Source organism: Battus philenor, unplaced genomic scaffold (assembly GCF_028537555.1).
Source record: "Battus philenor isolate CCGP_79_NKW_IND1 unplaced genomic scaffold, ilBatPhil1.0.hap1 SCAF_4, whole genome shotgun sequence".
NCBI classification, from domain to species: Eukaryota; Metazoa; Arthropoda; class Insecta; order Lepidoptera; family Papilionidae; genus Battus; species Battus philenor.
Genome location: NW_027181704.1, coordinates 8,299,836 through 8,444,014, shown reverse-complemented (window position 1 = coordinate 8,444,014; position 144,179 = coordinate 8,299,836). Strand labels below are relative to the sequence as shown.

At 32.6% G+C, this 144,179-nt stretch overlaps 11 protein-coding genes across 12 annotated transcripts in view; 6 read left to right on the top strand and 5 right to left on the bottom strand.

Annotated features, from left to right (window-relative positions):
• The window catches only part of LOC137928877 (ras-related and estrogen-regulated growth inhibitor), an 18,612-nt gene extending 8,945 nt beyond the window's left edge, over nucleotides 1-9,667 (bottom strand). The window contains exons 1-5 of the mRNA XM_068771881.1: nucleotides 9,619-9,667; nucleotides 6,778-6,932; nucleotides 5,032-5,168; nucleotides 4,421-4,576; nucleotides 1-53 (exon numbers count right to left, since the gene is read on the bottom strand). The exon at nucleotides 1-53 is cut by the window's left edge and continues 100 nt beyond it. Coding sequence (XP_068627982.1) covers nucleotides 1-53; nucleotides 4,421-4,576; nucleotides 5,032-5,168; nucleotides 6,778-6,904 — 473 coding nt within the window. The 5' untranslated portion in view covers nucleotides 6,905-6,932; nucleotides 9,619-9,667. The remainder of the gene's footprint in view (nucleotides 54-4,420; nucleotides 4,577-5,031; nucleotides 5,169-6,777; nucleotides 6,933-9,618) is intronic.
• Nucleotides 9,668-14,982: 5,315 nt separating this feature from the next.
• On the top strand, nucleotides 14,983-23,473 carry GlnRS (Glutaminyl-tRNA synthetase). Its single transcript, XM_068771572.1, has 12 exons — nucleotides 14,983-15,188; nucleotides 15,273-15,671; nucleotides 15,933-16,050; nucleotides 16,661-17,029; nucleotides 17,100-17,287; nucleotides 18,265-18,491; nucleotides 18,912-19,048; nucleotides 19,584-19,755; nucleotides 20,550-20,787; nucleotides 21,110-21,255; nucleotides 22,719-22,908; nucleotides 23,364-23,473. The coding sequence occupies exons 1-12, from the start codon at nucleotides 15,072-15,074 to the stop codon at nucleotides 23,409-23,411; spliced, it is 2,349 nt and encodes a 782-aa protein (XP_068627673.1). The 5' UTR covers nucleotides 14,983-15,071; the 3' UTR covers nucleotides 23,412-23,473.
• Nucleotides 23,474-33,929: 10,456 nt separating this feature from the next.
• Rab3-GEF (Rab3 GDP-GTP exchange factor) lies at nucleotides 33,930-65,739 on the top strand. Its single transcript, XM_068771446.1, has 39 exons — nucleotides 33,930-34,031; nucleotides 34,678-34,858; nucleotides 35,616-35,757; nucleotides 36,558-36,696; nucleotides 37,647-37,804; nucleotides 37,908-38,158; nucleotides 39,124-39,376; nucleotides 39,812-39,938; nucleotides 40,341-40,373; nucleotides 41,175-41,266; nucleotides 41,958-42,201; nucleotides 42,407-42,565; nucleotides 43,230-43,440; nucleotides 44,055-44,156; nucleotides 45,132-45,226; nucleotides 45,785-45,970; nucleotides 46,365-46,508; nucleotides 47,216-47,350; nucleotides 47,652-47,705; nucleotides 47,992-48,195; nucleotides 48,607-48,781; nucleotides 49,328-49,554; nucleotides 50,216-50,374; nucleotides 51,395-51,656; nucleotides 52,201-52,328; nucleotides 53,437-53,572; nucleotides 54,324-54,464; nucleotides 54,938-55,275; nucleotides 55,999-56,140; nucleotides 56,755-56,882; nucleotides 57,570-57,695; nucleotides 59,100-59,141; nucleotides 60,104-60,112; nucleotides 61,266-61,338; nucleotides 61,889-61,935; nucleotides 62,370-62,591; nucleotides 63,698-64,114; nucleotides 64,683-64,783; nucleotides 65,467-65,739. Exons 1-39 carry the CDS (start codon nucleotides 33,930-33,932, stop codon nucleotides 65,621-65,623), a joined length of 6,042 nt encoding a protein of 2,013 aa, XP_068627547.1. The 3' UTR covers nucleotides 65,624-65,739.
• A 3,904-nt stretch (nucleotides 65,740-69,643) lies between these two features.
• On the bottom strand, nucleotides 69,644-78,322 carry ocm (over compensating males). 2 transcript variants are annotated; one of them, XM_068771773.1, is made up of 5 exons: nucleotides 78,217-78,322; nucleotides 72,796-76,823; nucleotides 72,049-72,169; nucleotides 70,628-70,774; nucleotides 69,644-70,530 (listed from the first exon to the last, which is right to left on the bottom strand). In XM_068771773.1, the coding sequence occupies exons 2-5, from the start codon at nucleotides 76,815-76,817 to the stop codon at nucleotides 70,516-70,518; spliced, it is 4,305 nt and encodes a 1,434-aa protein (XP_068627874.1). In that variant the 5' UTR covers nucleotides 76,818-76,823; nucleotides 78,217-78,322; the 3' UTR covers nucleotides 69,644-70,515. The 2 variants fall into 2 exon arrangements, with proteins under 2 accessions (XP_068627874.1, XP_068627873.1); XM_068771772.1 differs by lacking the exon at nucleotides 78,217-78,322 and adding an exon at nucleotides 77,615-77,716.
• A 1,457-nt stretch (nucleotides 78,323-79,779) lies between these two features.
• tho2 (THO complex subunit 2-like protein) lies at nucleotides 79,780-101,353 on the bottom strand. The gene is made up of 30 exons (XM_068771450.1): nucleotides 101,191-101,353; nucleotides 99,294-99,459; nucleotides 98,978-99,219; nucleotides 98,458-98,591; nucleotides 98,117-98,373; nucleotides 97,892-98,041; nucleotides 97,369-97,538; nucleotides 96,279-96,444; nucleotides 96,032-96,201; nucleotides 95,240-95,438; nucleotides 94,279-94,529; nucleotides 93,859-93,976; nucleotides 93,597-93,729; nucleotides 92,468-92,631; nucleotides 92,032-92,288; nucleotides 91,561-91,720; nucleotides 90,537-90,785; nucleotides 87,705-87,925; nucleotides 87,311-87,479; nucleotides 86,167-86,280; nucleotides 85,764-85,878; nucleotides 85,427-85,511; nucleotides 85,012-85,081; nucleotides 84,419-84,488; nucleotides 84,267-84,307; nucleotides 82,819-82,917; nucleotides 81,900-81,957; nucleotides 81,330-81,400; nucleotides 81,161-81,210; nucleotides 79,780-79,910 (listed from the first exon to the last, which is right to left on the bottom strand). The coding sequence occupies exons 1-30, from the start codon at nucleotides 101,256-101,258 to the stop codon at nucleotides 79,877-79,879; spliced, it is 4,251 nt and encodes a 1,416-aa protein (XP_068627551.1). The 5' UTR covers nucleotides 101,259-101,353; the 3' UTR covers nucleotides 79,780-79,876.
• Nucleotides 101,354-102,414: 1,061 nt separating this feature from the next.
• Nucleotides 102,415-103,038, top strand: mRpS6 (mitochondrial ribosomal protein S6). Its single transcript, XM_068771886.1, has one exon. It carries the CDS (start codon nucleotides 102,539-102,541, stop codon nucleotides 102,989-102,991), a length of 453 nt encoding a protein of 150 aa, XP_068627987.1. The 5' UTR covers nucleotides 102,415-102,538; the 3' UTR covers nucleotides 102,992-103,038.
• Nucleotides 103,039-105,484: 2,446 nt separating this feature from the next.
• On the top strand, nucleotides 105,485-106,480 carry LOC137928968 (ferritin-2 heavy chain-like). The gene is made up of 2 exons (XM_068771975.1): nucleotides 105,485-105,877; nucleotides 106,253-106,480. The coding sequence occupies exons 1-2, from the start codon at nucleotides 105,485-105,487 to the stop codon at nucleotides 106,478-106,480; spliced, it is 621 nt and encodes a 206-aa protein (XP_068628076.1).
• Nucleotides 106,481-107,911: 1,431 nt separating this feature from the next.
• On the bottom strand, nucleotides 107,912-116,899 carry LOC137928868 (Bardet-Biedl syndrome 7 protein homolog). Its single transcript, XM_068771872.1, has 15 exons — nucleotides 116,798-116,899; nucleotides 116,601-116,724; nucleotides 116,263-116,377; nucleotides 115,720-115,849; nucleotides 114,518-114,708; nucleotides 114,010-114,190; nucleotides 113,445-113,626; nucleotides 112,974-113,091; nucleotides 112,283-112,423; nucleotides 111,131-111,369; nucleotides 110,461-110,619; nucleotides 110,003-110,112; nucleotides 108,793-108,895; nucleotides 108,229-108,353; nucleotides 107,912-108,081 (listed from the first exon to the last, which is right to left on the bottom strand). The coding sequence occupies exons 1-15, from the start codon at nucleotides 116,897-116,899 to the stop codon at nucleotides 107,912-107,914; spliced, it is 2,190 nt and encodes a 729-aa protein (XP_068627973.1).
• Nucleotides 116,900-117,887: 988 nt separating this feature from the next.
• Nucleotides 117,888-121,389, top strand: eIF2Bepsilon (eukaryotic translation initiation factor 2B subunit epsilon). Its single transcript, XM_068771510.1, has 10 exons — nucleotides 117,888-118,050; nucleotides 118,141-118,265; nucleotides 118,329-118,520; nucleotides 118,591-118,771; nucleotides 118,853-119,097; nucleotides 119,200-119,319; nucleotides 119,394-119,707; nucleotides 120,392-120,574; nucleotides 120,804-121,084; nucleotides 121,158-121,389. The coding sequence occupies exons 1-10, from the start codon at nucleotides 117,958-117,960 to the stop codon at nucleotides 121,365-121,367; spliced, it is 1,944 nt and encodes a 647-aa protein (XP_068627611.1). The 5' UTR covers nucleotides 117,888-117,957; the 3' UTR covers nucleotides 121,368-121,389.
• Nucleotides 121,390-121,406: 17 nt separating this feature from the next.
• On the bottom strand, nucleotides 121,407-123,132 carry APC10 (anaphase-promoting complex subunit 10). Its single transcript, XM_068771511.1, has 3 exons — nucleotides 122,928-123,132; nucleotides 122,614-122,850; nucleotides 121,407-121,687 (listed from the first exon to the last, which is right to left on the bottom strand). Exons 1-3 carry the CDS (start codon nucleotides 123,022-123,024, stop codon nucleotides 121,476-121,478), a joined length of 546 nt encoding a protein of 181 aa, XP_068627612.1. The 5' UTR covers nucleotides 123,025-123,132; the 3' UTR covers nucleotides 121,407-121,475.
• Nucleotides 123,133-126,624: 3,492 nt separating this feature from the next.
• On the top strand, nucleotides 126,625-143,933 carry LOC137928825 (G1/S-specific cyclin-D2-like). Its single transcript, XM_068771812.1, has 4 exons — nucleotides 126,625-126,998; nucleotides 127,763-127,978; nucleotides 132,131-132,287; nucleotides 141,902-143,933. The coding sequence occupies exons 1-4, from the start codon at nucleotides 126,759-126,761 to the stop codon at nucleotides 142,183-142,185; spliced, it is 897 nt and encodes a 298-aa protein (XP_068627913.1). The 5' UTR covers nucleotides 126,625-126,758; the 3' UTR covers nucleotides 142,186-143,933.
• The last annotated feature ends 246 nt before the right edge of the window (nucleotides 143,934-144,179 follow it).

Genomic DNA, 144,179 nt, shown 5'->3' with positions numbered 1-144,179 from the left:
GTCTGATCGGTTTTATTTCCCACCAGTACCACGGGAGTCTCCAACACGCTGTCCTGAAAATGTTGTCACTAATTACTACCTTTCTTAACAGTTTTTATTACTTAACTTGCTCTTAAAACGTAGTCTATATTCTATCGCAAATTCTAAGGCATCACTGGAAGTTCGCGATACTTGATATTAATTCGATCGCTTATAATTAACCTACTTATACTAAATATCTAACAATAGAATCGTAAATATTCTTTATAATGAGGAATAAACGCCAAATGTGTTGCCCAACACAAAGTACGCCTCAATCAATTCGGACATTTTTTTATAATTTCTATAAAACACAATGAAAGTTCTCATAGAGAGATATAATGCAAAAATTGCGAGAAAAATAGTAAAACAACGCTTCTCTTCTTCCATACAAACCACAGAGTAAATAACGTTGGCCAACCATAGCCATAAATAATAAATAAAAACTGTGTTACAGTGAACCAAATAGAAAACTTATGTTTATAAAGTAATCATTGTTTATTATTATTAAATACATTAATACATTTTTATTATTGATATTGGATTAAGAAAAGCCAAAGAGTTTTTTAAAACCCCGTTATTGGGGCCCTCTCGTTACATTTTTGGAAAATAAGTTTTTAAATTTTTTGGGGTTTTATTTATATACCCTTCCCTTTCTTTATATTGTCTTTTGCGCCCTTTTTATCCTTCAAATTTCTATCTTTCCGCACTTGCATATCTTTTTCCATGCATTGCTTCTCTTCCATCTAAATTCCCAGACCACAAAATTTTAAATTGAATATTACAAATTGTTTATGGTTTTTTTATATTTGTTTATGTACATTTTATTCCTAACTTTACAATTGGCACTAAACATCTTTCTTCATATAATTTTTACTACTTTTGCCTGTCTTGTCTTTACATACTTATTTATCACAGTCTGTGTATTTTTTATTTGTTTATGAGATTTATTTGTTCGTATTTATTGTGGTGTGCATCATTATTCTACCAGAAATGTAGGGTCCAGATTGTTGTTGCCCATTAGGAAGGCAACTTCTATTATTTTTCCATCCTTTAAATACGGTATAACCAGCGATATGGTGCACGTATATCTGTGCACCTTATCGCTGTTTAGAGGTGCTCTCCTTGAACTTGAACCTGTACATGTACTCACAGAATCATCTTTGCCCCGTGAACATATGGACCAGACACGTGTTCAGTTGAACTATCTGGAGTACGCGGTAGGGCGATAAGGCGTCCGGAAAGAAATTCCTCGTTAACGCAGCCGTCATATCTTCCATATTTCAAACGTATCCAGCCTAAGCTGTCGCATGACGATGGAAATGGTATATCTCTCATATTCTGGTCTCCTTTTACACTTTAGGACCGCTTTTTGGCCAACTGGTCCGTCCTCACGTTGCCCTCCATCCCGCCTGCGCTTTTATCCTATATACCTTTACACCCTTTCCTTTTGCTCTAGCTTCCATTATATTCTTTTATTTACGTTAAAGGATTGAGGGTGCCCGACCTTGCGACAGTCTTAAGGGAGGACCGTGAGTCGCTCAGAATTATTTATGTCTCTGCCGATTCCTAGGCTATGTACCTCGTCGCTTACGCTAATGCCAGCGGTTCTGCTTGGTATAAAATTCAAAAAGTGCCATACTTGAGCTTTTTTCAGTACAGCAGTGCGGAGTCTCGCAATACGCAGATAGCCCCACCCATCTTATTCTCTATGCAGCTGCCGTCGATATAAATAACCAGGTCGGCAGCCGCAGTGGCAAGTTCATCACCATACTCTAGCCAGGAAAACTCCACACCAACCAGACCAGACGAATGTGGTAGCCACAAAAGCGTACTGATGCCTCCAGTTCCCGATCTCTTATTACTTGCCAGGAATTGCCACGTTTTACCTCAAAAAAGGTGGCTGCTTGCTGGATCCGAAGGTCCAAGCCAATGACTTTAAACAGTATTAAATCAGTTGGGACAACTAGAATATTAAGCATTTTAAATTTCCTATTTTTTAGGAAACTTAGTAGAAAAATTAAGGGAATCGGTGGCTTGCCTTTTAGATTAAAGAAGCATATGAATAAAATATTTAAATAAAATAAAATGTTTTATGTTTAAATTTCTCTTAAAATCTAGCACGACTGCAAGACTTTATTGCCTGAGATTACAAACATTAATGGATGGACATAAAGCACTACCGCAGGCACAAACATTTCAAAGATATGACCCGTACGCTGTTAAAACCATTGTACTCGTCGACGTGGTAGCGGCGAACGTGAAGGTTTATTTTAAAAATAAGACCACGGAGTTTATTATTAAAGTATAACGTAAATTCTCTTCACAAATAGGATTTACCATAATTAATTTTCGACGATTGAAGAGCACTTCTATATTCTCTTGTTTTACTTAATTAAATGACCGCTATCAATGTATAATTAATTAGGCGGAAGATAAACAATTAAAAAGAAGCTTGGAGAGGTAGATTAATAATATTTACAAATATAAAAGAGTATTGAATATAAAGATATAACAGAACTTTTATTTTCACACAACTAAAACCAATTTAGAGTATCTACATGCGAGAATAGAATCAAATGGCATTCGTTAATAAAGTTAAATGTTTTTAAAAGTGAAAGCTTATCCGAGTTAACCCTTCGTACTACATTTGTAGTTATATAACTTCTTTTGAAACTAAAAATGGATTTAACGCTTTACTTTATGTTAATTGTAATAAACATTTTTTCCTTATCCCTGTGCTAACTTTTAAATTCATTCATCTTACAAAAAAAGGATTATCCTATTAAAGTATAATTATAACAAAGAGAAACTTAGAAAGGGAATTTAAAAAATCTTAAAGTATAAATTAGTCTGATTTTCCGTTTACTGTGGGCGCAGAAAAAGTAACACGACCGTGTAAAATTTTGTAACAAATCCTTTGGGATCTCGAATAGGAGGATCTAAAAGCGGAAATGTATTAGTCTTAAAATAATGAAAACTTATGCATTTTGCTTCAAAAGTATTCAGCGCCCCTTGTTCCTGCTTGATAAATGTCATTATTAGATTTAATTTTAACGTATCTAACGTATCTAACAAACAATATTCTTCGCAATTTATATAGGTAAATATTAATATTTCTTAAATGGTCAGCAACATTTTTAATCATTATGATTTATAATGTAATGATTTAAGTGAACAAACATTTTTAAAAACACATTTTTGACACGCAATTTGATGGGTGAAAATAATAGTATTTTGATATAAAATATGAAACGTTGTTATGATAAACATTTTTCTTCTTATATAAAAAGGCATCTATCTCCTATCTATATCCGACTCTAATTAAACTATTTTTTGTGGGAAAGTTATAAAAAATTGTACAGAACATTGCATAAAACACAGCTACAGATAAAATTTTAATCAAATCTCATTTAAGTTGCAGTACTACCCTAGATCATCAAAAGGACTGACGACCAAATGTGGATATTTTTAATTCTACTTTCTGTTTACTTTACTTCTAAGAATGTTTTATTGTTTCTTTGATAACATAACGCTTCACAAACGAAACTAAAGAGCTACTGAAATTGGAAACCTGTGAGAGAATCTACCGCGCAAGACAATACAAAAGGGTCGTTAATTAATATCCATCAAGGATTTTCACGGCCAATGGCTTAAGTTCAAAGAGAATTTTGTTTATTAAATACAGGGGTTGAATTCGCGTAAAAATCTACTTACAAAACAGAAATTTTATAACGTTTATCTTTTGACAATGATTAAGGGATTACATTATTAAATATAAATTATTTTAAAAGGAAGGCAGCTTTATATTGAATGTACAGATTAATTTATTTTAACGTGAATGGTAAGTTGGACGGTGATGTAAAACAAGATATATAAGTTTTGACAAGCCGGAGATTCGAAGTATGACAACCGAGGTACCTCCTCTTTACTAGTAAATTTACTATAAGTGTTTTCAGTCTAGTGCGTGACGATTGATACGGGCGATGCGAAAATGTAAATATTTATGTTTAAATTAAATTAGAACTTTATTCATACATACATGTAAAAATAAATAAAAAATTAAATAACTCTCAATTTCAAAGTAAAATAAACGCTATTACTCCTAGGAATATTTCAAGCATAAATACAATTTTAGAAACTCTGATCACTTTAGTAATTTTACTTTCACTTCATTATTTCATATAAATTAAAATCTATCTATATCTATCTAACAAAAACGTGTCTAATGTAAATTACGGTGTGTGTTAAAAATAAAAAATTGATATATCTATCTTAATTTCCGTTATGCATATACGGTTATGAGTTAAATACTTATTTTCAATTGATGCCTCTAGTTGATGCGCAGCAAAGATGAACGTTTAGTATTTTGGTTATATTTTTCAAAGAAAAAAAAACTTACCTTCGTAGACGAAAGTCTTCGGCGTCTCTTGTTATAATTAATGAGGAATTTAAGGCGATGGCATTCGTCGAAAGAACATTTGTCTGTGACCGAGTACATCAAGATGAATGCTTCGGCCCATCGAATGTTACTCTCCAAGTTAACATATTCGCTTTCCTGTAATGTATTAAAATTTTAAGAAAACTATGTAATGATACCGGCAGCTAATGTTTTAGGCCGTTTTCATTAAATTATTATAATAATCGTGTAAATATGGTAATATTCGCTAAACAGTGCTTACAAATTTTTTGCTTGTTCGAAGTAGGTTTTGATTTTTGACGAAAAATTTAATTAAGAATTGTACGACTGATTTGTAATAAGATTTAATTCTAGTCTCATATTCTTATCTAGCACCATCGTTGTCCTAATTTTTTGGAACAACTAGCTTTTGCTTCTGACGCGTAAGAAGAAATATTTGACATTTAACCTTGTTCTTTACAGTATCAACATTCTAACCTAAAAAAATGTTAAGCGAAAAAACTAATAAATTTAAAATCACTTTTGATGTTTTATTACGAGTCGAGTAGCGTATTAAGGGAAATGTAAATAATATTTAACCTAAGGGAACTTACGTGGGGATCTCCCGCAGAATCCAGAATTTCAAAGTATACCATCTCGTTGTCAATAACAGTTTGGAATGCATATATCTTTTCCAAATTTGGATCGTATTCTCCTATAAAACGTCTTGTAATGAATCTTACTACTAATGCTGAAACAATATCTTTTTATATGTAAGTAAATAATAATTTTGCAAATTACAGAAGCTAAAGAAATTCACAACATACACACTATTAATTTTTTTCAATCATGCACGCGATCAAGACTTAGGTTTTAAAGAATCAATTAGTAAGCATATTTATCCTTTCACCCTTTCACATAAGGAAGTGTACACAATAATAGTATTTTATTACTTATTATATTTATGTAAATATAATATGTATATATTTAAAAAAATGAAGTAGTAACCATTAGTATATTTTTATTGATTTTACTTTTTGTTTTTCATCTTTTATGATATAAATTTGTTTCATCTACCTTTATCAATTTATCTGTGCACTGCTTAACGATTAACTGGTAGAGATGCCTTTGGCATTAAGTTCGCCGTTATACATAAAATGTATGAAGTGTTTAAATAAATCGATGAATATGCAAAACAGCTTTTCATTCCCTTTATAATAAACAACGAGTCCAGTTTGATTCTACTAATGACTGCTGTATTTCTTTAATGGTCAGGTAACTAGGTTCGTTTTCAAAAGTAATGGCTAATAGATAAACTTTATGTGACATTTTAGCCGAATTAGTGACGCGTCACGTAACTTCAAGATACCGCCTCGACGCCTATTAGTATTGGATATTTACGATATTTATTTTTAAGTAAACAAAAAAACGTTAAATATTTTCCAGAGATACCTAAATACATAAAGTATTTACATTTTGATACTAAAATCTTTAAAATAAAAATTATATTTAGTAAAACTGTTACCGATGAGATGACTATTTTTAAAAAAAAAATATTTGCAGTAATTTCATTTCTACGCAAAACCGTTTCCAGAAATAAAATATGAAATTGTGTAGAAAGTCTTTTAAAAAATTAAGCTTCAGCGGTTGAACTAAAAAGAAGAGTATATAAAGAACGTTGGAAATTAAACTCGTTACGGAAATATCATAAACTGATTCATAGACACGTCATTTCGACGCACTGTAATACAGGGATTTCAAAAAATTTATGGGCGTATTTGACACGGTTTATACGATATCAGATACATTGAATAATTCACGTTCATTTCTCGATGTCTGATTTTTATGAATCGATATTAATACTTTAACCCCAATTTCACTGTAGTAAAAACTTTTTACACAAACTTATATTTTCTACCGTAAACGAGTTAGAGTTAGCTAAATTTTATCTAAGTTGAACAGTTTTTTTAGAACAAAGAATGTTGTTACAGTCATGGCGTACGCTTTGATTGGATATAAGTGTTTACATTAACCCCTTTATTTATATATATATATATATATATATTTAAATGCTATACATATTCATCCTTTTAAACTTTTGCCCCTACATATTTACTATGATATAACTGACGTATTTTGATGGGCTGACAGTCGACCAACATATATATACTTGATAATGACAAAATTTTGATTAAAGTTTGTTATAATATACATTACTAATGGGATGCTTGATAAATGTTATTTTATTGTTATTAAATATTATGATGTATCATAGATTTATGTAACAATTGCTAAATTTTTACTATTTAATTGTTCCCCATCAAATAATTTTAAAAAATGTGATCTTAATTTATGCTTACCTGATTTCCCAACTCCGGACTGTCCTAACACCATTACTTTAAAAGGCTTCTGTTTGGGATAAAGAACTAGTTTAGCTAAAGACGATTTCGGTGAAGTGGTGGAGTTCATCGTAACCAAAGTCGCCATTTGAAAACTGGTTAAATTCTAGTTAGATCTAAAAAATATAAAAACATAGTTTAAAGTCTCTATACATATATATTAATTAGACCGATGTTATTTTTACGTGCATCTATACCGTCGGTTCTAAATATGACGATGATCGTTGTGAGTTTTAATAATATAAATAAATAAGAAAGACCCTAAAGTGATACATTTGTAGTTCTTATTGTACATAAAACGGTATTTAATAAAAGGGTGAAACTTATTCTCGTTCAGGGATTAGCTATTGAGATGAAACAACTTATTTTTGGCGAAACTACAACACGGAATAGAAGCAGGGTTATAGTGGATGCAGACAGCTCTCAACCGATTTTTTGGAAATCGTTGTGGCAGGCCTGTAATGCTGAATAACTGCACGACGATCGACTTTTTAAAATAGAAATGAAGAACTTTAAAAGTGAGATTCTTTAATTTATAAGTTAATAAATGAAAATTTTTCTGTTCTTAATAATATATGGAAGGTTTGGCCGCGGCCCCTAATTCGAACAGTCCATATGCATGTTTATCGTGTTTCGGAAGTTTTCGGTCGAAAATTAGTAAATATTTTGAACTAATTAGACGTCATGTCAAATCTGAGAGTGCCAAATAAGAATGTTGTGATAAACATTAATCTCACTTTCTTAACCATAAGAGGAATCGCGTTGTTATGGCGGGATATAATATTTATTCACGGCAGTACTTATCCTGCGCTTACTTCTATATAAAAAAATATAGTCTGCTTATTTTGTTAAATGTGGCTGACGTCAGCTTGAAATTGATGTATTAAATCACTTATAAATCGATTTAAAAACAATATTATATTAATTACCAGTTGTCCCCTCACCACGTCGCGTGGCACGCACAGCCTTTTGAGGGAAAGTTTTTTTATATATAAGGAATATAGTTTGAAAATATACATTATTAATGAAAGCAGCCTCTACTCCCTTGCGGATAGAATTCGTAAAATCAATTAAATTTCCTTTGACCTCTTCTTGGCGTAAAGAACATTCTTACTAAATTTCAAGTCCAATCATTGCATAGGTGGAATTCTCATACAGTATATATAATAAGGGAACCGGAAAGTAATGTTGTTTCTGAGGACATATTTTATAAAAACCCGATAGATTTTTACCGCTCCGGCATAGAAAATTTGTATACAAATGGCAAAATGTTGTTGATAACGAAAGTGAATTTGTTTTTGATTAGAAATAAAAACTTGTTAAAAATGTAGACGTGTGAATTTTACTTAAGATAGATCATTTCATTGAGTTAAAACTACATGACTAACAAGCTTAAATAAACCAAACTTGTTATAAAATGTGCGCTTTAATATACGTGTAGATACAAAGTTTATAGATTGTAGTAAATAAGATTTAAAAAGCTGTCTGCACATTATTATCTATTGACGCACACAATTAATTGTGTAAATGTAAGCTTTGTGGAAGAAATGTTAAGAAAGTGAACAATCGATGCATTATATATCTGTTTGTGTTGTTATTTCATTAGTCTTTCTATAGCATAGTTAGTATTCCTATAATCGCCTGTTAGATAAGGTTTTCTGGTTTCCGCCATATGTCACTTTCTTCCCTAGTCGGTTTATCGTTAGTCAAATAACATTTTTATGCAATTAATAACTTTTTTTATTACAAATTAGAAGTATATGTAAAAGACTATACAACAGAACTCAATCCATGTGACTTTGTAAGCTCTTGTACCGTCGATAAACGATACTTACGATTACAACCTCTGTTAGTTTTTCAATAAAATACATGCGTTATATACTGTAGCAATGAGTATTATCTGCGTAATGAAGGGGTTCAGTCACTATTTTAGATCCTACTCGATTCACCACATAAACCCAGACCAATAGCGGTTAATAACAACAAATTATTAAAAAAAAATATATGTAAATAAATAGTGACCCTACTTTAAATATTCTTACAATCAATTTATCCTTTTGGAAAAATATTTTATTTTAATTTTTAATAAATTTTCTACTAAAGTAACCTCTACAACTAAAAAATAATGAAAAGGTTTGTCACCAAGACTATAATTCGGAATATTATAACTAAAATTTTAAATAAATATAAAAATGTTAAATCATATACATTCATTAGTATAAATGCAAACATCACAATTAAATAAATGAACACAGTATAATGAACAAAACTATTGTAACTAAAGTGCGTTCTCTAATTCAATGTAAATAATTTCTAAGTTAGGTTCATACAAAACAGTACATATTCACAGTACATTACATATATACATATCAACAGTACATTATCATAGTAGGAGAATAAAAAACCCTTATTAATTTTAACTTTAATTATCTGTTGGTCTTAATTTTAATAAACGCGACTGACGAATTTATCCTGTAAATGCTAAAGAATATATTACATAAAAAAATACTTTTCTTAACTGTTTTTTTGTTGAGTGAAAAATATATTTAGTTTTTGTTTATTGAAAAGCAATTTGATTATTGTTTACATTTTGATACTAAACTTTAAATTAAATTCAATTCCAATTTATAATTAATATAATTAATATTAATTACAAGTTTTAAAATAAAACTTGTCATTTATATTTTATTACCTGCGATTTAAATTTACTACAAAGTTTTTTTGTAATTTTATTATAATATTCTACGTTTTAAAATTTTAACATACTTTACTTAAGAAATTGTAAGAGAAAAATTTACTTACTAAACGAGATGTTATCTTCAAAATCCCATGGCATATAGAAAGGATTTCCTCAGAGTTAAATTTATCTATATACTTTCAAAATTTGTCAATTAAGAATTTTTTACTATTTGTAATACAACGCAGAGAAAATGTTGTTAATAAGAAACTTTTCATGAACCCCTAAGCACTACCGCGACGGCGCGCGGTCGCACCGCGAATGATGGGAGTGGGCGCTCGTTGCCGCTTCCGAGAGATTTCAGTAGCGATGACATTTTAAACGAATTAATATGATCCTGTTTTCCTACCTCTGAATTAAATTAATAGGCAATAACATACTTTGAGTCATTTAATAAGTATTTTAAAAAAATTTCATTTAATTAACATTTATTATGCTACGTCCTCATTTTATAAGGGCTAAAAGTAGCTTCAATTTTTTTTAATATATTTTAGCTAAATTATACATAAATTTGAAAATAAATAAAAAATACGATAATCTACATAAAGGAAATATGTTCGTCGAGGGAATTTTAAACCGAATCATACTTGTATAGTACATATACACCATCATGTATAATTCATTTTAGGTAATTACTGTTATGAATATAATAAATTTATATTATGCCTATTATACTCTAAAACTATATACATTTTTCAGCTAATCTAATGCGATATGTGTACTATACTTTTTTTTTAAGAAAAGAAAAATAAAGAACAGCTTTTGAATAAAGCGTAAATGTGTTCTTATACCGTGCTAGTAGTCGTCTAGTTAATGAAAACAAGAAATTACGTTCTGCGTGTGTGACTACGATATAAAACTCTATACATGCCTACCTTATTAGTATCTCTATACATTATTAGAGTTATCAGGTGTTTCAGTCACACGCATCGTTCAATTTTGATAACTTGTAGTGCTGTGCAAATATCCGGCAGAGCACATGAAATACTAAGATATATTTTTTATACCAACAATAATTACGTCAAAATAATTCCCTTAAGTAATAATTACTTTATGAAGTAATAACTTTCCGACAATTTCATTTTCAACAGTATTTGCATAGGATAGATAAAATTTCGATGACCACTGGAAACTAAATAAAATTTTATTTTATTTTTATAATTACAACTGTTAAGTGTTAAAAATCTGCAAAAGTTGTCCTTGTTTAACATATGCTATGTTTAATTTTTAGCTTTACTTTAATTGACCACTGGCCTGTTAATCCGATACTGAAATAGAATAATTTAAGGGTGTATAACTAATTCTGAAATAGACGACCCACAAGGTAGACAATAGATTTGTTAAAGTTGTCGAAAAACGCTGGATGTAGGCCAAATCCTATCGGTTTAATTAGAAATTTACAAGGGCGGCTTGTATACAACAATAGAGTTCTAACGGCTAAAACGATGCTGATGCTGTTTTAAAATCTTTTCCAATAGAACCTGCATTCAGCGTCGTTCAACGACCTTAACAAAATCGTCTATCCGCCTTTTCCAACATCAATGGTTTTCGAATATAAGAAACAGCAAAGCACCAAGATTTGTTTCTCTGTTAGTTTGATAAAAAAGGAGAACAACATCCACGTATCAGAGGCCTCCTTTATTAATACAACGCGTCAGTGGGCTGAATCCAGTTAACAACCGAAAACATATGGAATTATGAAAAATCATGCTTACAGTATGCGGCTTTTATTACCAAAAATAAAGTAAATACTGTAACAGGAATACGGTGTCTTCTTGGAATACGTAGGAAGCGACAATTGCGTTCGAAAGCGACTTACAGAGAGGAGTGGCCCCACTGCTATCCACAATGGTTTTCCAGGACTGTCATAATGATAGTCTATATATCTATGCATAGCTGAAAACTTTCAGTATCATCTTTCAGGTCAACACCGACATCCGTATTGTCAACGCTACGTCGATAATATCTTTCACTTATCGACACACAGAGGTATAACACCTGTTAACACGGGTTCGTACCATCCGTCATAACACCCCAACCATAGAAGCCAGCCGCTGCATCGTCCACAGCATGAAGTTTCTTTGACAAACTCCAAATAATAACATAATCCACATGCACGCCCCAAAATTGCATTATCGATGTGTTTACAGTCCAAACAATACCGAAGATCTATGCTTACTTACTGCATTATAATGCATTATAATACACTCCCATATTGTCTCTAAATTATCATTGACTAAATTTAAGGACTTTATTGAGCAAAAACCTGTGTGAAGTACCACAGTGTAAAGGATTTTTAAGTGAAATGAGGTTGGATGTCAATAGTTCCACTACTGCTAAAGATATTGTGAAAGTGGCCACAAAAAATAAAACACTCAGGGCACATTTGGAACACTCGCAGTTTAAGTTGAACGATGCCATTTTATGGGAGCTCAACCTGATTTAAGTTCCTATCAAATGAGGCTTTTCTAACATTCTTGTCACGACGTTGCAATGGTCTGAAAACTATTACCCGTTTACATGTAATATTTGATTATCAAGAATAATTTTCTTTATCCTTCTCTACAGGACCAAGAGAACTGCAGTGGTAGATAGTACTACTATTGATTTTTAAACAAGAAAATAATAATGTATAAATAGTAGTAGTACAGTTTCCTTATATCTCTATCTTAATATTTATTTTAATAGGGCCGAGTGTATATAAATTTTTCATTATTTAAATATATAAATTTATACATAAATAATGTAAAACTCAAAGCAATGTAAAACGTAACAGCACTGACTTTATGTAAATCCAATATAATATTACATATTAAGGGAAATTTATCAGAACTGTTTATTTTTAACTTATTACGTTTATATGCATCGCGTGTCAAATTACCGCAATAGGATCATGTTTGCCCCGTCTTTAACCAAGAAATGGGAGATATCAATCCAAGAGCATAATATTATTTATAAGTAATATTGCATTATTTTTAGCATAAATTTTATTTAGGTAATAAATTTAGATATTCATTATTTAAAATTAGCGTGACCGAATCGTTTGTTAGTGCTCTAGCAAGCAGTTAACATATAGTGAGTAATAATAAAAATGCTCAGCTAATTTTAATTTAATTTATAATTAATTTCTTATAAGGAAGTAAAAACATGGTCTTTCCTGTCAGGTCTGACGAGGTCATAGTCACTCAACAAGCCATAGAGAGGGTACCCGAGACTTCTCTGAAAGATCAGGAATGAGGATATCCGTAGACGAACCAAAATAATTGTCATAGTCTAGCGGACAGATAAGTTGATATAGCAGTGGTTCCATTGAAAATCTATCACAGAGGCCTGCGAGCGTCTAACGGCTTAAATGATGAAAATTCTGCAAGTCATGGAACTTTATTTCAGTTGTTATTGTTTTACGGTCTGAGATTTAATAATGTTTATTTCAAACACGATTTTTCTTTTAAAAGCAAAACGAGTAATTAGTTTTTAGTATTGATAAAAATATATTTATAGCGTTGTTAAAAATAATCGTTGTTATTTTACATAGAGTTCATATAAGTGTATCAAATGAGGTTAATTTTTACTGTAAAATTTATTTTATTGAATTTTTTGTATAATTAGGAGATATTGGAAAGTGGTGGCTTTATATTTAATAATCAGCAACGGCCTTATTAGTTACCAATATTGAAAAAGTTATTAATAATACGATTAATAAAAAAAATATTAATAAAGTAGATCGCTCCATGAGTTTTTATATACCAATAGATAACAAACAAAATTAAGTTCGAATCACTGAGCTGCCAGTTTCATATATCTTACGTTTGAAGTTAACGCGATTTACATAATTTATTGTCAACTTCCGGTGATTCGTTAATCGAGGCGTCGTGGAGTGAAGGAAATAACTTTTTTCCTTATAAACGATTCATGGTAACCTATTTATTACCGAGAAAAACTTGTTCTTTTTCGTTTATACCAGTACTTATTAAACTTTTGGAGAAGAGACCTTTTTTCCAAAAAGAACTGCCTCCCATAGCTATATGCTTTAAAAATTCTGTCTCTTGTTTTTTTTTCTATTGATTCAAAATTGTTACCAATTTAAAAATTTTGCATTTGATTTAGTTAATAAACTTGGCATTATTTTCTCATCAAAAGTTATCTATTTTTATCTTACATACATAGCCTGTGCGGGCTTATCGATTTATTGATTTTTTTAAAAAGGACATATTTTCTACTATGCCCAATGTTACCTTAATATATACCAAAATGTTATTCATTCTTAAACAAAGTTGATTTAAGTAACACAGGTAATTCGATATCTTGATAGTTTTAAATAAGAACATGTGTTATATGGGGCTATTTTATATATGGGGCTATTTTAGATCTTGTCGTACCAAACTCAGTATTCGTTCTTATCGACTCCTGGGAAATCAATTGCAATCCCAGGATATCGATATCGAATGCTTAGGAAATGAGTTCAGACAAAACACTTCATACTTCTATTTAAAATTTAATTTCATAAGATTGCGAAGAAACTTTTATTTAGAATCGCAATGTTCGTATCTTTATCAGTCTTTGTAATTACCGAAAATACTAAGAAAGACTCTAAAATGAGCTATATGTTTTACCTAAAGATAACGATTCCATTGATTATAGCTCGATAGCATCTTTCCTGTTGGGTTGACACTGAATTTCATTAGAATAACCAATGTCTGTTTCGTAAGCTGAAGAAAGTGTACACCTCTATTTAAAATTAAATTTAGTAAAATTACGATGAACTCTTTTATTTGCAATTCATGATTGTAATATTCATATTTTTATTAGCCATCGTTTTTATTGTAAATAAATATGAAAGAGAAATCAAGAAGACTCAAAAATGTAGTCTAGGTTGTTTCTATTGCCTAAAGAGATTTGTTCCATTGATAAAAGCTCGTTTGTGTCTTTACTGAAGGGTTGGCACTGAATATTCCTTACAATAAGCAATGTTTGTTTCAAAAAATGTTATAAACGGAATTAAAACGAAATTGGTATTTTTTTCACACCTTGTTAATAAAAGGCAACTTAGCTCTGAAAACAAAAACTTATTTATATATGCCAGAAAGAATCTGTCATAAAATTAATCTTTATATTTTGTTTGTGGTTTGTAATTTGAATATATTGAACAGAATTTTGCAGAACATTTTAGGTGTAAGGGATTAAAAATCAACTATAAATTTATTATTATATATTGATACCGGTTTCTTTAATGTATTCGTTTAAGGAAAAAGTAAAGCTAAATTAAATTTATATTGAATATAATAATGGTGGTAATGGGGTTTTGAATAAGTGAGATAAATAATTTGCATGTTATTTTATAATCATTAAAGAAAAAAATTCACAATTAGGCAGCTTGGAAATAAGACCTTTGCCTAATTCTTTGGAAAGGAGGGATACGTAGGTATTTGTCAAGCAGATGTTAACGTCAATGCTGAAAGTGAAAATCTAATTGTAATTTTTAATTAGTGAATTAAAGTGTTAGATAAGAATAGTCAACATGACTCCGGAAGAAACTATTGATAAGTTAAAGTTATTAGGTTTAAGTGAACAAAAAGCAAAGGAAACATTAAAAAATGCTAACGTTACAAAATTACTACTTGCCGCGTTGAAAGAGGTTAGTAAAGGAAAAAATAATTGTTGTTATTGTTAAAGTAAATTGCTAAAAAAATACATGTCATGAAAATGTGTATTGTCGTAGGTCGATCTCCAAAAAGCGCCGTCGAGTGCGGGAATGCTGCTATATCATTTGGCGACTAAAATCAAACCACAGATTGCTGACAAATTTTCATTAATTTGCACGTATATAGCTGATGGAAAATTAGACTCGATTTTGCGTGTTGATGCTGCTCTTGAGTATCTTCTCAACTCAGTTAATGAAACTTCTGTTGACATTGCGAAGTTTGAGTTAGCTTGTGGTATTGACATTCTAATAACACCAGAGCAAATTGAGCAAGCTGTTGAAAAGCATATGGCCAAGTATAAACAAGAGCTATTAGAAAAAAGGTATAGATTCAACTCTGGTATTATAATGCAAGCTGTGAGAACTGAGCTACAATGGGCTGATGGAAAAGCTATTAAAAGTGAAGTAGATATACAGGTATGAAATTCATATCAATAGTAATAAGGGAATACTATTAATTGTGGACACAGACTACATACTTAAAGACTAAAAATGTTAGATTGTCATATTTTTCTATGCATGTGGACTTTGTTAAACCATATATTTGTCTTTTACTTGTCTCAAAAAAATGAAAAAAATATAGTGAAAATAAAATTTTCATAAATCATTTAAATCATGAAGTTCTGTACTTAAATGCTTTTGCTTTATGATATATGTTACTTACCAAAAAAATTACAGATTTTGGACTTATTAGGTCCAAAAACAGAGGCTGATTTAGCACCAGTACCTAAAATTGAAAAAAAATCAAAAACACCAAAGGATGGTGCTAAGAAAATTAAAAAAGATGATCAAAAAGGTAAGACAAAAGGACAGAGGTACAAAAAATTATGTTTTACATGTTAAGTAACTTATAATAGTGTACTGCTACATAAGATTTTGCGTTTTATATTCTTGTTATATCAAACATTAAAAAAATCTGTATTTTTCCCTATAAATCAACTTTAGTTCTCAATAGTCTAGTAATCACTAACAATTGGCACCTTTAAGCTGGAACACGTACAAGTTCGAGTTTAATTGCTTGATGCTTAAGATAGACATCTTGATGGTACTTAGATGCCCTATTGATAGATGTAGCATATTTGTATAAAGAAATAATGGATTTTTTGTTTGTTCATATTAGGAGGACAGGAAAGCAATGTTGCTTTCTTAAGTTAAATTCACACAACTACATTTTTAACAAGTTTTTATTTCTAATTAACAATATATTCACCTTTGTTGTCAACAACCTTTTGCCATCTAATATACAAATTTTCAATGCCGGAGCAGTAAAATCAATCAGTTTTTCTGTAAAATATGTTGACAGACACAACATTACTTTCTAGTCCCCCTAATAAATGACTATTGATTATAGTGCCAACTTACATGGCTTTTAGTACAAACATCAATATTTATTTGTTATATTACAGATGATAAAATATCAGAAAAAACTGAATCACCTGTAATAACTGGAGGTGCAGTATCAATGAAAGATTTAATGATGAAATTACCATTTCATGCTCCTGGAGAAAATTACAAGTCAGATGGTTATGTTGTAACATCAAACACAAAAAGGTTACTTGAAGAACATTTAAAAATAACTTCAGGAAAAGTACGAACACGGTTTCCACCTGAGCCAAATGGAATCCTTCATATAGGACATGCTAAGGCCATAAATATAAACTTTGGCTATGCAGCTGCTCATGATGGCCTTTGTTTCTTAAGATATGATGATACAAATCCAGAAAAAGAAGAAGAGAAATTTTTTATTGGCATAAAAGACATGGTGGAATGGTTAGGTAATATTTATATTTAAAATGTTTGTGTTTACATAGACCTGTCAATTTTTATATAATTGATTTTATTCAGGGTATAAACCATACAAAATCACTCATTCATCTGATTATTTTGATCAACTATATGAATGGGCTGTGCAGTTGATTAAAAAAGACCTTGCATATGTGTGCCATCAAAAATCAGAGGAAATTAAAGGATTCAATCCTCCCCCTTCACCATGGAGGAATCGGCCTTTGGAGGAAAGCTTACAGTTATTTGAGGTACTATATTCATTTTTGGTATACATTACTTCTTGCCCTTTGTAGTAATACAATATTTGTTAATAGTAGTTTATTTACCTTGAAATTGGCTGGTTAATATTTTCTATACCATTTTTAAGATATTTTTATATGGTAAAATTATAAAGTATTTAACTCTTTGCGGTCTGATGTCGAATGTGATTTGGCAGTGCTTTGTGTTCTTCTGCACCCTGTATCATCCTTAATCAAGTTTCACTGCCTCAATAGTAAACTTAACAAAATAAGATAATGGTATATAGGAAGTCTAAATCAGGCCATGCATGCAACATCACACTTTGGTTTGTGTTTTCTCCAAAAGACAGTGTTATAAAGCTCACAGACGTAGCACAGCAAGAAAGCATTTTCAAATTCTACATTTTTACTAATAGAATTGTGGGGGTGGTCGGGGTACGGTAGCTTCTTGTTCTTCGGTAGCTTCTTGTGCTTCGGTAGTTCGTCGGTTGTATCTTGTTCGTCGATTGCTTCTTGTTCGTCGGTCGCTTCTTGATCTTCAGTTGCTTCTTCCTGCGTTGACCGCACCTCCGCTAGCCCTTATAATGAGCGCGGAGACTCTCAACAGCGCGATGCAGATTTTCGTTGCGTCTACTGTGGCGCCATCTGCCATGTATCTGTTTCACTGCCGCCGCCGCCATGCGATTGACGGTCACGTGGGTAAGAGCTTGGTGTTTGAGTGGCGCGCGATATGCACGCCACAGAATTTTTCATGTAAAGAATATGGCTAAAGAATGGTCTTAAAAATTTTACAATTTAATTTTATACATCCACTAATGCATAACTACTTTACATCAGTAAGGTGATACATGTTTCTCACCATAAACAGTAAGCGACAGGTAAAATCTGTGAGAACATACTATAATAAAATGGTGAAGATTGTTGGGTTTGCAAAGGTTTAAATGTTTTTATTGATTTTAAATTATATGCATTTAATTCTTTCACAGGATATGAAAAATGGTAAAATTGATGAGGGTGATGCAACTCTTAGAATGAAAATTACTTTGGAAGAGGGCAAACAGGATCCAGTTGCTTATAGAATTAAGTTTATGCCCCATCACCGCACTGGTAGCAAGTGGTGTATATACCCTACTTATGATTATACTCATTGTCTCTGTGATAGTATTGAACATATTACACATTCATTATGCACAAAAGAGTTTCAGTCTAGAAGGTAATACTTTGATAATTGTTAATTTTTATTAGTAATAAACCCAAAAATCATATATTACATGGATCACTCCAAAATATCAGTTCTGTACTTTGACTTACCTAATGCAGCACAGTGATTTTTTTGTCATTGATTGAATTTTTTGTCCAAGTATTAAGCTCACGAGTTGCTTATGGTTGCTCCATGGTTACCCTAAGTTGTGCGTAGGGATTTATGTCCAATTTTGGAGCAAACCAACAGGATTTAACCACAGGTTGATTGGTGGCTATTGTCAGATTTATGAGAGGATTTTTTAGCCAATGTACACTATTAATTCAGAATAATTGGAGAAGATTAGAAAGAAAATTCTGCAATGCTTCTATTATTTACTTTGGATTAGCATATTTTTAAGTTAATATAATAAATATTATGGTAAAATTTCAGATCATCATACTATTGGCTATGCAATGCATTGGACATTTACTGCCCTGTTCAATGGGAATATGGCCGTCTAAATGTTAACTATACTGTTGTCTCAAAAAGAAAAATAGCTAAGCTCATCGAGGAAGGGGTAGTAAATGGTATGTTAAAAAAAAACTTTTTTTGTAGTGGATTATAGATTATTACTTTTTTAAATTATTATTTTGTATGTGGTATTTGGAGAAAATGACCCCATAGCTGATTTAGTCTCTTGCAATGCAAGGACGTACACCTTGACCAACCAGAGTGATTTGCAACTTTAAGTTATTCTATCAGTATTGCTTTTGAAGCCCCTTCTGGAATAAGCTAATTTTTACCGTTGACAGGCTTAAATCCTTCAGCAAAACTTTTAGAAGTTTTGTTTTTATACCTCTCGCTCTTACCTTTACAACATAAAATTTCAATATGAACCTGTTCCCAGTTTTTTAGTTAACTATGTTATTGTGCTTGTTCAGCTTAGTTATGTGATCTTATAAAACTTTTCCCATCTTTTCTATGGAAATTTGAATACATGTTTTAATATTCTGTAAAATAGTAATAAATAGGCTTTAGATGTCACCTGATTATCAGTAATTATTATATTGTTTATTTTATTAAATGTACCTGCTATGATTTTTAACACATGCTTATTTTCAGATTGGGATGACCCACGTTTGTATACGTTGACGGCGTTACGTCGTCGTGGCGTGCCAGCTGCGGCTATCAACTCTTTCTGCGCCGGTCTTGGCGTCACTGGGGCTGTGGGGGCAGTCGACCCAGTCATGCTGGACGCGGCTGCAAGAGACGTACTTAACATCTCTGCACCAAGGTCGGAAACAGTAAACTGAAGTATTTTACCATAAATTTTAAAATTTTATTTATCTATACGTCTTTATGTATAATATAAGGATATGTAAGGGGTTTTTGTTATGAAAAACCTTGTTTTGAAGGCAAAGAATTTATGTGCAAATCATCCAAATTTATTGTATTGTAATACACTAAAGTTTTTCAATTATATATCGAAATACATCCAGGATACTAAATAATTCTTCTTATTAAATCTTTTTGGCACTGTGGTTACTTACGTTACGCATTTATAGTTTTAAGGTTGAGATTTCCTTTATGTAGACTACTTTTTTAATATCAGCCTACAAAATAAATTCATTAGTATTTAAATTTCATGATCAAAATTAGTGGAATTATGCTATCAGTTTTTTTTTCTTTGCAATTAATTTCATTGCATGTACGACACTAAGACAATTGCAGCTGTTATGTTAAAATAATATTCGGTTTTTGTCAAGAAAAAAAATTAGTCTTTTTTGACAGAGGCTCTAGCATAAGAGCTTTTCATGGTTAACATTCGGGTATTTCTGAAGTCGTTGCAGTTCATATCCATTTGCTATTTTAAGAGGAAAATTATATAAATCATTTTTTGCTTTATGCCGGTAAAAGCAGACGCAATTGTGTTATATTTTAAAACTCTGTTTCTAATGCATTGCTTACATAGCTTATGGCATAAGTAATTACAACTTGAAATATAAATAGACTAGATAGAATTAATAGACTAAATAGAATAGTCTGTTTATTTAATTAATGTTTGATTAATTAATTATGTTTTTACAGAACAATGGTCGTTCTTGAGCCTCTAAAGATCACTATTACCAACTATACAGAGCCAAAACCTATTGAATACACAGTGCCGGATTTCCCTACGGAACCCGAGAAAGGGTCCCACAAAATTATCTTTAATAAAGTAGTATATATAGAATATACTGACTTTAAAGAAGTACCAGACAAAGGCTACCGACGTCTCACACCTACACAGGTTGTAGGATTGAGATATTCTGAATATGTCATTAAGGTTAGTAATGTTTATTATTATACTAGCTATTCCTAGCCAGTAGGTTTGCGTGGCCTGCACTACAATTTGTGGTTGTATTTTCATAAAATTCATAATATGGTAAATTTTAATTTTATTTATGAGGGGTGCTAACAAAATTTCCATACAAATATAAAGCAATTTAAAAATAATAGGACAAATGTAAAAACAGGTAACCACAACATACACTAGGTTAACAAAAAGAATTTTAAATGAAAAAATAAATTTATATTAAAAATAATCTAATTTCAAAATAAATTGTTATTCTAATTAACTATTAATTATTTTTATTTCTTGCATCCAGGTCGCGAAAGTCATTAAAAACGAGGCAGGTAAAGTAGTTGAATTAGAATGCATAATGGAAACTGTGCTGGCTGCAGGGAAACCAAAAGCTTTTATCCATTGGGTGTCGGATCCTGTTGCTGTTGAAGTTAGATTATATGAACCCTTGTGAGTAGGATTTTCCATTATATTATTAAATAAACACGATTTAAATATTGCCAACAATAACTGTAAAATAACTGTTGAGCAAGAATTAGTATTACATAAAATTTTACAATATAAGGATGCTTATTCTGATTTATTTACATTGAAATTAATATTTTGCAAATAAATTGCTCGTTGGTACAAAATAACATATAAGGGGGGACAGAAAGGAAACTCTTGAATGAATTTAGTAAATAAAACAACAAGACGATAAAATAAAGGAAATATGTTTTCTTGTTTAGTCTCTCTTGATGTCGCCAGCGAACTTGTGGTAGCACCAAAGTGATCCGAGATAGGTGGCTCTTTAGCCTTTGTATGAAATATGTATACAGATATTTTCAATAGACACAAATTGTATTACAGTGACTGTTGTATTGTTAAACAGTTTTTCAGAAAAGCATCCCAGGCATGGCTATCTTTCTTAACGACCGTTAAGTCGTTATTTATTAGCCTAAAAGTAGCATTCCTCTTACAAAATAATTTTGAAACAATATTAAATGTACGAGCGCGTTTATCGTTTAATAGTTACTTGCTGTTGACTGATGTCAGGGCCTGTAACACTTTCCGCGTCATGGCAATTTTTGAAGGTTTTCCATTAGGTCGCGTAAGGCGTATACGACCACACCACACTTTAAAAATTAAAAAAAAAAGTCGTTTAAGACGTATGCTTTACACTTTTTCAATGCTGTATATCTATAATTAGCGATAAAAATAGTTACTAATGATTTAAGTTTATGCATACATGATATTAAGTACATGCATACATGATGTGAAGTTATCTATATTCGTCCCTAGAATTAATATTTTAAGAATACTTTGTTTTTCAATGAGAACTGCAAATGGCCTAAATGGAAGGTGCAACGGGGGCCGTATACGACCCACGTAGCATGAAATGTGTTAAATGGTGTTGTGCGATTAATCCCAAGGAATCATTCTAAAATTATTTTCTCTCACGTCAAAATAAAATCTTTACTCCTTGTGTTTGTCTCCAGACAATATATGTATCGGTGATAAAATAAGTTGTATCTTTTAATTCAATAATTGTTTAAATATAAATCCAAAGTAATAAATAATATTATTATAAGATCATTGATTTTTTTGTAAAATCTTGATAGAATTGATTTCGTTTCTGTATTATAGTTTAGATGTATTAATTTTGGTAAAATGTTACTAATACTACAACCGCTATACCAAAATATTACTGTTAAAATTTATACACGAATTTTTTTTTACTTCACGAGCAGCATAAAAACCTATCATAAGGGACAAGTTTAAACTCACATAAATTCTCTCTTTGACAATTAGAATAGTTAACTTAACATTAAGTTTTTATTTTTAGCAAGCATACTGTACTAAAAGTCTGACACTGATGACCAGACTCATCATATATCTATATTAAAACTAAAGCAAGGAAATTATAATTTCAGATTTAAACATAAAAACCCTGAGGACGCAAGCGTAGTTCCTGGTGGTTTTCTATCTGATTGCCGCGAGGACACCTTAAAAGTTGCCACCGCTCTTGCTGACCAATCTATAAAAACCGCAAAAGTTTACGATAAATTTCAGTTTGAACGAATCGGATTTTTTTCTGTTGATCCTGACACAACTTCTGATAAAGTAAGTCTCGTGTACACTTGCCTTCTGAAAAAAATATGAAGAATTATTATTAATCTGCAATACTAAAAATGATATTAGTATAATAAAAATGTTTCTTGAGCAAATATAATGTTAATTTCATTAATAAAATTAACATTATTGTTAGTAAAACAAACAATAAAAACCAGGAATATCCATTATATAATTACCTCAAAAGTCGCATCTATCAAATACTATTTAAGATTTTTTTAAATTAATTTTAAAATGGTATTTTTAATTAAAACATGAAACTATCTTTGAAAATTATTAACAATAATTTTATAGCCCTGTCATAAATAGTTCTTTAATTTGCATTTCTCAACCACTATTTACATTTAAATTGTTATATTGTTTAAACTTAATACAATAGTTTGCACATTACAAATTGAAAAAGAGGTTTTCTCTTCTAAATCTTAATAACTTTTTTTTATTTTCAGCTTGTTTTCAACAGAACTGTTTCTCTAAAAGAAGATACTGGAAAGTAATGAATCGTTTATTTACTAATTTACTAATTATTACTTGTTTACAATTTTGCACTATTTATGAAATAAAAGATTGAATATAAAGGTTTTTTTTTTAATAATCATAACATTGAAATAGTAGCTTTCATTTATTTATACTACTATAAAACGTACTATTATCGTTAATAGTTATAGCTTTTGTATTTTATAGGAAAAATGACAAAAGGGTTCAGTTTGAGGTAAATCAGAATCAAATTGAGCTAATCCTTAAAAGTATCCTTCAACCTGAAATATGTCGCTTCTATGGTTCCAAACACGCCACTGAGGTTTTTTGTTTGTGACCTGCTTCACAGAAATCCTTCATACAGTGGATGCTCATTTCATTCTCAAGCTTCATTTAATCACGTATAAATCTTTATTACAAAAATACTGTTTACTTAATTTTTAAATTTATAACATTGTAATTTAGAGATATGAGAATTTATTTTCTGCCTATATAGTATTGTATGCCTACGTAGTATTGTATGCCTAAGTAGTACTGTGTGCATACGTAGTACTGTATACCTACGTAGTACTGTATGCTTACGTAGTACTGTATGCCTACGTAGTACTGTATGCCTACGTAGTACTGTATGCCTACTTAGTATTGTATGCCTACGTAGTACTGTATGCCTACGTAGTACTGTATGCCTACGTAGTACTGTATGCCTACGTAGTACTGTATGCCTACGTAGTACTGTATGCCTACGTAGTACTGTATGCCTACGTAGTACTGTATGCCTACGTAGTACTGTATGCCTACGTAGTACTGTATGCCTACGTAGTACTGTATGCCTACGTAGTACTGTATGCCTACGTAGTACTGTATGCCTACGTAGTACTGTATGCCTACGTAGTACTGTATGCCTACGTAGTACTGTATGCCTACGTAGTACTGTATGCCTACGTAGTACTGTATGCCTACGTAGTACTGTATGCCTACGTAGTACTGTATGCCTACGTAGTACTGTATGCCTACGTAGTACTGTATGCCTACGTAGTACTGTATGCCTACGTAGTACTGTATGCCTACGTAGTACTGTATGCCTACGTAGTACTGTATGCCTACGTAGTACTGTATGCCTACGTAGTACTGTATGCCATACTTGTTACGTAGACATATAGTACTACGTATAGTACTGTATGTCTACGTAATATTTTATCTACTTAGTATTGTATGTCTACGTAGTATTGTAGCCTACATAGTTATCTACTAAGAACTTACAAAATTTATGGAGTCTAGAGAAAGATATAACAAGCTGATTTTTATTCTTAGTTCTAATCCGGTGCGTCGCTATTTATTTTTATTGTATTTATTAGTATTCTTATATACATAGATAAGACATTCATTTGTACATTAACTTCTCTAAGACACTTCATATTAATGCATTGGTGCCGTACATCGGGTTATTGGATTATAGGGTTTTTCTTCTAAAGTATTATATAATAATATTGTTTCTATTAACAAAAGTTGTGAAATTATCGTTTTTATCTGTCTAATTTCTTTATTAATTAAACTGCTATAGTATCCGTCATTTGATTACTTTGTCAGAAATCTCTAGATATTTTTACCGTCGTTGTGTAGAAATTATTAAACCTATCTTCCAAAAATCTTATAGAATAAATTTGTTTTCCTATATGTATGAATAATCACTTAAGCAAGACTGCAACTGGATGCTTGTCGACGATGTTACACTGCAACTGGATGCTTGTCGACGATGTTACACTGCAACTAAAACAATGAACTGTGTGGATGAATTTTACAAACTCGCCTTTATAGCTGATTATGCGATTTAACATAACTGGAAAGTTTTTGTGGGCCTATGTTAAAAATTGAGTCTATGCGGAGATAATCAATTAGTCCTAAAACTTATCCGTGATTAAAGAATCGACATTTATTTGACGTCCGCCATAGTCACGACGCATAAAAACAAAAAATAGTTTTTGTTTGTATGCGTCGTCATCAGAATTTGTTTATTTTCGAAAAGAAGCTGCATTTATTCCCTTAAATGATTGATTTCATAAATTTAATTAATGAATTAAACTGTTACATATAAACCTGATTTAACAATTGTGCATAAAGCAATCGTTTTAAAGCATTAAAGAGTTAAAAGATGTGTATTAAAACGCCCATAAAGTAAAAATGTACCGGAGAAAAAGATATTAAAATTAAGAATTGTTTCTATGTTTCGTACATTTACGTAAATTGCATTGTTTGCTATTTTCTTAATCTGTGCTTATAAAATATACAATAGAAAATACATATTCACCACATATTCTGCGTTCATGTTATATCTAGTTTAAATACTTTTAAATGAACAACGACTTAATGCACATAAATACAATAAAACGACGAATATTAATATATTTAGTACCTTTAAATTGTACTAGGTATCCCCCATCCGCTTCAAGAAGTCTGTTCGCAAGTTGGTATTTGTAAAAATCTGTTGTTAACTGATTTCTACTATGCAAAATGAGCTTTCTATATATCTCAACTCATCAAGAAATCTTGAGCCATAAGACTCCAAAGATATTTCCATATAATTGGAAATCTTTTACACAGGGTCATTGAAAATAGGGTTAAAGCTTCAATGAGTTGAATGTATTGCTCGATTCTCAGCAATAAGCTTTTACGCCTATTTTCAATCAACCCGTATAAAATACCTGTATAAAAATCTCTATAAAATATGTTAAATATTTTTTTTCTCTATTGTAATGTGGCAAACAATTTACCTCTATAAAGACTTTAAATTCAGCCCTTTAAAGCTTTTACTACCTATTTCCAATCACACTGTAAATAGATAATTAGCTGTCCGCCAGGTTCCCGTAAGCTTCATTAACTTTTATGGGGTTTAATTTCTAAAAAATCCGATCTTAGTTTTAAACATACTTAAAAATATCCTGGTGTTATTTGAAAATATATTTTTTTTTTAATAAACGCTCCATAAAAACTCAACTTCCTCTGCGTTTGGAATGGTTCTAGAGATATCGTAATAAGTCAGTACATAGATCAAAATCTGTGATATATATATATATATAACTAATGATAGGCAGGGTACGTCAAAGCTTAGGTATATTTTAAATTAACTTGAGATTAGAAAATTGTGTGATATTTCATGGATATACGGTTTATAGTATATACAGTTGTAATAGGGACTGTCCACAATTGGGAGCTGATAGCAGAGCGTCGGCGCGTGTTATCGAGCGTGGGCGTTCGCGCATGTCCACGGGGTACTCCTGTATACGCATGTCACTTCGTCCGCCTCTGTCTCGCGATATGCACCACCACACGTCTACTAAAATTCTTTCGCACGATTTATCGCCTTCGCGTGCGACTGGCAAATAAACTAGAACTGTTTACAATGCGAGCCGACATGTCAGTATAGAGGTAAGATTTGTATAGTACATATTATTTAATAATCACACAATTAAAATATACTTGCAGGTCCATGCGTCATGTTTCAGTTTATGTAGGGCAATAAAATAATATTGACCATATGTTATATGTTCTTTTCACTAAGTATATATTCTTATATTTTACGTATATTAAAATCTTTGTCAATAACGTCATTACAAAAGTGCTTATATAAGAACTATAGGTAGTTCGCTAGCGTGGCTATGTATCTGAAGTTCCAGTAACCTTGACCGGTATTGTAAGGCCACGTATTACAAGGGAATCGAATTAGTTTTCATAGTAATAATGCAAGTGTTTTCATATTTTAATTTATAAGTAATTTTAATTTTAAATTTATTCTGTAAACTTTATTAGACAAAGCTATTAATAAGTTTTTGAAGTGCACCCTCTGTTTTTATCTATTTATCCGAGTGTAACGGTACGGGCTTCAGCGCTGTAATGTTAGAAAGATAAGCCAACTAGAACAAAATTTGCATATTGTGCTTATAGAAAAGGCATAGTCTGACCGTGTGCCAAATAAAAACCCGATACTGTGTCAGTTAAATGAGTTAAAATGTCTACATACAGATTTTTTTTAAACGATTTTAAAGATTGATTGTGTATTAATGCTGTAATATTGTTTTAAATTAATTTTTAACTTATAAGCAATTCTTAAATATTAATCAAATATTAATTTACTTAAAGTAAGATATTTATTTTATTGTTATAATTTAAAACTGGTCACGAACGATAAAGGAAAACTTGGCATGTTTTTTTAAACTATTTTCATTAATCTTTACCTACCAGGCCTCCGTAGACATTACGCTTTTATTATTTACTGACAAAAGGTTTGTATCTCCAAAATGACAACAATTATATAAATTTTTTAATCGGAACTTGATGCTTATAAATGATTAACGTTATCCGTAAAATTTTTAATTATTTGCTGACAAATGTTGGCTATGATTTTCAATTTGCTCGCTCGATCTCGCATAATTTTTCTTTTTCCAAATAGTAACCAAACCGTAGGTTAATAATATGTGCCCTTTTCTCTTAATGAGTTTTAGCACTCTTTACGAGTTTGTTTTTAAATCTTTAATTAGAAACTTGGTAACAGAGAAGAGCTTCTGACTTCATAGAACCAAAAAGGTATCGAGTCTATTTAAAACAAATTACAAAAGTTGTGCGGCGCTCGTGTAAACTTGTACCCTAGTTCCTATTGCATTGTACTCATCGAGTCGAAGAAAAGATGCAATGAATAATTCGATTTCAAAATATCTTTATCCAAATTGGCTTGAATTATCTACGGTCGGTGAGTTTTTAGATTTCTTCGAGTGTGACAGTTCTTGAAGAAATCTCGTATCAAATACGAAAACTTATTGCATAACATGACACAAACCACAAAAATGAGAACAACATTAAAAAGCGGAAGCATGCATCTAACGTCTTTCAAAGATCTTAACTATATAGTCTATCCACATTGTGGGTGGTGAGTTCTACGCTGCACTTGCCGGTCCGTGCTCTCTACTTTAGACTCTTAATCCCTTATTGGCCCTCCTTTCTGCGCACTATTTGGCCTACTCATTTCAACTTGACAATCCGCTAGGCTTACTTTCGTTTGTTGGAGACCTCGTTATTCTTGATTCGATCTCGTAGAGAACTTTCGAGCATAGTCCTCTCTAGCGATCCCGTTGAGCGACTGTAAAACTTGCAAATGGGGCCCGAGAGATAATGTATAGCATGATTGGTTATTGTTAAAGCTTTTAACAATAAATGTATATACAACTCTTTTGCTGTCGATTAATGTATGATACACCCTGCCAAAAATATTTGGTTTCAGAAATAATAAACTCCATAATGGTATTATAGTAAAATGTTTTCTAAAAATTACTACCATATTAAAAATTATTTGTTTACTTTCTGTCCCTGCATACTTTATACCGCCAGAAGTTATTGGCCTGTCGCATTCCAATAGAAAAAATAAAATTATGTAACATATTTCAGAGTGACTTTATACAGGGTAATTTCATAGAGGTATGAAATTTTTAAAGCTTTTATCATGACCCATGAGTAATACATTCACCCTTCTAAAACTGTAATTAATCTACCTGTACATATAAATATAATAATATATAAATACATAATACATTACCCCTTTTTCTCATGAATCTAATGTAAAAGTTTTCGCACAAGCAACAAAGGGCTACAGTGAGAATATGTTTACTAAAAAAGGGTGAAACATCCGCTGACGCTCCTTTATGTAAACACAATTTTTACTTGTTTGAAAATATTGACTTTTTATTACGTCTATTGTTTCACGACTTGTACAGCCTGAAGGTATGATTGATTCTATCCTGATTCAAGTATCAGTCGTCACGGTTTAACACTGTTACACAATACGAACACAGTTACAACTACAAAAGGTTTTTGTTACTTCACTATAAATCTCCTTGTCATATAATGTATAAAAATTATTATCATTAAGCCTCAATTTGTATTGTAAAAACAGTGCAAACATACGTATTTATATAGAACATATAGAAAATTGTTTATCCTCGAAAGTTTTTTTGGAATCAGTACCCTTGAAAAACACTTCTACGAATTACAATGATTACGGGAGCCTGTTAGTTATCCGGTAGTGTGCATTTATTATGATAATATGGTGCACCATACAAAGGACTTATATATTAGACTTAGATATATATTATCAATATGAATCATCATATTGATAATATATTTATTTATCAAATATCAATTTAATATAATAATGGCATATATGATGATTTATTGTGGCTTTAAGACCTATTCATTTTGGTACGTATTAATTACTAAATAATTTCTGAACATCGTTCTATTTTATATACGTCTTTTTCGATCCACCAATTTTTAATGCAAATAGAAAATGTAAAATTCTTTTAACGGGTCATAAAAACTCCCACGTTTATGTCTTAATAAACTTGTTTATGCACAGCATGCGTAACAATAACGAAGCCCATTAGGTTTCGAATTAAAAAATACCACCTTTCTACTACCAGTCTAAAATCATAGTCGTAGTCTAAAATTGTCTTACTTTTGTCTACTCAGTATGAAAGTGATATTTGTGTGAACTCAAGATTTTCTGTTATCTTCTCTTCGATCTTTCGTTTCTAGTGTCAATCATTTAAAATGTTATTAAGTTCTCTTTTTTACTCTAAACTAATGACACGGGCAGAGCGATCGTCTAAGGGTTTATATAACGGTCTGTCTTTAACAGTGCCTTGATGTATATTAATTTTAACATAAACAAGATTACGTCTCCTTTAGTTATATCCGCATACAGTTACATAAGTAATAACAGTAAGAAGAAAACAAATGGTCCGCTTTGTAATTGTAGCTGATTGCAATTTCAAGCTCAAACTTTTATATCCACCCACGTCTTTGACGTCATTGCTAACGTAAGTATGACGTCCACGGTTACCTATAATCAAGGTTTCTTTGAATGTCACAGACGATGACAGTTCAATGTCCACAACAATATTTCACATTTGAATATCATTGCGATTACTGCTATTAAAATGCGTTTAATAAAAATGTCAAACACAGTATCGGATTTCTTTTAGTAAAATAAGTACAGGTTGAACTACTCATTTTAATATATGATTTTGAATCCTACACATGGTTTTCTTACGTTAACATAATATCGAATATTGTATTACTTCTTTTATTTTTGTCGAACCCGATTGGTTTGCCTACCCTGTCTTGAAGATCCAGATTTTCACCTGTCTCCAACCGTATATCCCAGAAGACCCTGTCCTCCTCCAGGGATATTCATACCGGCTATAAACTCTCCTCTGTCCCGGCATAAACCAGCGGATGAAAGAATTGAAGTGATAGTGGGCAAGATATTTCGCTTGAGAACATACGATATAACCTCTGGGACTTCGAGATTCTAGAGGAAGGACGTCCACTTACAAGGTAGACAAGCGACCGTGTTTAGGTTGTCAGAAAACTCTTGATGCAGATCTTTTCCAACCGGCGCTACTGGAAATCTTTGATGAAGACTCGAGTCCAGCTGTGGGCATCCACTATCTGAAACTTTGTTTAAGTGACAACTTGTAATTGGCCTTCTGCTACTATTATTAATTGACTAATATGTATAAGCTGCAAGTTTTTCATAATAAATAAAATTAAATTAAAAAGGGGTGATGATATTATTTTATAATGAAATAAAAGAAGATAAACAATGACTTAGGTATAAAGTTTGTCTTCATATTTATAAAGGCGAACTACTAAGCAGTATACTGTATAGATTATGAATAAAGACGTACTACTGTCTCTCCCTGTCAATGTTGGTAGCGTTGCTGGAGATTTTGTTCAAGGCCCCGCGAATGTCAGCTGTAGAAGATCTTTCCAATAATCCAATAGTAGCAATCGCTTGAGGCGTGATTCACTCATCTCGGGGACGCGTGTCGATTGACAGCCCAGGCCGAGGTTGCCCCTAGCGAAGGCTTTTCGCTTGGCGAGTTTTCTCTCCGGTAGATCACCTACCGAGTAGACCACCACCTAACGACCCGAGTCTTTAGCGTAGTGACTAGATAGCAATAACTTTAGCCCGAGCACTTTCAGCTCCTTGCCATTTAAAACGCGATACAGTTTTCAGTGGCTGCAGGCAAACATTATTCGTTAATACAATAATAAAAAAATATTTAGTTTATTTGTCCGTTATTGTACATCTTCAACCCGCGATACTCGATCGAAAACCCGTGATAGTAAAGCCCTTGCTTTGCTATGTGCTATGTAATAATTTTGTTATAGATGATAACATAGAATGTAAAAATGAAAACAATGTAATTTGAGTTAAGTGAAAAAATAAGCCTCAGTTTGGAGTGGCAGTCAATGTTTTCACGCATCATGTACTCATTCATGTGCGTCATTAGTTAGGTGGGTTATTTTTCTTGACTGAAGGTCGCGTCCTTCCTGGAAAGCCTTGGTCGAGGATTCGTTCAGTTACCTCCACAGGTCTCTATGACCTGCTTTTTTGAGAGGACGGAGGCACTGTTACCTTATTGTGAAGCCCATCACCATTCGCGCAGAGTCTGCCCATCGGCTTGGTGATCGCAATCTGGATTTCTTCTCTCTACTGTTCATAAGACAAACAGCCTAAAGAGACTCTCCGGTTTCCTCCGAGCTATATGGCCGAAGTAGCATAGATTTCGCTTGTAGCAGATCTTAGTTTTTACACGGAGTTGATCGAGAACAGTTTTGTTGGTTTTTTGGCTATCCACGGTATGCGTAGCATTATTTGCCGGCGCCATATTTTAGTGTGTGGATTCCAGGATTCAGATGCGCATAAAAAAATTGAGAATAACAGAATTTTTACCAGTCTCATTTTTGTAGTATTAGGAGACACCACAAAACACATATTTATAACATGTATATGTAGGTATTAATGAATAATTTATGCCACTTTTGAAGCTGTTAAAAACATTACACTTTTATTTTCGCATGCATTTATTCAATAAATTTATTTACGGTCGTAACTCTTAAAATTGATCTTATTTAATGTTTTGCTGTAAGCAGTAAATCAAGATATAAAACCTGTTATTAGATCTTGTCGTCCATAAAAAACATTTTCATAACGAAGCAGTTTCATGGGTGCCTTTTAGACGCAGCACTTTCAGATTTATGCGAGTCGTGTACGTACCGTAGTTTTATGGTCAATAAATGTTGTAGGGTGCCACCCAACGCCCCCGCCTATTGTGCAAGGGAACCAGCGTCTATTGGGTCAAGGCTTCTAACCGGTCAAGGCTTTAACGATATTCAAAGAACAATAAGTTTAAAATTTATTATTCGTTGGATGTTAATAACTACACTAGAAAATGATTTAAGTTCAACATTTACTGTTATTTCAATAAATTTATTAGCTTGCACTTGTCGTGTTCGATATTGCATATAACTAGTTGACTAGCTACGCTCTTAACAATGGGGATTAGCGCAGCGAGGTGGAGTCCGAGGATAATGGAATGCGAAAGGGTCAAGTTTTATAGTTTGTCATAGCTTCAACTAGAAGCGTGCTTCGATAAACTTTCAGCTTTTATAAAGACCAGACCTTTTATAAAAGCTGAAGTTCACATTCACGGGCTCCTGGACTAACACGTTTATAACTCCTTAAGTAACCGTTTAAGTATTCTTTAAAGTTTATATTCCTTAGATAACTTTAGTGGTTAGAGGATTTTAAAATAGTTTTGACAATGGTTGAGATAAGTTTTTACAAACTTTACTTCTATAAAAACATAATATTACAGTTTTATATACATTGATTTATACTGTTGATTAAATTAAATTTTTCCTTTTACAAACTGGTGGGTTGAATTTGCAATATGTTGCAGATACTATAAAAATAACTTGAAATTAAACTGAGCTTTAATTAAAACCCCATTGCAATAAATTATCTACTTAAAGGACTTCCAGGAAAAAAACGATAAACACCCGATAAGAATTATCCGGAGTCCGGTAAATTTAAGTATCATCTAGTTATAAAACTTTAAATATGTTCTGGAACAATTTTAAAATAAACTGTCAGTAAAAACACACGTTTTCATTATGCATTTTTGGCAATATAATTATCTAAAGTACGAAAAATTGGCTATATCGTCATATTTATTTATTATTTCAGCTGTAGTTCGTCTACTATCAGAAGTAGGCCTCCCTCATATATACATTTATTTAATTATTTTAATTATTATTATTATATTGTTTTGTCGTCGTCGACGTTGTCACAGCCCATAGATGCCGTCTGCAAGACATAGGTTGTAGGCGTGCCAGAAGCGATTGCAGTGTGGTAACATGGTACTTAGAGGTCGCAGCTGCCCATCATCTGGAATTTTGATTTTGAGCGGTGGCAATCCCATACAATTGACGCACAAAGTATGAAGTGCGATTGCGATTTACGAGCGCAAGCCTCAGCCGTTTACCGCTGGGCTCTTGCAATGTTTATTATTCACAAATTCCCAATATCTTTGCAGGTATACGTAAAAGTGATAATTATGACAAGCAATAATAGATTAAATTATAATGGGTTCAAGTAAGCTTATGTTTAGTGAGAATATAATTGCGAGCATATCAAGAATATGGATATTCAGAAGCAGCAGCTGTGTCCGCGTTTGGTGGATTATTTGACTATAGTCGGTGCAAGGCCTTATACTACTGGCAAAGGGCTAGCGCCTGTGCAGGTTAGTTTACTTATTATAATTAAATACAATTTTAAACAGTAACTTTTCACTTTATGGTATAAAATATTGTAAGAATATTACGAATTAATATAAAGTGTCAACAAATTTTAATAGATTTTTAAATTCACAAGAACCTTAACACAGTTGGATCATAGACAATGCCACATACTTTCTTAGAATGGTTAAATGTAAAACAATACCTTTTAGCCTCTTTATTATTTTACAGGATAATTATTTTTCTTTTGTGCTGTAAGTAAAGACAGACAATTAACGTACCTAACTAATACGACACCTTGTAAAAGTTCTAATTTGCATGGTTTCTCACTTATGCAATGCCGCTTTAATTCTTCAAACAAAGTGTTTTTTTTTTAATAACTGACCGTAGAACATGATTTCCTTTATAAAAAAAATGATTTCACAGGCAAGTTCTTGACTGATGTGCCTCCTTGCTCTTTCCATTCCATTCTTCGTAATAAAATTATAGTCGGTTACAACTTTGACATTATATAGAACATCAAATTATTGGTATTATCCTTTACATTTTAGCATTTCCCTTTAAGCAACTACTTATAAATGTGTTTATAATAAATCTTTATAAACGAGCTTTAAAACAAACTAACTTTTAAAATACTATACAACTTCTCAGGCTCCAGAGCTCCTCAGGCGCTATCCCCTTACCAATCACGATGACTTCCCACTGCCTCTGGATATGGTGTACTTCTGCCAGCCTGAGGGCTGTGTGTCGGTGGGCGCTCGTCGTCAGATCGCACATGTTGCTACCCGAGACACGGCCTCTTTCGTGTTTACTCTCACCGATAAAGACTCAGGTAGAAATAACAATTTTTACTTCTTAATCATAAAGATAATTTTAATTATGTACATAAATTATGTAAAGTATACTACTTTTCTGTATCACCCAAACCAGTATGAATAAAAGTGATTCGCCAAATGCGGTACGATTTAGCACGTAACTCAGCTCGATTGACTTCACTTTTTTATTGTTAAGCAAAGGCACGAGAAAAGTTTTTATGGAGAAAAATAATAATTTGCGTCGAGAAAAGTAAAAAAGTTTTATTTTATCACACAAACACTATAATAGTGAATCAATACATATCTCTAACTGGCAAACATTAACATTAATAAAAAATAAGGCGTGTGAGGATGTGTTCTAACAAAAAATGTGCACTATAAACCATTGCAATGAATTTCATTATTCACCATTTCTATTTATCTATTTAGATTCTATCTATGTAGTCTACTGACTCAGTCCCATTAAGTCTTGAAATTTGGTGATGCCTTGCAATGGTGCAATTTGGAATATTCTTTTCGCCGTATAAAAGTCAGCTATTAAGGGATTTTACGACATCTACCCGCATGGTCAGTTGAGGGGGCGGCATTAAGTTCGCCAAACGGGCGAGAGATGTAATAAAGAAAGTGTAGCTTTTATATTTTCTTTCGTTTAATATCTTATGTGTACTTTTGTTTTTAGCTAATTGATTCCAGATTCAAGAATCATCGCTAAATGTGACCAGAGGATTTAATTTTTTCAATTTTTTTATCGAATTATTTATATCTGGTTATCAGGCAAGACGCGATACGGAATATGCGTGAATTTTTACCGGGCGGTAGAGCGCGCGCCCGCGCCGGGCCCGCGTGAGCGCAGCGTATTGCGCCGCGAGTCCTGGCGCAAGTCTATGGAAAAAAGCTCTGACTCTGCTTTCTCCAGGTGATCACTACTTTCCACGAGATGTTCTGTTAACTTAAAAATTTATTGCTATAACAAGCAGCTTTAATGAGCTGGAATCGGATATAAAATATAATATTTTTCTAGACAATTATTTTATGTAAGAATAAAATTAAGCTTTTTATGACTAATTAATCCTGAAACATATCTTAATTTTTGATCATCTTCATGTCAAGCGATAGACGTCCACTGTAAGGAATAAGGCAACCGCGAAAATTGCCACTATGGGCGGTCTTGCGCTGCCCAACCAGCGACTTCCGGCTACGTTTAACAGCTCGTGGATGCCACTCGAGAATTTTTCGGCTTTAACGGCTGTCGGTTGCATGAGCAATGTGCTCTACTCACACTCCACACAAGCAATTTTTCGAGCTACGTCGGTGATCTTGTGATTCTTCTGCGAATCTTCTCATGTCATGTCTATATAGACAAGTCTCACACTGACTAAGTAAAAATAAAATACACATGAATAGGTAATTAGTACCTATAAGTGTGTATTTTATTGGTACTAAAACAAGACACCTTAACAATTTCAATAACCAGATTTTTGGTGAGCTCTTTCTTCGACTTCTGCGTCGCTTTGGTAAACCTTTCGCCATAGCTTCTTTTGTATTGTATACCTTAGACTGTGAATGCGCTTAACTGACATAATAAGTACCCCCAAAAGTACTCATGAACGATAAGAGATTTAAAATTTTTGTCATAAATAGTTTTAAGATCTTTTTCGAAGGCAAGTACTGAGAGCTATTGATGCAATTTTAACTGAAACGTAGCGAATGTTCCAGTGACTATAGGAGCAGCAACGTCGCTCCGAGCGATTCGGACCGCGACTGCAGCACGACGCTCGCGCCGCGACCGTCCGCCGCCGACTCCGAGAGCGGAGGCTCGCACACGCCCAGTCCCCGCGCAACTCGAAAACGTCAGGTAAAGCGCGCGAATCAATGAAATTAATTTCTACAACGTAACTACACTTTCGATCGTAAATGTGTACTCTGGAGGACACAGTAACGATGTACGTTTGTGAGAATAAGAACGACGCAGTGGTGCTACGAGTACCCTGCTGCCGTGCTGCCTTTGCCTTCAAATACCTAATAACTAGCTCTTGTCACAACTCATCTTAGTATTCAAGACATACGAGTTAGGTTTGACCTATACAATATGTATGTATTAACACTGATAAAATTTATAAAAACTAACATTGATGACTGATGATAGCATCCAGAGTAATGACTGAGGATATGTACCTTAACAATAAATAAAAACGATCTCTCTAAATTGACATTTAAGTATATTTTTCTAATAATCATTCTATTAATTTATATTGCGTGTTATCGTACGGAGTATGTAAAAATCTATGAATCCGGTACGATTATCATTTGGTTTGATTCCTAAATGTATTCAAATTGTACAGTTCACTTATAATCTCCAAATTGAGTGTAAAAGATAATCTTAAAGTGTAGGCTATTTATTGGAGATGTATACTTATTCACAAGTATACATCTCCAATAAATATCGGAAGGAGTTTTAGTCCACTGGTTTGTAATAAATAAAGTAATTTAGGGTAAAAGTATTTGAATACTGATTGGGAATAAATAGTAATACGCAAACACTGTATGTTCCTGTATGTAGTAAGTGCCTATTACAAAATTTATATATTTAAAGTATCGTTTTATCCAAAACGGCATTTACGCGCAAATTTGAATCGTCGATTATTTTTAACATTATAAATATGTCAGTGTAGTTAGTCCGTAATTCATCATCGACACGGGATGTTGATACAAAATATTCTCTTTTCATATTTTGTTGTATAAAAATAAGTATTTAGTTAATATTTTGAAGAAATTATAATACCGCCGTTTTCTTCTTGTTGACAGCGAATACGGAATCACTCCCTCACCTCCATATGCCTTCTATCACATCATCCTTTCTTTTCAACATTCCGAGAGTGCCTATTTATCCTTAAAAAATTGATAGATGCTTGTAACGAGTCTTCCAGTCCGCGACGTGTCGGTGCGTCTAGACAGATATTTAGGTAAGTTTCATCATCAACAATTTTTATTCTGTTTGAATTTCCTCTTAACGTCATTTATCAATGAAATATTTATGTTTTTATTATTTTTAAACACACTCAACAGGGATACAGTATGGTCAGTGCTAACTGGGCAGGCATACGACAATACGCCAACAATCGTTCTACACGATGTGAAGGAGATTGAAACATGGATATTGCGGCTGTTGTCAGCACCTGTACCGGTGCCAGGCAAGACGCGCATAGAGCTGGAGGTTCTGTCTCCAACAGCCCATGCGCCGTTGTTGTTTGCCCTACCCGATCACACTCGCTTCACGCTGGTGGACTTTCCATTGCATTTGCCGCTGGAACTTCTAGGTAAATATAATTTCATGTGATACGTTTCTATATCAACGAAATTTTAATATTATGTTTAAGAAACTTGGAATAAAAGTATTTATTTCTTTGTCTTTAGTTGATATGCTTACTGCAGTGAGATACATGAGATAGACGTTCATATGGCAGTTGTTATATACTGTAGAACATTGTAAAAGTGACCAAAAATTACCCGTTTGGTGTTCTTGTAGGCTCTTCTCAGATTAGGACGTGTATGGAACCCTTATTGCTTAAAATATATTATTGTAGAGGAGCTCAAAGCTACTTTCATAATAATAAAATTGAGCTCTTCCCGCATTCTTCTCGTAACGTACATGAGTGGTTACTATAAATGTGTGAACATTTATAGTAACCACTCATGTACGTTATTATTGTTGATAATAATATTAAAAAAATCCGTATATTACTTAATTTACGAGTTTATAATTACTTGATCAACAAGTTTGTCTCAGTTTAAAACAAATATTTTGATGAAATTTTAAAATTTGCAATGTGTGGGAAATGAGAATGTTTACTTCACCTGTAATGCAATGTTGCACAATAACTTATCTATGACACTCACACTTAACTAATAAGTGCCTTTAATTCTTAATTTTCCACATCCATTTAGACAATTTTATTCTAAAACCAGTGTTTGTTTGTAATTGCATGCTGATATCCATAGATAAAAATGTAAAATTTATGACTAATGTCAAAAAACTTACAGAGCATTAAATAATTTCTTGGTGCGAGAACTAACCTATCTATGAATACTGTACTGTACTATTTCAATGGTGTTAGTGCAGTTAGCCCGGAGACTTTTACAGCTTCGTCTGACGTGAGTTCACGGAGTGGAAGGGTCCGTGAACTCGACTATGAATACCTTTTCATGCTATTAAATTCTGAAATGATAAAATTGTAAATAATTAATTTAATTTGTATCTAATAAATAATATATTGTTTTTAAGGTGTGGATACCTGTCTCAAAGTTCTTACGTTAATTCTAATGGAGAACAAAGTAGTGGTGCAGTCGAGAGACTACAACGCATTATCGATGTCAGTAATGGCGTTGGTCGCCATGTTGTATCCCCTGGAGTACATGTTTCCCGCCATACCACTGCTGCCGAGCTGCATGAGCTGTGCGGAACAGCTGCTTTTAGCGCCGACGCCATTTTTAATCGGAATTCCTGCCACTTTTCTTACATATAAAAAGAATTTCAGGTACAATATAAAACTTTAAGACATCCTTGATCACGATGTAGAGAAGTATCTTTTTTACTTCTGTAAACAATAATAATATGTCGTTATAATAAACTAGGTCTTAAATCTTTAAAATACTCTTGTGATATATATGTTGATTATATGTTGTTAAGAAGATATTTAAACACTTGGTTTTAAAATGCATTTCTCTAAATATTTTTTAGGATAAAGTACTTACCGAACTTACTTACTACTGTACCGAATAAGCAATTTTTAGAAAGGTTTTTAGGTTGCGGCCTCTTATTTCAATATTTGTAACCTAATACTACATAATTGGCTTACAAGTGCACACTATTTATGGATAACTTAATGTTAAAGCTGTTAATATTTTACATGAATGATAATTTTTAAAATATATGGACATATCTTTATTAAAATGATCACCGTTTGTCTCAGATTACCAGACGACATTTGGCTTGTAGATTTAGACGCAACAAAGTTAATCTGCCCCACTGGCAGTGACCAAGACCTCCCAGCATTACCCGAACCGGAAAGCTCGGTTCTGAAAAATCATTTAAAACAGGTTGGTTTTTAAGTTTTACTAACTGCGAATGTTATTGTTCCATCTTACATGACCACATCTTCTTTTTAATAATACACGCATCTATTAGCGCATTGTCTATGTCGCTACGCTATTTATTCTTCTACTGCATTCACGTTTTATTTTAAATATCAAAACATTTAATGTGTGATAGCAAAGCGTTGTCATGAAATTTTAATAAAGTTTACGTTTAAATGTTTTAACAAAACTCATTATTACAACCTATACACACTATTCATTATAGTCTAATTTCCTATATGTAATATTAATTAATATATTTTTTTAGGTCGTAGGATTTGTTTAGAAGTTGTTACTTTAATTTTTTGTTTTTGACACATGTATCCCGAATCTACTAATCTTTAGTTCACTTTCTTCTCGTAATAGGCCGTGCGTCTCATGGAAATAACCGGATCTGGTGTAAATATTATTTCCTATTTTTACATTGCACAATTTGACTGTTTTTTTTTCACATTAGGATAGCTAGAACACATGTGCCCACCTTTTAGAAACTATTCTATTACAACATATTTATAAAATAAATTCTTTGAAACACTAATATATTTTCATTACTGGTAATCTAAGAGGAGGCATATATTATGACTGAAATGAGTGTAATGATTGTTACGTTACAAAAACAATCGCTTTTCTTTACAAACCCCCAATTCGTTACATACAATCATTTTAACACAATTTCAGTTTGTGGTTTGAAATATATTAATTAAGCATGATATTTTTGTAAATTTTGCTTCAGCTAAAATGATTGAAGAGAAAGCTTTTTAAATTGTCTGTGGCTTGAAATCCTTTTAAGACAGGGGCATGATGAAAATACGTATTAATAAATTATTAAATATTAACTCTATAAAGAATTGTAATTAATTGTTGATGAATGAAAGAATAAAATAAGTAGGTTAGACAAATTGTTTTAGAGTACATTTACAATTGAAGATTTATCTCTACCATTACAAGAGGCTGTTTATTAATAATAGCTTACATACTTGCTGTATAGTCATATAATATTTAATGCTTAATAATAAAGGTAGATAGATGGTACGGCATTATTTTACATATTTTGAATTATCTAATACGAGTTTTTTTTCAATAATAACACTGGTTATAAAGTATAATGTAAACTAAAAAATAATTATCCATTAAAGTAAAATAACGAATTGAAATGGATTATAGTACTATGCATATATTTTTGGCTTTTATTCTTACCAGGCACTAAACAGTCTAACAATTAGTTCCGTGGAACAAGCAACAGCCCCCTTGATGCCTTCTAGAAGAGACAGCGTAGGAGGAGCTACTTTGAAGTAAGGGATATAGCTCATTATTTTTAAATATTTAGTACCACATATTTATTTTAAGCCAATATAAAATCTTAATGGTTATTTATAAGCTCAGCTATTGTAACGATTAGTGACAAGGGTATGCGCGGTCGTAATTCTTTTTTTATAGGCGATGCATTTGACCTGTCTTTATGATGTTAAGCAACGACGAGGTCTACGATGGCATATGGTTGTCTAGAAATAACCTATTCACTCTTGTCTTGAAGACTCTTAAGTTATAATTGGTCAACAATGACGCCGGTAGGTTGTTCCACTCCTTAGTTATTCGCACTCAAAAAGTATTAGCAAAACGCTTAATGCTGGTGGAAGGAGTTTCAACCATGTAAGGATGAAGTGAATCCGTGTGTCTTGTTATCAGGTAGAAAAAAGAAGAAAAAGTAAGAAAAGTAAGCCTTAACCGTCACAAAAGAATCGTTAGCAATTAGTCTCTCGGCTTTTCTCTATATGGAGTCCAATGCTTCGAGCTGGTAGTGGACTTCTTCTATTGTAATTTTTCGTAACTATTCAACTTAAGTCTTTCCTGTATTAGAAAAATACAAATATCGATGTTGATAACTTTTTGTTTTAATTACATTTAAAAACAAAGTTATTGTTGGAAAGGATCTGGTGTGACTATGAAGTCTCGGTTATTTTTTTTTATGCTCATGTCTAAAAGGGTACAGCAACCTTCGTACCGGGAGAGTGGGTCGCAGAGCGCTCCTCCAAGCGCAGCGCACAGCATGCCGGAAAGCAGACGCGTGTCAGTGGGCAGCGCGGGCCACACGCCGCAAAGGCACTCGCTTGCCTCCCCGCACTCGCCACACACGCCACACACGCCGCATACGCCACAGCAACCCTTCAATCCCCTAATATACGGCAACGATGTCGACTCCGTTGATATCGCTACCCGTGTTGCTATGGTATGTCCGCGAGTACATACATTTATTTATTAAAGACATTTATTTCCGAAAGTTTTTTTATTATGTATTTTACTTTTATTAAAAAATTTAAAAAGTCCTAATGTTATTTATAAGTGTAAATTTTATCTTATTATAATTATCTCCCTATTTATATCGTATATGCTCACTTTTATTTCTAATTTATTTTCCTATTATTACTTCGCAGGTTCGTTTTTTCAATTCCCAAAACGTGCTAGCAAACTTTATGGAACACACAAGAACATTGCGCCTCTACCCGCGCCCGGTGGTCGCTTTCCAAATCAATAGCTTTCTCAGATCGAGACCGCGCAGTAGTTCCTTCCTAAATAAATTTGCAAGGACTCAGGTATGTTGAAGTAAATAACAGATTTTTAAAATTATTTTAACATATTTGATAATCTATAGTTTAGACACCATCTCCTGTAACTCTTTTGGAAGTACCGTTAAAATAAAATATTGTTTTTGCTTACTTCGTTTGAACCCATTATTGTGTCTTTATCGTTAATAGAGTATTGACTTGTGTATATCCACTAGCAACAGTTACAATAAATTGTAATGAAACAAAACATGCAATAAAATCTAGAACTATGACCACCATTATTATCGTCAATTATATTAGTAGATATCGAACCAAACCAAAAAAACGCTGACCCAGTATATCCTATCGAGCGTTAAACAAAACACTGCAACAGCGCTATTCTTCCGTCTGGATCATTTTGATTAATGACCACAGCCCCACGACAGTCCAAAATGAGAAAAAAACATTACAGAAATCAAATCAATCATGCTACATTAATATTTTATGAATGAAAAATAAAATCGACCTTATTCTCGGGCATAAATTCGACATCAAAATGTATATTAAATATGTACAAATTAGAAAACAATTAATTTCTTTCTTAATCGATAAATACGAAGAACTGTTTACAGTAGTACATATGAGTCGTAAGGTGAATAAGTTCTATAGTCTTCTAAGCGTTCACAATATGAAACGTCATTATTTCTTACAGGCCGTAGAATTTCTTGCGGAGTGGTCCCTGACGCCGTGCAACGTGGCGTTCTTACGAGTGCAGACGGGTGTATTTGATCCCAGACAGATTGGCGACAAACCCAAGTGGTTCGCAGACCAACTGCAACCGATTCGCTTCGCCGTGTGGGATGATGGCAGCTCCTTAAACGGCGCTCTAAGGCAACTCCAACGACATGAAAACCAACCTACAGGTAATCACCCTGATTATACAAACTATTAACGATGAATTAATTTTTTACGTTTGAAAATTGAAAGCATGAAAATGGATTGTAAAAATGTGCTCATTATTGACGAATCGTGGCACACATTATCTAAATTATATTGTATTTGTATTATTTTGAAAGATGTTAATGCTGTTAGCTCTAAAGCTTTTACAGCTACATTGCCTGAGCGAAAGGGCCCGTGAACTGTAGTACTCAATTAGTTTTTATTTATATATATGGGATTCCCACTTATATATATATATATATATATATATATATATATATATATATATATATATATATATATATATATATATATATATATATATATATATATCATGATATCTCTAGAACCATAAGCCTAACAGACTTCAAATTTGGTAGCAATATTCCTTTTTTCCACTAAAAGCTATTACAAAAAGGTATTTTATAAAATTTGCCCACAAGGGGAGTTAAGTGAATACTTATTTAGTCCGTGAAGTGAGGGGACAGCTAATTTATTATACATTATTAATAACATTATTTAATAATTGCTTTTATAACTTTAAACCCCTGAAAGTGAAATCTTTTGCTAAATATTAAATGCCTAATTTTATCAACAGACGAGAGTGGATCTGATTCAGAAGGAGCTGAAAGTACAAGTTCTTCTTACTCTTCCCTCAGTGATTTTGTCTCAGAAATGGCTTCATCAGATCTATCACCAGGTAATATGATGAACACTATATTTTTTAGATAAATTTACACGTGTGTTAAAATCTGTTGAAAATATAGGAAAGATATGTTTTGCGTAAAAGTATATATTTTAGGTAAAAATATATCTAATAAATAAAATTCTCGTGTCACGGTGTGCGTGATTGAAATCCTCCGAAACGGCTCGCCCGATTTTTGTGAATCTTAGCGTGCATATCGGCCATGGCGGAGAATCGGACAACATCTATTTTTAATCCCCTTAAATGTTAAGAGTGGTCCACCTCTATATTTTTTAAACAAAATTTTTTGTTTTTATTTTTTTTTTTATGATACGGCATACAAAAATACACACAACCCTTAATTTTCACGCCTCCACGATCAACTCTTATTAATATATGTTAATAAAAAAAGTAGAGTACCTACTTTTTGCCTTAATGTATTTTTGGCTGAAATGTTATGAAAGCCGAATGAATGAGTTTTGTTTATAGATAAATTAACAAAAAAAACTAATTTTGAAATCTATTTGTGTATAAGATAATTCGTCGTCTCACTAAGCGATTCGAAAAAAGCTTTTTATCCCTTTTTTGGATACAAAAGTGATTTCTGTAGCAAGTCCTCATTTCATACACAATTAATAATATGTTTTTAATAAAATGATAATAAACAAAAGATAATATATATTACGATACTATGTCATTTTCTTAATATATATTATAGGTGAGCAGTGATAAGCCAACGGTAGAGGACTGAGAGTTGCGATTCCCACCATACAATCTTAAGTAACTAACACTCGTGCATTAACTACATAGGATGGCAAAGCGGCGTTCTCTGCGTACCGTAATACAACACTGCGATCGTCAAGACCACTGCCAGGCGTAGCGATTATGGTTTATCCACCAATATATATCTTTGAAGGAACCCTATACGCTGCAGTATTATGTGCTATGGTCTTATACAACCACGATATTATATATTGCATTATTTTTCAGGTGGAAATCCTTATCAACAACATGTAATAGGAGAAACATACAACGCTGTGGTTCAAGTTCCAATGACACTGTCATCGTCGTTAGATCCTAAAACTGTAAGTCTTAATCAATTTGAAACATATAAATTGTGAATAAATATTAAATGTGCACCATTTAACAACTTTGAATAGATCGTAGTTGAAATTTATATAATTTATATTTAATATTCTACTATTGTGCTATCGAAACAAAAATGAGCTAACGGTTTTCTCCTTCATCACCATAATGCACTGTGTCCCACTCATCACTTCTTATTTGTGGGTTGTGAAAAAAATATTTTAACTGTCTGTTCACGCCCACCTTACTCTTCGGGATTTAGCACGACGTTATTTCTGCTTCTTCAAAAAAATAAAAACCGGACATTGAAAGAGCTACGGCAGGGAAACTGAAGTGCCTTCCGAAAGAAGCTTTTCAGAAATGCATCACTAGCCAAGGAGAATAGTTAGAAGGACATTAATTCAAATTTGATGTAATCTTAATACTTCGCCATAAAATTTGTCACCGTATTTTGTTATTTTGCTTCTTATTAATCTCTTAATCAAGATGGTGAATAAGAAGAACGGCGTCATGAATTTTACTTTTACTTGTAAAGTAAAACTTTTATTTGGTAATAGGTGTACAGTCCTCCATCGTCCCTCATGTTCGGAGAAGATGAGGAAGGCAAATACGAAGGCAGAGCTTCGACATCGCCTTCGCCGTCTGCATCAAGTTCCGACCACAGCGAGATGTCGGAAGATGAAGCACCTGTTGATGAGAAACGAGATACAGTAGACTCCCATCCACCGCCTGTCAAGAAAAGCGTACGTAACTTTCTCTTCAAGTAAATATTTATAGAAGTTACGTTAGGTTAATTAGGTTCTAGGCACCGCAGTACAATTGGAAATCCATGGAGGAGGCCCATGCCCAGCAGTGAACGTTCTAAGACGGAAATGTTGATTATGATCATTATCATGTCAACCGACGCCACACAGTCAAACACCCACAATAACTGATTTTGGACTGTCTGCATTCAGCGACTCGCCGTGATCCCGACTATGTCATCGGCCCATCTGGTGAGGGCCTATCCACGCTAAGTTTACCGGTTCGTGGTTGACTCGAGAACTTTTGGGCCCCAATGACCATAGGTTACACAAATATGTACACCGCCCCCTGCCACTTATATTAGATGTACAAATAAAGAGATTTTTTTTAAAGGATACGGATAGTGGAAGTTTTGGTCGCGAGTCGGATTCGAACTCAACGACAACACCGAAGACTGTGATAAGCCGACAACGCGCCGCCGACAGCGGTAGCACCAGCGACTCGGACCGTGCACTCACGCCTTCACAGCATGCTAAGGTACACACAAACCGACTGACAACACATTAAAAAAAATAACAATAAATCACATATTTGCGGTATGAAACTTGACCGTAAAAATGTTTGTTCCAACTCTAGGTAACACCAAAGACATTGTTGAGATTAAATTTTGGAAGCAAGGTCACACAGGCAAGGGCTATTTCTTTCAGAAGAAAATGTATAGTGTTTAGTATACCTTATAATTGTTATTTATAAAGACAATACTAAATGTGCATTCACGGCCCATGTTATAATTTAACTTTCTTTTCCAATAAAAATACAGTTCGTTCGTGTTAAGGAAAGAAGCGATCATCATTGTCATTCCAGTTGAGCTTAAAAGAATGCCTTCAACTGGTCAATATGAAATTGGCCTTCTTATTCTTAATACGTACGTTGAAAGACTACTTTGATTTCATCATTGCATCTCTAAATTTTTTTTTAATTTTTCTTTTTTTAGTTATATTTCTCTTCATCGCATTTTAGCGAAAATCATTTTGCTTTTTTATATTTATCGTGAATTTTAGTGTTTATAAGATACGGCATTTACAATTCACTATAGTTTTTTTATGGTGGAGAAGGAAAGACCTAACAATAGTTTCTTTTAGACTAAAGATTTTTCTGACGAATATTCTGTTACTTAATCTATCAATATTTATGTAATCTTGCCATTATTGTACACAATATTTGAAGTATATTTATATCTTTAGAGCAAGAGCAGTGGCGTCTCGCGTCAAGCCTCCCAAACATCGTTGTTAGAACAATTCGCCGCACAAGCAAAAGAGTTGGTCCGGGAAACTACCCGTCAAAGTAGTCAGGAAGGTCTACTAGCTCATATGGACAAGGTAACTACCTAATTATGTAATATTTTATTTTACAGAAGTAAAATTATGTATTACGACATTACAAAAACGACAACATATTACTTGTACAATAATTACACTTACAACTATTTTAATTCTACTAATATATACTTCTAACATCTAGAACTTTTTTATTTTATTAACAAACTAAAGTTCTTTTTTTTTAGTTAAAATCTTATTTTTTTCTTTCATCATTGCATTTTTAATAAACTATTTTACCTGAAAATAATGTGTTTTGAACATAGTTATAACGAAATTATTTTATTTAAACCTAAAATTGAAGAAAGGAAAAGTGGCACAAGGGGACGATATGAAAATATTTGCTCCTTTCCAACAGGTAACCTGTTTATAGGTATTTTAATGCAAAATGCGTTTTAAGAGTGAAAATAGCATAGGCGCACGAATAATTATAACATAATCATTTAATTATCATTTTAAGTACACAAAATATAGATTATAGAAACTTTAAAAACATGCTTCACAATTATTGCTTTTTTAAAATGTCACTAATTTCACACTCGTAGCATTGCGTAGGACTTAGAAAGGAATTTTAGTATAGTAAATTATAAATAGTGATAATGTATCGTAAATTTAAAATAATTAACGTAACCTCAAATTTTTAGCTCACTCATCACGCTAAAAAGGCAGCAGAGGAAGCTTCCAAGAGTGTACAAGAAGCATCTAAAACAGCTTTAGAGGCTAGTAAAACTGCCACTGCTGTCAGTAAAAACACCTTCGAAGATCTAACATATGTAGGAAAATCCACTTTTGGAGACCTTACTAAGAGTGCGAAAGAGGCGGCAGCGAAAAAAGGCTTATTGATTAAGGTAAATTATTATATTCCTTCATATTTTTTTGCAAAGATATAATACTTTGATAAACATCTATATACATATATATGAGATTTCCACCTATGTTTTGGCTTACCACGATATCCATAAGGCTTAGAGACTTGAAATTTAGTCAGAATATTGCTTTTTTAATAGAAGTGACTTAAAAACGAATTTTACAAAATTCCACCCGTAATGGGGATTGAGTAGGTGTTATTAAAATTTTGTACCTTTCAACCATCACGATTGTAACATAAATCTCCTTCGGATACTTCATGAAGTGTTAAATAAGCACAAAAAAATTTACTGTATATTACACGCGTACTATATAAACTATAAAGTCATCTTATACATTTCAAAATAAAAACAAAAATAGAGTAAGAGTTAAAAAATGGAATAAAATAACAGACTGAGAGTCAAGAGGCGTCGGCAGCTGCAAATGCACGGCGAGACTCAACAGCACTACAGACTACGAACCTGTTGACCACAACGCACCGAGACTTCTTCTCTAACATAAGTTCCGACCTCAACGGACTCGCTGCCTCCACTTCCAGCATGTTTAGTGACTTTTTTGGATCCAAAGGTAAATTTAATCAAGTAATCTGTAGCATTAGGAAAATATTGCGTTTATAAATCAATAGTGTCAGCATTGATTACTGCGTTAGAACCTCATAACACCTTAATTAAAAACCTGAGCATCTTTATAGACATATTTTATATCAAAATAAAGGAATAAATAATTTAAAAAGACACTGCTTTGAGAGACTTACCTGTAAAACTTTTTCAAATAAAAGAGCGCTGTTCGTGCAATCTATAATATGAGATCTGGAAACTTTTGGACGCCATTTTTGAAAAAGTGGATCAATTTTGGCCTGTCCGTAGTAATTAGTGTAAGGGTTTTTTAAGTGATAATAACGCTTAGAAATTAAATATATATATATATATATATATGTCAACTTGTCTGATTTTTGTGGGCTACAGTGCTCTATGTCAATCAGTCTATATAATAAGTACACTTAAAAATAAAAATTATAGATAATGATTGCTAGGTCCTGGTCTTATTTTGTCCAAAAATGTATATCTCTATTTATTCGAGGTAATTTTAATTCCTCATGTTTATTTTAAATAGGAAAGCAACCTAAACCTGAAGCAGGGCGTAGTCCAGGTAGCGTGGCAGGAATGAGTGGGAGCAGTGGTTCGGGTACGCCTCTGGCGACATTTGGTCCGTTCTCGCAAGGCGCTCGCGGTCTAGTACAACGTTCACCTCTCATCCGGCACGCCACTCCTGCCCCGCACTCGCCGCCCCACGCCACGCGCACCTCCGCCAACACTGAGAACCAGGCGTTCCTCAATGACGTGAGTATATCCGCACTCATACTGAATTATACACACACACACACACACACATACACACATACACTTACATGCGCATAGAAAAACAAACAATAGAATATGCTTCTCAGTATATGCTTAGTGTAAATTTCTCAAAGTAAATCGTAGGTTCTTAATCTTTTGCAAACTAAAACCCCCTTTAGAGAAATTCCTTTTAGAGAAAAGCTCTCTCCGTGACTTGTTGAGGGACTATGAGCTTGCGTATGAGATCAAAAGCATCTAAAAGTATTAAAACACTGTTCAACTTATGCATAACATCGACCGTACGTCATTACGGCAGTAGCGTTATAACTATTAACACGTATGTATGTAGCAGACCAATTTGAAAAATATCTTTAAAGTAATCGCGCGTCGTTTTATTACAAAATCAATCCACAACTAAAAATGAACCTTATGTATATGAACAAACACTATTACCGATTAGGCTTCTAAATATTCTGTCCCACATATATTGAAACTTGTAATAGAATATTTGATAGTAAAGTTTTCCTTTATCAACAAAAACTACATTGTATAAGTTAGAACCATCAATCTTAATATCTTAACTGTGCTAGATGCATTAAAACCTAACCTTTTGGAAAGCGATGTTGTAATAAAAAAATTCACAAAATGATTATATTTAAAGCTAGTACAACACGTCCTGGAAGGAGAAGGCGTAGGTTGGCTAAAATTAAACCGTCTGAAGAAGTTGATGGAGGACGAATCGTATAGGAATATGGTGCTTAACAAATTGAACAAGAATTTCAACCGAAAAACTTCCCCCATCGATAAGGTCGATGACGTGGTAAGTAGGAAACAAAGTAATTCAAAATTTGTAATCATATTACAGCGTCTGTTTTTTCGTCATTGAGAAATGTTGATACCCCATGGTACCGGTTGGTATTTACAGTTTCACTGGGTTTGTGATTGTAGAGTGCTATAGGCGCTCAGCTAAGCCCCCTTTATAGTAAACTAAGATCGTGAGTTTCCTCAAAAACTTGGACTCATCAACTCAAACACGTACCATCTTTTAATTAATTCATTAACCTACTATATTAAATATGATTAAGCCGTGTTCTATCAGTCGTATCTTGTATCTGTTGATGCAATATATATGCGTTAAAGACTCTAAGAGAAAAGTTTCGTGAAAAATTAAATATTAATATGAATAAAAAATTATTATGATCTACGTTATGGAGCGTATGACGATATGGTCTATACATACAGATAGAGTATTAAGAATGTCAATAAGTTTAAAAAAAATAGAGACGCACATAAGGTTATTACTAGAATTAAAGAAATGCTTGGTTTACTTTTCTCTAGATTTCATAAAACAAACATCTCTTGTGGGTAACTCTTTAAGATATAAAAATATACTAGCATATAATGTCTCTATATTAAATATTAAATTAATTAAACAAGAACTGATAAGACAAGTGTTGGTTTTTTAAAATTATTATTAAGAATGGAAATGAATTGATCTACTACTATATTAAAGACATTGTAGAAGTATGTACAAAAAAAACCCATGTGTTTGTTGTGGGCTGCTATCAGGGCGCATTCCAAATCCTCGTAGCTTTAAGTTGAGGGATGCTATCATATGGGAGCTCAATCTGGTTATAGTTTAAATGAAATTGAGCTCTCTTGGCATTTTCCTCGTAAGGTACACGGGTAGTCACTGTAAAGATGACATGTAGATTATAATTTAAATAAATTAATAAATAATGAGTTTTGACCTTATCATCTCTTTTGTATTATTTTTAGTATCTTATGAGACGATAACCTCTTTTATGTCATGTAATAATCTCTTTTATGTAATTTTTAGTTTGTTAGCAAACCAATTTGGAAAGGCATACTAAAAGTATTACAAGCAGTGGTGCATGGGTTGGAACATACGTACTCTAACTTTGGATTAGGCGGCATGGCGTCAGTATTTCAACTGACGGAAATAGCTCATACCCACTACTGGAGCAAAGAAGTAGCGGGCCTCGAGCAAGGCGGAATGGGCGGGTCCGCGCTCTCGGATCATTACGGAAGGCACGATGACACACCTTCAACCCCTTCATCAAGAAAAAGCTCGCAAACAGGTACAGTTTTTTCTACTACAGGTACTCGTAAAAATTAGACTAGAAATAATTATAATTTAATGTTAAAGTATGATACAAAACAATGAATGTCTTATATGTAAAGAAACAGCATGTATTCATCAACATCATTTCCACCGTAAGACATTCACCGACATATGACCAATAACGTGTAGATTTTCACTAAGAAACTCTAATAAAACCGTTAAGGGGCAGTCTGTATCCAGCGCTTTCCGACGACCTTTAAAGGTCACGGTAGTCAGCCGTCATGCGGCGTGGAGGTCCGGTGCATAGTCTTTACTTTACAACCTCAAGGCCCCATCAGCCACTTCAATTTCAGTGTACATTACAAAGAAAATTACAAATCAATGATCTGTGGTATTTAAAACCACTTGTGGTATTTGAGATATTTGGTATTTGTAATATAATGTTATCTTTTCATGTCGTTATTCTTTTATATTCGTTTATTTTTAGAATCAACTTATATTCTTTAATTTAAGCTCAGTTTTATTACAATTAATTTTAATAATTTTTGTTGTATACTCAGATGTACCGGTCTTAAATTACCCCGATATGGATACAACAGAAACGCAGAGCACCACCGAAATGTTCAAAGACATGTTAAATCAAAAAAGAAACCTTCTTTTTAGCAAACTAACTTCATTTGACTCGGACGTAAGTAAAAATTTTTCTTCTGCTTCTAAAAATGTATGTTGTAACATTGTTGCATGTAAACCCTTATCCGTGGACTTGAAAGTAATATTATATATACCCAAGCTGCCTTACTTAGCATGCCTCTAAGGTTTTGTATTACATGTACAATAAGCGAAGTCTTAACAACTGTACGATATTTGACCGCTTGTATTATATGATTTATTTTATTGGATTCATTTTTACTTAACCCTTGTACCAAATAATGGTTTTGTAAAAGTATTAATTCAATTAATTAAAATTAATGAGTTCCAATTATCAGCATTTAACTTCTAGTATACATTTTAAATTGCAAAAGTGTGTTTATTCAAATATACGTATTATAGTAATAGGAACTAAAATTGGCAGATTTTAAATAAAAATTATTGGAAACTGACGCACACGAACTTTTATCACTATACCATAAACAACTAAAATGTTACCAACGTTAGTACAATCGTATTGTTTTACGCTATTTTCCGAGAGTACGTCCCAATCGAGGTTAATTTTGAAAGAATTTTCTTTATTTTATTTTGTTCATAGCTGGGAAGCAAAATAATCGTGAATGCAATAGACAGACGTCAATCTATTCTAATAAAAATTCTGTGTTCCCAAGTATTTTAATATTTTTCTTGCATTACCGGCAATACACAAAAGGTTTTCTCTATAATTACAGCTTTTATTTTAAATCTATATTATTTTTTAATTCTTTTAATCATAACATAATTAATAATTTAACAAGTAGATCCCAATCATCGATCATCAATATTGATGGTCATTTCATACAAGTACATATTTTGTTTGTCATGACCAATATTTGTTCATTCATTCATGTTTGTCAGCCGATAGACGCCCAATGCAAGGCTCATCATCAACCATTCCTTCCGTCATGGTCATGGTCAACCTAGCGGGGAGCCTACCCACGTCGCGTCTACCGGCTCGTGATTGTCACTTAAAAATCTTTCCGCCCCAGTGGCCTCAGCATGGGCGATATATGGTACCAATAATGTGAAGTTTTTGTGTAAGAAGAAAACCGTGATGGTAGTTTTTAGGTTTTATTTGGTATAGTTGTTATTGTTTGTGTGCGCGGCAGGCGGCCCAGTCGTCGGACTGCTCGGCCGACGAGAGCGGCTCCATCACTACCAACCGAGCCAATCTCTTCGAACACCGCGCCTCTTTTAAATCCAACCTCTCAGACACTGACATCATGTTTGTCAATGTAAGTTATAGTTAATGTTGTTGTGTAGATTTCATAAAGCTACATGCAACATCTTTAAAGATAATATTTTATTTGGATTATATCTAAATATATTGTCTTATTGACTGAAAGTAACAAGACTCTAAACGTATTTTCCGAAAGTAGTACTTTATATAACTGTTGTTTTGCACCGTAGTCTTCATCGTAGCTAGTAATCGCTTTTACAGTGTTGTCACTGTTATATAAAGCTTTTTAGTATAGCCATACAAATTAATCATGTTAATAAATGTAATTCTGAAATTGCATTTCTTACATAAATTTACATAGTTTCATTGTATGTTATTAAACGAACTAATAAAATCAACTTTCATTTTAATTTTTATCTTTGAACTAGCATTATTGTTTGATAATAATTTAGTCACAAATTAATGGCTTTTGGGAGAAGTAACCCGAATTTATATAAAATAATATTTAAATATTTTCATAAGCACTTCATCTTTTAGATTTATAATATTAACTGTATTTAGGTTTAAAAAACTAATTTTTTTTTTCACCAGAATAAAATTATCTTTAACTATATTTTTATTACTATTATCTTTTCTATTATAACGTTTGAATGTCACATCTAAGTTGAAAAATCAATAAAATCATTCATTGAGATAATGCACAAATTTTACTCCTGTTTTATATTTCGTTATAATTTAATATCTTATTAATATAAATAGGTAAAAGTAGGCAATAAAAGTATATCATCAATTAGCAGGCTGGAGGAACGGGATTAGTAGGCAATAAACCGCGTGCAGCGAGCGTATTTTCTACGAAGTCATCAACGAGCAACTATCGACCTCCGGTTGGGATTCCTGCGACGTCACCGATTACCTCGCCTGACACCGCAAGAACTTACATCTATCAAGGCCTCATTGGTATATATACCTATATATCAATTTTCAATTCTCAGATAAATTTACTTAAGATTTTATCTACCGTTTAAGTTCGGTTTTTGTGTTTTAGTAAAGAGGGCTTTAGAAGTAGAGTTCTCTGTCCTAACTGAAATTAACATTGTTAGGTGACGTAAATCGCATGAATGTTCCATGCGTAGTTCTTTGGATGCTTGCTTGTACGAACTGCTTATATGGACAAAATAACATGAATAATTTTACATCCGCGGGTTTAATGTTTTGGGAACCGATAGTAGCAAGGTGTATAAATGGCGCGTCAAGGCGACGTATGTCAACGCGCTTTTCTGTCGCGGCGACGTTACTCGAAGTGCGTAATATATTAGGGTTGCGTTTATGACAAACAAGACTGTCGTTGCTCGCTCAATGCGTGTATATAGCTTTACGAGGCAGCTAAAGTGCTCACGTTGGTAATTTGAACGATGTTTTACTGATTCCAGGCAAGGAACGATCGAACCTGTGGGACCAAATGCAGTTCTGGGAAGATGCGTTCTTAGACGCCGTAAGTCAAGAGAGAGACATGATTGGGATGGACCAAGGTGCAACAGAAATGATGGAACGCTACAAGTGCTTGAGTGAAACGGAACGTAAACGATTGGAACACGAAGAAGATAGACTGTTATCAACGGCACTGTACAATTTGACTGCAGCTATGGTGTTGTTCGGGGTCGAATCGGATATAGTGCGTAATAAAGTAAGAAGGTTGCTTGCCAAAAGTCACATCGGCTTGGTCTACAGTCAAGAAGTCAATACTCTTCTTGATGTGGTTCATAATTTGGTAAGATTTTTTTTCATATTTTGATTTTTTGATGTATGTTATGTCCGTATAAAGGTTAATTAGTTACAGTTGTAAATGATTTAAAAGGGTGAATGTATACCTCGTTTGATATCAATAAATATATGATACAGCCTATCCAAGAAACAATGGTTATACGGATAGTGAAAAACATTATGAAAATGTAGTAATAAAAAACTTTTTGGAAATTGCGATTATTATATATTAAAATGAATTATTGTTTACTATCTATTCTTTTTGTGCTGTCGTGAGTTATTGGCCTACCCAATTCTAAAAAAAAAAAATGTAACATATTTCAGAGTGATTACTTTGTACAGGTTGATTGAAAGTATTTCTGTGTAATAAAGCTTTAAAGATTTTGGCAGATAAATGAGCTATACATTCACCCCTTCCAGCTGTTACACTAATCACCAATGTTCATACAAAAATTATAAATAAAAAAGAATTTAAATAAGGAGATCCATAAACGAACGAAAAGAAAATTAATCCCTGAGAATTTGCAAAGCGCCACATTTCGCGCAAAACAAATGGCCCTTTGGCCTTAATGTTCTGAAGTGGAGACTGTGGACTAGCAAACAAAAAAAAAGTTAAAAGTCAACCTTCCGCCTGGGTACAACTGATCTATCAACACATTTTCTAAATATTATGTGCTACGAGAATGAAATTGTGGGCAGAATTAAAATTCTCATTTCGGCATTGGTTCAGCGCGGGAACGACATCGAACTGAAACCGCTCGGTTCGCGGCAGCTACGTTGCGCGTCGTTCACGGTGCACGAGGCGGACGCTGCCGGTGAGCTGCGCTTCATGGAGGTACGAGACGACGGACTCGTTCTTCGCTCAACGCAAGGTACCACCTGTAGACTACGTGAATACACTATATGATTAAGATAAAATTAATTTATCCAACACTGAAAATTTTAACCAGGACTTTTACTACTTATTAAAATATCTGTGGGTAGATTAGTTTTCAGTGTGCATTAAATAGTTTATTTCTTCTGATATAATATCTTTATAAACTGTCACTGAAATATACGCTGCCGTGAAAACTACCCGTCAGCCTACAATGATTGGTCTTAGTTTAAACAAAATTTTATAGATACAAACACAACTTGTGGGAGGTATACTTCTTTACCTAAAAATAAAATCTCATATCAAAAATTACGTGTTTGACATCTCGTTTTATAGTGTCACCTTTTGTGCATTACTTAAAGGCAGTTAAATAAACTCTGATTTTACTACAGTGCTACCGAAACCACCGTACTGGAACTTAGGAAAACGAGGCGGTTTGAGGGACCGAGGAAAAAAGAGCATTCGCGTCGTTGCCGCGACCATTGACAATGGGACTGACGGAACGGAGCGGTCAACATTCCGTCTCCCCTTGTCGCTACTACCGAATGACTTGAATATTAATAGAGAAACTTGTAATTACAGCGAAATTCTTTGACGAACCAAATTTTTCAGGGACTATCGTAGAGCGATGGTGGTACGAACGATTAGTTAACATGACCTACAGTCCAAAAATACGCGTATTGTGTCTTTGGAGGAAGAACGGCGGTCAGACGCAGCTTCACAAATATTACACAAAGAAAGTGAGTGAGAGATACATTTTGCTTTGTTTTTGTTTGAATATTACCCCTAGTCTCATGAGTGAGGGTAGTGGCCAAACATGTCAGTGTTCGCAACGATTTTTGTCTAGTTATCTTTGTTTTCTTTTTAAAGAGTTTTTAAAGTTTTAAAGAGCTATAGAAGGTGGTGTTGCAAGCTTCTGAAACCTTGTCAGTCCAGCGGGAAAGTAAACGTCTTCTAGCCCTTTTGCGAACTAAATTGCCGACAACTATAAGCTTTCAGGTTTGCGTAGCTCCTCCGAGCTATTTGACACAAGTACTTAAAGATTCTACGCTAGTGAACTAGTCTAAATAATATAAAACCCAGAACCATAACACGTGATAGGGAAAAATGTTTTATTTCAACCTTAATCGTAACATACATGTATCAGAGTGGGCCAACCTGTGGCTCACGATCCTTATACGCGTTTTTGACGGATTATTTGTGTCCTCCATAAATGTACCCGAGTTCCCATTTTATTTTGTGTTATTATATAAAAATATATTTGTGTAATTCAAACACCGATCATTATTAGGTGACCAGCATCTCAAATAATCACTGAGACCGGATTTTCAAAGAGTTTGACCATCCCTGGCATATATAATAAGTTTTTATCACCAAAGAAATTCTGTCTAACTATAACCATAACTTAAATTTTCAATATTTATTAGTGCAAGGCGTTATACTACTGTATAAAGGAAGCGATGGAGAAGAGCGGACGGCGTCAAGATGCAGCCGAACTTGGAGGGGAATTTCCAATACAAGACTGTGCCACAGGCGAGGGAGGGCTTATCCAGGTAACTTAATTTATCAAAAAGTCTTTAGAAAAAAAAAGTGTTTTCTTTAAAAACAAGTTTCACGTTTTAAAAAAAAATCTTATATGCAAAATACACGAATATTTCGCTGTCCGATTTCCGCGATATAAAGTTCCTGTGCGCGTCGTTTCTTTAACTTACTAGCGCCGAATATATAAACTATCATAGACGCAAAAATACTTTACAATGCAGTTAGAACTGTGAGGAGCTGAAAACCAAAAATCGTAAAATTCACTCAAGATACTCGCTCGTGCATACATACTCAACCATGCACAAACACGCACACACAGTCACAAACACTTATAAACAAACACTCACAATCACCAAAAACAAGCGCATTATGTTTTTTCTTCTGATTTTTTTGTTTACTCTTTTTTTTTCTTTTTTATGGTTCCTTTTTCATGTTTATTTTCTTTTTTTTTTGGAATTCTACATAGAATATTTTTTGTGCTTTAAACCTAGATTTGGATAAAGTTAAAAGACATTGTCTTCTGTAATACAGCGAATATTACTTCAGAAGCTAGGACCTCACAAATTTTTGTATCGATATTTATAAAAATAAAGATTACTATTACTATTTTAAAACATTATCAGAAGGACATTTTTTGTGTTAAATTTATAGGATAAATTCTTGCAGGTGTTTCCTGTCCTTTGAATGACTACTACAAATTTGTCAGTCAGGTTGACAAATTGTCAAAAAAATTGATAAACTAAAATAAAATATAAGCAGAAAGTGCGTGAATTGTTTTGTTTCTAAACACAAACTAACAGCAGAGTAAAGCTTTTGTAAATGAAGGGAATACTTTTCGGATATAGCATATTCAAATATATTAGTTGTATTGTAGAAGAACAGGCAGCTGCACAAAAATCTATTGCAAAATAAATTTACCAATTGCACGATTTTGCAATTTTGACACAAATAGATTATTTAATTTTAAAAGGCTGTTTTAATATATAGAGTATATAGAGGGACGGCCCTGATACTGATGTTTAAAATTCAAAATCCATGACATGATTACTAAAATATCCATCAATTTAGCAAATCAAAATTAAACATATTAATTAAAAATCCACATTTGTATTCTATGCTAACATTTGTCCAATATTAATTTCCATTTTACAGAAGTATTTTGCTCCAACGGTATACCTATTGCTATACGGACTTCATAAGCAATTTTTGTTTTGTAAAATTTGAATGTTGCCTTATAGAATTTTATTAAAATGGTATTGCCATTTAATTAATATTATATTTATTAATATTTAATATCCGTAAGAATATTAGTAAAAAAAGCTGAAATTTATAAATATTTCACATACTTACCACGCTAATATTTTTTTATTTGCGAAAATATAATTGAATTATAAATTAGTTAAATTAAATTCAAGGTGTGCATGGAAGGCGTCGGGCTCCTATTCCACCACAGCAAGGTACGGTACAAATTTAATTAATTCATAATTTTTGTCCGCTTTCTATATGTTTTTGCAGTGATATACCAAAACTAACACAGATCGATCGACGGATCGAAGTGAGACAGACACTGACGTTTTGGTATTATCATACAAGAAATATCAGGTAAGATACGTGTCGCTGTTTACGCTTGGTATTTGAATAATATCATATACAGGGAAGGCACACTTAAAGCGTTATGTTGCGTACCGTGCGACAAGCGTGGGAACAACTTCCCAAAGAGCCCACGCTTCCGCGACTCAGTATTGTGCCGATGACAACCGCAACTCTCAAACCAAGGTCAAAGATTACGAAACTTCAATATTTAACAACTTAAACAAAATCACAACCGAAGCAGGGGGTTGAAGTCAAGTCAATGTTTCTAGCTGTTTTGATTATTTGTGTCATTCCAGAGTTAGTTGTCGATACCCAAAGTAAAAAATATATTTGTACCAAATATATGTATCCCGATGCAAGGACCACTCAAACTTTCCTATTACGTTTTATCGTAACTTTATTCTGTATACGTTTTAAATAACTTACAAATTTTTATGTATTTGATTTTCTTCGATTTCATATCTGTTTATTTATTATTTTTATAACTAAACGCGATTTTTTCCGTTATTTACAAACAGCTTATGTCGGAATAATCGTATTTTGCCGTTTCTTTTTCTAATACTAACTTTATGTAATAGCTAGATTTTTTTAACATTTTAAGGTAAACCGTTGTCCATCTATTGTAATTTAAGTATACTCCATATGATTTATGCATGTGCTATTTGTCTGCAACATTGGCCCGCTGGAGTGCGCGGGGCGGGGCCCGTCGCTCCCCAGGAACTTTTGAGATGGTCCTTGACACGCGCTCGGCCGCCCTCTACTAATTATCTTGTTTTTGTCTGTTCTACCCTTTCCGGACACGCCGAAACGCGCCGCTGCGCTAAAGGATTTCGAGGTACTCAGTGGTTCATAACCTAGTAATGGCTGGCTCCTACGACGATCGACACGACCTTTGCGACCCTCACGATCACAGTCACGGCCACCGTGACGTTCGATTAGCGATGATCGTTCGTGGTCGGAGAGCTTTACTTGTAGTTGTTGAGGCTTACCGATTGTTTTTAGCCGTTGTTAGCGTTGTTTTAGTACTCCCGAGTGCGGCGAGCGCCGGTGCGCGTCGTGCATGCACTTAGACGCCCTTTGTTTATTATTTGTTCATTACCGCACCCGACAGCTTGCATACGAATCACGGATCCGACGAGCGCACTCGTTATTTCGCTCTCGTCCCGTGTCTCGAGATATTAGTACGTTTGTACCGTCTGTACAGTTTGTACCGTCTGTACCCTATTCACCCGGAACCGGAGCGAGCTTAGCGGACGCAGGACACGAGGTCAGTCGTAGAACATTCGCCATCTCACAAGTTCTGACGCGGCTCCGGGCTCTGCCGCGCGGTGTCCTCCGCACTTTCCACATTCCTTAGCTTACTATTTCTCCCCCTACGTGACCATCTTATTCCCTGACCTAGAACCGCACCGACTCTGTCTTCCACCGCAAATCACCGCCACGCACTTTAATTCTTATATAATTTTAATTCGCAACCTATTAACCCAACCGAAAGGCATCGAGAGCTACCGACAATTCACCAACAGTCTTCAATTCATTGAGTAATTCGCTTAATGTTGTTTAAAGCCGTTGTCGCATGTGCACGTGTCGAGCATGCTGTTTGATAAGATCTTATTGAAGCGGGGTGAATAATGCCAACAGTTTTACGCGATTTCTCCTCACTTGCCCCGCGACGGTGTACAAAGAGCGTACTCTACTAAACATTGATTAAATAATGATAATGAATTATAACAGACTGATTGAATATAGCATAACCGAGATACCGCTTAAATTACTATAACACTTATAGAGAAACACTGATCGATCAGCATATAGTATTTCAAAAATATTTGTACCTTACCATTGATTTTGTAAAGACTATTCGTTTATGAAATTTATCACTAACTGCGGCATTGTTCATTTTTATCAAATATCCAATTAAAATTTTATAAAATTAAAGAGACATGGTGATGTTTCCATTCGCACTGATGTCGGCGTTTATATTTCAGTTCTTTGTGCGGCTCGATCATATTCGGAAATGTTTTACTCAGAACGGCGGCATCTTCGTCTTAGAAGAATTTAGTAAGTTTTATTATATATTCTAATTATACTTAAACATAGAAAATGTTAATTATTTATTATTTGTTTGACAAGCTAATAGCAGTAGGCAGAACAGACGATTACCGGGGCCTTAGATTTCCGTAGTGGTGGTCATGGACTATCTATTGTCTATTGTCTCATTTGAAGTTTTTGCTGTTAGCCTTGCGGCTTTTACAGCTTCATCGGAAACGAGTTCACAGAACGGTAGGGTCCGTGAACTATATCATGGACCGGCAAGCGAAGCAAAAGATGTTCACCCGCAAGGAAGACAAACAATTTTTTAAAGGTCGTCTGTAGACGCGAGATGCAGGTTGTTATCAACCGGTCTTTTTGAAAATCTTATTGGGAGACCTATGTTCAGCAGTAAACTTTCTACAGCTGAAATGATGGTGATAAAGAGTTATTATATTATCTACAGTACTTTAATGACAGTAAATGTAAAACGGTAAATATTAAAATTAGTAATAATTTTATTTCCCAAAACATGTTTCTCTCATTTCTCAAAACAAGTTTTTCTCATTTTTCTTTTCAGATCCAAAAACAAGACAAATAATTCAAAGAAAATATAAATCGATAATGGCAAGTACACGCAATTGAATTTTATTGCATCCCTGTCTTTGTTAATGTGTTTTTGTTTATTTTTTCACAATTCCATCTCTTATGTTATAGGCAGAGAAAGTAGTGCTTGATCTTCATCGTTTCTTCTCCATATGGCTTTCTCGGTACTATATCGTTATCGGGACTGACGAAGCCGACACCAATCATGCACATTATGTCTCGTAGCGCACTCCGATGTATGTACTTTCGTTTTGTACGCTCTCTTAATGTTTGGCTTTTAATTTTTTTTACTTTATTTCTCTTACTAAGTCTTTGCGTGTTTTTACTTCACATCAGCATATTTTTGTGAAAGGTAGGAAGACGCTTTGTATTAAATATTTAACAAATTAATATAACACTTATTATTTTCTTAACCATTTTTTTTATTTTAAAATATACTCTTGACCTACATATAGGCTGATCAGATATGCTACGCGGTTTTGTGCGTGTTCTCGTACTTCGCGGCGGGACAGGAGCAACGAAAGGCGATACTGGAACAAGCGGCGAGACTACCTCCGGCCATGCCCGAACCGTCACAAGCGAACAAAGCGGAGGTCGCACCTCAATCAATATCGCGGAAGAGTTCTACAACCGGCCAACATTCCGACTCCGGGCCTCCTCATCGATCAACACCACAAGTATGTGATAGTTTGAGTATTAATAACTGTAGCTGACACTATATACAATCTCCCGATTGCCAAGCTGTGAATCTCGTCGGGTGCCACATTTCAAGCGAAGAGAGACTAAGTCTTGGTGAGTGACGACGGACTTTGAGTCACGCTTTAAGTGCAATGGACACCGAAATACGTCGCAACAACGCGATTAATCCCTGAGGTATATAAATAGTCATGTAATTTTGTCAATATAAGTTTCACAGAGCCTTCCGTTCCGTGAACGCAGTGCTGATGAAGCTGTAAAAAGCTCCCGGACAAACAGCATTAACATCAATAGAAACAATAGTCAAACTAGCACTGCGATAAAGCCTTCCCTATGCAACGGTCATGCGGTTTACATTACATAAGTATTTCATTTCGTCTAGGAATGGTGAATCCCTCTATCCCTTAAGTTCTCTATACATAAATAACTATTATTTAAATTTACATATGATCTTACATAAGAACACAACAAGATGTAATTTGTGAAAAGTCATCCTATGACATCTACGTGGATATAAACTAAATGGATTAAAAATAATGGTCATCTAATATTAATTAGTTTTTTCTCTTTGTGTCCGTATCGGCCGCTCCGTTCTATTTTCCTCGTCAGTCCTTCGTCAATGCTCTTCGACGGCGTTAATGTTCTGTTTCCCTCTGGCATTTCTACCTCGCCGCACTTTCTTTAGACGTGGTACAGCCGCTTCTCTAGCACTATAATTATTATAATGGTGATCATGACAACTTTTCCTTTTTATCCTTCTTTGAACATTTTCTGCAATTTAGTATAAATGTTCAGATGTATTTTTATTCACAATTTAAAAGTGGGAAAATGTTTGATCCGTTTCATATTATCGCCATAGTATTTATTCTTCGAAATAATTGGTATTTATTTTCAGTAACAAAATATTTATTATTTTACTTTTCACTGGCGGGGTTTCTCTGGATGGCCAAACTGGAATTTTTGTCCATATACTGTTTTATAGTAAATCTTAATCTTTATCAATTTTAAATATATACATAGTGTGCGACATGAGATAAGTTAATTTATCTCAAGTCGCACACTCACTTATCTTATGTTTTATTCTCAGACGGAGAAATCAGAAAATCGAATAGAAAAAGCTATATATAAGAAGAGCGCTAGTGTTGTCGACAGCAGCGACGGACTTGCAGAAAAACAGCGGATAACGCCGGACAGGCATTACCGGAATCTGCCGAAACAGTATTCGGAGCGGCCTCGTGGTAGTCCGGATAAACATGAAGATATAAGGGCTAGTCCATCAGCAACGCGAGGCGGTTACAGTAGTCCGGAGAGAACAGACATAAGCAGACGTAACAGTATGGACAAACGTGATGCGCAGGAGAAACGTGACTCGCAGGAGAAGGCCGCTGCACAGCGAACAGAGAGCCTGCCGCCGCGACGGCCACCGCCGCCCGCACCCGTGCAACAGCGACTGACGCGGGCGCATTCACAGGCAGCCTCGTACCGGACACATGACCCTCCGATGGTAAATGCCCGCATTTAAGACACTAAATCGATTCTTTGGTCGTAATTATACAAATAAAACCACCGTGTGAGAAAATTTGTCACAATACAATGCACTCACAACCCGAAACACTATAATCCCTTTAGAAATTAGTTAATTGGTCATCGATTAGCTACACTTTTTTCCACGCCCGACGACCGACAATAAACGTTAAGAAAATAAATTAAAAAAAATACATGTCATCGCAAAATGAGCAATTATGACGCTTTCTTGCGAAAATTAGTCCTTTGATACAAGGTGAGACAAAACAAAATTTATATAACTTTGATCCAAAGATTTGTTCTTTATTTGCACTGTATATGTCGCATAAAACACTATTAGTGATACTGCACTTAAACCTTTTAAAAATAGTGACTTTTTTAGAACCTTGTTTTATAAATGTGTACGTATGTTTATTTCTTGAAAAATATAAACAATTTTTAGTACCCTTAAAAACTTGTTTGGCCCTCTCAAATACATTCGACATTGCTTAGAAGTAATACAAGAACTTCTTGTATCGATTTTATCACCAGTTATCTTTTGTTGTCAGGTACCTCCCCGTGTGAGCGGGTCGACTCGGCCGACGGGTCCACCTCCTGCTTTACCTCCGCGACAACTCTCCGCCGCTGCGGACCTCAATACAGTTCCTAAGTACGATACCTGACATTACAGTATATTTACAGATAATTTTTTCTTTATCTCTTTAAGGTTCGTCTGTTATGGATGATTAGCGCTGACTGAAATTTACGGCCGTAAACTAAAAATATACATCCGGAAGTTTCCAGGATTTGGCTTCAGATCGATTTTTTTTATCAAGTGTCATTAATTGCATGTAGTGTTCACTTCCCGAAAATCGTACATTTCTTTTTTTCTGCATACTTTATTCATCATGTGTAGTGTGTGTAATCGTCTAGTTTAGTGAACCTAATAAAAAAATTATTTAAATTAAATATTAGGTGTGCACTCTTGTTTTTTAAAGTAAATTCGCATCATATTGACATTATAAGGCAATTGAAAAACCAATTACACTGAAGTTCAGGCCTATCAGGCAACGCTCTCTCAATGGTCCTTGCGATCATTTACTTTTTGGAGCGTCCGCCTAAAATTTTTGAGGAAAAATATAATATCTAAGAGTAATTACGCCTGTCCCTTTCTTGTCGACAACTATGTTAGGGACATCTGGTTTAAGCTTAAACTGAACAACTTGTTTAATTTTACATAAACTTTTTATCTGCTATTCTTATTTAGATACTATAAACTCGCTACATTAGTCGAACCTTGTCGTCGATCATATAAATCAAAGAAAGACGTAAAGATAAAATGTTACTGTTCAGATCGTCTAGTCCTGTTCGCCGACCTCCGGCTGCACAGCGCCAGTCCTCAGTGAGTGCCCCGTTTGCGTCCACCAACCCCTTCAACTCTCCTCGGCATACGGAGTTCGTTATACCTCAACGGAACAACGCACGTCGCCCTTCTACTGAACAAAATTAAAACAACTAAGATTTAAAACTATAAAAGTATAGTATATAGTACAAATATGTAGTATTTATTCGATTTATGTGACACAAACAAAAAGCATTACATGTTTTAAATTTGCTTTCAAAGGATTTACCATAGATTATATTTGTTAAAGAAAATATACCACTCTCAGTGTTTACAGTATTATTTTTACTATAGTAATTTATAGACAGGATCAGAATTTCTTAATCGACTTCGTTGCTATTTAGACGGAGGTTATTCAAATTTATCTTATAGATTTGTTTTAATTACTTCTTTTCAGATTATATCATACAGATAATCTGTTTCTATTTATAAAACCTAAAGACTTTACATTCAATCAATTTTTCATAATGCAGTTACTAATGACTCTTTATCTGTTGATAGGTTATTATTACAAGGGGACCTCTAGGCTATTCCCACTGTGGTACCGATCACGGTTATCATGAGTAAAAACCACTGTGTAATAAAAACCTCGACGTAGCTGTATTGTATTGGCCGGACAGACAGCACTCTTTAAATCACAATTTAGTAAGCAAGTAAAATGACTAATAAAAATCTTTAGAAAAAACATCTAACCTATGAATATACATAAAAAAATATTTGTCATTATGTGATTAATTGTTAGTGTGGATTTCTTAAAAGATATTGAATTTATAACATTTTGGTATACTTAAAAAAATTCAAGAATGGTTTTGATGTTATGGTTCGCGGCATTTATTCTTGTTTGAAAACATTTTCTACTTTTAAAATACTTTGATTAAGTAATTGTATAATTTCACCGTTTTATTATTTTTTTAATGTTTCCTTTCATCAAGGCCCATTTTAGTTCTATGGGATTGCATGCACTGTAGTTTTTCAAATGATCCTACATCATTATCATTCACTTGTAATATTTTGTTTAAGATGAATGAAATTCAAACATTGTTATGTGTAACAAATATATTTTTATGGATTACTTAGCTTACACTAAGAAAAAAATATATTTTATTTGTTAGTTAAAATATAGTTTCCAAAAAATACACTAACTTAATGAAGATTGAAGATTTTATTCCTTAACCACAGTTTTTATAGCATAAAAACTTACAAAAAAATTACTTTAGTATTGCAATAATACTTTTAAGCAATTTTCTGGTGCATAAAACAGTACTTTAATTAAATTTCTAAACAATGAGAAGTTTTTGTTTTTATGATCGAAGTAATAATTCTTAACGTTTTAAAAATATTAAAGGTCTTCGCGGGGACGTTGTCAGCAATGTGTATTCAAATATAATGTCGCCAATAACCAAAAAAGTATTTTTGTCTAAAATTTGCTTTATAATATTTTAAAATAGGAATATATGACTAAAGTCTAAAGAAGTTTTGCACGTATAGACATAGAACCGTTATATTTAGACTGTTAAACATTTTGAATATTAGATTAAATATATAATTTTATATATACGTGATTGTAGAAATTTGTATCAAAACTATATTAGATCATGGTGTTCGCAGAGGTCTTATTTAAATAATATTGAATGCAGCGTTTTCACTTAATAAATATGTTACTATAAAGTTAAATTAAAAATAAATATTATGTAAATATATCATCATGATATAAATTTGTTTTTTATTAAAATACAAATATCATCTATATGTGTTAATATATATAACTTCACTTAGAATACCAATGTATCCTTTTAAAACAAATAACAGTTTCTATCTAAGATCGTGGACAATATTATGTACGTGTAATATATTGTTTTACGCTCGATCCTTGCCATTTGTCGTTTAATGCCAGCAATTTAAATTTGCCATTGTATAATAATCTTATTAATAAGCTAAACTAGGTTACTCATTAACTTAGTATGTCAATAGCAAAGATCAGGGTTCCCAAACTGTATATTTTGTTTTAGGAATAGTAATGCGTCGTGCGTTTAAATACATATTTAAACCCTTCATTATTATTTTTGAATAAATATTTATAGAGAAATTGTTTTATTTTCAAAACATACTTCCAGAAACTTCCCAGGATCTCAGTAGATATTAGCTCACTATATCTTAAAGAGTTAGCAGTGCAGCCTAAATAAAAATTAATGTGGAATATTGATAAAATTACTTTATCAATACACATGATTATATTTTTTGACTCAAGTACACATTTTGTGTACCTTTTAAGGAAAAGCAATGTTTTGTTACTAATACCAGGTACTTATTCCCATGCCTGTAGATATGAAATTATTAATTTTTACTTGATTCAAAGTGCAAAAGTTAAAAATATTTTATTCAAAATAGCGGCCATTGCTTTCTTATATATTCTTTTTTTTAAAGTTTTTCCTTCTCCTCTTTCCTTTTGTAGAGAAAACCAATATGAAGCCTATTTTAAGTACATGATTTCATAAAAAAATTGTAATCGGAAGGGGCTTGACAATCTTCATCCAATAAAGCATGCAATTGGGTGTCTTCAAAAATTTTGGAGACCTTCCACGTTCTTCATTCTCGCAACAATACCTTGAATCGTTGAAACCAATTTGTACATGTAACTTCTGAGAGAGGATGTTTTTATTTAGTTTAAAAAGCATTCGATGAGCCTCAACTGCATTGTTTTTATTAACAAAATCGTAAAAAAAATCCAATGTTGTTCTCACAATAACTTTTTGTACTCTTAATATTTTGACACGTCATACTAACCTACTAAATAAAGTCTTGTTCACAATAATTTTTTGTTATTTATTGTAATAATTGTGAATGTGTGTACATATTACATGTAAATGTTGAAATAAACATCGTCATTTTTAATCAAAATACGTGGCAACTAGCTGCCTCGATATTTGTATTGTCTAAAATTCCCAAAATAACGTGAGTAATATGAAACATTTTTTTTTACTTTTGTGAATAAAGTATCATTCGTTTATTTTTCGCGCCATATGAGTAGTTCTTTTGTCAAGCAGTGTCCTGTTGCATGTTAGGCGTTACTCGAAGACCGTCGTGTCTGTTGCCCTTAGATTTAAGATGCACAGTGTTTTGTAACGTATTTTTAGTGTTAACTTATTATTATTTCTTGTGTATTCTTTCTCGTAGAACTTAAAATAAAAACTATACATCGATCATGTCACGGTTTTTCTGTATGTTGACGCTTCCGAAATAATCTAATCATGCGAAACTGTAATACTGACGCAAGATGATCGTTGGTCGATTCAAAAAAACAAAAGACTTGACAACAAGATAAAGTGGCATGGCAAGATCTGTCATCACCGTGCCGAGACCGAGGCGAACTTCAGAAATTAAGAAATGACTGGGAATGATATTACATACAATACAATATCGACGATTGCGACAGACGAATATACGCTAGCGCTATTTCAATATTAAACAATGTCAGCTGATAGTAAAAACGAAACAATATATCTTCATATTAAACTTTACTTTATTATATTTAGGATTGGCGGTAATCATCAAATTCAGTCTGGTCACTTAACAATTATTCTGTATTGTAAGTTTAAGTATTAAATCTAGTATTAACAGCCAGACTTTTCATTAAATGATATTTTGAAAATGTTCTATTCCTAATGGAATAATGCGAAATCGCTTTACCACGCCATAAAAAAGCGCGGTTAGGTTTCACCAGGAAAGCGAGCGTTGACTGTAAACCGATGGAACGAAGCGGCCGATATCCCCCTGTCTCGCCGTGCGTTTGCCTATGGCGCGGTGTAGCGGTTTCGAAAGCACTGTAGTTGTCTTCTTTATACAAATACTAAATCAAAAATATAATTGGTTGCTATATGTTTAAATTGACACACAAATGTGTAAAAAAATTCTTCCACAATGTTATTTGTTAACGTTCAATGAATATAAAAAAGATTTTTTTTTAACAAAAATCGGCCAATTTCTTACAAGTAAAAATTTAAGGTATGGAATATAACAATAATAGTACTTATAAGCTAGTGTAAGACCAATTAAAATACGTGCGTTCTTAATACATAAATGACTAACAAGTTGAAATTTACGTTTACATTATTTAAAAGTAATATCACAGAATTTTCATAAAACTGTATTTGCTTCTGACTTATGTTGTACAGTACAGTAGCAGTGTATTCGTAGATACATAAAGATCATTTAAACTGCTGTTGGTCTACGATAAAAACTGAGACACACGGTGTTTGCTCTTTAAAAGCCTGGAAGGACATCCTCAAGTCTGAATCAAAAAAGAAAAAGAAACCATGGCAGGTGTCGCGACACGTAATTAGCAGACAAAGGATTAAGATATAATCCCTCTCATCAAGTAGCTTCTGAAGGCACAAAAAGCATGTGCACGTTACTTCTTTGTAATTATTAATTTCATCTTCTGTCTTCTCTGTAATTTCTCGAATACTCACTAATCATGACAACTAATGACTATTACACCTCAATCCAATAACAATCCGCTAATTTACACAATCTTTCATTTTTTCTTATTTATCGTTACTCGATTTTAACAATACGCCATCGTATTCTGCTAATGGTGGCTCTGACTGACATAGCTCTATTTTTATTAGTATATAAACAACGTGTATCCTTTCCACGGCTCACATCTCTGATTGAAAAAACCAAGCTGGCTCACACACACGATTTCACTGCTTAATTTTTATTAAAAACTTAAAATATCAAGTGTTTTCTTTGCTACTCGTGGAGATTTTTGTATCAATAACAATAGGAAGCAGTATTTTAACAACAGCTGTCAGCTTCAGAAAGTAATTAAAAATATCTCAGGTTTTATCTAGACGGAGAGCTTCCTTGGTACTTGCCGTGTACATAATGCATTTATTTTTAAATGTCTTAACGATAAACTTATAAATCACAAATAATGCGATGTAAGAAAGTGGAGAGGTTATTTTAACGTAATCAAGTATTAAAAATAACTTTAACATTTATTCTTCGTTTATCTGAAAAAAGAGTCGATTTTTAATTAAAATTCTTATAAATTGAGCATGTTCATTATAATGTAGTCATATCCAACTTTGTTTAGACAAAACCACCGACCTCGTTTTTGACAGAATGTTCCGTACAATCTGCCGACGTGGATGCCACAGCAAGAGTTTCTAACGCTACGTTATCATCCGTGTTAAAACTCTTTATGTCTCTACAGTTTAAATTGTTTTTGTTTAATAATCCTTGTTCAGTTAAAACCTTTAAACAAACAAAAATAAAAGAATGTAATTCTTCATTTTATAATTATTTTGCTACAATATTTGTGGAGCTGTTATTTTACTTATGTTAAGAAGCAATATTTCTAGAACAAACGTTAAAAACATGTATATCTTTAACTAAAATACATTTCATTTATAGCATATGTAGGATAACCATATCTTTTCTAAACTAAATATTTAATGAAGTTTAAAGATGTAAAAGATTACAGACGAGATTTTTAATTTTAAATCTCCTTTTCTTCATTTTTTTGTTATTATACTTGATAAAACTTTAGCGAAGATTATAACATACTCCGTTCATTACAAGCGTTTCATTAGAACATGTAAGTATTAAGTATTTAATTCCGATTCTGACAGTTACAGAACAGTGACGCAACAGTTACAGAAAATATAAAATGTTCTTGTTCGTCCCCTACGAAAATAGAATCATCAAAAATCCCTAAGTAATTTGATAAACAAATGTCAGGCAAAAGGGAGAACCTTCGCAGATAAGAAAATATATATACATTAGTACCAAAAATTAGCAGATAAAGATGCCATACTACCATTGGTAAAGAACTTTAATCTTGGAAGCAAAATCATAAAGAGATTATCCATACGTAAAAACTATGTCCTGTAAAGCTGCTTCCGAAATATTTACTATTCTACTTTATCTTCTCATTTTGAAAGAGATGTTGTCACAAAATTTTCTGGCAAATGAAATACAAGATTATTAATATAATTTGTATGTAGAACACGGATAATTCTCCAAGGGTCAGAAACGTTTGATTTCATTTTGAAGAAATGGCATTAGCAATATCTATATAAAATAAATGAAATATATGTTTAACTAAAAAAAGAAATTACTGAGATCTTTGCATAATTTGGAAAAAGCTGTGGTTGGTGTAATTATTCGAATGTGTAGTTTGAACACGAATGGCCATCAGCCATCGAATGAAAGAATATCTACGATATATTTCTTTCACAAGTTTACACCGTAACTATTTCAATAGGAAAGAGAACTATAATCTAAAGGGCATAAAATATTACGTGTCAAGACATCAGCTAATAAGGCAGTGGCTGAAATACAAAAACAAATTGTGCCAACCTGCACAAGGATCGTATATTAACTGCAAGTTCACAAATCATTATTTAGTTGTTAGTGTTTACACACTGCGAGTAGACATTAAATTTCAACAAACGACCAAACATCAGCAAGAAAAAATTGCCGCATGAACAAATTTATTATTCTTAAAAACAATTGTATATACTTACAAAATCTTTACTTAAATCTTCCAACCGCAATTCATGTTCTACATTTACATTCTCTTCGCTCTCAACAACGCGCCACTTCAAAGTAATATTTTTTGGAACAAATACTTTTTCAGAAACTATCCTGAAAAATTTTATTTATTTGTAAGTAAATGTAACCTATTTATTCATACACAGCACATTTTTGTTATACGTGTTCAAAACCAATCTAAAACGTAATGAATAGTAAATAATCGTCTTATATTACGTTAGTTTTAAGGATTTTTAGTTTTATTTTCTTATTGTGAAATGTAATGATTAGCGCATACTGTCGGTACATGTAATGATATTGTTTGGAATCCTGCCCGAGCAGGCGATGAAGGAGACTCTTAAAGCTTCCTCGCTACACTACGGTCAAACTAGGCTACCTGTGACGGGTACCCCATTTAAAATTCATTTTCAATCGATCAGCCTATATTCACCTAAATGTCGTAAGTTCCTATTAACAAGCGTTCTAAATATGAAACAAGTTAGCTTTATTCTCAGACCAGATCTACCAGTATTTACTTTGCTTTTTATTTTGTTTGCATAGCAACGATTTACATTAGTCAAACTAAATGTAGTTCCGTGTCTACGGACTACGGACTTAGATGTTAGGAAATAAAAATTATAATTTTTGCTACTATTTACTAAAGTTTTAACTATTAAGGTTCCCTTATGACTATAATAAATGTAACTAAAAAATTACCAAACAGAAAGTGCAACACTTACCGATTTATTTGTTTGAACGCTTCTTCCTCTTCAAAAAAATTAGTATATTGGAAACCAGGAAATTGAAAACTTAATTTGTTTTCTTTATTTCTTCTTCCCACTAACCAACCTATACTTTTTATATTTGAGCAAGTTATCCACACTTTTGTATAAAAACTTGAATCGATGGAAATATTATTAAAATCTTCATCATCATCAGAAATAACGTAAACATCAGTAACAGGATCAGTGCATATTTTTGAAGATTCTAAACAATTTTCATCATCTATTCCTTCTTCATTAGATACAACAGTGCTACTTGTAGTTATGTTACTATCATCGGACTGCATTACTCGAAAGAAATTATTTATCAATCTTTTATTAATTTCTTCAGGTTTTAATACAAACATACCTTTCTCAGATTTTTTGTTAATAGTAACATTGGTGCCAGAGACATCATTGTTACATAACGATTCAATGTTAGTTATCTTGATTTGGGTTGCGACTTCCGCTGCAGGTTTATCAAATACTGATTCATTTTTCTGCTGGATAATGTTTTTAATTGGTAATTTTTTTATTAAACTTTGTGACGCCAAATGATAAAATCCATCTGTTTTACGAATTTTAATTGGTTTAACAACTTTTGCACCTTTTTCTTTGCTTTTCACAGGATTTACGCTTTCTTTGCTTACAGCTAAAGTTTCGTCTTTCGCTAATACCTTTCGTTCTAAGCTATTATGTGTTTTTAAATTAATTTCATTTCCACTAGTTGCAACTTTATTATCCTTTTTCAACGACGACATAAATAAAAGTGTATTATCAAGTACATTTGCATTGTTAGCTTTTCTGACAACTATACAGGTTCCCTTAGTTACATTTTTATTACAACTTTTTACAGGGTTTTTTAAAGTCTCTATGCCCAATAATTCGTTAATTTCATAAGGCCCAACAAAAACTGAGTTTTCAGTCATATTTGGTGTCGCATAAATACCAAATTGTGGGCCAATACTTCCGTCGTAACATCTATGTGACGATAATCTCACAGTTTTTCCCACTCTTCTTGAGACCTGAATAGCTTTTACTATGCTATCGTACTTAACAAAAAAACCTTTTATGTAAAACTGAATTTCACTGATGTCGTTTTCTATAGTCATAATGAACCATTTTGAAAATTCACTGTCTTCACTTTCATTTCTATTGGAAGTAAACTTCGCTGGCATAAATTCCAAGTTGTCTAAATCACTTTGATAAATTACTTGATGTAAAGGCGATTTGCCGCTGTTAGACGAATCCTCAATAGTATTTAAATCAGCATGTAAACTGTTATTGGGTAAACCCTCCATAGTATCTATATCAGATACAATACTTTTATTATCAGATTTCTCAACGGTACTAAATACAGACTGATTACTTTTATTTTCATTGACTTTTGTAACAGAACCAACTAGCTCCCAACAATGCGATAACCCGCACAATATGCAAAAATTATCTTTTAAATTATTAGCATTTCTAATTAAATTCCTTACCATTACTGGGTAATTGTTAATATCGGATTCAGGGATGTCATAAACATTAATGCAATTTTCAAACATCGAAAGTCGCGTATTAAGAGCCATAAATATACGAAAAGGTTTCTGCTTAGAAACCAAAAAGAAATTTTTTTGTTCTCGATATCTGCTTAATATAAAATCCCACGGATATAGCGCCACTTTTCCAAATCGTGGAGGATGTAACACTGTTTTCCAAAGACCATTATCAACTCTTTCTTTATATTTTTTGTAACTTGTCTCTAACCATTCTACCAGTTTTGTTTTATTTGGTAAGCGTATGGCTTCTGCATTTTCATTATTTTTCTTTGCTTTTAACCTATCATTTTCAGGATTAATGCTATTCGTAATCTTTGCTTGTTCCTGAAGTATGTTACTTAGCAGTTCATCTACCCTAAAAGGAGCATTATCAAAATCTACAGAATTATTTTGCACATCCTCCCCACTTTGTTCTTCGTGTTCTAACGATATCTTAATAAGGTTAACCATTTTTCTGTGTAGCTTTTTATCATTTTTTTCCATTTCAGCAATTTTCTCGTTTGTTCTACGATAGTATCCTTCCGAAAACTTTCTGTCAACGTAAGGTTTGACTCTAGCACAAATATTATCTGATGAGTCGTCATAATAGTCGACAGTTGTTATTTTAGAATTAGTAAATTCAGTGTTATTTGATTCCTTTTCTGTTAGATCCACAATAGGTAAAACTTCTTTATACACAGGAATGAGATGATTTTCATCTGTTTGTTCAAATTTAACTAATTCGTTAGAATCACTTTGAGTAAATTTAAATTTGCAAAAACATTTATATAAGTTGTGGACCATGCACCATGGTTCAACGTTGTCACATTTTATTTTAGTAACAACAACTGACATTTCCCTGTGGTTTTTTATTTCACTTCGTAAACGCATACTGCTGTAAAAATCAGCATACTTTTTTGATGTTTTCCAATTTCTTCTTTTGGGCTTTAACAAAATACTCTTGTCGTTGGTGACTAAAACAGTTTGATGAAATTTTTGTTCTTCTTTCGCTAACTTATCATTTAGTGTTTTGTCCAAGTAAAATAAACCAGGAAAAAATTTTGAACAACTGTTGTCTAAAGATTCACCTATTTTATAAGATGAAAAATCACAATTACAATCAAACATACATTCTACACGTCCACAATGATCCTTAAGATTATATCCACATTCCAAAGAATCGCAAATACAGCCTAAGGTACAGAATTTTTCGCGACATGGTGCTTCATCATTTGTTTTACGATTTTCTGATATTCTTATTACCGTAACGTCAAGTTTACCTAACTCACAGTACTTCCTTTTTCCTTTTTCTTTCGAGTTTCCACAAGCATCATTAGAACTATTTGTTTTTAAGGTTTCTCTAGGTTCGTCAACACCGGAATATAATAAATCTTGATTTAAACTTATTTCAACTGAATCGAGAATGTCATCTAGAACCTTTTTTATTTCCGACGACTTAAATGAATCACTGAAAACCGTACCCTCTTGTCCAGCAGCACAAGTTAAGGAATTATTGTTCAGAGTATTGCATTTGGTATCGAAACATTGTCTCATTAAAATTCGTCTCTGATTACAATTGTAGTCTAAATTAAAAGTGACAGCGCTTTTATTTTTGATTCGTACCCCTTTCGATGTAACAGATCCGACCATCGAAACCGCAAACTCAGCCCATTTGTCGGATATTGTACCATTATCTTCACATAAATTTTGTAAAAACCTATTTACTGTAGGTTCTAGAGCTGTACCATATAAAGGTTCAATATTTAAACCAAGTCTAGGTAAGTTAACCAATTTTATTTCACCGACATGATACTTTTGATAGGAATAATCTAAATCCGCCTTTTTTTTCAGAGGACCAGGCTTAAACCGTACATTTAAAGAGTCCCGTAATAAACCCTTTTTCCGTAAATTTAATTTTTTAATTTTCGTATCCGGTTTTTCTTTCAGAGCATTTTTGGCTCTACTAATATCATAGCGGCAAATAAATTTATTTCTCCCACCCTTACTCCCATTAATTTGTATACATTTACCATTCCATAAAACAAATTGGGTAGGATGACTATGGCGCTCAGGATTAAGATTCATTAACATCTGCCAGGAATATCTAGATATTGGTTTATCTGATTTTAATATGTTTAAAGCTATCTTTTTAGTGTTTTCGTCTTTGGCATATCCTTCTCTTATTTTTCTAAGCAAAAGCTTTTGTTGTTTTTCTAATTCCTGCGGCAATGTTTCGTACGTATCTTTTTCAAATAAGGTACGTATATCTCTTACAGTCATAACTTTTAGTCTACTTTTTTTCTTTGGCACATAAAACTTATCCTTCCTTGGTGTAAATTCAAAAGTATTTTCAACTTTCTCAATTAATACAATGGGCTTAATTACGTCTTTCTGAATAATTTCGTGGAGGTTGTTTTTCAACATAAAAGGATTTCTGGTGACTCCAGCCACAAAAACTTTTTTAACGTCATAATCCATTTCTATCTGAAATAAACAAAAATTAAAATTTGAGGTAATATAGATTCAATATTTGATAAACGCTTTTAGTTTTGCCAATAGTGATCTCATGATTTGGATATGATGCCTTAAAGAATTAAGATAAATTAATTATTTTTAACTACTAGAACACTTGCTTGTTAGTTTGAATGAAAATAAGTAACACTGCGTGTAACGAATAGGTTTATAGATAACGTAAATTTTACGAGCTTGTCTATAGACAACAATGAAATAATTTCAAGCTATCTTGATTCCATCATCTCTATCGCACTGGTGTTCTTGTTTTAATTAACAATTAAAAATATACACATACTTACAACAATTATATCTATAAACTTTCTTACAACAAAGTTTTCTAAAAAGTACAAAATAGTTGGAATATAAAACATAACCTATAATCAAAGCTACAATAATTAATGAAGAGTTACTAATAGCGGTTTTTAAGCCGCAAGTACAATATAAATTAAAATTACAACAGGCCAACAATTTCTGCAACAATCAAAAATCATTCGTATTATACGATATGTTTTCTAACACGTTTAGTTTCTTGAATACTACTTAAAATGTAATGTAATGTAATAGTTATGGTTTTAATAAGAAGTTTAAAATGTAATTTTTAAGATAACATAAGGAGTTTGCTCAGTATTACACTATTTATGCACGTCCTGAACAGATACTTTGTTGTAACTCTTCGGCCATGTTGAAATAAAAACAAAATGGCCGACATGATTTGTGACGTGTTTCACACCAGTATCGTTTAAGAAAATAAACTTTTATACCTTATTCATCTAGTTTCAGTAATCGATGCTATTGTTAATTAAATCGTCTTTAAAATAATGTGTAAATAGCATAACCATAACGAGCTTCATTAATAAAGCCATCAATTTCACTGCACATTTTTAATCGTGAGGCATCGAGCTCTTCCTACTTATTATGATGACAAAACCATTTCTCTCGATAATCTAACATTAAATTAGCGTATAAGGCTATTTTATTTTTATTATCGATATAAAAAACTTTCAAATTCTAGCATTAATTACACGTACCACGTATAAAATATATGACATTACTATTTTAGTATTACCATTAATAGTTAAAGAGTATAATGCGATAAAAAATAATGTATTCATGGACATTCATCTATTATTGTTGTTTAATATTAGTAATTACACCAATTTTTTATATCTCATATACACTAAATTAATAAATAAATATTCGATTTGCCATAAGACAAAATTTAAGTCATTCGGATATGGTTAATATTTATTGAAACTAAATTTAAAAATAATTAATTAATTAAGTGATAATCGGCTTTACTTACCAATATAAACAATAAAGAAAACTTTTAAATAGATACATAAGTTCATATACATGTAACTACCTTGTTTGTCGTCGTACTCTCACATGACGAAAACTCAAGATGGCGGATGTTTTAAACAGCAGGTGATAATTTCAATCTTAATCCATCTTCATATACATTAGCATATCGCATTATATTCATTAAGATATTTTTAACTCAACAGCGTTTATAAGGTACAAACACTTTATTTTATACAAAAAATTAATTCTTAACAACTCGTTCGATAGACATGTTTAAAATTACTACACAGATAAATTAGGTTTATTGACACAGATACATAAACTTATATTTTCATTCGCACTTTTGCATTTATAAAATGAAAGAGACAGCTAATCGACAGTCAGCAATTGTATTGAAATTTAAAGATGCGTTAACACGCGACTACTCATTAAAATATGAGAAAATTCTTTATTCTTTATTGATTATTTATTTCTATTTACTCAGTTTTTAATATACTTGCCATCTTTTAAAGAAACACAAAGTGACAGTTTTAACACAAAACAATACAAGAACTCGCCAAGTTAGACGTTAGACAGAAATCAACGCAAAACTTGTAAAGTAGTAAACAGAAACAATTAATATGTAAACAAGAGAAAGATCTGAACTATGCAAACGACAGATATAGATTTTGCCCTCGTGTAAACGGATTATTATTAACCGATGTATTGCATATTTTCTTTTGTTGACTTTGTTGGCATATAGATAAGTTTCGCAGACTTTTTTTCAATCGATTGACATCGGAGATTCTAGTGGGCAGGTAAAATTTATTATGGAGAAAAACAAGAATTATGTGAAATTATCCGTGAAAGCAATATTTTTCATGACTAAAAATATTACTCTGTAGCTTATTGAAGATTTTGATAGAAGTAATGATTATTAGTAAAGCAATATTAAAATCGAAGTTTAAATTTATCAATATAATAATAAATGAACATAAAACATAAGAGGAATGCATTTTTACGATGAAATCTGTAATTTTTTCAATTTTTTTTTTTTAATTTAAAAGGGGGGAAATTAGGATAGGAACTAATAAAATATGATATCTTTAGTGCGTATTTTTACTAACGTTCCTCCATATTATCGTAAAGTATAAAACTTGAGGAATCAATGATTTCCAAAATATTGTTACAGTATTGTACCGAGTCAGTTTCTTTTCCGCTTTTCAAATAATACTTAGAACGTGGAATATATCTTTGACACATACAAAGGCTCGTCAAAATCTTTAACGAGACTAATAAGGTCTTTATTGGTAAATATTAAGATGCTTTCATTGCAATACAGACGCTTATATACCAATTCACTGTATTTTTATTTTAATACGTCGAGTATGTGTATATGCTGGTAACGAGATTATCTTAAGACAAGATTACACACTTGATTAACCCTGTCCTTTATCTACAGCGCTAACGTAAATGAATATTAAAATATTTTTAACTATTAACTCTAATAAAGAATTATTTTAAATCAGTAACAGGAAAAAAAATTGTCTTTATTGATACTAGTTTTCTTGCGGGTCCCGAGAAAATATAAAACTTGATTGTACCACACGATCATCAAAAAAATGCTTTTAAATAATAGCACACATGACTTAAAACACCAAATTTATTTCTTATGTATATTTTATATTTAATTCGAATGGAAATAATCACTTTCTTCTGTTCTTAGTTTCTTGAGTCCGCGTCTATCTTCTTAATTTGGAGTCATTTGTTCGCCTGGTATTTCTTATTAAAGAAATTATTAAAAATAAAAAGCACATTTTATTTTACAACATACACACACCAAAACAATATTTTACAACACGCACAAACGAAATTTCCAATATACAGAAATATATTGTTAAATATTATTATTATTATTTAGTTTTATATGTGGTGGTCATAGATACTGTTGTATTAGATATAATAATAATACTTTCGATTTGTGAAACTGCCATTCGCATAAATTAAATAAGAATGAAAAGTTAACTGTTACATTGTTCATCAATGTTCATATAAAAATAAATGCAAATAAAGTTAAAAAAGAAAGATTTCAAAGTAACGCTTTGGAAATCTGTTATTGTATGTAAAAGTAACCTATAATAAAAATAAAAAGGTTACTTTCCTTAGGAATTTATAGCTGGATCTATAAATTTCTAAGGAATACTTTCAAATTACCAAGTTAACGTCTAAAAATATATAACTTCTTTGATTTGGTCTTCAGCGAACTCGGATAGCATTATTGATTGTCAATATTGATGTAAAGTTGTAACCATACCATATGTATACATCAAACAAGATACGAATCTTGAAAAAACTGAGCCCAGCCAATACAAACCTTTAATACCGATAGAAATTTTGAATGACCACCAGGATAATTAATTATAGCAGTAAAAGTTTTAAAAGGGTGAATGTATAGCTTAATTGTCAGCAAAATGCTTTAAATCTTTTTAATCGTCCTGTATAATGATCACTGTGATATATGTTACATTAATTTAATTTTTCTATAGGAATGCGACTGGCTATTGACTTCTGATAGTATAATCAATCTGCAGGGACGGATAGTAAACAATAATTAATAATTTCTAATATGTGGTAATCTGAATGTAGAAATAGCTTTTTCGTACTATTTTATTATAATATTATTTAATATTTATTAAATTAATTATTATTGGATGGGTTGTACAATACAATAATTGAGCTTTTAAACCTGTAATAAATCATACTGCGTAAAACTGAATTTGTAGGTCATTTAAAAATGTATCCTATGACAGTAATTAAAATAACACGTTTTTTGGAACAATATTCAGAGGAAGTGTAGATAATAGTTATAATTAAGTTATATTGATGAAAATATATGTAAAAAGTTATACAATAAGCCCACAAAATTAAACAAAATAATGCAGACATGCAAACAATAAACGGATCAATTTGATAAGCGCTAAAAAGTTAATATTTTAATCATGGTTTATTTTTTTAAAAAAGGATATTGTTTATCTCTGGCTTCTTCGTGAGAACGATCACGGAATGGAGATTTTTCCTGAAAAAAAAATAGTGTTAAAATTTATTATAAATAGTTTAACAATGATTATAAATAGTATAGATTATAATTAGTGAGGCATCCTTGCCATAATTTAAATTAAAAAATAAAACACTTACCCTTTTGTGATATTTTTCGTAATGATGATCTTCCTGAGATCCATTCTGATGATTGCCCATTTTTACAACAGCTGTAAAATATGTGATAAGTAATAAAAAAAGTTATATAAATAAACGACGAGGTAATAAGTAGCTCCATGTCATGATATGTCTATAACAAAGTAAGATGCATGTACTATAGTGCTACAGATACCGCCGTACCACACCTTAGATATGCCAACGATTAGACGGAGGCAGTATAAACCACTCCATTACTTTACTGCGCTCATGCTGTCTTTCCTCCATCACACCTCGCCGCGCTTTCCTAAGGCGCGGTACAGCAGTTTCGATAGCACTTTATTACACTACTATGTTAGATTTTATTACTTATTTTTATTTGTACTTTTGACATAAACTATAACATAACATAACTTATGCAGCATTACAAGGCAATAAAATATTAATCACATAATAATCTTAAAACAACTGAAAGCCAATGACGCTTACTAACATTTTATGAATTGCGTGAGGTAGTTTCTCACCCCTACTCTAGTTATAATTTGTTTTTAAACAAATAAATATAATCCAAACCTTTTTGTTCGTCACGACGTCGTTTTTGCTCTAAAATTGCCGTCTCCTCAGCTCTGTCCTAAAGGGAAAATTATATTACATCTATGTTCCTTACAGAATGCAAAGTTTTATAGTTCGATAAGTCCATAAATTGCATAACTGTTCCATACCATAAACACTTACAACTTAGTTACATAATAACAGTAATAATATAATTTTCACATAATATACAGATTTTTCATTTCAAAAATATATATATTTATAAAACACAAATTAATGTTCACCAAGTGACCTATGTATTTATTTAATATCATAATGATGGAAAAAGTAAACAAGAGATGGTGTCAATGATCGTTAGAACTACTATAACCTTTTCAAGGTTACTTAACGGAAATTGTTGGTTGAATTAAAGTTTTTGTATTATTTTATAACATATTATTTATGCATCAAACTTTAAAATCTTTTACAACATGATACATGATTAATACTAGGAATAAAACTAAACTCATAATGCTATAAAGTATTATATAAATTTCGCCTTAAAAATTCTACAAATCCTAGGGTATGAGTGTGCGTATATATAATTAAGTTTCACAAAACATCGTAACCCTTCCTTTTCTTAGTAATGAATCTAAAATTAAAATTGTATTAATATATAAATCTTATTACAGCATTCAAAAGTTCTTGGTTGATCAAAATGGTTGATATTATAATATGTACACATCAAAAATTGGTAATTTCCATTTCAAAAGTGCAACTGTTGGGTTTCTGTGCAGCACTTCTTAGCAGATCAACATTTCAAACAGATGGTAGCTTGGTACTTATAATATTAAGATAATTGACGATTTAAAAGATTGACATATGTTTACATGCCTATTTGAATAAATATTTTGCATTTGAATATGTTAAAAATATTCGTTTCAGCAAAGGTAATGCTTACCCGCTTGCGGCTCATCTTACGCTCTTTACGTTCGTCGCCTCTAACTTTTGACTTTCGTTTTTCCTTTTCCGGAGAACGTTCTTCGATATCTTTGCTACCCTGCTCATTCAGAAACATAAAATTATTATTTGTGACATATTAAAAAAATACATATTCAAAAACCATTTTAAAACCAAATACTTTATAAACAAATGAGTTAAAAGAAGCAATGTACTAAGCTATTTTTCCCTTTCATCGGTGTTCTGTACCAATCAATTTTCAACTCTGGCTTCATTTTGTTTGATCAACATATTCTCGATATTTCTTCAATTTCAATTACTAATGATGTTCTCTATAATTTTTCTTCATATAATGACAGCATCTTGACCACCAACACAATTAGTAACTTAGTACGTCTTGGCAAGACTTTCTTCTCTTGTTCACAGTTTCTTTCAGTAGCCTTCGTTTTTCCTTTATTTTCGAGAACATTTTAACTTAATCCATTGTCTCATTTAACTCATTGTGTTTATATACAGTACAAGTTAACCTCTTACCAATGTTCGACTGGACTGGGCTGACTGGACTTACGATACTTTTCTATTAATTACTTTTTAAAAGTTTTAATGTATATTTTAGTTCTTCATTGCAATAGTACCTTCTGTGTTGATCTTGAAAAATTGCTTGCTCCATCATAAATTCCCCTTCTTTCCTTATGGACACGATAACATTGTAGCATTCACAGTAGACATTCTCAATTTTCTAATCCTTCTATCTTTGCAAAGGTTGTGGAATCATATTGTTGGTGTAGAAATTCAGACTTCGACATAGGAAATAGATGATTTTCATTTTATTTAGTAGATATAATTATTGTCTTAATTGTTATTAATTGCGAAATACGTACGTGCCTTTAAAAACTTTTGTCTTTCAAAGTAATAAATTATTTTCTTCATTACTTATACAGTTGTACAATTGATTTGCTCTTGTTTGATACATGTCTTCTAATTATTTTAATACGAGTGGCGTTGGTAGTCTGTCTCTTTTCTGTTGTAGTGTAGTATATATATCTTTATCTTTATTTATTATTTACATTTAACATTAACTTGCTTATTTAACATTAAATTGTTGTCTTCCAAAGTGATTATCATTCTTCATTTATAATGTAAAGAAGTATATCAGATTTTGGTTATAAATCGTTTTTTATAAGTTTATAAATAATTTTCTCAGGGTCCGATGAGGAGTTATTAAAGCAATCTCACTTTTTTATTCTATTTACACTAATGGTTGAGTGTCTTATTGTTTTTCGCACATCTCATAGTCCGAGGATCTTGATCACAATTGCGCACATTAACATTAGGTGTTATTTAAAAGGTTTGACGTCGCAGTTGGCGTCGATTCGTAACCGTGGTCCAGCCCAATCGTCAGTCCGGTGCTAGCGCGATGCAAGGTCGATTAATTTTAACAATACTCACCTTGCCATTGCCGCTGTTTTCTACTTTACGACGCTTCACATCTGTCAATGAAATATACATGTACCATTTTAGAATAAGACATTTCTTTTTATTTATTTTGAAGAAATATTAAATAAATAAATATTTTTATTATTAAACATTCATACACGTACCACGATCAATATCATCAGACGCAAGGCGATGATCATGCGGCGGTGAAACTGTTTCTAAATAACGCTCCTCCTTGAGAAAACAAAGGATTAATTTAATTACTCATATCAAAAAACTATATCTAGAGAAGTGCCAACAATATCTAGAAATATTTTAGAAAAATCCAAGTTCACGATTTGGCAGCATGCCATGGGACGATGGTTATTAATGGGAGCCTCTAATGGACACTATAATGGAGAAGGCTATGCTCGGGAGTTTCGCTGCGATATCGAATCAGAAATGGATTCAGCAGAAGAACTTAGGTCGCTAACGTAGCTCGTAAAATTGCTCGTCTAAAGTGGCAGCAGGCGGGGCACATCGCTCATGTAACCGATGGCCGTTTCAGAATAGAATTCAGATTGGTAAGTTAAAGTGGCAATTGACAGGCGACATAGTTTGCAGAACAGACGATGACCGCTGATGGCTTGAAGTATTAAAATGTCATCACCCACAAGATATAAATAAAAGAAATTTATGAGGGAGGTAAGTGTCCAGTAGTGGAGGTCTTAGCTCTGTTATGATGATGGTGTTGAATTATTGAATGACATATACTTACTCTGTGGGAACGATCTCTCGGTGATCTTTCTTTGCTTCTTACTTCTTCTTTATTTCTCTCTTTGAGAGACCTAATGAAAAATAAAAAGCATCAAAGAATATATGGTAACTAAAACGAGGCTGCTTAAAAAGTGTCATAAATTTATGTGTTGCGTGAAAGTAAATAACATACCTAATGCTATAGTTTTTTTAATAATATTTTTTTTTCAAATACAAAAGAATATCAAATCTTTCATATCTACTACTCATTACACTAATTCATTTGCATAACGAAGTTAAAATCAATTCGGAAACAATTTAATGCGACTGTCTTGTGAATATATATTTTTTTAATGTGTATGAAAACGCCTATTTCAACAATTTAAAACAGATGTAAATGTAACTATAACTATTTCTATATACAATACAAGACTTACGATCTAGCTTCTCGCTTCGATTCTTTGTCACGATCAGAATCTTCACGGCGTCTGTCATTGTTACGGGATTCTTTTTTATCTGAGTCTGGCAAAAAAAATATTAATTTTATATGAAGAATTTTTTATTTCAACACATTTATAATTTATGTGTTAATAACCAATATCCATGACAAACATGCGTTATTAAAATTTATAACATAAAGAAGTTCAATTTCGGGTAACAGAAAATTTTTTTGACGATTTAATTTTTAACATTATCGTTGTTTCTAAATTTTAAAACGACTTTTGCAATTGTGCCATGCATCAAAGATATAAGAATTTTTATAAAATCTCTCACCGACTGGTTGTGGAGAGGTGCTTGCCTCAACCTCTTGCTTTACGGGAGCACTATCCTCTTTGACTGATGCCGGCGGTGCTGAAGCAGTCGCTACTGGTTTATGCTGATCACCCATCTAAACACATGAAAAATACATTTAAAAAATACACATTAAATGGCTATCATCCATCGCCGGTATTGTCGTAACAAGATGGAAGACAACCTTATTAAGATCATCAGAAATTTGAATGCAGGCCTCTCTACCAAAAGGTCCATTGGGAAATCTGTAGAGAAGGCCTATATTCCGCAATAGACATCCCTAAGGCTAAAATGTTGATGGTGTTGATGATTGTCGTACCTAGAAGTAAATTCCTAATATGTTAATAACGTGTCTAGTTAGATCACTAAACATTATACAACTCACCTGATGAAAGTCACATTCCCTCATCATATTTGGCACTTTGTTTCGCAGCTGACCACTGTATCCCGTAGCGAGCACATACAAATCCTGGCGCTGGCTCTTTTCTTCTTCTTTTACCTGGTGAAATACGACGTAATTTTCTTATTATTTTAAACGTTTAAACTGCTATCGGTTTATCAGCAATCATCAGAATTAATACTGGTGTAAACAAAAAATTCTTTGTGTATGAAAAACTCTATAATTAGACCCTTCCAGATTAGACCCTAGTAAAACTAGGGTCAAGAATGCAAATGAAGAACCAAAAGCCAGTATTTATTAACAAGCTGCGTGACGGCAAAGAGAGTGAGAAAGAGAAATCAGACCTCCTTAACTGCAGCCTAAAAGCCGTCGTTTGTGGGTTAAGGCACCTTACTGGCGCACATTTCATCATAGCATTTGAAGGACCGCACCACTTTTTTTATCTCTCGCGGGGAAATCTTTCTTAGGGAACCTTTTTATTGAGAGGGAAAGAAAGGATTATTTCTGACTCATACCGATAAACCTCACGGTCTTTTTTGGCGTCCTTTGTTAAAACTACAGGAATGGTTTCGCATACTACCGTAGTTTCTCAAACTTAGGATAGAACTGCAGCCTTCAGGTTGGCCTACCGGTTATCATACGAACACAAGCAGAATCAGCTTGTGCGCCACCACGATGGCAGAACTTACGAGCGGTGGATCACTCTGAATCCGTCACTAAGACTTAAGATTGTTGGAGAAGCGCGTGATAAACTGTTATTTCTATCTCCTTCCACAGCCTCCAACAACAAAGGGCTCTAAGCCTATCACAAGTTGGGGCATTTAATCAACACTTTGTACACATCCGCCGATTTAACGAATCATTTGAATTTATACAAATGCCCTACGTCATCTGGCGGCCAGTTTGCTGAGAAAAATTTGCGCGGCAAAAAACGAACGTGTGTAACGATACTCTCTTCTACTGGACAATTTTCATTACGTTATAAATAGAAAATTTTACAGTACGGTTACTAAGATGTTGTTGAAAACAAAAATAAGCTATATTTTATGAATTATAGCTATTGAAGTAAGTCTATGAACATACCTAAAAGAATTATATTGAATCTGTAATCAAAATAATAAAATTTCACCTTTTCAACTTTTCTCTCTATGATCTGCGCTAATCTCCCTAGTACAGGGAAGTGAGGTAGCACGCGTATGAGCACTATCAATGCATTGCGAATCTGCACGTAGTCCCCGGAGTCCAAGCATACAACCATAGCTTTTGTAATCTTGTAGTGCCATTTATGACACACGTGCCTGAAAACAATGTAATGTCACATTCTTAGATATTTTGAATCAATGAATTCGTCAAATTGAAATGAAAACGTTACAGTCTTAGGTACAAAGTTTGTTTTTTCAGAAAAAAAAACACTTAATTTATAGCTTATGATACAAATTTTACTTTGCTAATAAGTAAATAAAATAAACCTATGCTTTATCAGTAATAAAATGGGAATGAGAGTATTTTATATTAGTATTGACCTGTAGTTTTCATAGCCGACGTGGTCGTTGGCCTCGGTGAACTGGTTGGACACGCGGTACTTGGTGACGAAGCCGGGATAGTGCGCGCACTCGCGGTGGAAGGCGGCTCGGTCGGCGTGCCAGCGCATGGCCGTGCCCAACACCTTGCACAGGAATGTGCCGTAGCGGGCAGCCTCACCCTCCGTGCACGACATCACCGAGTACGTGATATCACAGAATAGCTGTTCACAATCATAACGTTAACCAGCTGCTTCAACTTACTTCATACTGTCTAATATTATTGCAGTTGCAGTCCAATAATAAAATATACAAAACGATATAAGACGTTGTTAATTAATTTAATACCTCAATAACAAATAAAAGTGAAACAAAAATAAGTTTTCTATTTTTTATACTATTACTCTCTAGAACAATTTATTTCAATTGTTTGTCATAGTCTCATCTCCCATTATCGCGATCTCTGGCATTTTTCTAACCAACCATTTGCTAATTCTAATTCCGAATTAATAATAAAAGGTTGTCAAATATCTCCCTTCCGCCTTTTTGTCTTTTGAATTTCGCGGCTATGTACAAAGCGCTACAGAGCTCGTATCTGGCAATACTATACATAATTTGTCTTGACATAACCTACAAAACGACGCTATGCATGATAAGTTTGGATATTGCGTTCAACAGTTATAGACGTGTAAACATGGAGTTCACTAACGCCGAAATTCGCGCTATTTTAAAGATTTCCTTCGTTAAAGGCAAATCCGCTAGATAAACGTTGTGAGATTAATGGTGTTTTAGGGGATGGTACTCTATCACTTCGGACCGCGGAGGAATGGTTTCGACGATTCAGAGCCGGCGAAAACGACACCATGGATAAGCCAGCCGGCGGAAGACCTTGTAACGTTGCAAGTTAACGTCCCATAAATCTCAGTTAAAAATTTAACCAAAAAAATATAAACACGATAAACATCACATAAATCGCAATACAGCAAAAAATTGTTCAACCCTTAGCGGGTAAAGGTACGTCTCAAGTGGCGTGGTGTCGTGGGAGCGTGCTATTGGTTCAGCGGATCTTTGTTTTTATAACAAAAATTCCTATGCGCCCGCGCACCAGCGACAGCAGTTCACATTTGCCAGGCAGAAGGATCCTGGCCTCGGTCGTGTTCACTAGCTAGGTGTCGTCTCACGCACCGACGCACACTCTTTGTGTTGGTTGCGTTCACCAGCTATGTGTCTTCTCACGCGCCGGGGCCAATTAGAATTTACGTTATAAATTCACGTCTTGGTCCTATTCATTCTCTGGGCATCATTTAGTTCACGCCACAATCTTTACATCGCCTCGCACCCCAAAGGGGTGCGACTTTTATGCTGCGACTTTTACACTGCAAGTTTTATACTGTTGTAGGCCTTCTGCCCACTACCCTTAGATAATTAAATATATACATACTTTTCTTCTTGTGCCTTTTTTGTTGCCCACAACCCATTTTTATTAAATATATAAATTTTTCTTCTTTATAACGGCACAACCTGTGACGACAAATACCAATCAAATCATGGACTACATCGAGTTAGACCGGCATGTGGCATCTCGTGACATCGCCCAGGAGATGGGAGTTAGTCACCAAACCATTTTAAACCATCTGCAAAAGGCTGGATACAAAAAAAAGCTTGATGTTTGGGTGCCGCATGATTTGACGCAAAAAAACCTTCTGGACCGAATCAACGCCTGCGATATGCTGCTGAAACGGAACGAACTCGACCCATTCTTGAAGCGGATGGTGACTGGCGACGAAAAATGGATCACATACGACAATATCAAGCGAAAACGGTCGTGGTCGAAGGCCGGTGAATCGTCCCAAACAGTGGCCAAGCCGGGATTGACGGCCAGGAAGGTTTTGCTGTGTGTTTGGTGGGATTGGAAGGGAATCATCCACTATGAGCTGCTCCCATATGGCCAGACGCTTAATTCAACCATCTACTGCGAACAACTGGACCGCTTGAAGCAGGCGATCGACCAGAAGCGTCCAGAATTGGCCAACAGGAAGGGTGTAATGTTCCACCAGGACAACGCCAGACCACACACTTCGTTGATGACTCGTCAGAAGCTACGGGAGCTCGGATGGGAGGTTTTATCACATCCACCATATAGCCCGGACATAGCGCCAAGTGATTACCACCTGTTCCTGTCCATGGCGAACGCCCTTGGTGGTGTAAAGTTTTAACTCAAAAGAGGTTTGTGAAAAGTGGCTGTCCGAGTTCTTCGCAAATAAGGAGGGGGGCTTCTACGAGGGAGGTATTATGAAGTTGCCGTCTAGATGGAAACAGATTATCGAACAAAACGGCGCATATTTGAACTAAATCCGATCACTGTAACACTTTTTATAAAGCATTGAATAAAGAGCAAAAAAGCGGAAGGGAGATATTTCACAACCTGTTATTTGTGGCTCAACAGTAGAGAACTGAGACTTGAAATCGTAGGTCGCGCATTCGTTACAATCTCCTATAATTTACACTTTATACATTAATTATATTTGTATGTAATGCGAATGCTCACAAAAAAGTTTACAGAGGATGGGCAGCAGCGTACTTTGCGTACCATAATACAACACTGCGATCGCCACATCGACTGCCAAGCGTGGCCATTGTGGTGTATCCCCCAACAGATATCTTTGGGGGTGGCTTATGCCTTGCAATGGGCGTCTACTGAAACCGCAGTATCGCACTTTAGACAGGGGGGCCTTTAGGTTTTAAAGTGGAGACCACCTATGGGTGGCAGTACCGAAGTGGATAAATATAAAATGTTATTGCACCCTCAACGCTGGGCCAGGGTGAATAACTTACTCTATCATAACATAGGAGAGTGGAGAAATTAGGAGTCTTGAGTGCGTGCACGGTGTGGACAAACTCGGCGCAGTAGAGCGCGTCGGCGGCGGTGAACACGCAGCGCGGGAACAGGCAGAGCTGCATGAGGCGCGTGACGGTCTCGTTCTTGGCGGACTTGGCGGCGCGCGCGGGGAACCAGCCGCTACACTCGCGCTGCAGCCGGGCGGACACGCGCGCCGTGTGCTCACGCTGGCGCCGCCGCTCTTCCTGCACACCAGACCAATGTTACCTATCATTACCATTTATATACAGATACATATGACACCAAGGTCGCGGAAGGTCGCTGGATACGGTTAGAGCGACACCTGTCATCGTGGCAATCTTTTAGTGAAGCCAATGCCTTGCAGTGTGCATCGATCAGCTGACATGATGATGATGATGATGATGAAACACCGAAACTGACGAACTTTGTACACCGTCTGTACATCATTAGATCTACCCATAACAATGAAAAAAAATACAACGTTATATGCAAAACAGAGAATTGTAATTAACATCTTATTAGCCAGGTATTCTAAGCCTCAAAGATTTTCTTATCAGTGTATTGACAAATAAACAACTATTGCTAGTTATACGTTTTATACATCACAGACAACATACATTAGTTTTGTAAAATTTGTTTTTGACATGTTTATTCTGGTACATACTATGTTTGATTTGATAATTGATCCCAAAGAAAATACATGATGACACCGTCGTACCGCAACTTGTTAAATCGAAATTGTAAAATAGAATTTAATTATAATATTACTCCTGACGTCGTATGTTTACAGATAAATATGTAATTCATTCATTTTTGTACTATATTTAAGTTAATGGCCTACCTAAGTATTTAGGAAAAAAAATTCCGTTTAAACAAAACCTATTTCGTTAGAATATACTTTGATATACATGGTCAAGTCACACTGTTATTTTATGTAGTATTAAGCAAATTACTGTAGCTCATATAAGACATAATCACAAATATTCCATATGTACTTACTTGCAGTTTTTCTATCAACGTGTTAAAACGCTCCTGTTCCTTTTTCCCTTTTGTACCCTGCGATGAATCTTTGGCCGCATTAGAAGCTGCAATTTTTAGACGCTCAATTTCACGGTCGTAGCTCTCTTCGGGAACTTTAAGATCGTACATGGACAAAGACCTAAAAAGATAAACATCACATTTGCTGATTTAAATTTTACGGATTAAAGTTTTAACTATCTTCTTTTCAGCCGACAGTCGCCCCCTACAAGGCATAGACCTCCCCCAAAGATCGCCACAATGAAAAAAAGGAATAAAACTTGTATGAACGCAATTAGTTTAATTCAATATCTTTTTTCCTAATAATCTTTGAAATGTGTTATTGGTTAATAGAACTTTCACTGATTTATGTATATTAAACGATCTTAATTAATTTTTTAAAATATTATGTTTCACGCGTAAATTGTAATATGTAAATATTAAAATACATACCAAAAAGAAACATAAAACTCCGGTGATATATCTTCCCAAACTCTAGAAGGTAGCAAAGGCGTTATTGATATGACAACTGGCTCTAATATTTCTTTGGAGGCTGTACAATATCGTTCTATACTTTTTTCCTGGGTTTCCGTTTTACTGTCTGAGCTTTTTCGCAGCTGTTCCGACTTAACTGTTATTTTTTGCGTTAGCACTGGACGGTGGAGGAAAAATGCTACATCGGCGTCCACGTGATAATCTCGCAAAAGTTCCTGCCAATCAAATTGTATTACATTTTTTGGTAAAATGAGTAAATAAGCGATAATCTTAACACTTTTTACTAGATTAAAATATTAAAACCATGCGTTTTTTAAAAACGCGCTGTAATAATATTTTACTATTTTTAACTCGACACTTTTTTTCACCGGTAACTTAAAATAAAATTTAACACCTGCAATGGCGGTAACCTTGCAGCATATTCGTCAGGAGCGTGAGAGGATGCAAGGAAAGTGCCCAATTGCACTAGAGCATCTTGACATTGATCAGCCAGTCGACCAACAACCTTCAACTGAGATCCAGGTGGCTCCCCCGGAGTACTTATTTCTTCATCGTGTTCTAAAAATAAATAAGTTCTCTAAGTGTACTCCTTTTACTTATTAAGCAAAGAATAATTTTAAAAGCTTGTAATTTTTTTTCTGTCTTAAGAAACATACAACGAGTGGTTCTTCACCAGGACTTCATCAGGAAACTAACTTTAGATAAGTTTGTTTCCTGGTGCAGTTACTGAAGTCCCTCACACTGCACAAAAGACAACAAAAAGGGAGATTTTAGTGGGTAAAAATTAGGTTGCTATCCTCCCTCTTTTAGTTCTCGCCTTGTTATAGCGAGAGGACTGAAAAGTTGTGGCATAATCATCCTTGGAGAAGCTCAGAAGAACCTACATGGCCGGCCCGTGTAGAGCTGGCCCAAAGCAGCTGCTCTTAGCGGGCTTGACGAACTCAATTCAGAGACGAATAGGAGAGTGAGAGGAGAGCTCAACTGCGAAGTTGAATTGGGAACGTCGTTACTGATTCCGCAGCTGAGGCGCAGTTATGGGAAACGAATGGATTGTCGGTAGTTTGGTGCACCACTCTTCCTACCCTGCGCAACTAAGCGGGTTCGCAACATGGATTCGGAGGCTGTGTGACCGTAAAGGATAATTATCCTCCGTGGCCAAATAGGTTGAGGGTAGAGTTAAAGACCAGATTCGCCGCAGGGCGCTGAGAATAGCCAGTGATTACGAGTATTTGCTCTCTTGGCGCCCTTGATCGCTGGGTGAGATACTCGGGAGGAGTCAGTTGCCGGCGAGACTGTCTATGTGAACAGCCCTATCTAAAGCTGCTGCGGATGTGTGAAAACGTTTCAGTTGCCCTGCCACATAGCAATGAAGAGGAAACATGTAAGTATGTTAGGGTTATAGGCGAAGCAAGTTAGACATAACCCGTGCTTGAGTGAAGTACTTACACCATATAAAACAAAAAATTCTTTTGAAGGGAAACAAACTACATACTAAGCAAATCTCATATTAAAAGATTAATTACCTTTCCAAACGCAACAATGACGTTGTTGAGCAGAAAGTATGCATAAAGCAATATCTAAATTATTTCCAACCACAGCATCTTTTAAACGAGCCGATGATCTTCGTGTATTCCGTACTTGAGAGAAATACCCTGCCTGAAAGATTTTAACACATGAGAAAAAACTCAGAATTTTTTAATTCCCATATTATTAATGTCAAGTAAGAAACATCTTAGATGCATATTTTTAGTTTGAAATAAGGATCAACACAAATTTTAAACTTACCTCTCCTTTCAAGAGCTCTCCTCCAGCCATAGCATCTAATTGTTCAGGTGTCATTTCTTCAGCCGCTTCAATACCAGCCATCTTTTGTACTATCTCTTTTAAAATTAATAAATCTTGACTGTGTACAGAGACATTTATTATTTAGTTATAAAGTATGTACATTAAATGTATTCAATATTTTTTATTTTCCTTTACAATTAACAAAGGGTTTCGTTTGCTATATTTAGATAAATATTATTTATTATTTTGTGCTATAAATACAGAATACATAATAAAAATTAAAATTTGTTGATTTTTTCATATTTTTGGTGCCAATATTTTAAATGCTATTACTTTCTTTCTTGTTTCTAAATTTCATAAAGTATTTGTGTTCTATGTAAAGATAATGAAAATAAATGTCATATTAAAATGGTATTGTACCTTTGTTGCGCCTTCAATCTGTTGGCAACAAATTGTAAAAGAGCAGTGAGTTCTATATTATGTTTCTTAAAAGCAGCTCCTGCAAAGGCAGCTAAAGCCTGTAGCCAGGGAGGATGTGCTGCCCCTCCACTATTAGCCTTTCCTGCACACAATGCTTCCAGCAAACAATACCCCAGGACATCCAGTGACAAAGATGTTAGATATTTTAAAGATTCCACTACTGGTCCAATTAGGTTGTCATATGTTTGAATCTAAAATAAAAGTATAATTATTAATTATATGAAATTTGGCAAAGATATAGAAGAAAAAAATTGTTACAAAATCACAGAGACTACCCTTGGAGCCATTTTTATACAATCAATTCACAAATTGCGTACTTAGTTTGACTTACTAAAAATAAACTACGCTTTGAGACAGCTATTATATGTAACAGTATTGCTACAAATATATTAAAGAGAATTTTAAAAAATTACACGTTTAATAAAACTAATTTCAGTTTAATTTTTACATGTCTTGTTAGTAAAGGATAGAAAATCGAATGCAATGATGCAAAAGTTATATCTTTTTGCAACTTATCATTTTCATAGGAGTGTAAGTGTGATTATCTAATAAATCTATTAATATAATAATAAATACATCAAATACGATCCATGAAGCTAAGATTTTAAAATGAATTATAACATCATCGCCATCATACATCATCATCAACAATCACTTTAGCCAGTGGACGTTCCCTGCTAGACATAGGCCTTCTCCATAAATTTCCAATAGGTACGCTTATAGTCGTCTGCAACCAGTGCCTTCCGACGACAATGTCTGGTGTGTCTCCTACGCTGCACTTCCGCTCCACGGTCTCCATTCTAGAACCTTAATGTCCCAGTGGCTATCAAGCTATATGACCTGCCATTATGTTTATATAAGCCATTAAGATGAGTGACAAATTGTGTTATCTAAGAATTACCTGCAGTAACATATAATCAAAGAGGAAAGCTGGTGCAGCATGAGATAATTTCCCAATTAGGCGGCCTTGTGGTTTAATATTTTCTTTGGACACACGCTTCATTATATGCTTTATTCTTTGTAAGGAATTCCCTCTAACTCGCATCAGTGCAGGTATCTTTTCACCAGACTCGTTTTTCCAACGGGAATATAAACAATACCTTAAATTAATTTGAATAAACATTAAAAATCACCTCTGAATTCTAAAAAAATTGTGATGAAAATTATTAAAACTCAATAGCTCCGAACTAACCAAAAAATGCAATCAGGTCAAGGGTTTTATGGGCCATAGTAAAGTTCACTTTAGTTTTTTAAATTACTTATTCAAGAGCTCAATGAGTACAACTCCATGACTAGATTCCATTAGAACAAGGACTTGTCGCATCTAAAGCCAGTGTTAAGGCCGCAATAAATGTTCGAAGATAGTGACATTAAATGGCTAATTATTTTCTATGGGACATTTCAAGAGCACAGTCTCCCTCCCATAACCCTCCAAAAACACTTGCTAAAGCCCCTAAATTTCTAAGGATTAAAACGTAAAACTCGAAAAGAAAGGACGGCGTTTCCAATAACCTAAACTAAGAAGAGTGTTTTAAAAACCGCCATATTAACCCTATAAACCTTGAAAATATTATTGTTAAAAAATAAAATACATTTATTTTATGTTATTTTCAAAAGTATTCTTCTTTTACATATACTAAAACTATAACATTTTGCAAAAAAATTATTGACAAAATGAATATGATATATTCACCTGCATTGATATGGATATAACTTTAATAAAGTGTACACTTCCTCAGCCATACAACAATTCCCTTCCATAAGTGTCAGAGCAGGCAAAATCGCAGCATCAAGCACTGTAAGTGCTTCATGATGTAGAGGATCCTCTGCTAAAGAACGAGAAGTTCTTAGTATACGAATTATCTAAAAAAAATAAAAAACTTAGTACTTTTAAGGAACCTTTAAGGAAAAAATAATGTATTATAATAATATTGACATACTTTGTACATTAAAACAGGATCATAATGTAATGAAGGTCCCAATAATATCAGAGCTGGAATGACAGTCTCCTTCATATCCTCAAAGGTTACGCAAGCAGGAGGTGCTAGCTTTGATTTTAAAGGTGGTATTGGCAATCCAATTATTTTTGGTGCCACACGGCATTGTCTGAAAATAATATTTTTTTTATATTATTCCACAATGATTGCAATACAAATATTAAACAATTAAGAGATCGTTAATATATCAGCTTCATTATCAACTCAAAATCACTTAATATCTTGCCTTGAAGTCTTTTGACTAGCATGGAAAGTAAAGAATTTAATTGCAAGGAAAACTAAAAAAAATGCATATATGTGTATAAATGTAATACGAACAAGTTAATTTTAGTTATATGTATTAACATGTAAGTTATATTTTAATATTAGATAATCTTAGACACATCCACTCTTTTAAGATATGGTAGTAAAAATATATTTTCTTTTATTATAATCAAAATATTCTGATTATCTAATCCACTGTCAATTTCTAGGTTCTTTACATAAAAAATTATGTAAAGAACCTAGAAATTATATTAAAATTTTCAGTCATTGTTCCCATTTCATGACAATTTTTTTGTTTTTCAATTGACACAATGTGTTTTAAACCCATGTTAAATAGAAACAATTTCAAGATAATGCTATCGTTCGGTAAACGGAAAAATTTAACACACCAGTATCTGAATGCATTCACACAATGTATAACAATAGACCTAAAACTGTCATCATGCCACCATATAAATTCAGCCTTTAACCACCAACAAACTAGACATGTTGTGCATATTCTGATATTAATTCTACAGTATAACAATTTTTTTTCTGTATACTAATTTTCTGTGTAAGACTAATACACGAATTAGATTTGAAGTTAATAGTTAAGTTTTTTGTACAAAGCTAATATTGATCAAAACATTAAAATTCAAGTATGTTGTATAAAATATTGCTAATTGTATAAGTTATTTGTGTAGAGACTTGACAAAGATCACGTGGTTAAAAATTTGTTTTTTATATTGAGACACACACACTGCTTCAGATAACTCAAAATTTCACTTACGTCCTATAAAGGGGCTCTACAAGAGCATGCAACATTGAGCACAAAGCCAGAGCGGGGCGTGCCGTCATACTCGTAGTAGGAAGACGCGCAAGTAACGCAGCAAATTCGCGCCAAGCTGTTACTTTTAGCAACGCTTCGCACAAAACCAACTTTTGATTATTCCAATACTCCTGTTCCATAAATAAAAAAATTAGTTAAACTTGTACATTGGGACATATATGCTTAAATAATCTGTCCGTATAAAACATCAATAAAACTTGATATAAACCATTTGTTTGGGTTCGCTGCATCTACTATAACATAGCTTAAAAGAATAGTGTAGTAATTATACCAGTCAATAATAAATTATTCTACCTACATCAATTAAACTTACTTATTAATAAGATAACTAAGGAAAAAATTAATTTATAACCATGGTTAACTATTTTTTGTCAGTAGTTCTAAAAAATTTTCCATACAAAAATATATTGCCTATTTCAAAATAATACATTTATTATATACTTTTAACAAATAGTTTTCTTACCTGCGGGTCAGCTTTCTCTTCAATAAATTCAGTAGCTCCATTAGTTTGGGGACCTTTGGTAGATACAATGCTAAGCTTACGAATGTAATCCTGCACTGATTTCACCTCTTTCTCAGCTTCTCTAGCCATAATTGCATCATCAGGACGTAACTAAAGCAAGTTTAAATTAAAACTGGCATTGACAAAACAAAAATTTGTAATGATATACAGAAGTTGTCATCTTACCCAGGGGTAAATATCATCCAAGGATATAACTTGATGTTGCAATAGTAAAGCAATAACAGTCATTAATGCAGGAGGCTCTTTATAGCTTTCAAGGACCTCCATATTTCCAAGTTTAAAACCTAAAACCTCAGATATCACTTGTGGATCACCCATGTAATTTTTAATAAGAGATATAAACAATTTATCTAGGTGTGGACGAGCTTCAAAAGATTCTAAAATGATGTCCAAAACCCTGTTTGGATCTAAATTGAAACAACCTATAAGAAAACAAAATCATTTAGATAAAATGAAACAGACAAAAATAAAAACATTGGTAAGGAAATAAAAGCATATAATTATACCTATTAGTGATTGAATGATTTCTAATAGTGTTTTCCATTCTGTATCTTCTGATGTATCTTGATTTAATTCTACAATTAACTTAGCATATCCTTCACTTTCCTCTCTAAATAAATTGAATTTACGTTGTTTATAGCTGGAAAAAGATAGTAAGGTTTAATGAGCACTTAATACTTATGAGTGTGGATTGTGTTTCTTTGTTTTTTCTGTCACCCAATTATTTCCAAAGAGTCTATTATTACCTAAGTCAAGATTTTTAACTGACTATGCAAGTAATGCACTGGTACACAGATGTACTTAAAAACATTATCATGGGTTTTTTATGAAATGAAGACAAAACAAACATCATTGTGCATATTTGTTTTATTTGACAAATTTCTCCCTGATCCCAGTATGTGCAGATATACAGACTTTTTCTTCATGTACAATCAAAAAATGAATACTGCATGTTAAAAAAAATATTTTTTGATATTTAATTCTCAAATTTAACACTAACAATGGTTTAATCATTAATGTACTTACTATAATTTAGTTTTGATTTTAATAAATTTTGTATAAAAATTCTTATTTTTCAGTGTACCAACATCTTGTAATGTATCAATTTCCAAACGCTCTTTGAGTAATTTATCAGATATAAAGGATTCCAATTCCTTGACTATGTAGCAAAAATTGGTTCTCTCTTCACTTTGAACTTCGATACAAGTTTCCGCATCCAGAATGCAAATAACATCTAAGATAATTGATGGTACATCAGCATGTAATGCCTAAAAAGAAATTAATTATTTAATTTCATTTTCTTTAATTTAAATTAAAAAAAAGAAAAATAAATTTGACTTACTGTTATATCACACAGAACTGATATAACGGCATCCTTTTTTAAATTACCATGTAGACCACAAAAAAGTAAGTCATATATGTTCTGTGATAAGCCTGACAATTTTCCTGATTTACTAAATAAAGGGCTTTTTCCTTCATCCTTAATGAATTGAGACACTGTTTTAACACTGTAAAAAAAGACTTGTGTAGTTATTCATTATAATACCTATTTTTCATATATATTCATAATATATGTATATATATATATATATATATATATCTATATATTATGTAATAAACATTAATTGAATCTTTCAGTAAATTGTATCGTGTGCTATCACAACATGAAAGATAATATAACATGTTATCTAGGTCAAAAATGGCATGCAAATGCTTCCTGGCAGTCCACAAAGGGAATACTTGATATGTTGGACTTAATAATTTACAAAAAGACAATCATGATGTCAAATCTATCATATCATCTGAGAAACAGTGAAAATTGCTACTCTTTTCTTATCACTTGTTATTACAAATAATTTTAACAAACATGTTATGACTCATGAACTGTATAAATTAAAATAGGAATTACTGTCATTATTTGAGATGAATTCATTTCAAAAGTAACATAATATAGAAAATCATGTAAAAACAGAAGATAACATATACAAAATTGTTTAAATTATCTTCAAAATTGTAAACAGTACTTGAGAATAAAAACTGATGATACCTGTGCTAAGGTCCAGGGCATTAATATTTACTACTTTAATTCATTTAAAATGAAACTCATACACCATTGTTTTCATTGCTTTCTATACTGATAGTAATTAAGATGTTGAAAAAGAAAAGTATACATTACATTATTTCATGAATAATTTAAAATGATTAAAGTAAGATTATGATATTTTTATAAAAATATTATGTAAGTAAACTAAAAATATATAAATAATAGAGAGTTAAGCTATTCACCAAATTCAAATTAAATGGTATTCAAAAACTAATATTATGTTAAGATGGCTTTATATTCAAAGAACAACATTCATTTTATTGGCTTAATTAAGACAAAATTTTACCAAAACTTTTTGATTTTGTTCCACTTATTCTCCAGAGATCTTTAATTAACCCTGTTTATTTATTAGTGAAGACAGATCCAAAAGTAGTCAATGAATCTTAAGTAAATCAATGATATGTAGATAATATTATAACAATCATATTCTATTTGTATATTGTAAACCTTATGGTATGAATCATATACCTTAAAAATTATTGAACTTTTTACTAAGAGTAATTCTGCTATTATTATGATATGCAAGATGATTTAAAATACCATTAACAATACTACTTTTAGACCTCCTCCACAAAAGAGTCTGAGCTTTACAAAGTAAATAGTAAATGTTGTAATTATGTTTTTTAATGATTCCAAACCTAATTTTTTGCTTTCTTTACTTAATGTTCTGACCAATTCTTGTGAACTATTTCCAAAAAGAATTGATGATACCGCAGGTGTTTTTTTTTAATTTATACTTGTTTTCTTTGCTTTTGGCTCTTTGTGTTTTATACATTTTTAAAGCAAATAAAGTACTAAATAAAAATTCGTCATTGTCATTTAACTTTAATAATGATGTGTGTAAATACTTCGTCTTAAAAGGAGACGAAATAGTTAGGAACTTTTAATAAGTAATCCCAAATTATGATCGAATAGAAATTCAATGAACATAAATATTATCGACAATATCTCCTAACCAATAAATAAGTGTTCTGACACTTGTTGTTTTAATAACATGGGATACTAAACTAAATGTATGTTTGTCCTGTTTATATAAATGATGATTAAGACGCATAAAGGTAAAAACTATACATTTAATACACAACATGTGGTATAAAAACAAATTTAAACAGTAGTACACTGGGAATTTACTCACAAATGTTCTTTTCCTGTCTTTTCCCATGTTTTGCAATATTCAGCAACAAACTTCGTCAATGTACTCATGTTATTATATTTATCAATTAAAATATTTTCATAGCAAATTTATATATAAGCACTACACATACGCTACACACCATGGCCGTTCAAGATCACCATAGATAATACAATATACACAATAATATAATTATGTACATGAATGTAAAAGTATAAAGTGTAGAGTTAACTCTCTTAATAAATTTTGACTTAATTAGATTCGACTACAAGAAACGCCTTATCATTTCTTAAATTTTTAAAACAGTAAATAAAGAGTGAACTCTTCCATCACTCTAAATATTTTAATTAATGCTATTTTAGCTAACGTATCTGAAATCTCTGAACTTGATGAAGCTGTAAAAGTTACCAGTATGGAATATAACTGAATTTGAATGAAAGGCCACTGTTTTAACGTTGTAAACGTCGTAGACACTCTTTGTTTCGTAGATAGATTACATGCCAACTACATACAGGCGTCATTACCCCGTTTCCTATTAATGATAAAGCATGGCGAAAATTTTTCTTGCTCCTTTTAAAGCGCCAATTTTTTTAAGGTGGCAGTTATATTAGCTGTAGTAATCTGGAGCACTCTCGTAAGGGACCTAAGTACCTAACTGCCACATTAAAATAACCAAATTATGTATGTTTAGTTTCTTCATACTAGACTCACGATATTTTTCAATGGATATTTTCTACTGGTTAGCGTGTACGCATCGCATTAATCATGTAGGATTATATAATATCCAATGAGATAATAATAGTATTTGTAAAGCATTGTTCCAAATAGATATATATTAGATGAGGTTGTAGGTGTACGGGATACGATAATTTTGAGGGAAACAAAGATTTTGCTGACTAGAAGTTAGTCGGAATATTTGGCAAGATGAAGTCTCCTTCCTATGCTGGTTGATAATAATGTGGTTAATTACCCAAAGCACATTTCACACGTATGTACAGAAAAAAATCAAAACCAATTCTTTAACGCGGACTCCATTTTATTGTAAAATTGATGGAATATTGTGATGTGATTAAACTTAAACATATTTAGCTTAATAAAGTATGTATTATTATACACACACATACATATATATCCGTTACACATATATAAGCACATTGTTAGATATTACAATAATTTAAAAATAATCAGGTATTTATTTCTTCTATTTTTCATATTTTTTATAAACTTTCCGCACTTGATTTTTCTACTCTTTTCGTTTGTGTATCTGTCAATTTTGCGGATAACCTCAAAATGGTCTCTATACAAATTAGCAAAATTTTTCATTAACTAGTATTAATGTTGTTCGACAAAAATGCCAACTTACGAATTAGCATTAATGTTACGGGCTATGCCCAAGCCCGAACTGAAGACAACTCTTAAACGTGTGGCGAATGGTATATTTGATCGAGGAGGTATTATAAGAAATATTGAAAATTTGGGGTTTCGAGCAACGCCGTTCAAAACCAGTGCTCATGGATTGGTACACAGAGAAGCAAATTTCTTTGTTTTTAAAATAGACACTGCGACTAAAGTTGTTGCAGATCTTAAGGAAGAATATAACAGAGATGTAGATATTATAAGGCAAAATGTGTTTAAAGTTCAAGATGATAGTGACCACTCTTGCACTTTAGAAGAAGAAATGTTACCTCCAGCATACCGTAAGGATGTTCAAAAGATGATCGAAGTAGGAAAAACTCAAGTCAATCGTTTCACCTATAAATTTAAATACAACTCGGGATTAGATTATTATCCTTTCCAAAAATAACTGGTTAATTGTTTATATTAAGTAGTAATAAATATAGTTATAGTATATTGAATGTGGTATTTATTTAATTTTTATCCATTTAAATAGTGTCAATAACGTCCCAACCATTTATTAGTGAATTAGTTAGGAAAAGTAGTTAATTTTCATTTAAGGTTAGGTAATTCTAAAATGTAATATTGATAAAAATAGATTTTGAAGCTTGCACAGACTTCAAAACTTTATTCAGAATATTTTGCATGAATTTATTTTTAAAAAGTAAAATTTTCTAAATCTCTTCTAAATCCTATGTATCAATTTACTTTTTATTTAATAAATTGCAAAAATATATGTAAGAATACTCATAGGTTGAATGGTAAATGATTTGTACTTGTTTTTACACATTTTGTAGTGATTATGGATTCCAGATTCTTGAGTTTCAAATATTACTGCAAAACTGAGTGTACTTTAGACAAGTTTATCATATCTGTGCACTTGGAACGTTTTTAGTAATAACATTTTTAGTTCAACTGAACCTGGTTGCAGGTTCATTTTTTAATAATCACAGCAAAATTCGATATGTTGTAATGTTAACAACACAGAGTTTTCTATATTGCGAATTTGATTTCTTTTAACTTCCCTAACTTTGTTAAGTCTGTTGTTTGGGCTACTCAATCTGGAAGGAACGTTGAGCCACTTTGTTGATTTTGTAAATACACTACAAAGCTGCAAACTCCTCAATTTGTTGGTTAAATTTAACAAATTCTTTATTATTCTAGATTATGGTACTTACGGATTCTTCTTTTTTTCATGTGATAAAATTGCAGTAGAATCAAATATCTTCATTGAAGAACTTGGATTAGTAGAATAAGGAGCGATGACACATTAGATCAACTTTTTCATGTTTTTCTGCCATTACACTTCACATGTTACATCAATAAAAGTTTGTTTGTAAATGCTGACGAATAATTTTTAGGGTAAAAGCTTTAATAGGGTATTGCTCATTTGCTGTCTATGTATTATCCTCCCTGTCCAAAAATTAATGGTTTCTGTTTAAATAAATATCATTACCATAATATAGTAAGAAAAAGTGATTTCATTATTCAGATTATTGCTTATTAAATAATTATTGTTTACTATCTGTTAATGCAGACTGTACTGTCTTAAGTTATTGGCCTGTCACAATCTAATAGGAAAAAAACAATTAACCTATTCCAAAGTGGTAATCACTCTGAAATAGGTTAATTTTTTATACTGACTGGAAATAGGTTTAAAAGCTTTGGAGCTTTTAGGTACACCTATTACCAATCACCGTGAATAAGTTAACAGTATTGGTAATGAATGGTTATGAGTATCTGGTCCTTTACTTATCATTTATAGAATTATTGTTGGTTTAGTTACACATTCTGGAACATTTTTTTTCAATGTATTCACTGACGGGACATGGCATCTATGGAGGCCATGAATGTATCCATTCTATAAGGGTTTAAATAATAAGAAAATCTAGCAACAATCAACAACCATTTAATAGGCGAAAATATAAGGGACATTGTTGTCACCCAATTATTAAAGCATTGTTCACATCAACAGATGTAGATAACTATTATTGATTTTGTTTAGTTTCCCGCTTTCTTTTAATTTAATAAAACTCTTGTTATAAGAGGATACAGGTTGCCGATCAAAATCATGCGTATATTGTTTTCCTTATTTTTTTGTACCTTTTACATACTATGATCTGTAAGAGATTGCCATGAGATAAGACTGCAAATTGTACTCTTTTATTTGGAAACTATTGTTAATAACTATAACCATTATTAATAATTATAACTATTACTTGGAACTATTAATTATATTATTATGAAACTATTTGAATGTATCCTGTGAACCTAGAAAATCTTAGATAAAAATAGTATCTTTTATATTATTCAGATTTAATTATCTCCTCAACACTACCTATATGGGTACTATACTAGTACCCAGGGTATAAAGTAAATAAGGTTTCAAAGGCAAATCGATTATAATTTAGCACTAATTTACTTTTGGTTTGGTTCTAAAAAAAAAAATTGCCTAAATTTAAAGGTTAACGAAAAAATTATATATTATAGAACAACTTCGATTAAGCTTTACTAGGTCTATCGATTATAACTGAAAAAAGTGAAAAAACCAAAAAAAGTCCCAAGTCTGTCCTACCATGGTTTCGGTCAACTTGTTTGTAAAAAGTAACAAATTTGTGAAATAATTATGCAACGCTAGTTACATACAATTATAATATTTCCGACAGTTGTTTACTATAAAAAATAACTAGTAGGATAGGATCTCTTTTGATTGTTGTTGGATTGTCATAATACGTAATATACACTGTTTTCAATTGCGTTTCTGATAAATTGAAATGACATATCTTTTAAAAAATAACTATTTAACTCATGACACGTTTGTCGACAGTGACATGACTTAAGATATTTCGTGTGTTATTTTCGTAATATTTTTAATGTTATATTAGTCCCACATGTTTACAAAATGAACAAAATTTTCTGTCACATATTAAAACATAAAACAAGAGTTCCTGCTTATAGTAGCATCAGAAACAAATTATATTATCAGTATAAGTATGACACAAAAGTGGAAGAAGTAATCAATAAACAGATTCAAGCTGAGCAGCAAGCAGCGCAAGATTACTTGTCTATGGCAACAACATTTTTGCATCCGTGTATGTCGCGACCAGGAGCAGGTGGTTACTTTATGAAAATGTACAAGGAGGAACTTGACCACATGCAGAAACTTATTGAATATCAATTGATACGAGGGGGTGCCATAGTTATTAGCGGTTTAAAAGCGCCAACCATTGATGAAAAATTGACTTTACAAAGTGCTTTCACAAAGGGACTGCTTATGGAGAAAACTGTTACTGAGGTATCATTCTGATCCAAATAATGTACTGGAGTTTATATATTTCTAACAACATATACTCGTCTAATATTCCTCATTGCCTAAGTCTTAGGTCTTTGACCATTTATTATTACCAGTGATGATTTAGGGCCCTGAAACATTGTCTGTCACTTTGGGTCTCTGGCAAGCCCACAGCTAAATTTTTTAAATCATTTTAGCCATAGGACGTCCACTGCTGCATATAGAGGTATATATATATATATATATATATATTTCCAATCGGTGGGAAGTGGCTTGCATCCAATATCTTCGAACAACTTTAACAAGGTCGTCTGTCCACTAGTCTTATGATTTCCCGCTAATAAATTTGTTTGAATTTCTTTTTATTTTCTATTACAGTTATTGGAAAACATTGTTCAAGTTGCTGAAAAAGTAAACGATTACCAATGCGCCGATTTTATTACATCAGTGTACTTAGCGGAGCAGATGGAATCTATAAATGAATTTTCACATCACATTACGAACATAAATAGATTATCATGCGACGAACACGCGGTATATCAATATGATCTACAATTGTTGAAGACCTATCCGAATCCATTCACTTTCAAAATGCCAGCACGTTAAATATAAGCAGATGATCGGGCGGTTATAAAATAATTATACATTTTACAATGCTGTTTTCATGCGCGCTATTTACAATCATTGTCTAAACAATTAAATATAACGCCGAAATACATAAATTATTACTTTTTTATATTGCGAATTAACAAATCCCGGAGGATATTAGCCAACAATGCAGTCAGACTTTTCGATTAACTTAATCCTGTATAGCAGCAAATCATCATCATTTCAGAAGTAAGCCATCCACAGCTGGACAAAGTCCTCCCCTACGAATATCCAAAAGGATCGATTGGAAACTGCCTACATAAAACGTATCCGAAGACTTTCACAAGGCTGCCTGACCTCCTTGTGTTTCACTTATACTCATAATGCGTTTGAAGGCACGCGGTCTTTGCTCCGAAGCCTTAAGGCCCCTACAGCCATCTATTCGGCGCGCTATGTGGTATGTCCACTGCCACTGCAACTTATCAATCTGCTGTGCTATATCGGTTACTTTCGTTCGTACAAGAGATCTCATTTCTAATTCTATGTTGTAGAAAAATCCCTCGCATAGGTAGCAGGTAGTTTCCATAGTTCGTCGAGTAAAAAACAATATTTGTAGTCTTTACAGTTATCAATAAAGTGACACTCTTTAAAACTACGACAGAGAACGCTCGTATGTGAGCTTATTAAATCTGGCACTCCACAGGTACACGCTGACCCGCGAATCATTTATAAACTCATGCGTGGGTAATTTTAGATACCCCCACCTAAGCAACAATCCTGTAAAGTTCATACGTCACACTGTCCTGAGGTTGAGACAAGTTTCGACTATCTGGACGATGCGACGACAAAAAGATATATCGCATTAAAAGCAGTTCACAGCTGATAAAAAAACAAGCTGATGGTTAAGAACGTGTAGACATCTCCCGATCATCCTAGATAGAAACATTTCTAGAGTTTCTTTCGCTACTACTTCTTAAACAAGTCGAGGTTTCCTGTTAGACGCTCTTAAGTCTGCGAGCTAAACGCGTATTGACTAACATAGGTCCTCCCTTAAGGCTCCTGAACCAATCTAGTCAATGGAGAGCCCGTCTAAGCTCTCCGAGAGTTCAACGGCCTCCCAATCTGGTAATACTGTACGTAAAGTAACGGACAAGTTACGTAAACAATGTTGAGGGTATGCGCCCTCCGTGTTCTTTCTTTTTAAGGCTGTGGATTCAGCAATTGTCAATAAAGCAACATCGATGATTCCGACTGAAAAAAGTACGACAGAGGCCTAAGCTGGTTAAACATATGGTTTTTAGGTCGGGCCGGTTAAACATGTTTTACGACATTGCCTTTCAACAGAATTTATTGTGTTGATATCTAAAACTTATAACAAGCAATAAAAACCTAGACTACAATTCTAAAAATCATTTATTTACAAAGTATAAGGTGAAAATACATTATGATTTAATCGTTTATTGCGCATTCGATATGTGGTTCATTAATTGAAAGTATCCTCTCAATTTCTTCTACTTGACATTTTTGTAACGCAGCTTTTAGTCGTAGCTTGTTATTATTATAATGACTTTCGCGTAATAATAATTTGCAATAATCAAAATACCATTGTTCTACGGTGGCTGAAAAGAGAAATTTCACGTGAATATTATATATATATTTTTTTTACTTTATCGATGATGAAAATATGTGAAAAACAAGTTTTATTAAAACCGTTAAACACTTATTATGTATTAACTTTGATTAGGAATTGCAAAAGATCTACTTACCCACTAAATCATTGAAAAGTAATTTATCACTCGTGTCATCGACCGATGATTTCCATATTTTCATGTATTCCTCGCAAAGGGATTCTTCAGATTCGTTTATTGTATTTTGATCTAGATCTAGAGCTCTTTAATAATATGATTTAAAGTTAATATACGGTTTAAAACCTTAATAATTTAATTTTAATCTATTGCAACTTTTGATTACGCATGTTGTTTTTACAAGTGTTATAAATTTATATATCAACATAAAAGGCTAAGTTTAAAGGTAAATGCCGATGCCTTTATGCTACAATTCATTTTGAAGTAATATTTACTGTTAATGTAAAAATAATGATAACATTACAATTTATATGGTGAAAAATTATTTTCATGTAAATATTCGTACAATAAATTAAGTGGTGGAATGTGAAATAAGCGCATACAAAAACTTGTAGAGATGCAGTTATCTTAATTGATGAAAATACTAATAAAACATAATGCCTTCCTATTCACGCTTAGTTAATATAATATTTTAATTAATATAATATTATTTATTTTATATAAATCTTAAATTTGATTACATACCCAATAGCTTCTTTTATGAAACGGTCTTCGTTCCGTTTATATTCTGATAGGAAATCTGGCACTAAGCCTTTAAATAACTCAACGCAACAGTCAGGTGGAACATCTAAGTGATAAAAAATAAAATTAATCCACACTTTTCTTTATCATTATTAGTGTATATAGTCTTAAACAAACTTTCATGAGCTGGAAAAGGATTTTAAATAGACCAAGGAAAACTTAGGTATTATTCATTTAGGATAACCTGCTGATAGAGGATCGGTATACTTATGAACAATTATAATATATTGGGTTGGCAACTAAGTCATTACCGATTTCAAATAAGAAGGAAAATTATGATTTTTTATTCAAAATATAACTTTATTCAATTTGATATTGCCCGATCTTGTAAACCAACTTTTTTTATATTTCGACACTGCCTTTCTTTTAAAGCTTGATCTCCATATACGGCACATACTTATTTTGTGCTTGCGATGCGTTCTTGCCTTATCAGAAGTAATACATTAAAATGTGTCGGAAGTGCTAGTCCTGTTTTTGCAATTGGGATGGAAAAAGAAACTAAAGAACTAATCAATGTAACTCTTTTGCTAGTTTAAATTAGAAGTCCACACAGTAAGAAAAGATAAATATAGGCTAGATGCTCTGACCAAGTTAACAAAACAAAAGAAAATGTAAAGTGAATCTGTCGATAAAAGCAGCAATGATAGTGGCCAATAGATTTATTTTGTGCAATAACTTGTTCCGTGAATCGAAACCTAGAAATAAGGGTATTTATTTGGAAAGACTATACAAAATCCTTTATTCAACATGAATTACATCATCATCATAAAAAAAGGTTTTTTATGGCCCCCGAGAAGAGACCTTTGTTCACAAGGGTAAATTTTTTCATTTTGATTATTATTTTATTTACTTCATTTTGTGCTTCATATTTTGTTTATCATTTATCATCTTTTACAATATCTGTCACTCTACTTTCTACTACATCCCTCTCCTGCACTCCCAGACAGACTTAGTTTCTGGTTTACAACAAAATATTGAAACAGCCAGGACACAAACACATTATTGCCAAGGCGCGCTATATTTTTTTAACTATTTTTCCGTGAAATATAGAAAATAATTTCCGCACGTTTTGAATACTAAGCGTTTCCTTCTTTTGGGAATTATAAAATTGTTAAAAAAAAATTAATAAACATATATGTTTTATACAACTTACCACAAGTAATATTGAGTCGAATAGCTTTTTTCATTGAACAATTAGAAAGAAGATATTTCAAAATTGATATTGTTGAAATATTATCAGACTTAAACGAAGCTTTGCCGCGTCTGAAAAAAATACGTCAAATTTTACTTATGACATAATTAAACACATCATTAACTAGATTTACATTATCGATGCACTAGTCGACACAGGTGCCAACAAATAATTTTGTTTTAAAGTTGTTTGTGGGATTTCATAAAATTTAATTATTCAAAGCTTATTCCTGTATAAAGAATCTTGTTTTATAAGAATACCAGATGATTGAAATTTATTATATTATCTACGATGTTAGATGTACAGAAAAATTTAATTTAGTTTATGATATATCTCAGGTTAAAAAGTCTGTTTAATTGTATTTATAAAATTGCAATAAAAAGTAAAACCCTTAAACAAATTCTTATAAAATGTCTTACTGATATCGACAAATGAGAATCGTCTTCAGGGGACAATGCAAACGTGCAAAGGAAATGCTCGCTGCCGGCCTTGGCAAATCACCTGGCAATGCTTCGTTGAGCCAAGACGTCATTTCGGCAACGGAAAAACCACCAGACACGCCTAAATCACACCACACTCTGCAACATACAGAAATATGCTAAGCTTTCTATTAAAATGGTTAATCAATTAAGTATTTAATGGTGAAAAATGAAAAAAAAAAGTCATTTCAGTGAAGTTACATCATGTACATAGTTATACCACAGGAATTTTAGGTACCCTTCCTTCCCTTAGGACCCTTCCGCTCTGTGAATTCAGCTCCGATGAACCTGTAAAAGCCCTCGGGCTAACAACATCAGAGAATAAGTAACAACAGGAATGGTAATATTAACAATCTGGTATATGTGCATAGGAATATTAATAAACGTAAGAAAAATAACAATATACACAAGATTAGCACTAGAAATAAAAATAATATTGTTTTTCCTTTTTCTAGGCTTCATGTAATTAGTAACTCTTTTGTGGGCAATTATGTACGGTATTAATTGTAATACATTCAACTCTTAAAAGCTTTTACATTTACAACCAATCATCTTTGTATATCGTCTTAAACAAAATAGTTTTATCCTAATAGTTTACTATTCAACTTACCTATTGTCATCTCGGTCAACTTCTTGTAGATCGACGTGCTGGAAGTATTGCGGTAAGGCGGGAAGCGTTAATTTGATAAGTCGAGCAACCCGAGGTGCGCTAGCGGGTAGTACGTAGAGCAATACTTGTGTAGTTTCCGTGGAGTCCAATATAGATTCTAAACTAGTGCGGATTTGTAACCAAATTCTTCTTGTACCGATTTGACACCTGACTGTAGCAAGAACCTCGGAATATGTCCCCTGTTATTTTGGTTTAATAAAATTGTTTAACAAATTTATATTACTGTGTCACACGTAAAATTTTACCAGAAGTTAAAGAAAGTAGGACAAGTAAATATGTTGGTTCATCCTCTGTATTGTCACGTTTAACAAATTAAATTTTTATGACAGTTTATTATTACTTAAAGTCCATTTTTTGTATGTGGGAAATTGACATCTATGTTAAATATACCACTGTGGATATATAAATAGTCTTTTCACTTGAACTTGATAAACCTGTTCCACAAAAATGCGATGTTAAAAAAGCTTTGGAAACACATAATAAAATATCTATTGCATTTGAAAGTACACCTTGAACTGGTCACTAAGTCGCTATAATGCTAAATCTAATTAGTAACGACTTGGTGTAAGCGGACAGTGATGATTTTTGCTTTGTTAAAGAGAACGAATTACGAATTACTACGAATTATAGGCAGTTTATTAAAATAATCTACTATTATGTCTATCTACTAATAGAGAATACATACTACTCGTCTACACCAGCCGACAATATTAAAGAAAGATATCAAGGATGATTGGTTATGGATGTAATAGTTTTAAAGGGGTAAACGTATGGCCCATTTGTCAGCAAAAATCTTTAAAGCTTTTACGTCTATGTCTACTCACTCTGTATCAAGTGATCACTCTTATACTCTATGGAAATATGACAGGCCAATAACTTATGGCAGTAGAGTTTACTGGGTCAGATAGTGTTCAATAATTAATTTTAATATGAAGTAATCGGAATTGTGACAACACTTTTTCTTACTATATTATCATTACGTTATTTATTATTACTGAAACAATTGGTTTTTGGATAGGATAAAAAGGCTTTTACGCGTATTACCAATCGTCCTTTATATAAGATTGTTACAAATATGGTTGTCAGAGTTACCTGTGAAGGACAAACACTTGAAACAGCAGCATTGTCAGTTTTTAGTTCCAATTGTTTGTTTCCATAAATAAAGAGCATGTCCAAAGGAACACCCGCTGTAACAACCACCTCTTGCCATCCATTAAGCATAGCTCCTTTCAACTTGTAACAATAATAATTACCAGAGGTTTAAGTCAGTATTACATAGTTACATTTATTTTTCTAAGCCTTAATGTTAAAGAGTTGGAAAGTTTGTCGCGCACTATGTTACTCATAAACCGAGATCCCTTCAAGGGGGCTCTAAACTATAGTCACTCTATAGAGCGTTTATCTTAGCGATTTAAGAGCTCGCTAGCTTAAAAGACGTTTTAGTCTGAGCGCCTTTGCCATGCCCCCTCGCATCCGCGAAATCTACAAATGCCACTTCGACAGTAGTGTAAGCAAGGTAAAAAAATGGTAAGTAACGCCACCTGTGCCGGTCGTTGATGTTAGGTTTTGCTACGGCTACTATTCAAGCGTGGGTCGAATCGGATCGAACCAGCGTATCTGGTTGCGGCCTTATGGTCGCCTACCGTCGACAAACATTCCAAAAAGTGCGGGGTACTACGCAAGTTAGATATGTTAAAAAGTTGTCATATTTAAGTAGTTAATTATATAAAACATACAGATACGGTCCGAAAGAAGATGAGTAAATATATTAAAATATTATTACCTCACATGCTATGTCCAATAAAGGGGGCGTCGACAATCCTGTGTTAAGAGATCGCGTATTACGCTGATACTTTTCACGTTCGTTAGCAGTTTGTTTTTCTAAACGTGCTATTTCTAGCCTAAAATTACATAGTCCGAGAGTTAATAAAAACTAAAGTAACCAAATAAAAAGAGTGCTAAATTGAGATATCTTTATTTATTCAAACGTGGCAATATTATATCATCTGCCACCCAACACGTCTACTGCTGGACATAGATCTCCCCTTTAGATTTCCAATAAGATCGGTTGAAAGCGGCCTTTATTCAGAGTCTTCTGGCGTCCTTAACAGAGTCGTCTATGCGGCGTTTGGGTAGGAGACCCACGCTGTGCTTGTAATATCCACTTCAAAACCCCAAAAACCATCACCACCATCATATGTATAAAGATGAAATTTAATTCATAATGTAATCTTTACGGAATATAAATATTTACTCAAGTTTAGTGCGCCTTGAAGTAAGAGCATCTGCAGTCACATTTTTAGGAACCATACTGCCTGAAATCAAACGCTGAGAACGCAGCGCGAATATTCTCCCGGAGAATGTCGATACTAATAATTCACTTTCATCTGCGCCTACGCATCCTCCACATACTGAAGTTATTGGTTCACCGCAAAACTGTAATACAAAAAAAAATGTTACATGAAACTTATTTTTGTTTTTCAATAAAAATAAATTATATATACACTATAAAAAACTTTTTTTTATATAACAGCGTACTTTTTTAATCGGTTGCTCATATGATCTCGATCTCATTTTTGGTTAAATATTAATACTTATATTGTAAATGTGGGTTATTACAGTTAGTGACAATAAAAAATAAAAAATGAGCCGATCATTTCAACTGTTCTCGTAATTATTTTGCCATTTAAAATTCAATATATTTTTGACATTGACAAAACGAAACTTTTGAAGGAGCATAGAGGAGATACGAGATTTTCTTGTATTATATCTTATATAAATAAATGAATAACAAGAGTGGCAGGCGTTGTTTTACTTACATAAGTGAATTTTACCCGTGGTTTTTCATTAAAATTGTCTAAGTCTACAAAGTAAAGCTGAACGGAGCCGTCATGGCGGCCAACTGCTAAATGGGCGCCAACATTATTAAAGAACCAGCCCATGCAAACAATCTGTCCCAGACTTCCACCCTCCACGATGCATTTGTTTGTTAATTCAGTTCTGTTAAAAAGACTAACATTAAATGTAGTAAAGAAATCTACTATTACATACAGGATTTTTGTATGATAAAATGATTTTGCGGGATGTGCTTTACATTATTTTATTTTTAATATAATTTCATTATATCATAATAAACATAAAAAAATTATATAATCGGTTGTATTTAGTCTGTATTTAGTTTTTTTCCTTTATTTTAAAAATAATTCGTCAAACGACAATACGAATATACAATAATGTTATCCCAATAATAATTAGGTATATTGTGAACATATTATCATATACCTCCATTATGAAAAAAAAACATTTCTAATAGATTTTAATGCTTACTCATACTTAATCAGCCCAATGGAGCCATTTGCTGCTCCATAAAAAACACATACTTCTGAAGAACGCGGCGCCGGTAGTGTTGTGAGGCGCGATGGTCCAGCTGCTATGTGTATTTGTGCCAAAAGCTCTCCATTTTCTATAACTATGGCGCCCTTGTTTGCAATTAGTAGTAGAAGTCGGACTCTGTTACTCTTAAACATGAGGGGTTTACATATAAGTGTTAATTAAAGGATTTTTGCCACATTAGAAGCTAAATACAGTAGCTTTATTATTAACACGCGAGTCCGATTGACAGCGACGAAAGAAATGAAACGAATGTCTTGCAGTTTGCACAAGTGATTCGCATTAGAGAACGCCGCCGTAACTCACGACGTACTTCGAGTCGCCGTTCGATTTAGATCGTTTATTATAGCCGATGTCAACTGATCATACTTCTTGTCCCAGCACTAACGCTTTACGAAGTGTAGTAGTGTTATTAGCCAGGCAATATCAACTGACCAAGGCACGAGAGAGTCGGGTACGGCCCTCTCCAACTCTCTTGTGTTGGAATATTGCGTTGTGTCGGGTATTCTCGACAAGTATCCGAACCAAAGTTCCTTCGTAGAGGCACCTGAGTCTAATCACTCTATGGAGCGTCAATGATCTAAGAGCCGATAACCGCCAAAGAACTTCGAGTAAGGCTATCGCAACAAGATACCTCGTTGAAAAACGTCACCACAACGTGCCATATGTTCCGCAACTGTCGGAACTCTTTATGATATTATTCCCGCGGGCGTGCAGTCAGATGTCAATACATGCATTCCATATGGAACTGTCACGAAATTTTCTTTACAAAACAGATATCCATTTAATTTAAGATAGAGAACCTTTCTTCTCCTAAAATATTTATCGCTTGTGGTACAATTTTAATGTCAGATTCTAGGTTCAAGTCTAAGGTTCTTCAGGGGACACAACGGACCGCCAAGCCCAGCATAGGACATCCACCCACAACATGGGCACACGACTTTGTTAAGGACGTCGGAAGACGCTGGATTGCAAGCGGTCCTATTGAAAATCTAATTGGTATAATGTCGAGCAGTGGATGTCTTACAGCTAAAATGATGATGATGAATGAGACGATTTACATTGCAAGAATTTTTAAAAAACTTTAATTATCAGTTATAAAAATGAAAACATCTGTTAGACTATCTAGTTAGACTTACATTTGGTGTAGCAAATCCAGCAATGTCTAGTACTCGGTCTTCACAGCAAAATGTAAAAATTTCTCGCAAGTCTCGGTAATAGGTAATCGTACATCCGCTGCAAAGTATTATGTCACTACCTACAATACACCTGGAAGTAAAAAATTATGCAAAAAGGTATTGCATATAACAATATTATATATCCCCTTATTGATATAAAATTATCCCTTGAATTGATTATCTCTTGAATTGATACAAAAAATATTAATATCATTATACGTTCAATTGGAGGAATTAATTCCTTTTTAAATTTCAAAATTCCACCCATTTAAAAATACATTTTAAATGGTATTACATATTTTTATTACAATTGCACTAAAAAACTTTGTGTTCAATTTAACTTTCTAAAATTAAAAACAAATTTATGTTGGGACAATTTTATAAAAAAACTCCATACTCCATTTAATAAAAAAAGCAAACAAAACAATAACTGCGATTAAATAATATTAGTATGTATATATTATTATGAATATTAATAAATTGACCAAAAATAGTAATATTTACATTGACGTTATTGTTTCTGATACGGATGTTTCGATTGTTAAAAATACTTTGCCTTTTCGTGTGTATCCCTTTATTTCATTGCCAGATGCAGCGAAAATTTTGTCTACGTAATTTCCTGAAATAATAATCATTGTTAAATACTAGCACAGGCATATTATAGTTTTGCCTTGTTTATTAACACACATACAAGTCTTTTAGATTTTTGTTACAGAATTTGTTCTTCTTAAGTGGTTTAAACAATATTTTAAAATTTATAATAGACAATAAAAAATCGCGGCTTTTTCAGAGGATAATATTATAATGCTAATAAAATTGTTACGTTAATTAAAAATTATTACCGTTTGCTGAAGCCACATGCACTGTGGTTATTGGTTTACCAGGTAAAGTTTTAAATTGTACAACTGGTTCTTCATCTTTTATATAAAGACATTGCAAAACACCATTTTTATCTCCTATAGCAAACTAAAACATTGAATAAATTGAGGTAAGCTTGCCATTCTTGAAGAAACAACATTCAAAATTAATTATATTATACCTTTTGCTGCGTTTTATGTCCTGGACAAGGAAGAATTTTTAAGGTGTCTGGAAAAGTAATTCCGCAAAGAATGTAATCAATTCTAGATAAATCGTATTCCATTTCAATTTATTTATAATCAGTCGTCGAAAAAACCTTATAAAGGGGTGATCAATAGCACCTAGGTAACGTTACGGTAAACAAACTTCTTTCCATTATAACTATAATTAATAGCTAATTCATTAAGAATTAGAGTAGTATTACAAATAAAAATTATTTCCGATCGAATGTAATAGTTCGAAAAATATTTTTAATATATTAATGAATTATATTACAAATATAAATAATTCTTAAGACGCAGTAGAGTATAAACTAACACACACCTACATATGTAGATTATAAGAATAGTCTTAATCATATTTTAATACATAAAACGTGATGTCGCTTTTGAAATAATTTTCAGGCATCGATTATAAATTACACATAGGAAAGAACCAAATGTAAACTTTGTTTGCTATTGCCATGTATTTATTAATTTAAAATAGAATTTAATAAGGTGTACAACACCTGTTCAATGTGTTGTAGATTACACATTTTAAAAATTAATAATGAAAAAAGGAAAAATTGCTTGAATTCGTAATTTATAAATATGTACACTACTATCAAATCCAACCGGTTCTATTGGACATTTATCCGGCAGGGAACGTGTTACGGCTGAAATAATGATAATTGAATGGATATACACACAACATTAAAAATATATATTGTTATTACAAGTTAAAGCACTTGTTGAAAATAGGCCTTAGTTTAGCTCAATTTTTTTTTAACCCTTAACTTGCCAGATTTTTTTTAATATTACATTAATATTCATACCATTTGACTTTTAAGACCCAAGGATGCCAACAGAAAAAAACTGAACAAGCGTTCGAAAATTAAGAAATTACCTAAACATTCACATACAAATGATTATTACATTGCTTTCAAAATTGATGCCACTATTTTTTTTTTAAATTCTGATGTATCTCTACAGATACATTATCAAGAAAAGGGTTAAATATCTGTACACTCAACTTTTAATGACATCGAAAAACATCTTATGTTAAGTGTCAGTTTTTAACCTGTAAAGTTAGAATACAAATTATACGTGTTAAAAACTAAAATAATTTGTTTGTAACGTAATAATGGAATCGAGTCAAGAAAATGTAGTTCAAGCAGTAGTTATAATGGATACCTTCAATAATAATTTTGCGCCAATCAACAAAATCAAACCAATGGTGAAATAAGAAAAATGCTAGAAGTATAATTAGTAACAATTTAACTATTCCTTAAAATATAAAAATGTTTATTTTTCTCTTTTGTCTCAGGCGTTGTTTCCTGTAGCTGGTGTACCTTTAATAGATTATGTTTTGGAATCTTTAGGACTTGGTGGAGTAGATGAAACGATATTATTTTGTTGTCACGACGGACCGAAAATTAAGGAACATATCACGTAAGTTTAATAATAAATGATGTTTATTTTATTTAATATTATACTAAATTAAAATAATTACAGAAAATGCAAAAAAGACAAGGCACTATGGAGCTTAAACATGGATGTTCAAATAATAATGTCTGAAACCTGCCAAACTATGGGTGATGTAATGAGAGAAATAGATGGAGCAGGCCTTGTAAGAGGATATTTCATATTAATGGGAGTCAACAGCATAACAAATATCAATTTTGCTGCATTGCTTGAGAAACACAAGTAAGTCTAAAGCATATTTAACTTTTCTATACATGCTATGATTTATGAAATAATCATCCTCATTTTTTAGATTAACGTGTAAAAAGGACAAAGAGGCTGCAATGACATTAATTTATAAGAAAGTTTCATGGGAACATCCTTTAATTAAAAACAATAAACCTATGTTTCTGGCATGCGATAAAAATACAAAAAAAGTCCTTATTCATGAAAAGGAGAAAAAATCCAATGATACTGTTCTACAATTACCACTAGTAAATATGATTTATACTATTAAGTTTTATGGGATCAAGTTTAAATGATTTAATGAATGTTAAATGTTTTAAAATTTTCAGGACTGCATCTTAAGCCATTCTGATTTAACACTACATTATAATCTGGTGGATGCCAATATTGCTTTATGTTCTCCATCTGTGCCTCCCCTTTTTGCTGATAATTTTGATTTTCAAACAAGAGATGACTTTGTTAATGGAGTACTTATTAATGAAGAAATATTAGCTAGCTCCTTATATTATGAAATTTTGAAAGAAAATCAATATGCTGCTGCCATCACTAATTGGAAAACTTATCAAATAGTCTCGTAAGTAATATTTGTAATGTTGATGTTTTCTATGTGTAAGAAAGTGTAAAATCTGTTAGCAAATGGTAAAAGTTTATAACAAATTTTTGCAAATTGTTACAGGTGGGATATACTACATAATTGGGTATATCCATTATCAATTGAAACTGGGTCATTCTTTCAAAATAATTATATTTTCATGGGTAATCATAATTTCCGTAAAACTAGTTCCAAGTTGAGCAGGTAAACATAAGTTAAAAGTATATTATTACATATCACATTCTTACAAGAAATTACTAATATTATAAATATTTTAGATCCTGTACTCTTATTGAAGATGTATTGATAGGGTCAAATACTGAAATCTGTGATAACACTACTATCTCAAAAACAATGATTGGTATGAATTGTGTTATTGGAAATAATGTGACTTTACTAGGAAGCCAGATATTGGATAATGTTACTATTAAAGACAACTGTAAAATTATCAATTCATTTATTGCTGACAACTGTTGTGTAGAGGGAAATTCCGTTATAGAAAATGGTACTATCATAGCACCCAATGTCAATGTGAAAAATGGAAGCAAGTTTAAAGGAGAATTTATTGAAAATTCAGAAAAAGGGGTTACTGGTAAGTACCTTTTCTCCTACAAACCAAATTTAGAAATGGAAACTATCCTCTGCTGGGTGAATGAAAAATTTGACAAATGCTTTCAGGCATTGTTTATCCATTTTTATTTGTACTGCAAACAATGTTTTATTTTGTTATATACACAATTGATGAAAAAAATAATGAAATGGGTTAATTCTGTTCATATTTATTTATTAAAGAAATTAAATCATTGAAATATTTTGATTGTTATAAAAAAGGGAATATAGGTATGGTACTTATGATTAATTCCTATTTGCTAAATTTACAAGATGTCTGATAAATAAACATCAAGCTGAAATTGAGTGATAGATCACAAAGAAGAAAAATATGAACTCTCAATTGATAGTACTTGCCATTTTTGTATAGTACATTACTTTTTGTATATCTAATACTTAGAGTACTGTACAAATTTTTGTCATATACAGCAAATTCAGACCCATGTTGATTTATAGGGAATAATCTATGAAAATTGCTCCTAAGAGCTCAATTACCAATATTTTGGTATTGCCCGTACATGCATACTAACACTATTAAAAAACAACATTTATTAAAAAAAAAAGTAAAGTATATGCTATGTCTACATGGGTCCAATTAATATTTACCTGTTTTTGCACAAAGCCAAGTGGAGTTTCTTTATCTTATAGTTTGCCATAAATGTTTTAGAAAAGCCTTTGGTAAAATCAACATCAGAGAGTGGAACAGAATGGGAAAATGAATCAGAAGGCAGCGGCGGTGATGATTTTATTGGATTTGATAAAGAGTGGAGTGACAGTGACTCCTTCTACTCTTCAGATGTTAGTGCTCAATCTTCTCTACCTGAATCACCAGTCCCAGAAGACACTAATAGTAAGTCAAAATATTTTCAATGATTTTAAATTAATTGTAGACATACTTATAGTACCTAACATTCGATTAGGCATTTTAGACGGATAGTAACATGTTGGTTTGGTTTTGTGGATTCTGCACAGAGCTGCTAGTTTTGTATATACAGTAGTTCAAAAATTGTGTTTATGTTAATATTTCTGATAAAAGGTTTTTTCAAATAGCTTTTAAAGTAATATAATTTTTTTTTCAGTATTTTTACAAGAAGTGATTGACAGTTTAGCAAGGGGGTATGAAGAAAAATTAAAATGCGATTATTTAATCTTGGAAATTAACTCATCCAGATATGCTTACAATATTCAACTACACGAAGTTAACTTCTTTGTTATCAGAGCTATGCTCAGCTTGCCTATTCTGGTCAATAGTAAAAGTGTTATGGTTACTGTTAAAGACCTTTTCAAATTCTTTCGTCCTATTTTATCAAATTATATAAAAACGAAGCCATCAATAATGGACTGTTTAAAAGCTGTTGAGGTATGTTTTATGGATTGTCATATTGAAATACAAAACTCTAACTATAAGTTTAAACAAACTAAATATTTTGCAGGAAAGTTGTTTAAAATGTGATTGGCTCCTTGGTAAAGCAGGTCAAATAATTCACCTTCTGTATGAAATAGATGTTGTTGATGAAGATTCTTTAATTGAATGGTTTGAGGATTTAAAAGAGAACGAAAGTCTTCTAATTAATGAAACATCTTTGAATAAATTCTTTATATGGCTTCAAGAAGCTAGTGAAGAAAGTGAAGAATCTGATTAAAATATATAACAATGTAAACAAATCTTTTTATTTGTAATGTTTTATATTTATTATTAAAGGTGAAAGGTGGTCATTTAAACAATGCTTTGGACAAATTTCGATTTTTTCTTATCTAATGGTAGCATACTGTTGGAATTCCACAGTTGAAAAATTCTTTAATTTATTAAGATCAAATGAAGTTGGTTCACACGGTGAATGAATTTTAATTTGTCTCATATGTGTATCTCTTCCATTTTGATGATTGCTTAGTACAGCTATTTGAATCATATATGTTCTGATGGGTCTGTCATGAATGTCTTTAATAGGTATCATTTCCCAACCTGCAACAAGTTGTTTACTATTTAATAACAGATATTTGACTATAGTCTTTCATAGTATAAATAATGTTTAAAAATTATTTGGCTCGCACAGAAAATATTTGTGTTAAATAAATTTGATGTAGATGAATTATGAATTAAATTTAGTTGACCCTAATGTAAGGTTCTAAAAGTATAAATAAATAAAATGTATTAAAGTGCATGGATAAGATAAGTATGTATGTAGAACCCCTTTTTCCCAGTTGTTCAATTGAATGGTCTTACCAGTAGGACCATTGAGAATTTCCTCCCGAATAGACTTAGTTGTAAGATAAGTAGGAATTTTATTCTTTTTGTGTTGGCCATTAAATAAAGTTAGTTTATTAAATTGTAAAGAAGTCATGCAACATACACTAATTATTTAAAATTCTATCTTCTGATAAATGCTTCCAAAAAATTGGTAGCATTCAAGTAAAAAATAAACTGCATTTGAACAAAAGAAGCAAAATGTACATTCAATGTGATCAGCTTACGCAGAATGCTCAAATGCAGTTAATTAATGAAAGCATAAGCATTCATCTTTTTTTGGTAAAGCAATTAGCATACAATTTGAAAAATTATATTTTTCTTATTTAACTTAAATTGCTACTGTCTATCAATTGCATGGTTGCAGGAAAAATTAATATACATGATGTTGCGCTATAAGTACAGTAGTACAACTGGCAAGGCTTTGGTAAGACTTTATTACACACAGCAGCAATTTATATGCTAAAGTAAATGAAGATATATAGATGTAAAGGAAATAAATCTAATATTTTGAGTAACATTTCTTTCATCCAAACTTTTTTCCACCCCATGAAAATGGCCATAAAAATTAAATTAAAAAAAACAAAACTACTGTAAATGACAAAATGTAAACATATAAACAAACTTAAAAAATAAATCATTACCACTTGGTTCTATCAATTCAATAACTTCTATCTCTTGTAGGTCATTAAAGTGAGTTCCTGCTCGAATGGATATTCTACTTGGTGTATAACTTTCGTCCAACTTGTAATCTGTGTAAATGTATATATGCGAAACCATAGTTTTCCTCTGGAATTGAATATTCACTAAATGTGGTAACTGTCCATCTGACTGCCAATAAGTGTCCATGCAATCGTCTCGTAACTGATCGATACCAAAACCTAAAAATGAGAATCAGTCGGTCAGCTAAAATATATTAAAATAAGCAATCTTCTTCGTCGCAAAAAAAAATAGTAACCAGGTTTGCAAGAAGACAAGCTCCAAATAGCATGATTTCCTACTTCTCGCACTGTTCCAGAACGTTCACTTGTAAGAGGATCTTTTTCTGTACTCATTACGTATTGATTGTTTTATAAGTAAATATGAACTAAACAAGTGTTCTCGCTTCTCACACGTATTATTTTTATTATGATACACTGATAACACAAAGTAAAGAACTAGAATCCATAGTCAATATCGTTCATAGTCAATATTTCCATAAATGACTGTCTGTAAGCAGGTAACGATATTATTTTACTTTAAAAACGTGTTCAAAATTTCACTATATATTTTTAAATGAAAGAATTATAATTTGTAATTGCTAAAATTCTTTATGCTATAATAAATTTAAAAATCTTTCGGTGTTGAACAATTTCTGACGATATAACATTTTTAGAGATTTAGTGAAATATAAAGTTTAATGAACCTTTTCGCAGGTTAATTGTTGTACTTAAAATTTTTGTAACATTAATTTCGATTATGAAATTTAAGTTTTCGTTAAATCTTAATTTTTTTTTGCTAATGCAAGTCACACGTATAGTAAATTATGCAAGTAATACGTTTAGGTTTTACGCTTTGTTCTTTATTTAATGACAGGTATACTATGTTCATTCAGCATGGAATAAACACGTTAAAGCTACTGTTATTTGATTTTATTTAAGTGTAAATTAAAAATAAAAGAATACTTAGCATAGACACCATTAGTTGTTTTTTTTTATTGGCAACCCATATGAAACAGTGGTTTGTTAAAAAATTATTAAATCATAATAGTTAATAATTATTGAAACTAAGTGCACGTTGCACTCTGTGTTAACTTAAGAATTATTTTTTTGGTTGGCCATTTAATAAAATTAAAAAAATCAACGGAATGAAAATAGTTAAACATTTGTATCGTTGTTATTGGTGCATATCTTTTCACATTTATTTGTTCAACCTCAACGCAAATTAATAATATGTACATGTAAAATAAACCGTTTAAAAAATGCAACAACAATATATGTTAAAGACTATATTTGCCATGTAAAAGTTTATTCTATTAGGTGAATTAGACATTACTATTATATTTTCAATAGCATTGGTGTATAGTAAAGTATTGTAGACGCTTCTTCTTTCGTCTTACAGCAAATAGACTTTAAGGCTCACTCGGGAGCTCCAGCTTAGTTCTTTAAACCAGATATTCCACCAGAATGGTAGATCACCTAATTCTTTGATCGTCTAGAAAAACGCTTCGACGAGTGCCGAGGTGCAAGATCCCCAAGAAGAGTTCTTGGTTTAGACTCACTTGTTACGCACTTAGAATTTCGATTCAAGGTTCCCATGAAAAATTAACTACAACTCTATCGGTAGATATTCGTCATATAATAAATACTGCCAGCGAATGAGTGCTATGCGTTTTGGCCATAAAATATAAAAAAGTGCGAAATAAATCCGTCCGTTTAGCAGACTACGATTAAACTGCAATTTCAAAGTTAAGACTAAAGTCCCTGTTAAGTAGTAGATTATTTATTTTAAAACGAGTAATATGTATCTAGAATAATTCTAGTCTACAAGAGTTTTTCTCAAAGATAATTTAACTTGTGGCATTTTGGCTATTATAGGCTATAAGAACTCATTATATTTATGCGTTTTAAATGTCAAAATTTTTAATACTCTTATAACAGTCACCCATAATATTGTATAGAAAAATTACAACGTGGTTTAAAGATATTTATAATAAAAACTATAATCAAAAATGGCTTTAGGAAGAAAAGCAACACAACAGTTTGTCGCCTACATTCCTTCGGCCGTGGCGTATAGTATTGCGGGATTTCTTGGCATGATTTATTTTACGGACTGGAAAGTCGTTGTAAAATGCATACCGTTTTATAGAAATCAGTTTATAACAGAAAAAAAGTGTTAACGAATATTTTATATAGTGGACTAAATATTAGAACAGAATGTAATTGCTTTTATTTAAATTTGTGCCATTATTCCATAACTTAAAACGTGCACATCTGATTGTTATTGTACTTTGGAGTTGATAAGAACAGTATGAAGCCAGGTGTAGTGATCTAAGCTAGGAGGCAATTTAAATTATAAAAGAGCACGCTTTGAGCACGCGCACGCTTTGCATTTACAATAGAAATGTGGGAAAAGAAAGGAGTTGCAATAATGACTGGTTCCAAGATCAGGTGTGTTAGGATTTACAATAAAATGTCAACCGGCTCAAACCACGCAGCCGGCCTGCGCACGCGCAGCTGCCCTCAGCCCTCTTGCAGTGTTTCATCGCCCTCTTAATAATACACCTCCCTTGGTTGAAATTAAAATTTTCAATTGTTATAATTTTTTGTTTAATAGTTTTGTTAAATCGAAAATTTTTAGTAAACCGTAACAAATACTTGATGTTTTTCATTCATCTAATTTTAGTTGCTATGTACCCATATAACAATTTCAGAATTTTAGTTCTACATTGCATAAGACTTTTTTTGGCGTAAAATAAAGTTTTACATTTTAAAAAGTTTACATGAATTAAACTGTAATTGCATAAATGTAAAATTTATTTTGGATTTATTTATTATCCTTAAACCAATATTCACATTAATATGTACTTACGACATCTAATACGCTTGCAATATTATGGCTATGAAATATAAAAAAAATATCTAAATCTCTAGAAAATGTACAAATAATAAACATTGTTTACGTTTTGTAATTATTTTTACTGCCTTATCTTTCCATTCTTCAAAAGGTCTTGAACAAAAGGGAAACGTGTGTAAGTACGTTAACCATGTATTTTAGTTTTCGAAATATATCCAAAATAAAGTTTATTTGCACATCCTGATCTTTTAAACATTTAAAGTTGACTGAATTATTTTATAGTTACACAGAGATAGTAAAAGATATGTTAGTCGTTGTTATTTTTTAATCTCGTAGTGTTGAGCAATGTTGCTTAGATTATCTCTTACTACTAAAAAAAAAACAATAAAAAATTCTAATTGATTTTGGGAAAGCTCAAATCTTTTTTAAAGCACTGACACCTAAAATAAATTACTGCATAAAATTTCCAGCTTTTTAAACTTTTTTTACGTACATAATATGTTAAGAAATTAAGTGAGTTTATTTATTTTAAATTTTAATTAATCCTAAATTACTGACATTTTATCCCTTTTCTTGGCATTGGTCCAAACATACGCTCGAGATTAAAAACACCATACAGGATAGAAAAAATTTAGATTTCTTTAACATTTATACACACATTTTAATTATAGAAAATTAATATATTCAATCTATCGTGAATTGAAAAATGTCTATGTGAAATATAACAGAGTAAAAAGGATTTTTATAAAAAAACCCTATATTAATTATAAGTTACACGCAGATAAAACGAGTTTTAAATAAAAATAATTTATTTATTACAATATATGCTATATAGTAAATTGATTAATAACGGTTAACTACCGAACTACTACTCGTCAATTGATATTAATTATGTGATTATACATTTGATTTTTAAAGGGCATAAGCTTGTATCATAAATGCAATAAGAAAGTTTTTGTAAAGTCCACCGTTATACTTAATTTTATGGTAATCCTAATATTCAAGGGACAAGGGTGGGGTGGGGTGATTACCAACGCAGCGTGTTGGTAGCTCCAATACAACCGAATAGCTTCACACTTCGTAGTTGCTCGTGAGCCGTTTGCTGTGTGGTATCGTGCTTTTACGGAGTCGCGTAAAATTTTACGTTAATTAAAAAACATCGTGCATGTAATAGTTTCTATAATTGTGGGGTTTAAAATAGAATTATATATTAGGTATACAAGTGTAATTTGACATGATGGATTTGTCTTGTGGCGAGAATCTTCCTAATTCTGGAAATCGTAGCGGTGGCAGTGGAAGAGCCGTGGACATGTGCGTCGCTGGTCCCGACCGTGCCTTGGATCGTGATCCTCGATTGATATTAAATCTTCTCACTTTAGAGCGATCTCATGCCTTGCACACAGATTATTTTCAAACCGTACAGATTGATATACAACCATTTATGCGAAAAGTCGTCACAACTTGGATGTTGGAGGTAACATACTACATTGTTATTTTAACTAAGTTTATATGTCTTCCATATAAATTGAGAAAGAATAACTTTATAATAATAATGTCGATCTATTCGTGTACGATCTTTATGGATTTGTTTATGTTTATGCAGTTAATTAAAAGACCTTATTTTTGACAGCTTAAAGCTATTTTGGCCGTTAGAATATGTTTGTGTAAGTTGCTTTAGTCTTGTTAGTACATGAATTTTTGTGCTGCATATTTTTTAAATACCTACATTCAGTACTTTGTCATATACTGCGCGTGCATATGATTGATTGATTTAAAACAAAATATAATTTAAATATCCAATGATATACTTAATAGGAAGCAGTTACCTAATGGTAGTTTTAAGAGTAGAGTAAAGAATGAATGTAATAAATGTATGACGTCTATTTTTATTTATATTTATTGCTGTAAAAAGATTATATAAACGAATCAAACTAAGAGCAAAGATCCTAATGACTTTATTCACAGATAAATTGACTCAATTTTATAAATTACCTTTTTTAATCTGAGATAACGTACATCTAGAAACAACGTTCTTATGGTTTAATCACTTTATTTGTTTTCACATTCCAAGTACATAAACATAAACATTCACCGTGTTTAAGACCGTTTAAGACCTTGCGCTATTAAATGAAACAACTTTTTTCTGAGTTATTATAGTATAATTTTTAAAGTTTTCAGGATATAATTATGATATAAATCACACATTAATTAAATTTATGTAAATCTTGTTTACATTAGGTTTGCGAAGAGCAGCAGTGTGAAGAACAGGTGTTCCCTCTGGCTGTAAGTTACATGGACAGGTTCTTGGCCCACCGTGCAATCTCTCGGCAGCAGTTGCAACTCCTCGCCGTCACCGCGATGCTCTTGGCCTCAAAATTTAGACAGTGTCACCCACTTTCCGTAGATTTACTCTGCGCTTATACAGATAATTCCGTCCTTCCGAACGAAGTTAGGGTAAGTAATTTTTTAAGCTGTTTTGTAGATAAGATTAACACAATTATGTTTGATTTTTGACTTTTTTAAGTGTTACCAATTAAGAAACTTTTTAGAAGAGTAGTACACAAACATGTCATGTTGATTATTAGGGGAGGCCAGTGTCTTGTGGTGGGCGTTTATTGGCTGACGTGGTGATGATCGAACAAACAATACTATATATTAATTTATATTATTATTAACATAGGATAATTTACAGTGACGTCTTGTATACGCCTTGAGAAGAATGTCAGAACTGCCTAATTTGATACAAACCAGAATCAGATTGTGCTCCCCCATAAAGGCATCCTTCAATTTAAAGTTCTGAGTGTTCCAATAGCACCCTGGTCTGTAAATAGCGCAAAGAAATTTAGAGTATTGTGTATAGCAATAGTGTCAGTCGAAGAACTGTTTACAGTGAAGTTCTCGATTCAATACGTACTGTTCGCGACATATGAGTTAAACAGAAATTATTCAATAGTTCATTTTTTACAAAGCATGTAAAATATGATGAAACTTAAATATTGAAAAAGATCATCACACAATGATATTGAAATTTACTATTGTTACACGTAAAGAAAAGCAACCCAATCGTATCTTATTAAGCACCTTATCGTATCTGGTAAAGATCTGACTTACATAATATACTGTAATTACAACAGATAATTTCTTTTAATAACAATTGTCATTATAATGAAAAAATATTTAGAGTACATGTTTTAGGTAGAACATAATATCAAATATGTCTCGGTGTTTTGAAACATTCTCTATATAAATATTTCTAATGTATGTTACATTAGAAATATTTATATAGAGAATTTTTATTAGATTATTATTTTATATAGAGATTATTTTTATATAGAGATTATTATTATATTTTATATTATATATTTTATATAGAGACTTTAGCTTGTTTATAAAAATGAAGCTGTAGAAAACTCGTCTACACCTTACATCCTGTTGTAACCGCAAGTCTTTGTTTTGATTCTCCGGTGAACGAACTTGATTAACAGAGTCAAATGTCATTCTTTTGCCCCCTCGCTAAAGACGGTATTATATTGCCCGTTTCCTTAAAGTCGCCTGTGACTTTCCGGTAATTATTTCTTCCGCGACTGACACAATTTAAGGGCCAACCAACAATTTGTCGCCCTTCTTGTAAGTAGTTTTAGTATGTGACGACGCTACTGAATAGGTCACCCACTTCCGACGGAAATGTGGGTAGGTACACTGATATAAAGACGATGCTCCTAATGTTAAGGAAGTGTAAACGTAATACACACAACAGTAGCGTATAAAAAAATTAAATATATCAGATGCGTCGTTAAAAAATAAAAGGTTAAATATAATTTGTATTTATTACATAACAATTATGTTTAATATATTTAATAAAACCTAATAATAAATTTAAGGCACCTTAATTTTATTATTACAAGTCGTAACATCGCGTAGGGTTGTTTATTATTAAAATACGCGATACCATAATTGTGTCATTTTGTGACATGGTTGAGACAGGTGTGCTTTTACAATTACTCGCTAATGCGCGTGAGTTTTAGACTTGTACGTCGATTCACACGCACAATTGCCCCACTATGCCGTCATGTCACAGATGTACATATCTATTTTTTTAAATCGATTATGAGATGTGTACAATCACCTGTAGATGATTGATATGTTTAATTCGTAATGTTAAGGCTAGATTGATCAATAAAGAATATTATTGGAGGAGATAAACATGCTTGGGATCTGGCTGATTTTCATATGGCGAATTTAAAATTTATTACTGGAAAAAATTGCAAAATTGACTTTAAAAGAGTAGTTATGAAGTTTCTTGCAAGGTTCTTGATAGATTCAACATTCTGAACCAGGCCATAGTAGTATATGCATACAATTGGGACCAATAATACGATATATAATTACATAATATAAATATCTTGACTTTTTGAAGATGTTAAAGCGAAGCTTATTCGAAAGAATAAATATTTGTGTCATTGTTTCAATGAAAATGATGCAACAATAATTAGTCTTGTGATTTAACTTTTTATAGTAAAACCGAATTTGTACCGAATGCATACATGGATAATTCATCACAAACGAGTCGATGTGTATATACATACATCTTTGTAGTTGCTAAACGGTAACAGACATACAAATTAACAATAACATTACTTATAATCGGTACTTTAGAGGCAAGTAACACGTAAAGTGGGGGAATATATTCATTGAATGTATAAAGCGTGGGAATAAGAACAGACTTCAGTTCAAAGTGGTTCCGTGCCTTATGGCGCCGTGAGAGATCCTTCCTTGCAATTAATTCATGCGATGATACCGATAAGCGTGTTGTGTGTATACTTAATGATACATATTATGGCGTACAAAACATTTTTTTCCATATTTAACTTTTGTATATATTAATTTTATTTTTGTCGTTTTTCGTGCGTGAAGACGTACCAACTGTTAGCTTTTCACACACTTAATTTATTGATATTTTACTACTAGGTTTCAGTAAGACCGATCATCGTGACGATCTTTTGGTGAAGGCTATTGCTGTGAAGTGGGCGTATGGCTGACTTGATGATGATGAAGAAGGCCTTCTATCACGTAAAACTATAAACAGTTAAATTTTTCGTTTAAGAATATTTATTATCAATAAGTTATTGTTTATTGATAAGAGATCCTTTAAAAATAAGTGTTCCTTTTAACTTCTGTACGATTGGATATCCATTATCTGAAATATGATAATTATGAGTTTATTGAACTTGAGTTTAAGTCATTACAGAAAAAATCAGTAAGCATTTATATAATATCTTTTGTAAATTGTAAACGAGTGTAATAGTAGAAAGAAGAGATGTAAATATCCTTTCTTTACATTTACTTAATTAGAATCCAATTTGGTAAGCGAGCGTTTAATGTATTTAATTACCCTTCTTCTTAGTTCACATTTTATAGTTTTAGACGGAAGTCTTTAGCTATTTATTGTCATTAAATATAGGGGTTGCCGAGGTCATTTACCCGTGCTTTATTTAATTGTTTTTTTCCCTAACTTAGAAAGGGATATCAGTTCCTTTGTGTCTCCCCTTTCTTTTGAGTCTTGAGAGTTTGCTATTTTTTGCGGTTTCCGCCTGATACGTCGTGTATGACGGTTACGTTTCGATTGCGGAGTATTAGTAAATACTAACATGAGATACATGATTTTGAAATATTTACATGCATTTATACGTCACAGATTTACAATTGCTAATCTTCCAAGATTTATTTTCGCCTTGTCCATCCAATATTATTTAATTCGCCGAATTTATCGCTGTGCAGTATTGTGAAATCATTAGTTTTCTGTTTGTTACAGCCTAATGACCTAACTATTGCATTTACTAAATTAACTGCATTTAAACCATATTTTTTAGAGCATTGTTAGAAGAAACGCAATATATGTCAGGTGATCATCTCGGCTGTATTAGTAGAAATTAAAGTCTCTTCTTACTTTCTGACTCTTATTCAGTACATTTGATATACGTTTAAACGACATTTTACTACATATTTGTATTATGATTTGGTGTTTTTCTTTTAAATGTTTTATGTTAGAAGTAAAAGAAATAGAATTTCTTAAATTTACTTGAATACAAAAAGCGGGTTTATTTTTGAAGGTAATCATAGATAAAGATATTTTTGATGCTATTTAGGATTTTTAAGTAATAGTGTTTTTTATATTTAGTTGTGTATATTAACAATAATATACACAACTAAATATAAAAAACACTATTACTTAGCTACAAAGCTATTCCCGTAGTTTTTTTAAGAAATTTCCGATAAAGGTGTTCCTGATCCATATACTAAGTAAATAGTAAACATTATGACGTTTTAAGTTACTTTGCTTTGGGTTTGAGGCGGGGGCCGAGAAAAGAAGGGTATAAGCACCGCTCCCGCAGTCGTTGACTGTGATTAACCCTTACTTAAGGAGCGGTATAGCAGTTCCGGTAGTATTATTATTTAACTTTAGTTTTGTGAGTAACATTTTTTGTATAAGTATTACAACATTCGTCATCCATATGACAAAATCGTATATTTTGTGTAATAAAGCCATCAGGTTGATGAATTTTGGTAGAGCTATTATTTTTATTAACATTTATATTTTTTTTGTAGCAATGGGAGGTGATGCTTCTGCAGCGGCTTAACTGGCAGCTATCTGTTGCGACGGCTTTTGACTTCGTAGACCCGTTCTTAGCTCGAGTCCCGTGGGGCCGGGAGAACGCTTTAGTCCGCACACACGCACTTACGCTCACCTCCGTCTGCTATACTGGTGAGTTGATGGATTCTTTTAGATTAAGTTGAAATTACTAGTCGTGTACTCTTTACTGATATCCCGGCTTATATGTGTATTGATTTCTCTCTGCTTATCTTTCCTTTAGTTACTCCACCATGGGTGTCTGTAAGAAATTGCCTCGGGTGATAATACCATCCCTTGTACTTTTTTATGTTATTATAACTGTGTTATTGCTTTGCTAGGTGAACCATAATAAGTTTAAAATTAAATTTAAAATAGTTCGTTAAAAACATTATTTGCTTGTTACTAACAAAGACTACTTATCGCAATCACAAACAATAGTGTTTTTTTTTCTAATTTCGTTAAACTGGAAAGTGTTATATTCAAAATGATATGTTAATCATAAATTTAAGGTAAACACCTTAAAAATAACAAGAAACTAAATAATCACAATTCTACTTTTTACTTTTAGTATAGTTGGCAAAACTGTTATGAAATTTAAGAATGATTTTCTTTTGTACTACGAGTAAAATTGTTTTAGCCGTTTACAAGAGGCTGTATTACAAAAAAGAGGTTGTAAAACTATTGTTTCCTTGTTATTATCGATAGTAATATTTATTATCATTAAAATTGTTTGCTTTTAGATACTGTTAAAATAAAGATAACCGAAGTTGGTTCATGGACATCTCAATTTCTTCCGTAGGAGATTCGGAGGCTTCATATAGTACTGGAGACAACCAATGTATTATTTGATCCTGAAGGCAAAATAATGATTATCTTCATTTTAACTGTAGGATGTCTACTGGTAGACGGAAGTCTCTCTACTTGCAATAAGACAGGTTGAAAGCTGCTTGCTTCAGCACAACAATACAATCTTAACTATGTCGTTTCTCTGCCACGTCACTCAAACATAAAGCCCCAGCTGCTGTGCGCGTTATTTGGCCTTCTCATTGCCACTTCAACTCGTCAATCCAATGAGCTACTAAATAATAACTTTCCTTACTTCCGAAACTGGATAAACAAGATTGTAAGGATTACCTTAGTACAAGTAGCGAGAAAAAAATTAGATACACATTAGTGTATCTAATTTTTTTCTCGCTACTTGTTTCCTTCTTTCGTTGCTACTACAGTATAATTGTAGTAACACATAATACCTTTACGCCATAAGTAATCTCTAACCGGCAGTTATTTAACGACTTTATCAATATAATTTATTAGTTACGTTGGTGACTGAAGGACCTTATTGATAACTCACAAATTAGTTTAAACGCAAAGTACCGTATCGTCACATTAAGGTCCATCGTTGGAGTAACACATAAATTGTCTACAGTTCGAACATAATGCGGGTTGAATGCTATATTTAACTACAGTCAAAAGGAAACTTTCGACTGTAGTTAATTACCATAAATCAATAACAATCGTTTGAGTTCATTTTATTTTATAATTTTTAAAGTTACGTTTATTATTTATGACCTTTCATTAATTATTAATAGCTTATTTAATATAAGGAGCTAGTTACTTGTACGTAGTAGTGAAAATTAAGATTGTTGTCAGTAGTCTTTAATCCGATGACATTAACAAGTTCACCTGTCCTTTGGGTGGACGCTGCGCTTGCCGCTCCGTGGCGTCCACTCTATAATCTTTTACCCGCAGCGGCCATCTCTTCTGGGCGATAGATGCACTGCTCACTGCCACTTCAACTTGCCAATCCCCAGGGCTACATCGCGCCAACTTAAGTATATTCTATAGTATATTTATATGTATATATATTACTATATATTATATTACTTTCGTTGGTCTAAAGGTCTCTTCATACCTGATTCGATCTCTCAGAGAAATCCCATAGATAACCATATTCGTAGCTAGTTTAGCGACTGTGAGCTTGCCAATGAGATCCAACGCGAGGGAACACGATTCTGGGCCGTAAGTCTCCACTGATGACACACATTAGTTGTAGAGCTTCGTCTGTGTAGGTGTTAGAGTTATTGGAAGAGAAGATTTTTCGTACTTTCCCAAACGCTACCCAGCCGAGTTGGTTTCGACGATTGACCTCTTTATTAAAGTTTGACTTACCTGGTTTGACTGTTTGCATTGCGTACCTTAAAAAATATATGTTACGCATCAATAAATTAGTAATAGGTTTAAACAAAATAACCCGTGACAAGCGAAACTGGTTTAGAATTGCTGAATGAGTGTTCCTCCCTTTATTTGTATGATTTGAGTGCGTGCGCGCTGTTATTCGAAGGGAGGGCCGGTGCGTGTATCGGAACGCACATGCCGCGGCTGTGATATCGCACACCTTGTGTTTTATCGCACCCCAGCCCTCTGCCACTGACCCCAGTCCGACACTCCTATTGTCAAAATGCAGTTATGTTGCAATTAAAATTTCTAAACTATTTACTTTTTGTACCTACACAAATTGCTTAAAAACTATTGTAAACGAATCTATTCTCTATCTGCCTAAACGAATGTGTAATTCACTTCACAATTCATATTATTAGTCACATATAATCATATACAGTGACCATTTGTGTAGGTTATCATAAGAATGCTAAGTACCCAATTTGATATAAACTAAAATCGGATTGATCTCTCCTATAACGGCTTCTTTTAACATAAAGCTACAGGTGAAAAGCGCTGTAAGTATTCTCAGATCAGATCAAACCTCGACGAGGACGGGTTTTTTTGTGGTCACTTTTGTAATGTCTTTGATACAGTAGCAAAAAAATTTATTCCTAAGCTTTATTACCACTTTAAAAATCCTTCACACTGTATAGAATTTATTCACATCTTTAATGAACTTGTTAAATTTATTAGATTATTAAACAAGTACAATGTTATTAGAGACAATATTACATATTATATTACTATATTAGTTTCACTCTTTATTGTAACCAGAGGTCCTCCTTATAACTATTGGATGGAATTGACTAATAATAAAAAATAGGGCTTGTCCCTTGATGATCACCTGTAAATGGTTGTACTTACATATTACAAATTATTTATGACACAAAATACATAAATCATAAAAATAACTACTTAATATCTGTTAAAGTAAAGCAGCTTTAGTGGAAGAGCACTGAGACTTGCGATCGTAGGTCGCGGGTTCGATTCCGGGGATACAATCTTATATAATTCATACTTTGTGCATTCATTATATGGGCTTGCGACTGCTCTCAAACAAGTTTCCAGGGGATGGGAGTGAATACCACATTGCGATCTCGCTTGCCAACGTAAAAATTGTAGTATGTCTCCTATAGATATCTTTGGGAAAAGCCTATGTTTCACAGCAGGCTGGCTTGGGTAGAACCGTCGACGATCTATTAAAAGTAGTGTTAACTATTATCGAAATCTTTAAATCCAGTATTTAATATTTAAAATTTGAATGCTACTCACTTTACTTACTTAGTACCTTCAAATTATTACTTACAAGAGTCCGTATGTGAGTGTTAGAGCGGCGTCTAAGTCAGCCGCCAAAAATAGCAGATAAGTATCAATCAATTTCGGTTCGGCGGCTAACAAGAGCTACCTAATTTGCCTAATTTGCTAGCCATCACTTGTTAACATAAAATACGGTGCTTAGAATTATATATGTTAAAATTCACGATACCACTGCATAATGCCTCAGTCCCTGTAACTTCCTGACGAGTGAACGCTTTTCTCGTTACCAATTGTAAAAAAAACACGAGGTATAAGATGTACAACACACGTACAACAACACGTAACAGACTAAGCATGCATATGAAAATCCATTTGCATTTCTATTTTCTTCGCGATGTTTTGTTTTGTTTTCTTTCGATAGCTACCTTATTTGTAATAACCGTGCAGTCTGTTACCATAAATTACATAGTTAACATAAATATACTATATTTCTTTGGAAAAGAAAAGTATAGACAATAGTATGATATCTTAACTATTATATATTTTCGCAGGTCGCGAGTTCTATTCCCGGTTTATAATCTTATGTAATTTACACTTGGTACATTAAATATATGGGTTTGACACTGATTACAAACACGGTTTCCGAGAATAGGCAGCAACGTCCTTACGAATTTAATAATTCAGTTAATTTTTTTATAAAATTTCTTAATCCAATATTATTTTTAGTAGAACTTCTTGTTAACGGTCATTGAACTCTTTTTTTTATTTATCAAACTCTTCATTTCCCAATAGTTAATAGATGATGAAAGTTTTCGTTATTAAGTCCCCATTTTATAATAAAACCCCACAAATAAAAAAAAACATTAATATTAGTTTTAATTTAATTGCATTATATTATGTTAAATTGTAAGTATAGTTAAACCTTCACATGTATCTTTTTTTTTCTAGATTAAATATTAACTATCAAAGTATCATTGTAGAACCATGTCACATAATTAAAAGAAAAAAAAACAGTGTAAAGTAGTTTATAGAACAATTGTTTATTAAAAACCTATGCCTTATAATGGGCTGAATGAATAATAATAACATTTGAAATAACGATCGCTCCCATAAAGTTATAATTTAAGGTTTACTTAAATATTTGGTATTTTTTTGCAAATCATTTTTTTTCAATGACCAATTATATGGTTTTTATTTTAAAGAATGTATAAAACTTTGTAACGTATATTGTAATATAATATTTTATTTAGTTAACACATATTGAAATCGCCGCCATTGACAGCCCCGGAATTGATGTAATTGCCGGTAACCGATAGTGAATTACTGGAGGTGTTAACAGGTTAATAACCCTTCTTGACCCTTAAACCCTTTCTTCTTCTACACGGGTTTAATTTACGGGTACTTTGACATGTAATATTGTAATTTCAACACTATTTATTATTCAGAAGGCAAACATGATTTTAGATTTCACGATGGCGTTAATAATTTTTCTGTCAAATATTTTAATGTTTAATGTTAACGATGTTTCCGTGCGATTACAGTATATAATTATTAATCGGACTTTCACTTTGGACGTTATCGGCAAGTTCACGGTCGTTCAACGAGCCATGGAGGGAGAGGCATGGTCCTCTCGAGATTTCTCTATAAGATTGAATCAGTAATGAAGAGATCCGTACTTTAACGAATATAACCGAGGTCTAAAGTCAGGTGGTAGGTAGACCCCATAGTCCGCGGAACAGATGGTCTTAAAGTTCTGGAGTGGATACCACGGATGGGCAAAGGCAGCGTAGGATGTCCATCTATACGGTAGACAGGCGACCTGGTTAAGATGGTCGAAAGACACTGGATACTGATCGCTTTCTACCGGTCCTATTGGAAATCTCAGGGCGTGTGTCCACTAATAAACGTTCTATAGCTTAAATGAAAATGATACTGATAAAATAAAAATACCTTCCGAACATTATTCACGTCTTTCAATAGTTAATAGGTATCAGACTATTGTTAAAATTGGTATATAGATTTACGCCTTACAATTGAATTGATGAAGAATGAAGATACTTTTATTTTTAAGGGTTAAAAATCAGAAACATTCACAAAATTAATTATGCACGAAGGTATCCAAAACACGCTCTTTATCTTTCTAAAAATCAGATCCTCGATGGAACTTAAATGCCAGTACATCTATCGATACCAAGTCTATAACAGGCGATTAGAAATTTATAACAAAGATTCATGACTTTTGATCCCAAGGATTTATTGATTATTCAGATCGCATATGATGCATAACTATTATAGGTTGCACTGCACTTAACCTTTTAAAAATGGTCTCTCATACTTTTAACGGGCTTGCTAATTAAAAACTTCTTTTATTCTACAATATTTGGCCACGTTTGTTGGATATTGTTTACATAACTACGTTTAAAAGTTTAAATATGGAAATATGATTGTTTAGAATCACTTTTAGTACAATAAATAATTATGGCGTATTAGGAATGAAACAAATATTTATTCTCTCGAATAGGCTTTGTTAAACATCTCCGAGTGGCAAGACATTGATACAATGTGCGTTTAAATATGTTTTTAATAATATAATTTTTTCCAATTTAGTCCATATACTACTGCCGGTTGTTCATTACATCGGTTCTGAATATTGATTTTATCGAGAAGAACCAAGAACAAACTAAATAGTTACTCTTTTGTGGTCAATTTTACAATTATTTACTGTTAAATATTCTCCATTTGTAAGTTGAAAATCTTTAATACAATAGTATGGTTTATTGATCTTGCAGAAGCTTTGAATTTTTTTTAAGGAAATGTTTAAATCATGTTACTCCAATCATTTCATTTTTACGTAAGTATATCATGGTCGTAGCTTACCCGTTGGTAAAAACCGTCCCGCGCCAGCTGACTTGGCGACAATACGCGAAGACGTCCCGCCGCCATTGTTCGGTTCCGATATGTCGGGCCGACGACAAAGGCACCCTACAAGAAGCTGCCGCGGCGCGCACCTGGCGTTCCGACCCTAAATTATCTAACTCGATATATATTTCACCTTGATCCTGTACCGCTGTACCTATAGGTACAAATGCTTTAGAACTCTTGCAAAATGACCTTCATCCGTAATATTGGTAAGTGATAGCGATAAGATTTAAAATTTCCCAGAAAATGTGAAACTAAAATGCTATTTGTATGTTTATGTGTTATTAGTTGTCCCACGCCCGCGCCCGCTTCGCCTGACCTGTCCTTTTGCGGGTATAATTTGATAAAATGTTATATTGTTTATTTTTAAAACGCAACAAAAATACTTTCAGTTTTATTCTTATAACAACTATAGCGTAAAAATATGCATTTTTGTTCAACTTAACGTCACCCAAAACCTTTGCGGGTGTAATTTCGTAAAATCCGTTCTTAGTTGACCTTCACTCGGCAAAACAAATATCCTGATGAGACGAGTCAGTATATAGGTGGAAATCTCATAGGTTATATAGATAGATACTAAAGAAATTTAACACTGCTGTTATTTTTTTTGACTCCATATAGGTAGTGCTTCAATCTGAATGAAGACCTAAAAGTTTGACACGGGATAACTCGTATTGAGTTACAACCGGTCCTATTTCAGCGGACAATGATTTACTATTTGCAACCCTTGCATTTTGGCTATCTATTCTAAATGGGGTATAGTGGGGAGAGACAGGTTTGATAAACGGAACTTAACGGTTCCTGCTGTCTGTTAGAGTTGTATACTACTTGCCCTTGCTTCAATTATAAGGGCAAGATGCGGGGGTGTAGTCTTAAGTGGTTGGCTGTTCGCGCGTGGCCACGGCAGATGTTGAATTCAACTGTCGAGCAACCTGTCGCCCAACGGATCGCGCCGCTTCGATGCCCACTCCGGTTCAGATTGTGATTGATATCTCCGTCATTTTGGATTTATAATGAGATGATAATTTAGGGTCAATGTCGCGTTTCACTTCTTATTTACTTTTATTATGTTTATTTAGGATAGTCAACAAAATAACAATGTTATAATTTTTTGCAAATACAAATTAATAAAAAAAATTCAAGACTAAATGAATTTTAATGACAAGCAACCACAGTATACGCTAGGTTAATAAAAAAAATCGGTTATTAACATCAGTTTAACAGTAAATTTTACCTAAATACTTTACCCTAATTAAAAAAAAAAATTCAATAATATTAATAAATCACGTAAATTTTTTTAACTTAAAATTTTTATTTACATAAAATGGTTTCGTTTTACGTTTTATTTAATATTATAATGTTTCTATAAATTACAATTCATTTTAATTGTAACAAAAGATAAGTAGGACGAATGTAATAACAGAAAATATTACGTCTGCTACGACCAAGAATATTGATTATAGTGTCTTTAGTGGCAATCACCTTCTAATGTTGTGATATTTTTCATAATTTGAATTAGCGATAATGATGTGCAACGATTAATTTTCAACTGTAAAATTAGATATAACTTGTAACCGAATGGTATGTATTAGTTGTCTTTAAAGGAATAAACATTGTAGTTTGACCTTAGAATAGTAGATAACGAAGCAGTTCTTTTGATAAAAAATAAACATAGAAGCGTTCGAGTGTTGCGATTAATGTTTTTCTTTAAAGCGCATTTCTAGCGTGAAGCAAAGTATAAGGGCACAGTTGTAGAGAAGGGTGTAGGTGGGCAGTGACCCTACCCGCGGCCGAGGAAGGGTCCCGCCAGGTGTTACCGCATCTGTCGTCTTGGTCTAGGCTCACACCCAAGGCGATTTAGCCAAGACGTTTTGCTTCACTAGGCTCACCGGTAACCTGCGCAGAATATAGGAGTTCAGCGCCCTTTCTGAGCTTATCTTTTATTTTATGATTCCTATAAATTTGGGTTCGTGTGTTTTTGTCTTTTACAGCATTGTTAAAAAAGTATACAATTGTTATGCACAACCTGTTATACTATTTTTACAACACAAAACATTCATAATACAAGTCAAACAGTAGAATATTTAAATCTTTTTTTTTTTTGCCGAAAAGGTACTAATCTGAAGAAAAAAAAAATACAAAGAAACAGTGAAAAAGGACTCGCTATAAAGCTGATCGATATTTATTACAACGCGACTAATATTTTATGTCATTGTATACATTAAGAAATGGTTATTTATTGTGATTTATTATAACGAAGATCTTAAGACATCTGCACTTTTATGTATAAATGAAACGAGTAAATATCTGTCCAGGGGAAGCGATAGAGAATATGACAAAACTATACAAAATTATTTCGCTATTTATTGATCAGATGTGTAAACATCGGTCGCGAAATTGCAGCTGCGCCTTTAGGTGAAAGACTTAAGATGTAAATTACCATTATTCCGGTCCCATTGTCCGGACGTAGGTACGTACAAAGATGTAGACGGGGACAGCGTGCACAAATCTGGCAGCTGCCAAGTTCTCCTTCCTTCTTCTCGAATAACAATGGGCAAATTGTATTGTGCAAAATGTAACGCGGCGTTTTATTAACGTCGCTCCTTCCTACCGATTACTTTATGAATTTTAGAAGCATAAATATAACGCTGCTTAAATTTATGAATCTTAAATTCAATCGGCTGTGATAAAATCAAGTAACATCTACTATAATTTTTATTGCTCTATTTACTACATCTTAAGCTCTCGAGTGTTTATATATATTTTTAATAGATGACATTAACATGACTTTATAAATTTAAGATCATGGTCAGCATCAACTAGTTATCTTGGTTATTGCGATACATTGTCGGGTCGGTTTATACTTTGTATTTTTTTTTTAAATTCGCGGTGGATTGGTAGTAAACAATATATTTATAACGAGACCCAGAGAGGAGGTATGTGAACGCGAGATGGATGCAAGGACGATGGGATGCAAGGTGCTTAGGCCACCTGTCCGTTATAATTATCGTACAACAGATGCGCTCTACCTGTGCTGCGCTTGCGTTGAGACTATTCTGAATTTAAAACGTAAACATATTTACTGTACTTTTAATATTTTATAGTATTAATTTTAATTATTTTTATAAGTAAATTACGTTTACTATAATACATTATCAATACACTATTTAAATAACTATGGAAATCATATAAGTTGCAAGAAAAATTATCAAAACAATTTCATATTTATTAGTGATTTATCATCGTTAATTAAAAATTAAGTAATAAAGTTTAATTAAAAAAAAAAACTTTTCTCCGACATGCAAAATTATTAAAAACACCTTTATAACAAATGTTATCTTTGTCAACAGAAACGGAGTTCCTGTTAGTACCACCATCTTTGATCGCTCTGGCCTGCATAACCGCTGCGGCTCGGGGCTTGAGGGTGCGAATGTCGGTCAATGAGCTCTGTACGATGACCCGAGCTCCGGCTGCGGCCGCAGAACTGGTGGCGAGACATGTGGAGCGAGTGCTAGCGAGAGAAACACAGCCCCAGGAACCGAGGACAAGACATCTCCAACCCATCAAACAGAATACTCCCGAACAAACACGGCTACCCGACACGCCTACAGATGTCCAGGATGTGCATTTCTAATTACTGCGCACGTCCTTAAATATCCGTGGTCGTGTCAAATTCGATATGACTTGTAACTCATTTTTTCACAAAGCCTGATGGAACTATCTGTTCTGACGAGTTGTACAGAAGACTTAAACATAGCTCTTCTCAGAGGTGAACAAATATACTTATTGCTTTTCAACTTAATTGTTTCAGAATTACCAAAAAAATATTTTTTTTTTTTACTTATAACACGTTGCACCTTTTGTAAAGTTAAGCTTCTTCGTTTATAGGTCTGATGTTGACTTTAAATCTAAATTGAATTGATCTCACGGGCTATAGAAATGAATCTGTCCGCTCATCTGTTTATATTGTCCGGGACGATGATTTTTTGCCCGCGCACCTGGTTCTACCGAAAATAATCAGAGCATTATTTTTTTTTGACTGGTACATTTCTTCTACGGTATTAGTAAAATTGTACAATGATCTCAAATTATTTTAAATATTGTCTTAGGTTAGGTTAACGTTATTTATTGATTTGTGTATTTGTTACTTTTGTATCGTAGCGTTCAGTTGTGTGTAGTAGGTCTTAAAATGTGATCTCTATAGATTCCAAAAACAATGTTAGTCTTTATTTAAGCTGATTCTAATTTATTCATAACCAGTGTTCCGAAAATCATCTAGCTTTAGGTTATCTTTCTATAAGTTGAGAGTTTTTGTTAATAACTTCTGTTTGCCAATGTAATAAACGAGCATTTTTTTGTAATATCTGATCTGTGCGTGAAATTACGGTTTTTTTTTAAATAAAAAGGCATTTGGTCAGCAAAGACAACAGCTTAAAAGAATACAAACGTTAAATAACAGCTTACTGTACGGTGAGTGTAAAAGGTCGCTGATTCTATTACTAATAGGAGCTATTCTAAAGCTATAGAGATGTACTTTAAAAAATCAATGAATTTTAAATTAAATCTGATGGACCACAACTATTAATTCACTGTTCATAACATCAGAGTTAGAGTTATAACTTTGCATGTATGTTAGCGATTTTTTCATAGCATCACATCTTTGTAGCAAGTTCAAAATGAATTGTATGCACTATACAGTAAAATTGTATTTAGTTCTTACGAGTTTCGAGTAAAAATGTTAAAAATATTGTAATATTTATTTAGGTCGATGTTAAGTTTTAGTAAATTCTAGTCACATGTTTTATACATTCCTGTTTTCGACCAAACTTTAGTTTAAGCCTTAGTTAATGTAGAAGTTAAGATGAGAAATTTAACTTGCTTTATTTTCTAAAATGAAGTTCTCAAAAGTATGAAATTTTTTACCGGCAACTTGGTAAAATATTGAAAGTGTAAGGCAAGTTACGTTTTTCGTTATAGCGTAGTGTTTTATTGGTAGGCATTCGGTGTAAGAATCAAGTTGTGAAGTGCTTCTAGTAGAAGTATCGATGCGCATCGGAAGACGTTGGGACCGGTAATTAAACGAATTAAAACAATTAATGGACGAGCTTTTTGAGTTCCTTTTCAAATTTATAACAGTGCGTTAGATTGCAGTTCTGGTTAGGGGCACCAAGGTATTTCCGTTTAATTAACAAATAATTCTTTTATATTTTCATGACAGGATGCCCAATTTCAAACCGTTTCTTAACATTACTGAGATCTGTAACGTTATTAAGGTTTTTATTAACTAAGTAGTTATTAAAACAGAATATTAAATTATCTTCCTTCATTTAATTCTCGCCCATCAATGGTTTTTTCATAAATTGTTGTTTTTTCATAACTTGTCAGAAATAATATTGTAAAAAAACAAAGATATTTGTTTTATTTGTGTTTGCTATTTAGACTAATGTAGTCTGCCTTTTGGGTTGACGTCATGTACAAATTTGATAGATATTGTGTAAATTTTTTAAAATGAAATAAAACATTCATAAAACCTCAATGTTTTTATCTCTTTATTTTCTAGTACACCAAGAATTTTCCTTTTCGCCAATGGGGACGTTGTTTCGAATCTATCTTAAAAAGCTATTTACT

Coding starts and splice junctions, on each gene's coding strand:
- LOC137928968 (XM_068771975.1), top strand. CDS start 105,485: ATGAACAAAATTTTCTGTCACATATTAAAACATAAAACAAGAGTTCCT. Junction 105,878..106,252: donor TGGAGAAAACTGTTACTGAG/GTATCATTCTGA, acceptor TTTCTATTACAG/TTATTGGAAAACATTGTTCA.
- LOC137928825 (XM_068771812.1), top strand. CDS start 126,759: ATGATGGATTTGTCTTGTGGCGAGAATCTTCCTAATTCTGGAAATCGT. Junction 126,999..127,762: donor TCACAACTTGGATGTTGGAG/GTAACATACTAC, acceptor TGTTTACATTAG/GTTTGCGAAGAGCAGCAGTG. Junction 132,288..141,901: donor CACCTCCGTCTGCTATACTG/GTGAGTTGATGG, acceptor CTTTGTCAACAG/AAACGGAGTTCCTGTTAGTA.
- mRpS6 (XM_068771886.1), top strand. CDS start 102,539: ATGCCAACTTACGAATTAGCATTAATGTTACGGGCTATGCCCAAGCCC.
- eIF2Bepsilon (XM_068771510.1), top strand. CDS start 117,958: ATGGAATCGAGTCAAGAAAATGTAGTTCAAGCAGTAGTTATAATGGAT. Junction 118,772..118,852: donor CTGTTCTACAATTACCACTA/GTAAATATGATT, acceptor TAAAATTTTCAG/GACTGCATCTTAAGCCATTC. Junction 119,708..120,391: donor TTCAGAAAAAGGGGTTACTG/GTAAGTACCTTT, acceptor TAAATGTTTTAG/AAAAGCCTTTGGTAAAATCA.
- LOC137928868 (XM_068771872.1), bottom strand. CDS start 116,899: ATGGAATACGATTTATCTAGAATTGATTACATTCTTTGCGGAATTACT. Junction 115,850..116,262: donor TCAGAAACAATAACGTCAAT/GTAAATATTACT, acceptor TTTTACTTCCAG/GTGTATTGTAGGTAGTGACA. Junction 114,709..115,719: donor CTGGATTTGCTACACCAAAT/GTAAGTCTAACT, acceptor CTCATGTTTAAG/AGTAACAGAGTCCGACTTCT.
- GlnRS (XM_068771572.1), top strand. CDS start 15,072: ATGACTCCGGAAGAAACTATTGATAAGTTAAAGTTATTAGGTTTAAGT. Junction 15,189..15,272: donor TACTTGCCGCGTTGAAAGAG/GTTAGTAAAGGA, acceptor GTATTGTCGTAG/GTCGATCTCCAAAAAGCGCC. Junction 17,030..17,099: donor AGACATGGTGGAATGGTTAG/GTAATATTTATA, acceptor GATTTTATTCAG/GGTATAAACCATACAAAATC.
- Rab3-GEF (XM_068771446.1), top strand. CDS start 33,930: ATGGATATTCAGAAGCAGCAGCTGTGTCCGCGTTTGGTGGATTATTTG. Junction 38,159..39,123: donor TTTGCCGCTGGAACTTCTAG/GTAAATATAATT, acceptor ATTGTTTTTAAG/GTGTGGATACCTGTCTCAAA. Junction 43,441..44,054: donor ACATGAAAACCAACCTACAG/GTAATCACCCTG, acceptor TTTTATCAACAG/ACGAGAGTGGATCTGATTCA.
- APC10 (XM_068771511.1), bottom strand. CDS start 123,024: ATGAGTACAGAAAAAGATCCTCTTACAAGTGAACGTTCTGGAACAGTG. Junction 122,851..122,927: donor CTTGTCTTCTTGCAAACCTG/GTTACTATTTTT, acceptor TCTCATTTTTAG/GTTTTGGTATCGATCAGTTA. Junction 121,688..122,613: donor TGAATTGATAGAACCAAGTG/GTAATGATTTAT, acceptor AACTTGTTGCAG/GTTGGGAAATGATACCTATT.
- ocm (XM_068771772.1), bottom strand. Junction 72,170..72,795: donor GCGTTCAAACAAATAAATCG/GTAAGTGTTGCA, acceptor AAAATTTTTCAG/GATAGTTTCTGAAAAAGTAT. Junction 70,775..72,048: donor AAGATTTAAGTAAAGATTTT/GTAAGTATATAC, acceptor GTTTGTTTAAAG/GTTTTAACTGAACAAGGATT.
- tho2 (XM_068771450.1), bottom strand. CDS start 101,258: ATGAGTACATTGACGAAGTTTGTTGCTGAATATTGCAAAACATGGGAA. Junction 98,374..98,457: donor AATCATTCAATCACTAATAG/GTATAATTATAT, acceptor GTTTTCTTATAG/GTTGTTTCAATTTAGATCCA. Junction 87,926..90,536: donor CTCTCCTATGTTATGATAGA/GTAAGTTATTCA, acceptor GATTGTGAACAG/CTATTCTGTGATATCACGTA.